The sequence below is a fragment of the Polypterus senegalus genome, chromosome 1, assembly GCF_016835505.1.
Source record: "Polypterus senegalus isolate Bchr_013 chromosome 1, ASM1683550v1, whole genome shotgun sequence".
Taxonomy (NCBI): domain Eukaryota; kingdom Metazoa; phylum Chordata; class Cladistia; order Polypteriformes; family Polypteridae; genus Polypterus; species Polypterus senegalus.
The window spans coordinates 310284123-310402887 of NC_053154.1; the positions used below are offsets into that span (position 1 = coordinate 310284123).

Below are 118765 nucleotides of genomic sequence, written 5' to 3' on the forward strand. Positions count from 1 at the left end.
GTACAGTTATTACAGTATTGTGTAGAAAATGAGAATATTCAGTTCTGCTTGATAAACACATAGAATGTGATCTGAGGGTGAAGAGTAAACAGGTTATTTACATTGCTTATTAAAATAAAGTGACCATCTGATTAAAAAAAAAAAGTCCCTCAGTAGATAGATAGATAGATAGATAGATAGATAGATAGATAGATAGATAGATAGATAGATAGATAGATAGATAGATAGATAGATAGATAGATAAGAAGACGTGATCTTCACTTAGACAGTGTCTACAGGTTAAGGCGATGTGAAATGAGAGTGAATGAAAATGTTAAGGCAATTTGAAAAGTATGCAGTAACCGCAATTGATTGATTGATAGATAGATAGATAGATAGATAGATAGATAGATAGATAGATAGATAGATAGATAGATAGATAGATAGATAGATACTTTATTAATCCAAGGGGAAATTCACATAATCCAGCAGCAGCATACTGATAAAAAACAATATTAAATAAAAATTAAATAATAATAAAAATGCAGGTAAAAACAAACAATACCTTTGTATAATGTTAACGTTTACCCCCCAGGTGGAATTGAAGAGTCGCATAAGTGTGGGGTTCTCCTCAGTCTGTCAGTGGAGCAGGACGGTGACAGCAGTCTGCCGCTGAAGCTGCTCCTCTGCCTGGAGGTGATACTGTTATAGTAGTACATACGTAGCAAAAATGTAATCATAAATTGAGATTCAACACAATTATTTTTCATGCTTCTCAAAGAGAAATTAAAATACGATGTTCGTAAACTACTGCATTTGTGAAGGACTGAAGTGTGGGGCTATCTAAACTATCATTTAGTGTATTTCAGTAATGTGTGTAGAATCAGAATCAGAATCAGCTTTTATTGGCCAAGTATATATACACATACAAGGAATTGGACTCCGGTTTTATCTAGTATTGTCCCTGATGCTGTGAGATTGACTTACAGTAAGTGTTCATGAGAGTGATGGCCTGAGGGAAGAAACTGTTCATATGCCTGGTAGTTTTGGCGTACAGTGCTCTGTAGCGCCTACAAAAGGGAAGTAATTGAAAAAGGTTGTGACTCGAGATCTATATAAGTCCTGAATGGAGGGCAGATCAGCACCAATGATTTTTTCTGCAATCCTGACTGTCTATTGTAATCTGTTCCTGTCCTCTTTTGTGGCTGAACCAAACCAGACTGTGATAGCTGAACAGAGAACAGACTGGATTACTGCAGAGTAAAATTGGATGAGCAGCTCCTGAGGCAGGTTGAACTTTCTGAGCTGAAGCAGGAAGTACAACCTCTGCTGGGCCTTTTTGACAATTGTCTCTTTAAATCCCGGCTGAAGACTCACTACTTCAGTTTAGCACACCCTGACTAGAGCTGCTGATTAACTGTACAGAATGCATCTCTGTTGTTAGTCATTAGCACTAAAATATAAGTAACATGATAGTTAGAATTAAATACTAACCCTCACCTATTCTGTTTCTCTTCTCGGTACTCAAATGTGGCACTTGGTGCCACGGCCGACCTGCCAAGTTGTTTTGCCTGCCTATGGTAAAGTCATCCCTGATGGACGATCGCAGGAATCATGGGGTAGAGGGGTCCTTTCATTGGAATGGCTGGCCCAGCACTGTTTCAGCCGTGGAATGGCCAAACCGGGGTGGCAGCTTGATGGATGAGGTCTCCAGGACTCTAAAAATATCCAAATCTTATTCTGTGATATCATCTACTGTTAAATTCTGCTCCGTACTTCTAAAAAATTTTTTTATGCTATATTGAGGATTTGTTCTGTTCTGTGTATTGTATTGACCCCCTTCTTTTGACACCCACTGCACGCCCAACCTACCTGGAAAGGGGTCTCTCTTTGAACTGCCTTTCCCAAGGTTTATTCTATTTTTCCCTACAAGGTTTTTTGGGAGTTTTTCCTTGTCTTCTTAGAGAGTCAAGGCTGAGGGGCTGTCAAGAGGCAGGGCCTGTTAAAGCCCATTGCGGCACTTCCTGTGTGATTTTGGGCTATACAAAAATAAACTGTATTGTATTGTATTGTATTGTCCCTATGTTTGATGCCCACGTCAGGTCCTGGGAAATTATGGATCCCAGAAACCTAAAGTTTTCCGCAGCAGACACAATGCTGTTGAGTAGTGTGAGAGGGGGCAACACTGGGGGGCTCCTTCTGAAGTCCACTGTCATCTCCACAGTTTTAAGCTTGTTCAGCTCCAGGTTGTTTTGACCGCACCAGAAGGCCAGGTGTTTGACCTCTTGTCTGTATACAGACTCGTCACTGTCCTTGATGAGGCCAATGACTGTCATATCATCTGCAAACTTCAGGAGTTTAACAGACGGGTCTCTTGAGGTGCAGTCATTTGTGTAGAGGGAGAAGAGCAGAGGGTAGAGGACACATCCATGGGGGACACCAGTGCTGACTGTTTGTGTACTGTATATGATATTTCCCAGTCTCACTTGCTGCTTCCTATCTGTCAGGAAGTTTGTGATCCACTGGCAGATGGGAGCTGGTACAATGAGCCAAGTGAGTTTGGTGTGGAGGACTTCTGGAATGATAGTATTGAACGCTGAGCTGAAGTCCACAAACAGCATCCTAGCATATGTCCCTGGAGAGTTGAGATGTTGTAGAATGTAGTGCAGTCCCATGTTGATTGCATCATCCACTGACCTGTTTGCTCGGTAAGCAAACTGTAGGGGGGGTCAAGCAGGGCGCCTGTAATATCCTTCAGGTAGGTCAACACCAGTCTTTCAAAGGATTTCATGACCATAGATGTCAGGACGACAGGCCTGTAGTCATTTAACCCGGCGATGGAAGTTTTCTTGGGAACCGGGATAATTGTGGAACACTTAAGGCAGGAACTTCACATAACTCCAGGGATCTATTGAAGATCTGTGTAAATATGGGGGCCAGATGGTCAGCACAGACTTTGAGACAGGAGGGTGACACACCATCTGGACCTGGTGCCTTCTTGATCTTCTGTCTCCTGAAGAGCTGACTTACATCCCCTTCACAGATTCTGAATGCAGGTATAATGTCAGTTTTGGAGTGGCAGATGCATGGTAGTGGGTGCAGGGAGTGTATTGTGATCGGCGAGAGTGAGAGATGTGAAAGAGGGATTATCAAACCTGCAGTAGAACAAATTCAGCTCGTTGGCCAGTTGATGGTTCTCTTCAGTATGGGGGGATGGTTTCCTGTAGTTGGTGATGTCTTTCAGATCTCTCCACACTGATGCAGGGTCGTTGGCTGGAAACCTATTTTCCAGCTTTTCAGTGTATCACCTCTTTGCTACTCTGATCTCCTTTGTCAATGGACTGGCCTGATTATACAGGATTCTGTCCCCACTTCTGTAGGCCTTCTCCTTAGCCCGACAAAGCTGCCTAAGTTTTGCAGTAAACCAGGGTTTGTTGTTGTTGTATGTGCGAAAAGTTTTCCTGGGCCCACACATATCCTCACAAAAAATGACGTAGGATGTCACAGTGTCAGTAAGCTCGTCCAGGTCTGTCGCTGCAGACTCAAAAACACTCCAGTCAGTACAGTCAAAGCAGGCTTGTAGTTTCAGCTTTGCCTAGTTGGTCCATCTCTTCACCGTTTTGAAAAACAGGCTGCAGATCTCAGGTTCTGCTTGTAAGTCGGGAGAAGATGAACCAAACAGTGGTCTGAGAGTCCCAGTTGCAGCATAAGGGACAGAGCGATAAGCATCTTTTAATGTAGTGTAACAGTGGTCCAGTATGTTTTGGACCCTGGTAGGACACTTAATATGCTGTCTGAATTTTGGCAGTTCTTGCCTGTGGTTTGCTCTTTTAAAATCACCAAGAACAACGAGCAGGGAGTCCGGGTGTTTGTGCTCCATGTTAGTTATCTGGTCAGCCAGGTGTTTTAATGCTTCACTAACACAGGCCTGAGGTGAAATGTAAACACCGACCAGAATAAACGAGGAAAACTCCTGCGGTGAATAGAACGGTTTACAGTCAATGAAAATAGACTCTAAATAAGGACTACATGTTTTAATTAGCACTGTGACATCTGTACACCGCTTCGTTTACAGTATAAAGATTCCGACTCCTTTCGTTTTCCCCGAGAGCAACATGACGCGGTCCGCATGGAGAAGTTGGAAGCTCGGCAGGTATAATGCGCTATCGGGGATGTGCTCACCAATCCAAGTTTCGGTGAAGCACAGGATGGCAGATCTAGAAAAGTCTGTTTTTCTTCTGTTTAACAGTAGCAGTTCGTCCAACTTGTTGGCCAAAGAGCGGACGTTCGCCAGGTATATTGAAGGGAGTGCAGTTCGAAATCCCCGCTGGCGCAGTTTAACAAGCGCTCTGGCTCACATCCCTTGTCGGCATCTCCTGCTAATTCCGTAAAGAGCAGCTGCTCCTCTGACTAAAAGTTCTGTAAAGCACTCTGTTTGGGTGAAAGATAGTGAAAAAAATTCACAAGTGAATTGACCGATGTGTAAGAGTTCCTCTCTTCTGTATGTGATCAGAGGGGGACAGCACTAGGGAGCGCGGTACTGAGGCTGACATCTGCGGCGCCAAGTCCATATGTATTGTGATTTATAAAACCACAATATTACATTAAAATACACTGCTCAAAAGAATTAAAGGAACCCTTTTTAATCCGATTATAACATCAAGTCAATGACACTTGTGGGCTATTGATCAGGTCAGTGAAGTAGCAGTGGGGCTTGTTCATCAGTTTCAGCTGCTTTGGTGCACTAGAGGGGCAACAATGACAGAGACGACCCCCAAAACAGGAGTGAATGGTTTAACAGGTGGAGGGAGGCCACTGACATTTTTCTCTTCTCATCTGTTTTATCACTCGTTTTGCATCTGGCAATGGTCCGTGTCACTACTGGTAGCCTGAGGCAATACCTGGACTCTACAGAGGTGGCACAGGTAGTCCAACTTCTCCCGGACGTTACATCAATACCACATGCCATTGCCAGAAGGTTTGCTGTGTCTCCCAGCACAGTCTCAAGGGCATTGAGGAGATTCCAGGAGACAGGCAGTTACTCTAGGAGAGCTGGACAGGGCCAGAGAAGGTCCTTAACCCATCAGCACGACCAGAGGAACAGGATGAGCACTGGCAGAGCCTACAAAATGACCTCCAGCAGGCCACTGGTGTGAATGTCTCCGACCTCTGACAAAAAGAAACAGACTTCATGAGGGTGGCATGAGGGCCCGATGTTTTCTAGTGGGCCCAGTGGAGCTTGATTGGCATTTGCCATAGAATACCAGAATTGGCAGGTCCACCACTGGCACCCTGTGCTTTTCACAGATGAGAGCAGGTTCACCCTGAGCACATGTGACAGACGTGTAAGGGTCTGGAGAAGTCGTGTTGAAGGTTATGCTGCCTGTGACATCGTTCTGCATGAGCGATTTGGTGGTGGATCAGTGATGGTATATCTGGGGAGGCATATCCATGGAGGGATGACAGACCTCTACAGGCTAGACAACGGCACTTTGACTGCCATTAGGTATTGGGATGAAATCCTTGGACCCATTGTCAGACACTATGTAGCTTATGTCATGTCCAGGGCAACCCTCATGCCTTAATTTATAATGCAATAATTAAGTTATCTTAATTTTATAATAATATAATCTTATATCACAGCTCCAGATGATTCAAAACTCAACTGCAACAGTCCTGACATAGACTAGGAACAACGAGCACATCACAGCCATCCTGCTGCACCTTCACTGCTCCCTGTGTCTTACAGGATTAAATATCAGATTCTGTTCTTGACCTGCCCACTAAGGTCCTCTCATTCTGTGCCCCCCACTAACCTGCACTCTGTGGGTGACAGCAGGGCCTTCAGCTGTATATAGCGCCATGACTCTGGAATGACTTCCCAAAATTAATGACATCAGCTGACAAAACAAATTCATTTGTTTTTAACTCATTTGTTAAGGAGGACATTAAAAAGACCTGACATTCTGCCCCTTCTTTCAGTTTACCATCTTTATCTGTCCAGGTACTTGGGGTTTGAATTTTTATCACAATTTATGTTATTTGTTCAAGATTTTTTTTTGTAGTATTATAAATTGTATTTAGTCTGAATTATTGTCTTTTATTCTATTTGAATGTTCTGTATGTCCTGTATTTATCTTTATTTAGTGAAGATATTATTTGTAGCCAATGTTATATCGGTCTTGTTGTTCTTTCTAAATTTTGGGCATAGAAAGGGTTCTATATAAATAAATTGTGTTCTTATTAGTATTTTTCTTTTTTTTTTCTTTTGATGGCCCATCGTTTATAATAATAAGTGACAAAAACTAGAGCAGTTCTATATAAGGCAATTAATATACAGTATAACATAATTCAGTGTAGAATATGTATTGCCGTTTTCTTCACTTTAATGTTTAGAAAAATTAGATTGGCTTAAATGTTCATTCTAAATTGATTTAGAACAATATTGCACACATGCATAGTATATTTTAAGAAACGTAATCACTTTTATATTATTAACGTTTTACTAAACTCTAACGTGGTGCAAACATTGTAATTATATTGTAAATTTCGTTTCATGAATGTAAACAAAAACTATTTTCAATGATCACAAATCTTGATGATTTTAATTTTGTCGACATGTTAAATGGTTCCCACAGACCCGAACACAACGTAAATGTCAATATTAATATTAATATTTCACAGAAACGATCCGTATTGTTTAGTTTCATGTGTGACACGACGTGATGGCAGAAACTCTCTGAACTTCACAATGATGCATATTATTTGGTTTGATGTACTTTTTTTCCTGCTCATTTTTATCGCTTAATTTCTGAACGGGTCCTTGACCCGACGTTACTTTCCGGGCTTTGCCGAGACCTGCCGAAACCTTCCAAACGTAATTTTACAAAGTCGAAGGTGACATCACTTCCGTTTAACTGCGGTAATTTATGGTGCTGTGGATTTGCAAGTGGATGCTTCTTACAAGCTTTGACGCTTCGCTTCAAAAGGTCGACACGCTCGGATTTTTCTTTTCTTTTGGTGTGTAAATTCTAAAAATGGTCACACTGGCACTTCACAGGTAAGTTTCCTACATATTTTATGTATGTATTTATTTTTAACGGATTAGATAACGTAATGCGGCATCCTAGTGTTCGTCTTGGACTGAGAGATTTTCTGCATATTGTGTAAATATATATAAACTCCAGCCGTTATAGAAAATTAGTCCTCTGAATTAAGCGATGTACCAATGCTTTATATTTGAATTAACGAATACAGGTCAATTAGAGGCAACTACGTTCGTTACCTTCTAAACGTCCTGGCGGGTTATGCGGATTGCCTGTGAGACAATCAGAATTGAGCTCCTATAGATGGGCAATGTTTTGTTCTACAGGTATTAAAGCTTCTTCAGTCCATCGCGAGAAGAAGTTGATTTTTTTTCCCCCCTAAAGCTCACCGAGCTGGTGCAGAGCGAGTCCCTTAGCCGCCACCGCTACTTAAATACAAGAAGATTTGAACACGCAGTCTTAAAACTACTGCAATTCAGAACAGATAGATTAGAGAATTGAATTAGAATTAGAGAACATTGTAATGCGACAAATTTCAGTGACACTTTATTTGAAGAGTGTCTTCATAGTGAAATCATAACATATTGCAGCGACCTCCGTGTCAGGCTCGAAAAGAGAAGAAGGAAAAAAAAAACACACACGTAGTAAAGTCTCACAAAAGTTTTATTTGAAGAATCGTTACCGCAAACACAACCTTCTAGCACCCTCTCGCACCCCCTTACTGCATCAATTTCAGCAATTTATTCATTTGTTTTGAATCTCCAATGCAGACACCCTTCAACAAAACTGTTAGCCAAGTTTTTTTCCACCAGTGGATATTTAAACTAATTTTGAATTAGTCTAATTAAAGATATAGAAAGACACAAGTCTTCCTATTGTAATTCTACAGGTTAAACATACCGTATCTTTAGTTGGTCAAATGTAGCAGTCAAGTTAATCCATTCCTATTCAGACAGAAAGGAGGCATTTTAAAACAAGGATCTACACCAGGGGTCTCCAACTTTTTTTCCCCCCTGAGAACTTCTTTTACAAAATGAAAAAGGCTGAGAGCTCCTCATGTTTTCTAACGTTTCTTCTCATAGCTTATTTCAACCCAAACAAACTGAATAAGCTTGTGTTGCCTGAACATTTACCAAAATGTTGGTGTCCACAACTCACGTTTTACATTAAAACATCACAAAAAATATTTAGTTCACCTGCAAGTGCATTTTGTATGTCGGTATGCATTTTCTACACTATTGAATTAAAACATGAAAGCTGTGAAAACAAAACAATGCAATTCCAAATCCACAGATCTGACTTATTCATTTGTCATTTTGTCACATGTCACTGTGTCACTTTATTCACATGCCCAGTTGCATGTGTGATGTGTTGTTTAGTTAGTCAGATGACTGGCACTGAGGTGTACGGTGGAGTGGAGCCACTGAGGTTCACTCTTATTTAGTCATTTAAATGTTCATCTGTCCATCTTCTTCTGCAACTTTGATTTCATGACATTCACGTCAGACTCACAGAGGTATGGAGACCCAAACAAAGCAGACGTTTTTAGAGCTGTTTGTTGAAGATTCTTCTAGTTATCTGGCTCTACTAAGCTCCAGAAATGCCGTTGAGACTTTAACTGCACATTATTTTGAAGGTTTACTAATATATAATATAGAAAATCCAATGTCTCTCTGTCTGTCTGTCCACTTTTCACTGGAGAACTACTTAATGGATGTAGATCTGGTTTTTTCTATAATTTGCTTGAACATTCGGGTTGATTTTGCGACTTCTCTCATTTTGCTTGCGGTACCGGTTTATTTGTGCAAATCCGAGATCCACGCAGCGGGCCGTGGGGGTTTGGCTCACTTACCAGCTTCGGGGTGTGTTCCTTAACTCCGCTTAGCTAACGAACGAGAGAACAATTGAATTCAACTTTGTTTGATATTTAAAATAAAGTGTTACTTAGGTCTTGATGAGTTTGAGTCCGGATATTCTCTTAAGGGGCGGCACGGTGGCGCAGTGGTAGCGCTGCTACCTGGCAGTTAGGAGACCCGGGTTCGCTTCCCGGGTCCTCCCTGCGTGGAGTTTGCATGTTCTCCCCGTGTCTGCGTGGGTTTCCTCCGGGCGCTCCGGTTTCCTCCCACAGTCCAAAGACATGCAGGTTAGGTGGATTGGCGATTCTAAATTGGCCCTAGTGTGTGCTTGGTGTGTTTGTGTGTGTCCTGCGGTGGGTTGGCACCCTGCCCAGGATTGGTTCCTGCCTTGTGCCCTGTGTTGGCTGGGATTGGCTCCAGCAGACCCCCGTGACCCTGTGTTCGGATTCAGCGGGTTAGAAAATGGATGGATATTCTCTTAAGTGTATGCCACATTGAAAATAGAGAGATTGCAGTTCAGATTGTGGATCATGATATGATTTTTTGGAATTATCGCCCACCCCTAATTTGACTAATCAATTTTCAAATTTATGTGGGATTCATTAACCTTTTGGCGAGCTACTTGGAAAGGGGTTGCGAGCTACTGGTAGCTCACGAGCGACGTGTTGGACACCCCTGATCTAGAACTAATGCTTGTTGACAGTAGGGTTGAATGAATGGAGCATAAAAGACAAAGAACGTGACTGACGTTGTCGCTGATATGATCTTTGCAGTGCAGCTTATGGAGCTACTTCACACTTCAGCTGCTTTGCACCCAAACTCACTTTGGTATCATAGGCTACTCTGAAAACCGCTTGCTCGGCCAGGAAAGGCACGTTGCAAACTTTTTCCACTGTAGCACAGCTAGCCGTGTGCTTAATGAGAACTTGCCACACACAAACTTGTGACTGATGTGGTCACGTGATGGAACAGTGCCCTGGAAGTGCTAGAAGGGGTTTTGGTACAACAGCCAGCCATCTCGGCAGCTCTGCATACTAGTATAGGCAGCGAGGCAGTGACTTGTATTCAGGGCTCGTCTGCAACACATCTGCCATGGGTGCTCAGTCATTTTTGATATAGTGAGATGTGATTGTCATGTAGGAATCTGCTACCCTGGATGTCCATCTGTTTCCTGTTAGGGCTGCTCTCTCTGCTGTCCTAAGAGACATGGAAATGCTTTCCTTAAGAGCTTCATAAAGCCTATCTACAATAACTTAATTCATTTGCTTTATGGTTGGTATTGCATACTGCAGTTTCAAAACCTGTATCACCATCATTTTCAACAGCGGTGTAGCAAAGGACCACTTTATCTGTAGTGTGTTCAGGACTTATAGTGTTCACTCCTGAGAGTCGATCAGGACACTAGTGATGGGTCGTTCTTAAACGATTCGTTCATTTTGAACAAATCTTTAATGTGACTCGGGAAGAACGCGTCATCTCGTGGGAGTGATTTGTTCAGTTACGCATGTGCATTTACGCAACTTCCTATAGTTTCTGTATTGGAATTGATTCACCTGTTTCGAGTCTTCGGTTTATCGAGTCGTTCGTTCATCACGTGACAGCCCCATTAGCTTAACCTATGCAGTCTGAGCCGGAAAGAGAATTGAATGAAATGACTCGAAAAAAGATTTGTTCATTTTGCTGAACGAGACTCAAAGGTCCGAGTCGCTAAAATGATCCGAACTTCCCATCACTACAGGACACTGGTAAATGATGCAGAGAATTCCACACAGCAGCTTAGATTGAAATTGAACTCCGAATATATACACCTGTATTCGAATAGGGTTAGGTGTATTTGTGGTCTCTGGCCAACAACGCACACTTATCTTAATTTGAGACACTGCTGATTCTTACTTATAACAAACAAATGCTTCTCTATGTGGAATTGACTATTGCGGCACACGTGCACCTCCTTCGCTTTTTTAACATCCCATAATACGCTCGTATACACTCTCATGCATGCTGGGAGGTGCACCTTTAAATGTGATCCATGTCTCTTTATAATTGATACCTCTCTTACAAGCGGTGTAGGGGCTTATATCTTTACAGATAAAAACTGTTACAGATTCTGTTATTTTTTTCGGGGCACGAGGTGAATTAAACGGAAGCTTTGAGCTAAAAGCCATCTCCAGTATAGATTGCTTAGGCTGTACTCTTTTGGATGTTCTGATGCCCGGGTGCATACAGCTGCCCTAACCTGACACAGACAGGCAGGAGACACGTTCAACTCCCAGCATACGGTTTATTTTCAGTTCTGTGCAAAAATCACCAAGACAGCACAACACAGTCCTCTCTCTGCCTCCAGTTCTTCCGCCTCCACTCCTCAGGCTTTGCCCTCTTCATGCTTGCTCTGGCCATTGAGTGGTGGAGACTGGCTCCCTTTATAGGGCATCCGGAAAGACTCCAGGTGCCCAACGAGATTCTTCCAGCCACACGCCCTGAAAATGTCCATCCGCCCCCTGGATGTGGCCATGGGACCCGACAGGGTTGAGCTTCTATGCTTATGACTTGTGGACCATCTGCGAGCCAGCTAGTCTGGGAGAGAAACATTCTTAAAAATACACTTGCCCTCCGGTCCCTCCGTTCTTCGGGCATCCCAGCGTCAACTAAGAAAACGTTTATGGGTGACACTGGGATAAGATAAATGATTTCTCAAATTTGTATTGTTACAATACTTAACTTCTGCGTTGCACAGTTTACATATGGCTTTGCTTTTTTCCTGTTGTTCTTTACCGACAAAATGTTTGAATCCCTAGTAAGTCCAGACATCTGATTTAAGTGCAGGCACTGCTTTCATTTGAGGAGGACACACCATTTTATGCGAGGTAATAATGTGCTTTTCCCTTAGAAAGCCCTAACATGCTCATTAGCAACATCTGCTTGATCGGATTCCATAAACAAAGATAAGCAAATATCTATGTATAGTAATTAATCAGAATAGAGGTTCACAGAGAGACTGATCTTGAGTATTTAAGAATTGATATCAAATTGTTTATACAAAAAATAATGATTAATTGGAAAATCAATATTTTGACCCAGGCTCCTTGGCATGCCTGATATCCATCAGCAGTTCTTTTGTGTTGCTTATATGGAGTTGTAGGTTGTTGTCCCTGCACCTCAAGACAAACTATACTCCTCTACTAAAATGAAACTAGTACAAAGAGGTCCATACACTGTGAATGACAGCAGGCCACAGTACAGTATTGGCCACTTCATGGCAGAGGGATCACCCAGGACACCGCTATGTAACATAGTTACAGTTCTACAAAGAACAATGAACACAAAACTGTTTTTCTCCTTTATTCAAAGTACTTTATAACAGCCAACTATACTTCCTTAGAAGGCTGGTGTCCTTCAACATCTGCAATAAGATGCTACAGATGTTCTATCAGACGGTGGTGGCGAGCGCCCTCTTCTACACGGTGGTGTGCTGGGGAGGCAGCATAAAGAAGAGGGACACCTCACACCTGGACAAACTGGTGAGAAAGGCAGGCTGTATTGTAGGAATTAAGCTGGACAGTTTGACATCCGTGGCAGAGCAACGGGCGCTGAGCAGACATGGAGAATCCACTGCATCCACTGAACAGGATCATCTCTAGACAGAGGAGCAGCTTCAGCGACAGACTGCTGTCACCGTCCTGCTCCACTGACAGACTGAGGAGACCCCACACTATGCGACTCTTCAATTCCACCCGGGGTGGGGTAAACGTTAACACTACACAAAGTTATTGACTGTTATACCTGCCTCACACTCTCCACCTTGCATTTTTTTTAACTTGCACTGCGCTTTTATTGCTCTTTAATTAATATTGTTTTTATTAGTATGCTGCTGCTGGATTATGTGAATTTCTGTCTGTCTAATTTCCTGACCTTTCTTAGATTTCACTTCCACTTTTGTTGTACCTCTGATTGTCTCATTTCTTATTTTGCCATTTTTTATAACTCCTCACATCCATCTCCACATTCTCATTTCTGCCACATCCAACTTTTCCTCCTGTGATCGCTTTGATGCCCACGTCTCGGCTCCATACATCATCGCTTGTTTTGTCACTGTCTTAAAATCCTTACTTTTTAACCTTTGCCTTAATTCTTCAATCACACAATACTCCTGATTCCTTCTTCTTCCAGTTGTTCAATGTGCACTGCACTCTCTGGGTTATCTCTGCTTCCAGTTCTCTATCTCTGCCTACCACTGATCCTTGATATTTAAACTTCTCCACTCTTTTTGTTAGCTCTCCCTACAGGCTAAATTCTGACTCCTGGTCAGTTATTCTGTCGTTTTCTTCCTGATTATTTCTAATCCTCTTTCTTCCAAAGCCCTTCTCCATTCTTCCAACTTCATCTCCACTTACTCTTTTTTTGGTGCTACATGACACAATGTCTTTAACACAAAGCCTGCATGGGGTTTGGGGGATTGGTCTTGTATCCCATGACGCCACACATCCCTAAAACTACATCAGAGCAGTTCCCTAGAGCAAATATAATCTTGTAGATGACTTAAATAATCTCTTTTTAATATAATAAAGGAACTGAAACTTTTAAATCATTCTCTGATTACATATATTCAGCTGTTCATCCAAGCATTTGCACGCATCTGCAATTATTCATACAGGACTGTGGGATGTGGGCAGAAACTGTGCCACTGGTATGGGTAAAAACTGATGTAGCAAGTGAAAAATCAAGGCAAGTTTCAAACAAAGGGCTGTTTGACTTTTGTACATCAATGATGAAATGAGCTACATTCGGTAGTACCAAAATAAAATCAATGTAGTGTTTCAATGCTTCAAAGCACAAATCACATCTTTTTAGTAATATGATATTGTGGCGGACAGCCGGGACCCAGGCCCGGCCGAGATGCCCCTTTGGCACTAGAGCCGGGGAAGTAGCCATGGGATCCACACTACGTTCCCCGAAACACTTGGTGGCAGCCCCCCTGGGTTGTATTGGGGGCCACAGGCATGGGACTTTGGAGCTCACGCCTTTTGGGTTCCTTGGCTACCACACCAAGGGGAGCTGAATGATTTAATGAGCCCGTCTGGGCTGTGATGCAGCTGTGCGGATGTGATGCGGAAGTGCAGCCTGATTAGGCTAATTACCACTGGAAACACTTCTGGGTGGGCTGTAAAAGAAGCCTGCACCCTCTAATCAAGGCGCCAGAGTTGGGAGGAGGAGGACGACAAAGCTGCCTTGGAGGAGTGAAGGAAGAAACAGTGTGGTGTTTTGCTTTATTGTGGTGTGTTTTGAGGACTGTGTGAGGGCTGAGGGACACAAGGAAGATGTGGACCTCAGCTGAAGAAAGTTAATCTTTGTGTTTTATTTTACATATGCCTCTGGTGTCTGTCTGTGTCGGGTCGGGCGCCTATAAAGCGCCTTTCACAATATATACTTTGTGATCACAACAGTATTGCAGCGATGCACAAATGCAGGCAAATACAAAGCTTAAATGATAAATTTAGTTCACCTTCACAAAACAAATGACTGACATAATGTTCCCGAGTATAACTCCTGCATGCAGTAAAAACACGTCTGTTACATTGGCGAATGTAAAACAAATGCTTGTGTTATGGTAAATTGACTACAAGAGATGTCAGTCCAGTTCATTTTCTAATTCTGGATCTACAGTATACACATGCCAAGCAATAAAGTCCAAACACTCCTATAAGATACTTTAAATGCAGAATAACTTTTTTACAAGTATTCCTGAACAATGGATCAATGTGAAACTGACAACTCTGATTTCACAGAAGAAGCCTTGAATTGGGGACAAATATGTTAAGAAAAGCTTTGGACAGTTCAAGCACCGGGAATTTGAGAGATTTAAAATTTGACTCCTCCGTAAAATATTACACTCTAGGAAGTAGTGTGGTGGTAGTGCTGTTGCCTCGCAGTAAGGAAACTAAGGGTTGTGCGCAGGGTCCTACCTGTGCGGAGTCTGCATGTTCTCCCTGTGTCTGTGTGGGTTTGCTCTCACACTCCAGAGACATGCAGGTTAGGTGGATTGGCGATACTACATTGTTCATAGTGTGTTGGTGTGTGTGTGGGGGCCTGCCCTGTGGATGGACTGGTTCCCTGTCCAGGGTTCGTTCCTGCCTTGTGCCCTTTGCCAGCTAGCTCTCTCCAGCACCCTACAACACAACCCTGTTCAGGAATGAACGGGTTAGTAAATGACTAAATTTAATAAGTTTTTAACCTGCTAATAACGCAAATAATCTTAAAATGGCAAGTGTTACACTCTAACAGAGTGCTTCTCTGACAAATCAGATCTGAAAGGAATGTGGTAATTCAGAAATTAGAGTACAGACACTGTGTAACAATACTTCAGTTTCTAATTTTTAATGTTGATTTTCAGCAGAATTTTTCAGGTACTGTAAAGAAAATGCCCGAGAATAAGATTAGAATGTGCACATAGTGAGATTAAACAGTGCATCGATGATAACATTCTTTTTAAGTCATATGCTGAAATCCCCGAACATACGCTTGTGGAGTTTCCCTGTTTGCAACACAAAGTTCAAGTGGTGTCTCATATTTGAATAACAGAAGTATTTTAATAAAAAACCATTGAATTCTGGTATCGTGACGTCCCTAGCAAGAAGTGCAATTCGGTATTGTCATATTGTTTTATGTCATGTTTTGTGCAATGTATTAGCATGTATTACTATTGGAGTGTATTTAATGTTGTTAACTGTAATTGTTTTTTGTCACCTATAGATATAAATCTAAGGGAAATTCCTAGCAATTATATTGCTGGACAATAAAGTTCAGGTTTGAGGTGTAATGTTTTGGAGGAAACTTGCCTCCCTGCAGTACAATTACAGACACCAATTTCCAGTTTATCCCCCTTCTCTTACTTTCTCTAACCCCGTACTGTTTTTTTATGTTTCCTGCAGATTGGGATTTTTCTTTATATTGTTTTTGCCCAGTGAATGCAGAGGTAAGTGTTCTATTACTTTTTATTTCTTTGAATGCTTGGGTGATTTTTGTTTTTGCATGTAGCAATAAAAATAAAAATCCCCTCAAATTTTGATTGCACCTGTGTGTTAAAAATAACACATTAATGACGATTAACTTTGCAGTTTCATTTTCTGTTTAATTGAAAGGAAAACCTAAGAGGTTCTTAAATGTGTAGTCTGTACTGCAATGCATTACCATATATACTCGTGGATAAGTTCTCCTGTGGATTAGTCAGGTGTTGCTTTTACCGTATATTTTATAATGTCGTGGACCTTATTTTCTCGTATTTTATAATGTCGGTCGTGTAAATCAAATGCAAAAAACTCACGCTGTTGATTGAAGAGATTATGATATGCTAACACCAACCTGAGAGAGTGACCATGGAGCACACAGCCTTTTTTTTTCTTGTGTGGGTGCGACAATGCGCTTGTATCAGTATGTGCTCCTAACCTGTCTCTCCCTCTATTGTGCTTACACGACCACACGGTAATACCCAATCTTTTTTGTGTCTCACACCCTCATACACCTTTATCTTAATAACATCCCTTATCTACGATGGATCATTCGATCAGAAGAAAATACGAAGCTGGTTTTAAATTAAACTTCGTTGAAGTAGTGAAAGTGCCCATTGCGGCACTTCCTGTGTGATTTTGGGCTATACAAAAATAAACTGTATTGTATTGTATTGTAAAGAAATTGGTAACTGCGCTGCTGCAACAAAATTCGATGTATCTGAGAAACTGATGCGAGATTGGAGGAGGCAAGAAGATGTAAAAAAAGAAAAAAATGTAAGCATCACATTTTTAAACAGGCGTATACAATACATTACAATACAGTTTATTTTTGTATAGCCCAAAATCACACAGGAAGTGCCGCAATGGGCTTTAACAGGCCCTGCCTTTTGACAGCCCCCCAGCCTTGACTCTCTGAGAAGACAAGGAAAAACTCCCAATAAAAACCTTGTAGGGAAAAATGGAAGAAACCTCGGGAAAGGCAGTTCAAAGAGAGACCCCTTTCCAGGTAGGTTGGGCGTGCAGTGGGTGTCAAAAGTAGGGGGTCAATACAATACAATATACACAACAGAACAATTCCTTAAGACAGCATAATAATAAAAATTTTAGAAGTACGGTTTAACAGTAGATGATATGACATAATTAGGTTTGGATATTTTTAGAGTCCTGGAGACCTCATCCATCTAGCTGCCTCCCCATTTGGCCATGCCACGGCTGAAACGTTGTTCGATGAAAGGACCCCTCTTTCCCATGATTCCTGTGATCCTCCATCAGGGATGACTTTACCATAGGCAGGCAAACAACTTGGCAGGTGGGCCGTGGCACCAATGGCCACATTTGGGTACCGAGAAAAGAAACAGAATAGGTGAGGGTTAGTATTCAATTATAATTATCATGTTACTTATGTTATAAGTCGGGGTCTGATTTTATGATCGATTTTTCGGGTTTCAAGACCCAATTTATACACGAGTATATACGGTAATTTTTAATCACTTTATTCCAATTTTCATTCTTGTTGAGTTGTAAGTTTGAGAATTACCTTTATTCAAGAAGACGGTGTATTTAGGGTTTTTATTTTGTCACATTTACACAAGATAGCATGAATGTTACCTTCTTGGGAGCATCCAGAACAGACAGGCAAACAGTGGTTCCCAAAGTAATTTTATTTCCATTTTTAATTCAATGTATTAGGTCACGACATCTGGTGGACCTGATGCAAACCAGTAACTTGTGTAGTAGTAACTGTTTGCGGGAGCCTCTACCAATAGTTTCTAGATGGCGCTCTACAATAATTAAGTTTCTCGATTGTTTTACTAGTTTGTCGAACTTTCTCAGTACTTTGTTCGTATATAAATAGCTGTCAGTTTCTCGCAGTCTTAGTGTTGAATTAGTTTTCAGAGATTGTATCAATTGCATATTGTGATTAAGTCGAGTGAAGTTTTTGAAGTATTTCTTCTCGTATGTATTTTTACAAATGGAATGGTTTTTTACTAAACAGTAATAAGCGTTGTGAGGGTGAAAATAAAGAGGGCACACCGTCAACCAGAGTGTGAAAAAGCACAAATATTGAAAATAGAATGACAGTTATTAGGACTTTGGTTTTATGTTGACAGAGGTGAGTGGTGATGAGAAGCTGCAGTGTGTACTGTGTATGAAAGTTTTGGCACCAGAGGGCATGCTACCAAATAAGTTGAAACGCCATTTAGAAATCAGTCATCCCAGCGTGGTTAGTAAATCTCGTGACTACTTTACCAGAACGTTCATAAACAGACATCAATACCAAGCAATGCATTGCTAGCATCTTACAAGGTGGCACATAGAATCTCACTGACTTCTGTCATTCATTCATTCATTCATGCTGACTGGCACTTGGTCGTCCTCTTTCTTTTGCCCCAATGCCACGCTCTCGCACTCCAAGCCTTTTCCCTTTCCTTTTCTTCTTTTTTTTTTTCCCCTCTTCCTTCTGTGCTGGCCCGTTCTTATATGACTCCATGGGCACAGCATCCCAATCGCATTCAATTATTCAAGGATTTGAATTTAATATGTGCTGCTACAGGAAGCCGATATAGTGATCTGAAGAGGGTAGTAAGTAGTAGTGTCTTCCATGGCTTGTTGAATACCAAACATCCCTCTGCATTTTGAATCTTCTGCAGTGGCCTGCTGACAGATTTGCAGTAGTCCACACAAGACAGGACCAAAACCTGAGCCAGAGGCCGTGTCAGATAAGGTCTGATCTTGTGGATGTTATCCAAACAGAATCTCTATGAATGGGAGATGGCTGTCACATGATCAGCGAAGAACCGCTGGTCATCAATTGCTGTCTTTACATGCTTTTGGACTATTCAGAGCTCCAAGGTGTGACGTCTCATCTTCTCACTTTGGTGCATTCATGTAGTTGGACTATGTGGAAAAAAATGTGAGGTTGCTGTTGATTTGTTGCTTCACTCCAAATATATTTTGACCAAAAAAATGTCATTTCGGGTTGAGCAGGTTATGTTTTATTTTAAACAATTGACTAAGGTCAAATGTCAGCATTACGTCCCAACTCGGACAATTCTGACAAAACAAACCGAACTTGCTATTCCAAGTTTGTTGAGCATTCATGTGGTATTTCCAACTCAAACTCGGGATTTCCCATCTGTCTGTGATCATGTGAACACAACAAATCACCACCCTAAGGCTGCATGCTGACTTGGCGGGTGTCAATGCGCTGAACAGTGATAGGGTGTTGAGTAGACGGGCTGGTTGGGATAACTAGGAGCTTCGTCTTCGCCAGGTTCCAAGTTGATATATCCGAGAGATGAGACGAGGTTCCACCTGAGACCGTATCATCCTCTGGATGGAATGACGGGTTCAGCTGAGTATCATTGGCACAACACTACAGGTGCAAGTAAAATTACAATATCATCGAAAAGTTAATTTATTTTAGTAATTCAATTCCAAAAGTGAAACTCATATATTATACTAGCAATGTAAGCCTGGGATCCTAGAAACCATTGAAATTGACAGAAAAAAAAGTGAAATGCAAGAGATGTCCGATAGTTGAAAGGAACTACTCTGGGCATCTCTCTCTCTCTCTCTCCTTGGAGGATTCATTTTGCTGATGTGCTCGCATCGTTTGTGCGTTTGTGGCAGGAGGAAAAGTAAAAGGGATACCATTTTGCTGATGTTAGCAGCTAAGAGACTTTGAGGTTTCATTTTTTTGACGTGCTGGCATCGCTTGTGTTATTAGCGGCTAAGCAAGTTTTCTGTTTCCTCGGTGGTGGAGCACTTAGCCCGATTCCACCTTTCACGTCCCGGCCGGACAGACACACACACTTCCACCAGCAGACGTTTATATATAAGATAGATTCATTACACACAGAGTGATAAATTTCAAGCGTTTCTTTCTTTTCATTCTGCTGATTATGGCCTACAGGTAATGAAAACTTCAGTATCTCAGAAAATTAGAATATTACATAAAGCCAATAAAACAAATGATCATATTGCCTACTTCATCCCCCTTTCTCACGATGGTGAGAGGCAAACCTACGGATTTAGACACCTTAAAGTTAAATGTCATTTCTTTAGTTTTCACCAACCTTCTATACATCTCACTTGATTGAAGTCCCAGTTTTCATCCTTCCCAGGTAGGTATGCGTTCTGTCACCACAGTGTCATCTGCATTATTTATAACGGAGCAGGACACTAGTATGGAGTTGAAACTGTAAAGCATGCTGAATGTAACCTGGAGGAGCCCTTGAATTTTAATGATCTCCGATAAAATGTCATGCACTGTAACTGCCTGTGAATAATTTATAAATCTAAAATATGATACAAGAGTAGATAACCATCTGAGGATCTTCTGCATTTCTGTTTGCACAGTAAACAAACAGGTGGTCTTGAAAGGGCTTGGGCTATATCCACATTACTACATTTTTGTTTTAAATATTAGTATCAGTTTTAGCCTTTTGTCCCTACTACCCTAGTGATTTTAACCCCTGAATATGCAGACTTTTGAAGTGCCCTCCAGAGCTGCATATGGCTGAAAATGCCAGCTTGCTGTTGTGGTGTGGTTGGTCAAAGGTGTATAATATTAAAACAATCTTAACACTAATCATGCTCTAATTGGTGACTGCTTATTGCATGGCCCTTCCCTGTTTGAATCGTGTTTAATAGAGTGTTCCTAATTGGACATCCTTCATAGAAGAAAACCATATTCCAACATGGCGGACATAATGGAGTTGCTTTCTGTGATGCTTGCTATGTTGCTTACCTGTATCACTTAAATTGCATTTTGTAAAATTATAATGCTGAGTATATCCACAAAAGGCAAATAATTTACTTGTGTCTACAATTTTGTGATAAGTCCCATAGCTATGTTACCATCCCTTCAAGGAGGGCACTTTATGTTTCCACTGATGCACGCATGCCCAACGTAGGCTAATGTCTATGTCATTTGCATTTTTGGTGTTTTTATACTTTCGTAAGACTTGAAACCTCTTGTGTGGATGGAGACCATTTTAATTTAAAAACGCCATTTTAAAATGAAAATGCTGTAATGTGGATGTTGCCAAAGTCTCTGTTATACAGTACATTCAGCACCATCCCTGTTAAGAGGCAAACTCCGAGAGGTCTGCAGGCGGATGAGCCTGTGGAGTCCTGATAACGGCCTATCTGTCAGGCAGACCACCAAGTGTGAGACACAAGGACTGTGTGAGCAACACTGGAGCACCACATGAACAGGCCTGTCTGCTTTACTCTTCACTCTGTACATCTCTGACTAGAAATAGAACAGCAGGTCGGGTCACTTGGAGAAATTCTCAAATGATTCTGCATTTATGGGGTTTATTGATAAGGGGGGTGAGGCAGAGGAGAGGAATCAGGGGGAGAACTTTGTTCCTTGATGTAAACAGAATGGTCTGCAGCTTAACATCAGCAAAACCATCCATCCATTTTCTAACCCGCTGAATCCGAATACAGGGTCACGGGGGTCTGCTGGAGCCAATCCCAGCCAACAAGGCAGGAACCAATCCTGGGCAGGGTGCCAACCCACCACAGGACACACACAAACACACCAAGGCCAATTTAGAATCGCCAATCCACCTAACCTGCATGTCTTTGGATTGTGGGAGGAAACCAGAGCGCCCGGAGGAAACCCACACAGACACGGGGAGAACATGCAAACTCCGCACAGGGAGGACGCGGGAAACGAACCCAGGTCTCCTAACTAAGAGGCAGCAGCGCTACCACTGCGCCACCGTGCCGCCCTCAGCAAAACCATGGAACTGTTAATTGACTTTCGCCAAACCAAAGAGTCGCTATGTCCAATCACGGAGTAAATATAGAGGTGGTCCGCATCCGCATTAACGACAGGTTGGACTAGTCTCTCATAATACAAAGGAGTAACAGAAGAAACGGCAGAGTAGACCTTTTCCTAAGGAGACTGTGTTTGTTTAATGTGGGAAGTGACGTCCTTTACATCTTCTATAACTCTGTGATGACCGGTGTGGTGTGCTGGGCTGGTAACATCACTTCAAGAGAAGCCCACCAAATCAACAAGATGATTAAAAGGGCAGGCTTGTTTAAAGGATACACTCTGGACGCCCTGGAAGTCACAGCAAAGGAGAGAATGAAGACAAAACTGAGTACCTTTATGAACAACGCTGAATATCCTCTTTGTGACACATCAACACTGAGGACTTTCAGGTAACTAGTCATTCAGCAGAAGAGGGTCAGGAAATGCGACTGGGTGTTCTTTATACCAACAGCAATATGCCTGCTTAGCACCTCACTGGGACTACCAAGTCTAAAGATGTCTTTTTAATTTTCTTGCTTTGTAGTCATTCTGATGTGTGTTCAGAACAGTTTATGTATGTATGTATGTTTGTACAGTCATATAAAAAAGTTTGTGATCCTCTCTTAATTCTTTGGATTTTTGTTTCTCATTGGCTGAGCTTTCAAAGTAGCAACTTCTTTTTAATATACAGCATGCCTTATGGAAACAGTAGGATTTCAGCAGTGACATTAAGTTTATTGGATTAACAGAAAATATGCAATAAGCATCATAACAAAATTAGACACGTGCATAAATGTGGGCACCCCAACAGAGATATGACATCAATACTTAGTTGAGCCTCCTTTTGCTCCTTTGAGCCTCCAGACGCTGTCCTCCTGTAGCCTTCGATGAGTGTCTGGATTCTGGATGGAGGTATTTCTGACCTTTCTTCATACAAAATCTCTCCAGTTGAGTTAAATTTGATGGCTGCCGAGCATGGACAGCCTGCTTCATATTATCCCATAGATTTTCGATGATCTTCAAGTCGGGACTGTGACGGCCATTCCAGATCATTGTACTTCTCCCTCTGCATGAATGCCTTTGTAGATTTCGAACTGTGTTTTGGGTCATTGTCTTGTTGGAATATCCAACCCCTGCGTAACTTCATCTTTGTGACTGATCCTGAAGAATTTGTTGATATTGGGTTGAATTCATCCGACCCTCGACTTTAACAAGGGCCCCAGTCCCTGAACTAGCCACACAGCCCCACAGCATGATGGGACATCCACCAAATCTGACAGGTGGTAGCAGGTGTTTTTCTTGGAATGCAGTGTTCTTCTTCTGCCATGCAAATTGCTTTTTGTTCTGACCAGATAACTCAATTTTTGTCTCATCAGTCCAAAGCACTTTGTTCCCAAATGAATCTGACTTGTCTAAATGAGCATTGGCATACAACAAGCGACTCTGTTTGTGGCGTGAGTGCAGAAAGGGCTTCTTTCTTCTTTCTTTCTTCTTTCCCTGCCATACAGATGTTCTTTGTGCAAATTGCGCTGAATTGTAGAACGATGTAAAGATACACCATCTGCAGCGAGATGTTCTCGCAGGTCTTTGGAGGTGATCTGTGGGTTGTCTGTAACCATTCTCACAATCCTCTGCATATGCCGTTCTTGTAATTTTTTTTTTGGCATGCCAGACCTGCTGGGTTTCACAGCAACTGTGCCTGTGGCCTTCCATTTCCTGATTTAAACTGACAGTTTAAACCTCTGAGATGGCGTTTTGTAGCCTTCCCCTAAACCAGGAGACTGAACAATCTTTGTTTTCAGATCTTTGGAGAGTTGCTTTGAGGATCCCATGCTGTCTGTCACTCTTCAGAGGAGAGTCAAAGGGAAGGACAACTTGCAATTGACCACCTAAAGTTTTTGCTGCTAGTTAACTTCTTTTGAATTTATTTAATTTACTTGCCCTTAAAGACTCTGACCCCTTAATTGTTTCTTTTTTCCTTAATTAGCAGCCAAACAATAATGAGATACAAAATGAGCCAAAACAACTGGTGTCCATCATACAATATCTGAAAATTAAAGAAAGATGAAAACCCTCATGTCTCAGGAATGTTGGTCTGCTCACGTCCACAAAACATTTTAACGGAGCTCTTAGAAAAGAGAAAATCAACAATTTCAGAAATGTCTGCTATTGCACAGTGAGAGCAGCAACAAGCCACAAAATTAAAGAACTGGCTTTGGCAACCCCCAGCGGGAACAGCCAAAAAAAGAAGAAGTTAGTTTAATGACAAGAATTTGTACCTCATTAAGCAATTGTTTGAGGCCCTGACCGAGTTAGTTGGTCTTCTGTTGGCTCACTCACTTCACATTTCATTCCTGTTTGGGGGCCAATTATGGAAAGAAATGAAGAAAAGCAAGTCAATTACAATGAATTCACAAAAAGTTAATTAGCAGCACAAACAGGACAGTCATTAAAAAAAGGGTTAGAATAAAAACCTGCAGCCACTGTGGTCCTCCAGGACCGTGTGGTGTTATGGGTCCACAGCTCGTTGAGCAAAAGGCCATTCATTTTAAATAGATAATCACCGCACCCGAGGCGGCTTCGTGAGGGGGGTTGTTAGCGAGCCGCGGGGCAGTCGTCGATGTGGGCGTTTCTCACCGTGTGCACAGGTGAGGAACTGCCCACATTCGTGATTGCTCCCGTGGCTAATGCTACAGCTGTAATGGCCCCTCACGTTTTAAAAAGAAGCGCGAGTCGGTTGTGGGGAGAGAAAAGAAACGTTCGCGGTAGAAAAATGGAGAGAGGAGATGAGGAAAGAGGACGGAGGTTACAGGGAGCGAGGAAGCATGCGGTGCAAGAGAGACGGACAGGCGGTGTGTGCGTCTGGTGAGCGCGCGATCGAGCGCTCGTGGGCAGCTGTATGGAAGCTGGGTGTTAGGCCAACACCCAGACGTTTGAGTTGAGGTTGCTCCCGCTGAGTGAGCAGGTAGCGGGAGTGCCTAGAGGAAAGCGACGAGCCGCAGAAGGCCGTGGAAAGGCAGCGGAAGTCGGGAGGCTTGGTGGTGGAGTCCCCAATATGAGCGTCCTGGCTATTGGGGTAATCAAGTCTCGGGGTCTGGGATGAGTACCAGACCGAAGCCAGGGATCGGGAGGTCTCCAGTCTCGGGTGTGTTGTAGGAGGGCAGCTGCAGAGAGCGTCTTGCCTGCTGCTTGGCCCAAACGGGATAAGCAGGTGAGACGCTAACAGAAGAGCACCGGAGTTGTTGTTGGTTTTTAAGACTGCTTCCTAAAAGAAGATTTTAACCTCTCGTTTTTAAGGATGTGTTTTTTTTCTATTTATTGATTTTTAACCTCCACGTGTTCTTTTTATGGGTTATTTATTTAATGAACTGTGAAGAACTGCACTATTTATTTGAACACTGTTGTTGGTTTTTAATAAAAGCACTGTTTTGCACTTTTTACCTTCCCCTTGCTGGAATTATTTGCCTCCACTGCCTAGCTCACTCGGTAACATTATCGACGGTGTTGGGTTCAAGTGCTTCCAACAGCAAAGGGAGTGTGGAGCCAGAACCCACATCGTCACAGACCGGACTTGGTGACCCCTGCTATAGGAGGTTACCGATGTATTCTTGTGTAAGTCTGTTTAAAGCTTTGTAGGTTATTAGTAGAATTATCTTGCAGTGTTGCTTATTGTGCTTTTAAGTTCAAGAACTGCCAGTTATCTGTTAGCCACATACTGAGTTTCTTTTCATTTGTGCACTGTGTTCTGTATATGTGCTCATAAAGGATGATTGAAAAATTAAAAAGTAAATACGTTGCATTTAAACAAACAGGAGCAGGGGAGCAGTCCTCATTCTTAGTGGGTCTACATGTCAAAGTCCTCCATACTCTGAACTGAACATGTGAAAAGAAATTTCTAAACAGTCAGTGTGGTTGAGACATAATAGCCTTTAACCAGAAAAATAAAAAAGCCTAGTAAACTGTGTACAGAGTAACACTTGAAATGGTAATGACATAATAAAGGAAGCTTACCACTGAGTAAAAATCTATCACGTTAAAGGATCAATTTGACAAATGGAGAAGAGCAGAATGATGACTGAGTGTGACTTTATCTGGCTTTATGAACTGCTGTGCTGGTTTTGTTTTTTTTTTTTTCCTTGTCTTTTTAGAGTGTCAAGACTGGAGGTCTGTCAAAAATCGGGGCCTGTTAAAGACCATTCAGGCATTACTCATGTGATTTTGGGCTATACAAGATATAAATGTACAAGATGTGTCATACAGGGTGAGGCCGAAAGGACGGACGTTTTTTGCAAAATCACAAAATTGTTAATTTTTTCTTACAAAGAAAATTATTGAAAGATTTGAGTTCATATTGAAATAACAATTGACAATTTGTAGGGATGGAAATGCAGGTTAAAATGCAAAATACGCCTTACCGAACGATTACTGAGGCCAAGTTCAGCAGAATGCTTCAGAGCAGATCGACTTGGACTGCGCAGCAGGACTAGTCGTACGCTTTCCACATTTTCAGGGGTACGTGCCGTTCGTGTAGCCCCCGGCGGTCTTTTGTTCATTAGTGTACCTCGTGTACTAAGTGCTTTAACCCAACGTAGGATAGTGTTAGGAGCGGGAACAGCTTTATTTCTGTGGATATTGAAATGGCAACGAAACTCACGTTGAACTGCGGTAATAGATTGGTTGTTCTTGACAAAACAGTCGTACGCAAAAACGCGGTGTTCTATCGTCCACGGCTCCATAGCTTCAACTAAAAAGAAAATAAAAAAAAAAATGCTAAGACTTCGCGAACCTAACGCCACCCACCGCACATCTGTCACTCCACCTAGTGGTGAGTTCTAGCCATTTCAAAGACGTCCGTCCTTTCTGCCTCACCCTGTACATGTTCTCAAAAAAGGCATTGACCATTGTGGCCAGTTTATAATTGTTTCAGCCTTTTTTTTTTTTTGCCTGACATTGCAAGCAATAAACTCTCATTTATAAATCTAACAGTGCTGCCTGACTATAGAGCGGGTCATCTTGAACCCTACTGGCTACTGACGTTAATCACAAGCTGGGTAGCTTATTGTAGCAGCAGGTGAAGCAGTTAAACACAAGTGGCCTTTCCTGACACCGTTGTTCTCTGTTCTAACTATTCAACAACATTTTTGCTTTGCTCAAAAGTAGTCATTTTATTGTTTCCATAAGAAAGCAAGACCCGTTTGAGATCAAATGAGATCAGCGCTATCAGGTGTTGTCACTGATTAGGAATCTGGTTGGAACAAAAACCTGCAGTCAGAGAGGGGGCACAGGACTGCGGTTGGGAAACACTGAGTTAGAGGTTTGTAGATTTCCAGGACCTCTCACTGGGACGTCAGTGATTTGGAAATAAGCTATTGTGCCTTGTTGTTGCTGTTTCATTGGAAAAAGCAGACTGCATTTAGAAATCCACATCGGCAATACATTATCATCAAATTGGTTAACCATAAAATATTTCTGAACGCCCATATTTGGTTAAATACACAGAATAACTGAGCAGTTTCAGCAGTATGATTATCAAGTACCAGAGCACAGCCTGATGGAAGCACTTCAGGAGACTCTGAAAGTGATGATCACAAACCCTCACATCACCCTCTGGTGACTCCTCTGGAACCCATCAAGGCTGCCCTATGGGACTGAAGTTCCCAGCATGTCTTATGGGTCTTCATTTAGCCAGCGCTGCCCAGAAACACATTGGCCTCCTGGCCGGGTATTGTTTCTAAGTCAGACAGTGCCAGGACATCAGCATACCCAGTTCCAAATTGGCATCTTCCTGGCTGGAGTAGGGAGCATCCCATCTTTCCTCTTGAGCTTTCAATGGGCTAGCCTCCTATCTAGATAAGGAACCTTGCTCTTCACCCACCCAGGTGCATCATCCATTACCAACGATTTGAACTGCTAGCGAATAAAACATTGCAGTACTCAGTCCACTACACTCACCACTAACCCAATTAAGGATACAATAGGAGAAGTGTCATTGGCCTAAAGGCAAGATAAAGCTGAAAATGATCTGCTGTGGTGGACGGCCGGGGCCCTTACCCTTCCGGGACACCTTGACAACATTTTCTCCCCCGGACAGATAAAGGGCCGCCCCCTTGGCTTACAGCGGGGCCAAAGGTTTAGAGCATGGAAGCTCAACACTGCTGGAGCCTGTGGCCACCACCAAAGGGTGCCTGGATTCTTACTGAGCCCTGTTTGGCAGCACTTCCACCACACCCGGAATTGCTGTTGGAAGAAGGTCTCTGGGCATCGGGTGTCCTATAAAGTGCAAGAGCAAGAGTCGTAAGGAAGAAGGACAAAGCTTGTAAGGAGGAGTGGAGACAAAATGGACTGGCAGAAGAAAAGATAAAAGGACTGTCATTGTGTGTGCTGCTGCTCTGTTGTGCTGTGATCTGGGGAGTGAGAAAAGTGTCGCAGCTATAAATAAAGTGTGTTGTGTGCTACACTGCTGGTACAGCCTGCCTGTGTCGGGGTGGGGTGGCTGTACGCACGACTGGTTTCCACACTTCATATAAGTGGAAGGAGATGTAATATTTTCTCATTATATCACCCAGCAGCAGTTTATAAGGTAAACACAGAAAAGTATTGAGCCCTGTGGGACACCATGTTTAACTTCTTAATATAGTAATGAAACACTCTGAACACATTTCTGTAAATAATGAAGTCAATTTGATAAAAATGATCTAAACCATACCAGCCTATGTAACAACATAGTGTGGTCAATGAAGTCAAACTACTTTTTCCTCTTCATCTTTTTCACCTCCTATGTGGGGTCGATGTTCTTGATCAGCCTTCTCCAAACCGCACAGTCCTGCGCCCCCTCACCACTCCGGTTCTTTTCCTTCAGATCTTCTTTCACTTTGTCCATCTACCTCTGTTTTGGCCTCCCTTGCTTTCTCTCTCTCTCTGGACTTCTATTCCCATCCACATCTTCATTGACATTCCTCATCATATCCATATTACTTCAGCCCACTTTCTTGTACTTTCTTAGATATCTTTTCCACTTTTGTTGTACTTTTTTGTACCTTTGTTCCACTTTTTGTTGATTGTCTCATTTTTTATTCTGTCCAATGTTGTAATTTCACACATCCACCTCAACATACTCCTTTCCAACACTCCTCCTGCACTCCCTTCACTGCCCATGCCTCAGCTCCAATACATCATTGCTGGTCTTTACCACTTAAAACCCTTACCTTTAAACTTCACCTTAAATCTCCTATCACACTATATCCCTGATACCTTCTTCCAATTGTTCCATCCGCACTGCACTATATTGGATATCATTGCATCTTATTCTCTTATCTTGGGCTACTACTGATCCTAGATATTTATATTTCTCCACTCTTTTCAACAGCTGTCCCTGCAGGCTAACTTCTGACTCCTGATTTTCATTAAACCTCACTAGGGGGCTCTGCCCCCTACTTGCTTCGCTCGCCCACCCCCATGTTTGGTTTACCGGATATACAATACAATTTATTTTTTGTATAGCCCAAAATAACACAAGAAGTGCCGCAATGGGCTTTAACAGGATGTCTTTTACCACAACACTGCCTTTAACCCAAGTCCTCACTCGCTCATGCATATCCTGGACAATCCTCACAGACATATTTTTCTGTCATTCACCTCCAGACCTCTTAATGTGACACACTAATGTCAGCCTTCTACAAATCAGTGCTGACCTACAGTCAGTGATGTCAAAGATTGTGCTTAATTATAAAAAATGAATTGCTGAACCATTTCCTTTCATAAGATATCAGGATGTTGTTTACAACAGAGGTTAGTTACTGTGACTGGTGCGAAAACCAAACTGGAATTTCTGAAATAAATTGTAATTTGCAAGGTGAAGCTGAAGTGCTACTCCATAACATCCATCCTTCAGATGAGATGTAAAACCGAGGTCCTGACTCTCTGTGTTGTCATAAAAGATCCTTGGGCATCCTTCATAAAGAGTAAGGTGTGTCCTGATGTCCTGGCCAAATTGCCCACCTTGACCTAGTCACTCTGTCCCCTTAATCATCCCCTGACTCTAGTTGGCCAACAATCTTTTACCATTCACCACCTGACAACTAATGATTGGTGAGTGTACCTGCGCAAAATGGCTGCCGTCACATCATCCAGAGGATGCTGCACATTAGTGGTGGTTGAAGTGGCTCCCCACTCACTATGAAAAGCACTTTATAAATGGAAAGAATTTGCCAAAATTGTTAAAAGTATAAATGAAATAATTGTACATTATTCAGTATATTGGGATCTATATCTTTTTTTTCCCACCTTTATCCTGATAGTTGACACCTTTAGTACATTAGTGCCAGTCAGTGATGCTCTCTAATGTTAAGAATGGCTGCTTTGTTGGTGACTGGGTCTACAGACTGAGATAGTGTGTTTCATTTTAGAAATGAAAACTTATGATTTATTGTTCTGTCATATTAAAATGATTAAGGTGGCATACACAAACTAACATCTATATATATAATTTACTAAGGGCATGCAAGACTGAGCCCCGCCCGCCAACTCTAACCCTCCTACCGCATCATGGGATACGCACGACAGAGCCACGCACGCTAACTGTAACCATCCTCCCGAGTCCAGTGTCGCTCTCGAGACATGTAACAACTCGCAAAACACAGCCTCAGTTACTTTTGTCCGTGCAAAAGTCCACATGCACCTCTGAGCCACGTTGACTTTACACCGCACGCAAGACAGAGAGCCACGATCGGCAACTCTAAGACCATGAGATATGCACGCATTTAGTGTATAAATGGATATAAATAATTGCATGTAAACGATTCGCCAAAATCTGTTGTATGTATCCGATACTGTTTAAACCGTTATTGTTTTTTCATCAGAAAACCCGGTTTTCACATCTACCTGTATTAGTTTAAATGGCACTTTTACTACTCGCAATAGAGCGGACGTATCGTGTCAACTGGGCAACACAGTGAATGCGGCGTCTATCTATATATGTCTATTTTTTCCGTAGCCTGCTACAGGAAGGTACTCTCTCGACCTTTGGCATTGGTCTCGCTCCTTGCTATTTTCGTTATACCATCGGCTTCTTTTATAAAAGTTGTCTTTACAGAAGCATCAGGGTGCTTTTTTTGCAACAGTTTTTTTAAAAATGTCCCAACATTGTGACATGTGGCTTACATGTCAATTACAGGATATACAAAAATATCAAGCTTGACACAAACAGCCTTTTTTTTTCTCAGCTTTTTTGTGTGAGAATCAAAAGACGACGCGGAATAAGTGATTTCATGTCCGTTGCAAATGCAATTTTGAGGGTGATAGATTCTGTCAAGCACCCTCATAAAGCAAGGGTATGATTCTTTCCAAATTCATTTCCAAAAATGTCATGTCATTTTTCTAACACACTTAATCTAGACCAGGGTTTGGGGGCTGAGCTGGTGGGAGGCTAACCCACCTAGCATAGGCTGCAAGGTAGGAATAAACCTCGGGCAGGGAAGTGGGCAAACAACACATGGGCCAATTTAGCATAACCTGCATGTCTTTGGACTCTGGGGGAAACCCACATAGACACGAAGCGGTCCTGGTCTCCTTACTGCAAGGCAGCAGTGCTACCACTGTGTCACCATGTCACCCCTAAAAAAACAATAGGCAATTTTTAATACTTAATGACATTTAGCCTTAATGGGATGTATTTTAATACCTCATTTACATTTCAGTGTTATGCATGCATTTGTAGCCCTGCGGTGGGCAGGTGCCCTGCCCCAAATTTGACCCTGACCCTGTGTTCGGATATAGCCGGTTGGACAATGACTGACTGACTACATGCATTTTTATAATGTGTATTAATTTCAGTCAGTAATGGGTGTTTTACTGGTATACATAACCTGCTTTTGAAATGTGAATCTTTCCATTATAATATTTGAATTGTGTTCAATGTGTGACTTTCCTTTTTTTTTTTTTTTCCCCTTTTTAAAAATTGTACATTCTAGCTTTTTCAAGTCAAATTGTATTTGTCACATTCCGATTATACATACAGTGTAATATGTAGTGAAATACTTTTAAGATGAATATAAAAGGACAATAACAATAATGCATTGTTTAAATGCAGAGTTAAATAAAGAGTTTAAATAATTATGATGCAGCATTTAATCAGATGTATAAAGTGTGCTTCTACTTTTTAAAGTGAAGTCCCAGTGTGTGATTTCTGCCTCGTCCTCTGTTATTTATGTCCTGTTCCCCTTTGAGGGTCCATTGCACTTACAATTGCAAGGGTCTTGACACCCGGATGACGAGTCAGCTTCATTATCCTTTGGTGTGCTGTGGCCTGTAACAATTATTATTTTGGGATCGTCTGGCAGTAGACAAAAGTGACTTCCCGGTATCAAATGAATTCTAGACTTGAATGATTTAAATTACCAACATGATTAAGCATTGCGGCCAATGGTTCTGAAGTTGTGCAGGCAGAATGGCAACTCTAAACCGTCCTGCTCTTGTGGGGTGTAAATGAATGTAAAACTGTGTATCCTCCAATTGACTGCCATTCCATCTTCAAGGAAGCATTTAGTATAGAGGGCACTTGTATCCCACTCCTCAGCCTCCTTGGAAAAGCCGATGCCAGGGTACTGGAAAGAAGACTTGGCCCAGTCATGGAACCGCAGGTCCAGGAGGAGCAATGTGGATTCTGTCCAGGCCGCGGAACGAGGGACCAGCTCTTTACCCACATGAGGATCTTAGAAGTGGCACGGGATTACGCCCAAATGGTTTACTTGTGTTTTGTGGTCTTAGTTGTTATCGGGGAATTCTGGGGGTGCTGGCTTCCATGGCCCCCTAATGAGGGCTATTTGGTCCCTGTATAATCCCAGTGAGAGCTGTGTCCGCCTGCTCAGAAAGACATCAGCACCATTTCCAGTGGGTGTGGGAATCTGTCGATGCTGTGCTTTGTTTCCTGTCCCGTTTTTGATTTTCCATAGACAGGATTTCAACGAGGAGGGGTGCGGGGCGGGGGTCCAGTTCGGTGACCTTGGAATTGCGTTTGTGTAGATGACGTGATCCTGTTGGCTTCATCAGGCAGTGAACTCCAGCACGCATTGTGACAGTTTGCGTCTTGAGTCCGAAGTGGCAGGGATGAGGAGCCGCACCTCCAAATCTGAGGACATGGTCTCCAGTAGGAGAAAAATGGACTGTTTTCACTCATGTCTGAGGTGCTGAGACAAAACATTAAGACAATTGTGATGAGAACAGGACATTCAGCCCGATAAGCCTGTCCTTTTCCTGTTCATGGACATTGTTCAAAATAACAACTAGGAGTGATTTGAAGATCCCTAAAGTCTTGGTCTCCACTGCTCTCTACACTACTTGGCCATTTATTCCATGTGTCTTTAACACCCAGTTTTTCTTTTTGCCTGTTTTTATGGTGTGTCATCCAAGGAGGAGTCCCCCTTTGAGAATTGTCTCCGATTATCGTCCAGAGAGGTGGGTGTAGTCATCACTTTCCCTTGAGAAACCACCACTGATCTTTGTCGTCTGGGGGTTTTTTGTCTCTTTCCCTTGGATTATCGCCGATGATTATCGTTTTTTTTTGCCGTTGTTCAGGTTCATTTTGCAAGTGGCAACCCATTCGAGGCTTTCCAGAAAACCGTTTGTGATCCTTTCTCATTTATTACTATTGTAATTTACGACTCGGCGCGACCCAAGTTGTGACATCACGGTCACAACCTATAGTTTAAGAAACACTGGTCTAGCAATATTCAGCCTGACAATATTTAGTGGGGTCGGACTGTCAGAGGAGCCTGCTGTGGGATGTATGCTAAGTAATTATTCAATAGCAAATATAAAATTGTTTATGTTGTAACTGGTTTCTGACGCTATTTTGGCCTTGAGGTGATACTGTAAGTTAAATGACTTTTCTAAAGTGCATTTCTCAGCACTGAACCTGGGCCATTAGTGGATCTGACACTTCCTGCTGGAAACACAACCCATTTTTTTTTTTTTCAAATTTGTATGTGTATATTCTTTATTTTGAAATTTGAAAATAGTTCTCATAACTACTATCAAGGCTACATAGTAAGGACGCTGATTTCCTTTGTATTTGTGTCAATCTCAGTGGCTTTACAGGCATCTGTTGTGGCATAAGATTCATGGTGACACTTGTGGAGAGCCCCATTTGGAGCTGAAGAGGTTTGCATTTGGGTTCTGGTATTGCCTGCATTCACCAATGGATACAGCCTGATTTCAGGTGTCATAGCAAAAAGTGTCTGCCAATTTCAGTTTTTTATTTTTTATTTAAAAATTATGTTTTTAATGTATTGGCACAATTTTCTAAAATCCTGGTTTTGCTTTGTCATTCTGGGGTACGGAGTGTTGCTTTGATGATTTAAATGATTTTAGCTTCCCTGTCTTCCAGTTTCCCCTTCTTGTATTTTGTTTCAGATTTGCAATTTCCCTTTGAGGCCATCAAGCTTTTCTGCTTTTCCCATGACCTTTGCCGACATTGTTTTCCATCTCAAAGCTCTGATTTTCGCACCAAGCACCACTGCCAAATTTTTAAACTAGATAGTAATCAAATCTACCCAGCCACATAAAACTGTTTTGTAGGAGAGATGTTCCTCTGGTAACGCCAGTGTCTCTTGACAGATTTTCTGAACTGTAGAAGGTCACGGTAGGGTTTTTAATATGCATTGTAATGCTGTTGGGCTAAAATAACAACAACAACAACAACATTTATTTATATAGCACATTTTCATACAAACACTAGCTCAAAGTGCTTTACATATTAAAGAATAGAAAAATAAAAGACACAATAATAAAACAAAATAAATCAACATTAACATCGAATAAGAGTAAGGTTCAATGGCCAGGGGGGACAGAAAAAACAAAAAAAACTCCAGACGGCTGGAGAAAAAAATAAAATCTGTAGGGATTCCAGACCATGACACCACCCAGTCCCCTCTGGGCAATCTACCTAACATAAACATAAAATCTGTAATTTCCTTTAAATATTCCTCTTCTGAGGGAAACAAAGAGCTGTAAATGTCGAGCCACATTTTCTGCAGAATTGCAGTGTTGATCCCATTGAGTAAACTTTATTTTTTTCAGTGACTTAGCAAGTGTAAAATGGTGGATGGTCCAAAGTTCATCCAGTTGAACAAGATCAAGGTGAGGCGCTAACAATGTACTAAGAGTGCCCGCGTTAGAGTGATATTTGATTTTGTGGGGTTTCACCTGAGACAAGTCCAGGATGTTCAAGAGACAAGTAGAAACATTGTCCTTCAGAGCTGAGCGTGAGCCTAAAACCAATGCATGTGGCCAAGCTTGCACCCCTCACACTCTGCAGCTCATCTTTGGCATATTTTGGATGAATGCACTGTGTAATTAATATTTGTGGTTTTAACTAGCTGGTCCGTGTTTGTTATGATCACATTTTTGTTCTTTTTTTATTAACTTATCCTACATCATTCATTCCATCATATTCAGGTCTATTTATGGGTGTATTGATATAGAGAATCACCTGGCATTTTTAGAATTGCTCCAAGTGCAAAAGTTTAATGTTTGAAATGGGATGCTGTTGTGTTTTGAGAGTGGATGTCGTCATTTTGTTACCATTGCTACAAAGTTGCTTTGTTTGGGTAGCTGAAAGGGTGCAGCATGTCACATCAGAGGTTTTAGAACATAAGAAATTTGACAAATGCGATGAGACCCTTCAGTCCATTTGTCACTCATTTGTTTAGCTAATAGCTAAGCTGTCCCAATATCTCATCCACATTCTTCTTACAGGTTGTCAAGGTTTCTGTTTGTACTCCATGTCTCCATGTGAGTTCCACATCTCCTTGGGGAAAGTTCTGCTTCTTGGCTCCCCTTAATTTCCTACTGATGTCCAGGGGCCTCATGTATAAAAACGGTGCGTATGCACAGAAATGTTGCGTAAGAATGTTTCCACGTTCAAATCGCGATGTATAAAATCTACACTTGACGTAAAGCCACGCTTTTTTCCACGGTACCTCATACCCTGTCGTACGCAAGTTCTCCGCTCGGTTTTGCAGACTGGCGGCACCCAGCGTCATAGCAGTGCTACTGTTCCTGTGTGGTTACCCTTTATTTCTTAGAACCACATTTCTGACTCGGCTTTATAAATACACTGAAACTAACCGCATGTTGTTTATTAGTGTAATGCATCTGATTGTAATTAAACTGTAACAATATAATGGTCCAAGGAATAGCCATAGTATTCCAAATACCATAACTGCTTTAGCGTTATTACTCTCACTGCACCACCTTCTTCTTTTTCTTCTTTCAGCTGCTCCCGTTAGGAGTTGCCACAGCGGATCATCTTTTTCCTTATTCCTCTCACTGCACCACTCGGAGTATTTATATCACTATATGTGAGTGGGGAATCACAGCTCTACAGCAGCTGATCGGAAAGAGAATTATCGGGATACAGCATCAAGCCCATGCTGCCTCAGCCATGGCAAACCATTTCAAAGCCTTTTCTGTACGGACCTCGCGGTTCAGAAACAGTTTCATCCCAAGAACTATAAATGCACTCAATCAGTCCATCAAGTGCTCCTGGTAGAACTGTTTGTACTTATAAGTAAAATCACCTCACTGTAAACTTGCACTTCAGTTATAATATTGCACAACCTGTGCCACTTTGTAAAGCGCGTATTTACATATGATGACGATATCATTTTTAAGATGAAATGCAGCAAAATATGTTGATAATATTATACAGATAAAACTTTAACTTCATTTAAATAAACTGTATTGTTAATAATTAAACCTGTGAGGACACAGTTCCGCAGCGCTAGCAAGTTCATGTATTGTTCCTGCCTCGCGCTGTATATTTGCTGAGACTGGAGCGACACTGGAAGAATAGACGGATAGAATAATTAAACACGTACTATGAAGATATTTCAATGTTCCTTTAAAGTTTTGAAGAATCGGCGTTCTGAGCTTATAGATGGCTTAACGTCTATTACAGAGCTGATTGTGTGGCGATTGGGTATTTGGGGAAAGAAAAGTAAGAACAGGAACTGGAGGTGAGTATGTTTGAAAAAGACAGTACTGCTACAATAAAGTATTTCATCGAAGGTAGCACATGGCGCAGCAGCATCTTGTGTGAGACATGAAAAATCACTGCGCCATTGTGTTCCCATGTTTAATAATGTGCTTTCACTCCAATCATCATGAAAATGATATCACGTATACATCTCAGTGTTTTAATTGTTCAGAGAGCTGTAGTATCATGAATGTAATGGATTCTGTGTCCTGTCGGAGAAAGAGAAAGAACCGAAGCACATAGTGATTCACATACATAGAGCACATTGAAGATAAAATACTAAACAAAGCATTTAACGTGCTACTTTAGTTACGATGGGATTTGAGAAACTAGTAAATTAAATGATTTTAAGATGAAGTTTATGATCTACTTTAATGACAGAATAAATTATGTGATTAAAGTGGAGATTTCGAGATTAAAGTTGACATTTCGTGCTTTTTTCCCACTGTGTGCCTGTTTTTTTTGTCTGTACCCTAATAAGCTCAGACGGTGGGCTACAACTCGCCTTTTCACGGCGACTTTGATATGTGACTTCTTTTTTATTTTGGGCACTGTGCGACTTTGTGAATTTGAGCTTTCAAATTTCTCCAACACGCTATGTCACTCGATCAACTTCATTTTGTTGATTATACCACGGTTTATTTGAACAAATAGTATGTTTTTCCTTTTCCTCCACTTGGTATTCGCTGAAATTCTTATTTTCCCCCCGTGCTTTTCCTATTGTCTTTTCACAGAACGCTGAGCTTAAGGGCTATTTATATTGATTTGCATGTTCAAAGAGGTGTAATTCTGGGAAGAATTGGGGTGGGACAGCAGGCACGTGCACGTGCGTTACTTTTCATGGTGACCGGGATTTATGGAGCGGAAGAACGTGGAAGTTGGAGTACGCACAGATTCCAGCATCTGGATTTTTCTGTGCGTAAGCACATTTCGGCTTTTGTGCTTACGTCATGTTATAGTGTGAATTCTACACACAGCGTTATGCATGAGACGCCAGGAGTATGTGATTTGCCCTTAAGCTGAAGGAATGTTGCTGGATTAACTTTATCAAAAAAAAGGATGATAGGTCTCCTCGTCTGGACATTGAACCCTGGTCTCCCGTGTGACTAGGCAGGGATGCTCACCAACTATACTAATGAGGAGCAACTTGAGGTTGACACTTTAAATGGCCGGTATCTCAACCTGCATCAGCATCTTTGATTAGGATATGTAAAGCAAAAAATTTCCTTTGATGTTTGTAGATTCTTGAAAGATCATTTTTTGGTTTTCATCTCCTGGCTAGTTGTTTTTCAACTGTGATTTCTTGGTTAACATTTCAAACTTTAGTAAAAGAAGGACTGGCCTTTCTAAAATCTATTTTACTTGCCATATTCCTTGGAGTCACACAACGATTATAAATCCTGGATTATTGGTTTAGTGTTTAAATGTGAGTATGGAAGCAGCAGCTAGTTTAAAGTAATTACCCAGTGCACACTCTACTTCTTCATGTGATTCTATGCCTTATCTGACCAAGAATTGTAAACCAATATGATCAATTTCCAGAAAGTACAACAATTTTTAGCACCCATAGAGGTAGTACTAGGGTGTTGTACCGAGTTAGCCATTATGAATGTAGTGAGAAGTCAAGCAGAATGACACCTAAAAAGATTACAATATGCAAGCTTTCCAGGCAACTCAGGCCCCTTTTCAGATTACCTGAAGAGCCAATAAAAGGAGTCATTCTGCTTGACTTCTCACTACATCCAAAGAAGGAAATGGAAAAGAACTTCTGCTTTATCATGTGTTATGGAGAACATAAGAACAAAAGAAATAGAATAAATGGGAAGATACCATTTCTTTCCATCAGCCTTGTTTGTTTGTTTAGACCTTTAGAAAGGAGTACGTTAGAGGGTCAGCTCAGGTTGGATGGTTGGGAGACAAGCTATGTTATATGGGTTGGAGACGGTGGCACTGACCAGAAAGCAGGCGATAGAGCTGGAGGTGGCAGAGCTAAAGATGTTAAGATTTGAATTGGGTGTGACGAGGATGGACAGGATTAGAAATGAGGACATTAGAGGGTCAGCTCAGGTTGGACGGTTGGGAGACAAAGTCAGAGAAGGCGAGATTGTGTTGGTTTGGACATTTGCAGAGGAGAGATGCTGGGTATATTGGGAGAAGGATGTTAAGGATAGAGCTGCCAGGGAAGAGGAGAAGAAGAAGGCCTAAGAGAAGGTTTATGGATGTGGTGAGAGAGGACATGCAGATAGTGGTTGTAAAAGAGCAAGATGCAGAGGACAGAAGGACATGGAACAAGATGATCTGCTGTGGTGACCCCTAATGAATGCAGCTTAAACAAGAGGAAGAACCTCATTTGTTTAGCTAATAGCTAGGCTTTGCCAATAGTTCATGCCAATTTTCCTTAAAGGCTGCCCAGGTTTCTGCTTCAATTCCATAGTTTGGTAGTTTGTTCCAGTTTCCATAAACTCAGTTTGAGTAAACAAGGGCTTCCTGAGTTCAGTCCTCAATACACTTCCCTTTATTTTACATTGATGTCCTCGAGTATGTGATTCACCATTAAGTTCAAAGAATTCTACTGGATCTACTTTATCAATAACTTCGAGAATTTTAAAGACCTCGGGCCTCATTTGTAAAATTTTACGTTGATTTAATCATAAAAATATGCATGCACCAAAAAAAAAATCTTACTTTATAAAACCTGGTTCACACATATTTGTACACAATTTACCGTTACTTACAGAGTGGTGGCTCTGAGGCTAGGAATCTGCACTGGCAATCGGAAAGTTGCCGGTTTGAATGCCGTAAATGCCATTAGGGACTCTGCTCTGTTGGGCCCTTGAGCAAGACCCTTAACCTGCAATTGCTGAGCGCTTTGAGTAGTGAGAAAAGCAGCATATAAATGCAAAGAATTATTATTATTGTTATACATCACAGTCGTCTTGTTTATGTGTGTGTACGAGCGTGCCTCAAATTCCGCCTACTTTTCACCCTGAAACAACCATATATGGAGAATGCTAATCAACCTCGTACATACTGAGTCACAGTGCTGAAGAACTTCATTGGCTAGTAAAGCAGCCAACCACCTAACATGTCGAGACTCCACCACCATCAATCAGGAGGGTCTGGCTGTTCTGTGCAACTGAGTGTGCCAGATCATGTGCTGTATTATAGAGCACTCCCGTCTATGAAGTTCAAGGCTTCATGATCTCATCCAACCAAGTCATCAGCATTGAGTAGTGGCAGGCATTCAAATCAGCACAATGACAAGGGGACCCACATTTGTGCACAGCCAGTTTTTCACATTTGATTTAATTTCATACAATTAAATACTGCTTCACGAAAAATCTTTGTTCAGAAAACACCGCAGTACTCCGATGTTCCTAGGAAATGAAAGACATACCACTGTTATCTTTATTGTTGAAAGGAGAGTCCATTATTATGCAGGCTGAGAGGGGCTCACAAACGTTTTCATATGACTATATATAAGAATATCCTTTAATAAAAATCTGACAAATGGATTTGATTATACATTTTAATCTTTAGCGCATGGGGCAAATCACGAGAAAAAAAAAAAAAAATTTCCCCACAAATTATGGAAGGCTCTGTGTATGTACTTTCCACGTAAGATACTTTCAATTATGTAAGTTTTTGACTAAATCGTAATACTTCTGCTAGAGTAGATCTTTTTTAGATCTTCTTCCTCTTTTCAGCCACCAAAAATTGAAATTGTGGGGACTGACCTTCTTGAAAGTTTGCAAGAAAGAGTCAATTGAAACTGACTGGATGCTTCCTCAGTTCTTCTGTTAGCGGACATGGGTCCCTGCTGGCCAAAAGCTTGGAAAAATGCTGCTCCATGACTTCCTGGTGGATCTTTTTTTTTTTTAAACTCTGGGAAAGTGATGCTCTCCTGGAGAATTAACAGGAGTTTTTGAACACCCCTCCTATTCTGTAGTGGCTGATTCGGCCAACATAATATATGTGTCTTGAGGGTGTGGCAGGAGGTCTGAGGAAAGAACAGTTTAGGAACAAGAAGACCATGTGGACCCTGCAAAGATCATGGCCATTGTGGAATTCTAATCAAATCTTCTGGAGTAGAAATGCAGTTGTGGTAACCACAGCACTGTCATAGATGTTGGTATGTTTCAGTAAATTTTAGACTTTTTTTGTGTTTTGTATATTTTTTGAAAACTTGTTGTTTTTAGAGGACACAGCTGCAGAAATTTCCACAAATTGTTCCGAGAAGAGTTTGGTTTATGTCAGGCTGATGAACAGAATCTAGCACAATCTGCTGGTAGAAGGTTGACTATAAATAAAATATTTTTAGACTTTTATAATTCTGGGATTTGATCAATGATGCTGGAAAAAAAATAAATAGAAGTTTGTTTTAACACTTTTTTTTAATTTGTTTGTTCTTTATAGAAGACCGTGTCCAAATTGGGAGTGGAGAAAATGCCTTGCTAAAGTGCATTCATCGTCAGGAGGTGGATTTACAGAAACTTGTTGTATCATGGCGTACTTCAACAGACCTCCCCATTTATAGGTACAGCAATGGAAAAGAAGAAGCAGTAGACAGGAGAGCTAAACTTTCTACAGATGACATGAAACAAGGAAATTTTTCTCTGACCCTTTCCAATGTCACACCTGAGGATTCTGGCCTCTATGAATGCTACGTGCGAATATCAAATAAACAGAAGGGCGTCCAAAGCGTCAATCTTTTGGTGGTTGGTAAGTTCAAAGGGTTTTTTGGATTTTTCTGTGAATGATGACAAATAATGTTGCCCGACTTGATATAAAAATGTTTACATGACTTGTTTGAGAGGATAGGTTCAGTATTTGTGAGTCAATGTCATTTCTTCACAGCCATGGTATATATTAGTTAGTTTGCTGTGAGAAACTGCCGGAGGTGGGTAGAGTCGCCATAAATTGGACTCAAGTAAGAATAACATTTCTTCAAAATAATATTACTCAAGTAGAATTAAAAAGTAGTCATCCAAAAAATTACTCAAGTAAGAGTAAAAAAGTATTTGGTGAAAAGGCTACTCAAGTACTAAGTAACTGTTTGAGCATAATAAATGATTTAATTTTTAGAAATGTTGTAATTAGACAGACAAAAATATAAAATAATGTGAAAATTCTGCCATTTCCAAATAATATCACATCAACATTACATTAGAGCAGGCGGAGGGAGACTAGAGGTCTTATCACACCTCTGTTCTCAGTTAGCTGCCCGGGGGCTGGAGGCTAGGAGTGGGAGCCGGCCGTCTGCCTGTGGTCTGGAGTGGTGGGTTGCTTTGCTCTGCGTTGGACGGGGGTGCCTGCTCATTATTAACCCAGCAGAACAGGGCTAACTCTGGCGTACGGGAATGGTTGTGCCTCAGGTACGGCAGCACCGGGACCAGAGTTAGTAGGGTGTGTATGGGGAGTGTGAATGGGTGTCTGGCGTACATCCTTGTAAGTCTTGGGTTGTATGTGTATGTGAGAGCATGAAGGAGGGAGTGTATGACTGTGTTTGTGTGTGACTGTATATGTCAGGTGGGGTTTTGGACTCCTCCCCTCTCCTGGGACATCTGGCAATGCTACAACATCTTCGCCTACCCTCCCCCTGCCTTAAGCATCTGTCTGGTCGCTCCCGGTGGCTGCCTGGTGGAATCTGGTTCCCTGGGCTCTGTTGGGTCCTCGGCGGGGTGGGTCACCCTTGGGTCCCGGGCTGCTGTTTTCCGGGCCCGGCCGACTCGGGGGGTGAGCGGCTGCGGGCGGGCCTGGGGGCTTGCCGTTGATATCTCCCGGGACTCTGCCGGCTGCTGGTTGTGGCCCCCCGGGGTGATCCTATGCGCATCTTGAGGGCTTCTCTGGTGATGGTCTCCCTTGGGTCTCCGCGCTCTGGGGTGACCTCTGGATCTCTGGGCTTGGAACTCCCTCCATCTTCCGCCCGCGTTTTGGGGGCAGGTCTGTGGCCCTTCACACTCACTATTGGGCGCTCCTATAGAGAAACCTTACACATACAAGCGTGCGTACGCACACAGGTGCTCACATGGTGCTTTCATAAGTATGACTTGGACATCTTCAGCACATGACCTAAGGCTGTGGTTGGCCCTAAATGTCTTAGTAATAATTACTGTATGATTGTCAGCAAACATTTTTACTTTTATATATCTTCATGTAGCTGATGCAGCAATGTTTTTGTCTTGTGGTTTTTTTTTTCTCTGCAGGTCTAGAAGCGGATTCTGGTTCGTTTATTGTGTATTCTATACAAACCCCCTTTCCCCTTTACCTCCATCTCTTCCTTCTCTCTCTTCTTTTTCTTTCACTTTTGTCTCCGTGTCCGGTTCGAATCTTTAAAACATCTGAAAATATTTTTAATAAAGTTTTGGTATCAGGCGTGACGTCAGCAGAAGCTGTAACGCTCCACCTGAGAGAAAAACTGTAAGGCTAGTCGCCAGCATTCAGACATCAATTCTGATTGCTTCACAGCCGAACAGGACACGGTAAAAAAAAAAAAATACTAATAATAAAAAAGTAAAAATAAATAAAATCTTTACAAAATAAAGATGCACAAATAACACAAAGTTCCAAATCTCAGTTTTTCACAACAAAGCTTTTGAACCCGATACCTACAGTAGGTGACATGTATGTTTGAATAGCGCAAACTACTTAGTGACGAGATCTCCTGTACACTGACAGTATGATACTGCAGATTCACTTGCCCTCCAAATAGCACAGCTGATAGAAAATAACATTAGGACAAGGCAGCTTGTGCATGTCCAAGAAGTCTCACTTTACCTTGACTGGCCAATCGCGGATAATTGACACAGACTGCTCAGCCAATCAGAGTGCAGCAGGCCTGCTGTGCCTCAGAGATCCGAGTTTGATTCCCCACTAGGGGGAAAGTGGTGGTGGTGTTGTTTTTTTTTTTTTTTTTTTTTAACCTCAAAGGAACATAAAATTAATAAACTGGTACGCACTGTCAGTTAATGAGATCGTTATATTTTCATGTGGGATGCTCCTTTTAAAATATTTTTTAACAATTGATACTGCAATTAACATGAACAAGCCAAGTGTCCTTATAACTGTTATTTTTAAGATCGATAAGACACAGACAGACAGAGCAATGCGTAATAAAGAAGAGAGAGAGAGACAGACAGACAGACAGAGAAGTCACTAGATATATAATAAACGAGGAAGCCACTGTATAATAGATATATATATAAAAAAAAAACAGCTAAGGGTATAGATATATAGATAGATAGGAAGGAAAGGCACTATATGAGGCTGACAGGGAAGCTGCTATATAACAACAACAACATTTATTTCTATAGCACATTTTCATACAAAAAGTAGCTCAAAGTGCTTTACATAATGAAGAATAGAAAAATAAAAGACACAGTAAGAAAATAAAATTAACTCAACATTAATTAACATAGAATAAGAGTAAGGTCCAATGGCCAGGGTGGACAAAAAAAAAAACTCCAGACGGGTGGAGAAAAAAATAAAATCTGTAGGGATTCCAGACCATGAGTCCACCCAGTCCCCGCTGATGATAATATTACTTTTATTACTACATAGATAGACAGGGAGTTCACTGTATAAAAGACAGACGGAGAAAACACTACTAAATGAAAAATGGCCTTTTTATTAAGCAGCAGATACTTAAGAAAGGCAAGCAGACAGTGAGAGTACATACAGATGTGAAAAACACTAGACAGACAGATAGATATGGAAGGCACTGTATAACAGATACAAAACTGACAGAAAAAAACAGGGTATACAGTAAATAATATACAGGCAGAGAAGCCACTAGATAGGTAGATAGATAGATAGACAGACATGAAAGGCATTATATAAGACAGATTGATAGAATGGCACTATATACTAGGCAGAAAGGGAAATCAAAAAGTAATAATACTATTATTACTACAAAGACAGAAAGACAGGGAACTCACTGTATAATAGGCAGACAGCGAAGGCACTACATAAGAAAACAGACAGAGAACGCACTAGACAGATAGATCTCAGCATTAGCAATATATTAGTTTTATTATATATATATTGTGGTCCCCGGCCAGGACGCCCAGGAGGACCGGAGGAGGGCTTGTGTCTCCTCCAGACTGCGAGGGGGCGTCCGCCCTGATTATGTTGGGGGCCTCGGGTAAAGGGCTTGGAATCCCAGCCCTGTAGGGACCCGTGGCCACCGCCAGGCGGCGCCCCAGTGCCTGAATATCCCGGGAGCCCAGCAGTTCCGCCACACCAGGAAGTGCTGGGGGGAAGACGACAGGGGTCACCCGGACGGCTTCCGGGTGCGCAGCCGGCACTGGGGCGTGGCTACACAGGAATGCCGGGAAGCAGCTGGAGCCCATCCGGGTTCCTATTTAAGGGGCCACCTCCCTCCAGTCATCATCAGAAGTCGGGTGGAAGAGGACGGAGCTGGAGGGAGGACTAGAGGCGGCCAGGAGAAAGGCACTGGAACTGTGTGACCTGGACATTGGGGGAATCGGTGCTGGAGGCACTGGGGCTTGTGAGTGCACTGAACTGTGTAAATATTTGTAAAATAAACGTGTGTTGGGTGAACATAAGATGTCCGTCTGCCTGTGTCCGGGCCGTCCACTATATATATATATATATATATATATATATATATATATATATATATATATATATATATATATATATATATATATATATATATAAATAAATATATATATATTATTTATATATATATATATATATATATATATATATATATATTATTTATATATATATATATATATATTATTTATTTATATATATATATATATATATATATATATATGTATATATATATATATATATGTATGTATGTATGTATATTTTTGTGTATATATATATATATGTATATATGTATATATATATAATAATATATACATACAGTATATGTGTGTGTGTGTATCTGCGATTTATGTCAATAAAATAAATGAAAAATGATTCAGTCTGTTTATTATTCAACATGCGCTGCAGGAAAGCAAGAAGGCCGTTAGAGCACATATAGATAAACTGGGAAGGCACTGTTTAATAGAAGATATAAAACTGTCAGGAGGAAAAAAAGATAGATAGATGTGAAAGGCACTATATGACAGGTGCTGCAGAAAGGCAAGCAGGCAGTGAGAATACATTCACATGTGAAAGGCACTAGATAAATTGATAGATAGGGAAGGCACTTCTATATATAATGGGCAGACAGAGAAGGCACTAGACCAGTAGTTCTCAATCTGTGAGGCGGGCCCCCTTAGGAGGGCGCGAAGTAAAAAAAGGGGGGCGCGAAGTTGTGAAAAACAAAACAAGAATCAAAAATATGAAAAAAACATCTGTTGAAGCCAAAACAAATTAACTTGAACTACATTCTGATACTAGAACAATAAATATAGAGTTAGATAAATGTCGATAAAAGTTAAGTAGGTATAATAAAATATGCATCTCAATTTCAAAAAAATGTTAGGAAGGGTGCGATTAAAACTGTTATGAAAACTCGGGTCACAAATACTTATAGGTTGAGAAATATCACTTAGAGATTTTCTTGTCTCCATCCCCAGACTTGTGTTTTTCATGAAGTTGCTTGTTGTGTTTCTTTGTCTTCATTGTGAAGGTTGGTCCACCATACTGAATTACCACATGTTGGAACTTCCAGCTACAATCAACTGAAACCCTGGACAGATGACCTTTACTGGATTTCTAAAACCAGTGGGCTGCACCAGTGATGTGTCATATTAAAGGGGTTGAACACTAATGAGACCAATTATTTTGTATGTTACCTTTGTAATTACTTTTGTGGACTGGCACCTTGCCCAGGGTTTGTTCTTGCCTTGCGCCCTGTGTTGGCGTAGTTTGGCTCCAGCGGACCCCTGTGACCCTGTGTTAGGATATAGCAGGTTGGCATAGTGGGCATTTGTAACTGATGTAGCCTACTTTACATGAAAGTAAAGTACTTATGTTGGCATTGAACTGCCTTTTTCTGTTGATCAGTGACAAAAAAGCCAAGTTAAATAAATAGGATTCAATGTTGCAGAACAAGAAAATGTGAAAACTTTCAAGGAGGCAAAGACTTTTTTAAGGCATATTCACAATTCATAGTTTGGCTTCATATTTTACATTTTGCTCTTCAAGTTAAAGTTTGTCATTTATCCATAGTACAGTGAAGTTATTCCATGTCGCACCTTTTCAGAATAGTGACAGTGATGAATGAGAGAATCTTTCCTTCCGATGATTCCAACGCTTCTTTATCTGCATTCACTTTTCCATACACAGCTTGGTAATAAAGCAGTAGCACCAAGTGTCACATTCAGATACCAAGAAGAAAAACAGAATAGAGGAGGCTTAGTAATGATTAAAAATATTGTGATACTTCTATTTCTATACAAATGACTAAATAACAGAAATGCAGCATGCACAGCTAATCAGCAGCTCTAGTCAGGGTATGCTAGACTAAAGCATTGAGTCTTCACATTTACAACTAATGGCAACATAGAAATTTTCTCATCACTTGATTTGGAGACTGCTGTCCATGAAAGGAAATTCAGCCAGGTGATATTGTAAACTGGTATTAAAAAACATGTTATGTACACTACTAATACATGTACAGTTGGTCCTCCATATCCACAGGTTCCGCATCTGTGGATTTAAGCAACTATGGATTGAAAGTATATTAGAAAAACAAAAAAATGTACTAAGTTCCAAAAAGTAAAAATTTTATTTGCCGAGTGGCAAACACTACGCTGAATCCACCAATGTAGTGATGTGTAAGGTTACCCTGCTGTGATCCTCCTCCTTCTCTGTCCAGCACTCGTTGCTTAAGCATTATTCACCTCACATGTAATTTATTCACTATGTGTGTTGTGTGTGTGTATGGCTGGTTAATGGAATGTTTTAGCATTAGGAGATGGGGCTGTAAACGTTTTCTGTTAGGATGCCTAGCGCGCTCTCTTTCTCTCTCTCTCTCTCTCTCTCTCTCTCTCTCTGTCTCTCTGTCTCTCTGTCATGCTATTGATGCAAACAGTTTGTGACACGCCACTGACGCTGACTCTGGCAGTTTCTGTTTTCTTTTTATTTTTGTTGTGATAACAAGCTCTTTGAAGTGACTAGAAAATTAAATTAATTTCAAACCAGCAAACAGAGTTTATGTACACATCTGAATGTGCTGCCATGTTGACATACTTGTTTAGATTTGGGAAATGCTGGTAGTTCCAGGAGGCCAATTCAGAAGAATAGGGTGGGTAACTAAACAGCTGAAATGTTGTATTGTGGATGGTGGCCACTGCAGCAGGAGCATCGTCCTGCTGAAAGAGAATCCTGTGGCCCATCTTTCTATACCTTTTATGCCAGGCATACATACACTGCGCAATTTTTAGAAATTGTAGGCAAACGACTGCTCCCACTGGGCGATGGAAATGCCAGCTGTGTTTGTGTCTAAACTCTATAAGCACGTTTGGTTCAATTGACATGGCACTGCATGGATGCTCAGACTGCATGTGAACGTGATAGTTTCACCCATTCAATGGCCTTCTTCTCAACAAAGAAAACACTTGCATTGCTTGCACTTGCCATACTCCGTGACAGCACCTTTACGGTGGGGGCTGCTAACGTAAGAAGTTCTGAACCTGCAGAGCCTCAGTGAGTTTTTAATCTTCTTAATGATGCCAGCTAACTTTGACTAATCTGTTCTGTTCTGCCTGCATGTCTGCTTAAGGTAATGATTCAGGTTTTTATTTTCTATTGCTTAATGGACTTAAAGGTTGCCTCCAGACTACAAACATTATGTTCTTATCAGGAAATTCTAGGAAAATTGAAAACTGAGTTAAATGTTTACCTAGAAATGTTTGGAACCTACATACGCATGTGGCATTTTGTTAACCTAAAGCCACTGCTAGACCCCATTAGATAAGTTGATTTAAGGATGTTGTATTTAATACCCGACATAGGATTACAAGGATGACGCATTACAAGGAACACATGGTATTAAGTTCTCTGCAAATCTCACTAACACCTCATCTGACAATTTCAATGAGCTGCTAGAGACAACTGATAATAATAGCATTTCACAATCATATTTAAGCTTGCAAAAAACACTTAAAATGATCCAACTCAATTTGGCTGTGAGTCTTGTCAGTTAATGAAACTTAAATTGAGGACTCCACTCCAACATATAGCTTCAGACTTCAGATAACACCTAACAATCACCCCAAAACTCAGGAAGTGGGGTTCAGGCCTAACAATAAAGGGAAGGCTTTCAGAATTAATAAATAAAAAAAAAGGATTCAGAAAGGGGAGACTGGAAAACGCTGACTCCACAGCAGATCAATGCAGATTGATATAGAAGTGTATTTCAGAACAAGATTAAAAGCAAAAAGACAATATGTTTATGCCTAAAAATACAAAGCTAAATAATGAAATTTAATTACAATTTCAATCAGTGTCATCCAAAAAGAAATCAGAGATCAAATTTTAAAAATCAAAAAAAATAAAGCACTTGCAATGGCAAATAAATAAATAAATAATCAAAATCTGAAGACTCCAGGAGTGAACCAAACCACAGTGGTTAGCAGCTAATGCCACAGCACCAGTGGTGAGGTTCCCTCCGACTTATATAGGCATGGGGTCCCTTAGCTTCAATGTAAGTGGGCATGGTATATGAAAGAAGGGTGGCACAGTTCTAGTGCCGCTGCCTTGCAGTAAGGAGACAGGGACTCATATTGTGTGTGCTTTCAGGATTGAGTTTACAAGTTCTCCCTTTGTTCATGTGAGTTTCCTCCGGGTGCTCAGGTTTATTTCCATAGTGCAAAGACATGCAGGTTAAGCCTGTGTCACATTAGATGACATTTCTAGTCATTTTCTGTCGTAGTCTCTGTTACATAATCTTAGCAAGTCAAAGACAGTCAGTGGCATGCTCCGGTGAAGCTGATTGTGGTATAGCTGGTCCACGGCTCGAAAGAAAAGCTCAGTTGTAAATAGATAATCGCCGCACTTGTGGTTTATAGAGGGGGCTTGGTAGTGTGGCCGGAGTGGTTCCCAAGCGCTTCGTGATGTGGGCGGTCCTCGCTTAAGTGCACAAGTGAGGAGTCGTCCGCATCCGTAATTGATGTCGGGAGCTGCTAATCGCAACACCTGAGCCACGACCCCATTATATATTGTAGAAGCGAATGCGGAGGGGTTAAAAAAAAAAAAAACGAGGAGGAGAACGGAGGTTAAGGGAGAAGGCAGCCGGTGCATGAATGTATGGGCAGGTGAGCGAGAGCCGGCCTGCTATACGGACAGGCAGCTGAGCAGTGAGCCCTAGCGGGGTGTTTGGCCGGCACCCAGCTCAGTCCGTAGTGGTGGCTCCTGCTGAGTGTTTTAGTGAGGAGCAGGAGTGACCGGAAGGAGGATGGCTCACCGCAGAAGACAGTTACAGTTGGGAGGCATGGGAGGTGGATGCCCCTGCATGAGTGCCCTGGTCGCTGGGGAACCCAAGTCTCGGTCTGGGGAGAGCAGAATGAAGCCATGGATCGGGAAGCCACCAGAGCAGGTCAGCTGCAGGTAGGGCGAAGTAGATGAAGACACCAGATTTTTGTTTCAAAGGACTACTTCCAGCTATTTTAACCTCGCTTTTAAAAGGTATTATTTATTGGATTTTAACCTCCACTGATTCACCCCTGTTTTAATGGATTATTTACAGTGGGATGCAAAAGTTTGGGCAACCTTGTTACTAGTCATTATTTTCCTGTATAAATCATTGGTTGTTATGATAAAAAATGTCAGTTAAATATATCATATAGGAGACACACACAGTGATATTTGAGAAGTGAAATGAAGTTTATTGGATTTACAGAAAGTGTGCAATAATTGTTCAAACCAAATCAGGCAGGTGCATAAATTTGGGCACCACAAAAAAGAAATGAAATCAATATTTAGTAGATCCGCCTTTTGCAGAAATTACAGCTTCTAAACGCTTTCTGTAGGTTCCAATGAGAGTCTGGATTGTGGTTGAAGGTATTTTGGACCATTCCTCTTTGCAAAACATCTCAAATTCATTCAGGTTTGATGGCTTCCGAGCATGGACAGCTCTCTTTAACTCACACCACAGATTTTCAATTATATTCAGGTCTGGGGACTGAGATGGCCATTCCAGAACGTTGTACTTGTTCCTCTGCATGAATGCCTTAGTGGATTTTGAGCAGTGTTTCGGTCGTTGTCTTGTTGAAAGATCCAGCCCGGCGCAGCTTCAGCTTTGTCACTGATTCCTGGACATTGGTCTCCAGAATCTGCTGATACTGAGTGGAATCCATGCGTCCCTCAACTTTGACAAGATTCCCAGTCCCTGCACTGGCCACACAGCCCCACAGCATGATGGAACCACCACCATATTTTACTGTAGGTAGCAGGTGTTTTTCTTGGAATGCTGTGTTCTTTTCCTCCATGCATAACGCCCTTGTTATGCCCAAATAACTCCATTTTAGTTTCATCAGTCCACAGCACCTTATTCCAAAATGAAGCTGGCTTGTCCAAATGTGCTTGAGCAGACCTCAAGCGCTCTGTTTGTGCTTCCTCTGCATCACTCTCGCATACAGCATCTCCTTGTGTAAAGTGCTGAATGGTTGAACGATGCACAGTGACTCCATCTGCTGCAAGATGATGTTGTAGGTCTTTGGTGCTGGTCTGTGGGTTGACTCTGACTGTTCTCACCATTCGCCGCTTCTGTCTATCCAAATCTTTCTTGGTCTGCCACTTGAGCCTTAACTTGAACTGAGCCTGTGGTCTTCCATTTCCTCAATATGTTCCTAACTGTGGAAACAGACAGCTTCAATCTCTGGGACAGCTTTCTGTATCCTTCCCCTAAACCATGATGGTGAACAATCTTGGTCGTCAGGTCATTTGAGAGTTGTTTTGTGACCCCATGTTGCTACTCTTCAGAGAAAATTAAAGGAGGAGGGAAACTTACAATTGACCCCCTTAAATACTCGGATTCACCTGTGTATGTAGGTCAGGGGTCACTGAGCTTACCAAGCCAATTGGAGTTCCAATAATTAGTTCTAAAAGTTTGGGAATCAATAAAATGACAATGGTGCCCAAATTTATGCACCTGCCTGATTTTGTTTGAACAATTATTGCACACTTTCTGTAAATCCAATAAACTTCATTTCACTTCTCAAATATCACTGTGTGTGTCTCCTATATGATATATTTCACTGACATTTTTTATCGTAACAACCAACGATTTATACAGGAAAATAATGAATATTAACAAGGTTGCCCAAACTTTTGCATCCCACTGTATTTAATAACATTTGGACTGTACTGCACTATATACAGTTAGGTCCATAAATATTTGGACAGAGACAACTTTTTTCTCATTTTGGTTCTCTACATTACCACAATGAATTTTAAATGAAACAACTCAGATGCAGTTGAAGTGCAGACTTTCAGCTTTAATTCAGTGGGTTGAACAAAACGATTGCATAAAAATGTGAGGCAACTAAAGCATTTTATTAACACAATCCCTTTATTTCAGGGGCTAAAAAGTAATTGGACAAATTAAATAACTGGAAATAAAATGTTCATTTCTAACTGTATTTGGACACTGTTTCATTGGATTATTTTAATAAAAGCACTTTGCACATTTTTGCACCATCCCCTTGTTTCGTGATGTCTTCACTGATCAGCTCATCCGGTGACATTACCGACGGTGTCGGGTTCAAAAGCTCCTAAAAAGGAAGTGTGGGCATAGAGAAAAACCCACGTCATCACAGAGACATACATGCACAACAATTCATTTCAACTAGTCTGTGATACACCCCTCAAACAAGTTTGATTTTGTCTTTTTATCTGTGCATGAGATCTGGCAACCAGTAAATAAGAAACACATTAACAGAAGCGAGTGTGTCTGATGGCTCGCGTTTTACATACCACAACAGAATGGAAAAAGGGAAAAAAAGGGCAAACATCACAACAACATTTTCTGTACCTGTTAATCTTTCATATAGCATGACCTGTGCCAGGCAGCATGGTATATTGGCTATCAGAAAAAGAGGCTAGTCAGACTGTGCGAGAAAGTTATCCCACCATCACTAAATGTGACGTGCCCAGTGACATGAGCCAACTGGAAAATCTCTTGTACCCCACAACTAGTATAATGTTTATATCACAAGCCCCAATGCTGAATTCCAATTTTTTGGCTCAGAACAGATTTACCTCTCTTGACGGTTTACATCCGTAAGTACAAGTGAGCTGCTGTATCCAACTGTAATGTGAACACATCTGTCCTCTGAGTCGGCACACATTGATACGTTTTTGCACAAGTCACCTGTGTCACCAACAGTAAATAAGTCATATTTGAGTTATGACTCATGCGAAGTACAAACCGGATTCCATAAAAGTTGGGACACTATACAAATCGTGAATAAAAACTGAATGCAATGATGTGGAGGTGCCAACTTCTAATATTTTATTCAGAATAGAACATAAATCACGGAACAAAAGTTTAAACTGAGAAAATGTATCATTTTAAGGGAAAAATATGTTGATTCAGAATTTCATGGTGTCAACAAATCCCAAAAAAGTTGGGACAAGGCCATTTTCACCACTGTGTGGCATCTCCCCTTCTTCTTACAACACTCAACAGACGTCTGGGGACCGAGGAGACCAGTTTCTCAAGTTTAGAAATAGGAATGCTCTCCCATTCTTGTCTAATACAGGCCTCTAACTGTTCAGTCGTCTTGGGTCATCTTTGTCGCACCTTCCTCTTTATGATGCGCCAAATGTTCTCTCTAGGTGAATGATCTGGACTGCAGACTGGCCATTTCAGTACCGGATCCTTCTCCTACGCAGCCATGATGTTGTGATTGATGCAGAATGTGGTCTGGCATTATCTTGTTGAAAAATGCAGGGTCTTCCCTGAAAGAGATGACGTCTGGATGGGAGCATATGTTGTTCTAGAACCTGAATATATTTTTCTGCATTGATGGTGCCTTTCCAGACATGCAAGCTGCCCATGCCACACGCACTCATGCAACCCCATACCATCAGAGATGCAGGCTTCTGAACTGAGCGTTGATAACAACTTGGGTTGTCCTTGTCCTCTTTGGTCCGGATGACATGGCGTCCCAGATTTCCAAAAGAACTTTGAATCGTGACTCGTCTGACCACAGAACAGTCTTCCATTTTTCCACACTCCATTTTAAATGATCCCTGGCCCAGTGGAAACACCTGAGCTTGTGGATCTTGCTTAGAAATGGCTTCTTCTTTGCACTGTAGAGTTTCAGCTGGCAACAGCGGATGGCATGGTGGATTGTGTTCACTGACAATGGTTTCTGGAAGTATTCCTGAGCCCATTCTGTGATTTCCTTTACAGTAGCATTCCTGTTTGTGGTGCAGTGTCGTTTAAGGGCCCGGAGATCACGGACATCCAGTATGGTTTTACGGCCTTGACCCTTACGCACAGAGATTGTTCCAGATTCTCTGAATCTTCGGATGATGTTATGCACAGTTGATGATGATAGATGCAAAGTCTTTGCAATTTTTCGCTGGGTAACACCTTTCTGATATTGCTCCACTATCTTTCTGCGCAACATTGTGGGAATTGGTGATCCTCTACCCATCTTGGCTTCTGAGAGACACTGCCACTCTGAGAAGCTCTTTTTATACCCAATCATGTTGCCAATTGACCTAATTAGTGTTAATTGGTCTTCCAGCTCTTCGTTATGCTCAAATTTACTTTTCCAGCCTCTTATTGCTACTTGTCCCAACTTTTTTGGGATTTGTTGACACCGTGAAATTTTGAATCAACATATTTTTCCTTTAAAATGATACATTTACTCGGATTAAACGTTTGATCTGTCATCTACGTTCTATTACAAATAAAATATTGACATTTGCTATCTCCACATCATTGCATTCAGTTTTTATTCACAATTTGTTTAGTGTCCCAACTTTTTTGGAATCCGGTTTGTATAAATGAATGCATTAGTAGCCAGTGTGTGAATTGCATTTGGCTGTAGAGGACGACATGCAGTTCGTTAGCCGTACACGATAAGGTCAAGAAGACAAAGAAAAAGCCAGAGGGTAGCCAGACAGTTAATTCTGGCATCGCTGCATTAAGAGATGTGTGCCTCACTTCACATCTCATTTCTGTCTTTAAGGAAAAACAATGATGAAGCAAATTTAGAGGACTGAGTCTTAAAAAAGAAGGCAATGAAAATTAAGGAAAAAGTATGTATCATTTGTAGTGAAAAACTGATCGCTACTTATGAAGATGGTTAGTAAATTTTTTACCGATAAATATGATTTTCACAGATTGATTGCACAGTCCAACAAAATATTTTTTTTCTTGGGCTGTTGGGCTAGAGTTATTTGGAGCGCTGATTCAGAAAATTGCATTGAATAGACCACATCGGTTCTAGTTTCTCAGATACTGAATACGTAGTGTGTAAGTTAAATGGACTTACCATGGAAAAGGCAGAGAGATAATTTTACAATAAAATAAAAACAGGAAAAACCTTGGAGGTCAATCGTCACACCGAAAGTGCATAGTAGACGTCACATAGTATATGTGCACCACATTTCAGGTCAATAGTTGAAACGGTTTGTGAGCTACAGTACTGGTGATTTAAAATCCTGGACAGACTAACGGACAGCCATGGTAGTGTATTATATAAGAAGATAAAATACATTATATACTATATATTATAAATATATGTGTATTTTAACTGAGACTTGTTCACAGAGCTCTGCGCCTTGCTATACGGAAAGTAAGTTGTATTGTATGGTTGTGTTTTCTCTTTGTGGGGATAGGGTTCATTTTCTCCAGTCTTCCTGTTTGCACCTTAACCCTTCCAACACTCTTACCAGGCTGGGATTTTGTCAGATGACATGCATGCTAGCTCATCACAGTCAATATTTTTTTCCCTTAGATTCAGTTAAACCAAAACCTTCAGATGGATCTTCAGCACAAAGCAGAACTGAGGACCTAAACAATGGTGGGATGACCCATGTAATGACTATCACCTTGATATTTCCTGTATTGCTTCTTAGTTGTCTTTCACATCTATAAAGGTGAGTCTTTAATTTCTTAATGTTCACTGCCCTTTATGTTACAATCTGAAAAAGAATTGGAACCTAACAGTCCAGAGCTGCTGCCTCCAGACCCCAAGGACCTGATTTGACTTGAAAGCCTACCCCATGTAGATCCAGCATGTTGTCCCAATGGGCAGGTACAGTTTGTCTAAAATGTGCAGATCATGGAAACAATTGGCTCCAGACTTTCTCTGTGTGAGTGTGGGCATGGGCATGAATGTACCCTTTAGTTCATCTGCAGAATCAGCACCGAGACCCTCATCTGTAATCTTCTCACTTGGAGCCATGAGTTAGATATTTGTCATTTGTGTTTTGGGTGATAGTTCAGTTAGGGTTGACTGAAAAGGGTTGTTATGGGGCAAGGGGGCTTTACAGGCAAAATACACGTCAGATATTAAGTGTTAATCTGCATATACCATTACGTAGAAAATATTTTAAGGTACAATGGATTCAGAAAGCCTTCAGATCCTTTCAATTTCTGTACACTTTATTGAGATTTTAGGGTCCTGTGATTTCTGCGATGACTAAAACACAGACGGAATCACGGAATTAATGCTTGAAAACAGATTTTAGATTTAAAAATGGCAATGAATTTAGAGACTTCCCAATAAATTAAACAATTGAATAATCTGTAGTTCTATCATTCAGATACTATTTTCTACAATAGTTTGTTGTTTATGAAGCGAATGCAATTCTTTGTAGAAATCAATTGTGCCTTTATGTGTTTGTGCGCGTGTTTCCTGTATGTTTTCTCGTTAAAGGCACGCAAAATAGCTAACTGCACGAGACAGAAGTGTCAAAACGAGCAGGATCAGATACCCTAACATCGTAGTAAAAAACTAAGAAACACACGCTTAACTGCAACAGTGAGGGCACAACACTATCCCGGCGACTTTTACGATTCTGGACAAATTTTCTGCAAGTTTTTCCAACATAGACATTGTACTATAGACTGGGCACGAAAAGATGACCACGTCAAATGTAAAACCTATCTCAAAAAAAAAAAGAGGAGAAATTAAGATCATAAAACAGAGCAAACAAAATCGTCAGATGCAAGACGTCAGTTTGTGTCCATGTGAGTCAGACATACCGATCAAGAAAATAAAGATACGTCCTTTCTTTATTGAGCATTGTAAACAAGGAGGCGCGCTGCCAGAAAATGAAAGCCGTCTTCCTCAAACTCATTTGCCCCACGTCTTTGGACAACATATGGACACCATTCTTCGAAAGATTTGTGGCAAGAAAATATATGTTGTAGTTGACAAAACCACTGGTAGCCGAGACCACACAGTTCTCAACATAGTGATAGGGGAGTAAACATTTGGCAGTATGGTAATTATTTTATGTAGGCAGTTCTAATTGTACGTGATGTATTTAATGTGAATCATTTAACCGATTAAATTATATTTAACCAATATTAACAGTCTTTCCCATAGACAAATGTTACTAGTGAACGGCACTGGTTGTTAACGGGTTGCCTTTTAAAAACTAACAGTTCTGGGATTTAAAAAATGTACCGCCTCACAGTAACGAGGCACACAAGGTCCATATTTGACTCTTCAGCTATAAACTCGGCACCTACAAACCTGGGTAGAATAGCAGGCATCTCCACAGATGCAACGAGCCCTTAAAAGCGGGTCACTCTTTCTTTTTTATAAAAGTGAAGTTAACCTTCATCTCAGAAGGATGCGTCAAACTAGTAACAGCTCTCACAATTCTGGGCACTCACTGTCCTGCTGCAGTCTCAGCATACAGCGTCATGGAGTATCTGGGCTCCTACCTGAGGAATGGAACTGCAAAATAAGGTTCAGTTGCGCTAATGTGCTGTTTCATTAAAAGCAATGTAAAGTGACATTTCATTATTGTTTGTTTTGTTGTAGCCGGTTCTACTTTCTTACAGTAATAAAATAAGACACAAAAACCCAAAAATCCAAATGAAGAAAAAATAAAACCGTGAAAACCAAAAAATAAAAAAAAAATTAAACGGAATTGTGAAAAAAATAAAACAAATACCAAAGGGCCCTAAGATTTGAATTTAATTTTAAATGAATACATTTGCAATTTTTGCCAATCAATCCACACGTAATAACATGTAATGAGAAAGTAAAACCAAGAGGTTCAATGAACCTCCACATAGATCAATTTGTAGTGAGGTGTAGATCAGAGCAAAGGGATTCGATTGGATATACTTTATCAATCCCTGAGGGGAAATTTTTTTTTTCGCATGACCTTTGAGGTCCAGATACCAGTGCAGATCCTTAGCCATTAAACCATTTCTAAAGCTTTGAAAGTTCCCAGGTCACTGCTTTTTGCAGATGATGTTGTCCTGTTTGCTTCATCAGGCCGTGATCTTCAGCTCTCTCTGGAGCGGTTCGCAGCTGAGTGTGAAGCGGCTGGGATGAGAATCAGCACCTCCAAATCCGAGACCATGGTCCTCAGCCGGAAAAGTGTGGAGTGCCCTCTCAGGGTTGGGGGTGAGATCCTGCCTTAAGTGGAGGAGTTCAAGTATCTCGGGGTCTTGTTCACAAGTGAGGGAAGAATGGAGCGTTAGATCGACAGGCGGATCGGTGCGACGGCCACAGCGATGCGGGCTCTGCATCGGTCTGTCGCGAAAAAGGAGCTGAGCCGTAAGGCAAAGCTCTCAATTTACCGGTCGATTTACGTTGCTACCCTCACCTATGGTCATGAGTTATGGGTACTGACCGAAAGAATGAGATCGCGAATACAAGCGGCTGAAATGAGTTTCCTCTGCAGGGTGTCTGGGCTTTCCCTTAAAGATAGGGTGAGAAGCTCAGTCATCCGGTAGGGGCTCAGAGTAGAGCCACTGCTCCTCCGCATCCAGAGGAGTCAGATGAGGTGGATTGGGCATCTGATCAGGATGCCTCCTGGACGCCTCCCTGGTGAGGTGTTCTGGGCACGTCCAACAGGGAGGAGGCCCCGGGGAAGACCCAGGACACGCTGGAGGGACTATGTCTCCCGGCTGGCCTGGGAACACCTTGGGATTCTCCCAGAGGAGCTGGAAGAAGTGGCCGGGGAGAGGGAAGTCTGGGCCTCTCTTGCTTAAGCTGCTGCCCCCGCGACCTGACCTCTGATAAGCGGAAGAGGATGGATGGATGGATAACAGCCTCAATAACTGTAAAAGCAGAAGACCTTTGGAACCACCAGAACTTGTCTAGAGTTGGTCATCTGACCAAACTGAGTAACGGGACAAGAACGGCCATGGTCAGTGAGGTGACCAAGGACCCAAAGGGCACTCTTACAGAGCTTAAGAAGTCTTCTACTAAGATGGGAGAACCTTTCCAAAGAATTGACATCTTTGCAGCATTCCATCAGTTAAACTTTAGTGAAAGGTGTATGGCAGCCCACTTACCATTTGCCAGAAGGCATTGAAACGGCACTGAGCTCATGAGGAAAATGATTCTCTGGTCTGAATAGACAAAATTTGAGCTCTTTGGGCACAACTCCAAGCACTATGTTTGGTGAAGACCAAGCCCTCCTCATCACCTGTTTGACACCATCCCTACTATAAATCATGATAATAATAATAAATAATTATAATAATAATAATAATATTTATTTACATTCATATAGCGCTTTTCTCACTGCTCAAAGCGGTTATGGCAGCATTATGCTATTGTGGTGTCGGAACAGACAGACTAGTCAGTATTGAGGGGAGGAGGAATGGAGCCAAATGAAGAGAATTCATTGAAGAAAACCTGCAAACTCAGACTGGTGTAATGGTTCATGATTTAGCACAACACTGACCTGACGCACATCCAAGACAATGCTGGAGTGGCTTTAGAACATGTCTCTGACTGTCCTTGAGTGGACCAAACTTAAACCCCATAGAACATGTGTAGAGAGACCTAAAGGTGGTACTTTACAGTTTCCTCCGATCCAATCTAATGGAGCTTGAGAGGATTTGCTAGGAAGGATGAAGTAAACTTCCCAATTCCAGGTGTGCAAAGTTTGTAGACTTGAAGCTGGAACTGCTGCCAGAGTACTGAATGAAGGATCGGAACACTTTTAGGAATGAGAGATTTTAGGTTTTATTTTAAAATACAAATTGCAGACCTTGCTGAAACACATTTTGACTGTCATTAGGGGTTGATGGGCAAAAATGGCAGAAGTATTTATTTTAAAATTAAATCTACAGCACAAAATTGGTTCAGAAATGAAAGGTCTCTGGATACTTTCTGAATCTACTGTATGTATTTTAAGTATACAGTATCATAAACTTGAGAAGTACATCTTTCACATCAACACTGCCTTACCCCTTCAGTCAGTTTCATGCAACCACTGCCTTGACCTTGCAGAGAGACACAGCCCACTATTTGAGGGATTCTTCTACTTCTTGCTTCTGCTGTCTTTTATTGAAGTGCATTGACCGCAAAAAAAATATGTCTGGAGTGGGCTGGAATTGACCGATGGATTTGCATAGCAAGGTCTGCATGCTAGACCTCTGTCAAGTTGATTTGTTTCACTCAAAGTGCTGACCAGTACCAGGCAGACATTTCTATTGCATTTTCTTCTCTGTAGGAGGACAGCCTTTTATCAACACTGCAGGGATCTTTGTGTAAATATGAGTATTTCTCTGCTATGCACCATCCCACTCTTCACTTGTCAAGGGTGAGAAGCTGGAGGCAGAGTCAGCAAATGAAGGATGCCAGTTGAATTGTTTTGTTACTTTTTTAAATTCTGTTTGAAGTGCACTTAAGAGGACTGGTACAATAACAAGTTAGAAAATGTACACATGGGGTAATGTTCAAGTGCGTTCATTGGCTGTGCAGACACTGTATAGCCTTCAATGGACTGAGTACAGTAAGTCACTTAGATAGATACTTTATTAATCCCAAGGGGAAATTCACAAAACTTCTACAAAAAATTCAAAAAGACTTCTACAGTCTTCTCAGTCTATTTCAGGTGTTCTCACCAGGAATGGGCAAAAGGCTGAAAACAGGCCTGGACAAGACTCTCGTTAATCGCAAGGACCACTCTGACATACATGCCATATTCGCACACAGTGACAATTTGCAGTTGGCAATTAACATACACTAAATAAATAGAAACCTTTGTAATTAATCTCTTACTTGCTTGAGAACATCCAACCGTAGTGATTTTCATGAAAAGCTGTTCAGTAATGGCAAAAATTAGGGAATAACAGAGATGAAAGTGACCGTTATGAGCATCAGGTGAATCTGGCACTCTGATGGTAAATTAAAGGTTCACCAGATATTCAAAGTCCCAAACTGGGACACTTGTACAGCATGTATGTCCACACATAAAGCCTGTCATCATTTGTACAATGCCAATCTTTATCTTCTCGTTAACACCAAGGGTTCAGGGCATGGGCCATAAAAAAAGAATAAAGAAATCCTTTCACAAATGATCACGTAGGATTCCAGTCAGTGCTTGAAATGGACGCCCATAAAATGTCAGCGTTGCTCTTTTTATCTGCTTCTTAATTTTTTTTGGTAATGATGTTCATATTTAGCACATATTCTTAATATAGCCTTAACCATACTATTATACTGAATTGATGTCTGGGTTATGGGTGTGGAGGGTGTCCCTGGTCACCCTTGCCATTCTAAATATATTGTGAGAAGGTTTGTTGCAGTGGAGCAGTATTTTATTAGGCGAGTAGCCAGTTAAGACCTGGCACTTTTGATATTCTTTAGCTATTTGTTAGGACGCATTGTCTGAAAATTCGAGTCTCTCTTTGTCACATACATGTGTGGTCACCCTAGTAAATTATAGTGACAGCAAAATACTAAATCATTCTAATGTGCAGACAGTGGAGCGGTGAGCTTGGCTTAGAGTAAGGTAAGCAAAACTGTCTAAATGTTTGTTTGCTGTGTGCACAGCACTACTTCATTCTTATCTAGATAACCCTTTGTTTTCATTGCTTGAATTTTATACTTTTTACAATTAGTAAGATTTTTTATTTACCTGTTACTATTTAAAGCTTCTGGAGAAAGGAGTTGTATACAGGTAGACTTGCTGATAAGAGGACTGCTTACCCGTGCAAGCAGCCATCAATGAAAGTGACTTCCTACTTCCTACATGCACACAGTTGGCTGTTTTTAATAAACTTTGTTTGGATCTGTTTGCCAACAAGTTGCATCTGACAAAGAGGATATTTTACGACTTGATGTAACGACTCCCAAGTTAAAACAGAAACAGTGAAGTAATACTTAGTTGAACTTGCACAAAATGTTTTTCTGTTTTAAGACTGATGTGCTTGCAAATTTGGCAATGCTTATCAATGGGAGATTTTGTAATGTTAAAACTGTGCAAAGTGCAATCTGCTAAAGTTTTCTCTATGAAAATTGAATTGCCTTGACAAATTTCCTTGAAGAATAAGTGTGCCACATTTAAGTACAATTGGTGTATGGTGGGCTGAGTTGTTTCATATGGACAGACAGACAAACAAACACACAGACATGGCTATTGCAGTAGGTGCTTTCTGCATGTAAAAAATATTAAAATATGGGAAATACATAGAATGGGCAGGGATAGCAGTTTATTTAAACGTACTGTAAAAAAAAACAAAAAAAATATATATATATATATATATATATATATATACAGTGGTGTAAAAAACTATTTGCCCCCTTACTGATTTCTTATTCTTTTGCATGTTTGTCACACAAACAGTTCCTGATCATCAAACACCTTTAACCATTAGTCAAATATAACACAAGTAAACACAAAATGCAGTTTTTAAATGATGGTTTTTATTATTTAGGGAGAAAAAAAAATCCAAACCTACATGGCCCTGTGTGAAAAAGTAATTGCCCCCTTGTTCAAAAATAACCTAACTGTGGGGTATCACACCTGAGTTCAATTTCCGTAGCCACCCCCACACAGCACACAGCATTTCAGAAAAAGAACATCATAGCAACAGTAAAATATGGTGGTGGTAGTGTGATGGTCTGGGGTTGTTTTGCTGCTTCAGGACCTGGAAGGCTTGCTGTGATAGATGGAACCATGAATTCTACTGTCTACCAAAAATCCTGAAGGAGAATGTCCGCCATCTGTTCACAACTCAAGCTGAAGCGATCTTGGGTGCTGCAACAGGACAATGACCCAAAACACACCAGCAAATCCACCTCTGAATGGCTGAAGAAAAACAAAATGAAGACTTTGGAGTAGCCTAGTCAAAGTCCTGACCTGAATCCTATTGAGATGCTATGGCATGACCTTCAAAAGGTGGTTCATGCTAGAAAACCCTCAAATAAAGCTGAATTACAACAATTCTGCAAAGATGAGTGGGCCAAAATTCCTCCAGAGTGCTGTAAAAGACTCATTGCAAGTTATCGCAAACGCTTGATTGCAGTTATTGCTGCTAAGGGTGGCCCAACCAGTTATTAGGTTCAGGGGGCAATTACTTTTTTTTTTGGGATTTTTTTTTCTCCCTAAATAATAAAAAACATAATTTAAAAACTGCATTTTGTGTTTACTTGTGTTATATTTGACTAATGATTAAATGTAGTTGATGATCAGAAACATTTTGTGTGACAAACATGCAAAAGAATAAGAAATCAGGAAGGGGGCAAATACTTTTTCACACCACTGTATATCCATCCATCCATCCATCCATCCCTCTTTCACTTATCCGGGGTCGGGTCGCTGGGACAGCAGCTTACTTCTTCCAGCTCTTCCGGGAGAATCCCAAGGTGTTCCCAGGCCAGACGGGAGACATAGTCCCTCCAGCGTGTCCTGGGTCTTACCCGGGGCCTCCTCCCGGTTGGACGTGCCCGGAACACCTCACCAGGGAGGCATCCAGGAGGCATCCTGATCAGATACCCGAGCCACCTCATCTGACTCCTCTCGATGCAGAGGAGTAGCGGCTCTACTCTGAGCCACTCCCGTATGACTGAGCTTCTCACCCTATCTTTAAGGGAAAGCCCAGACACCCTGCGGAGGAAACTCATTTCAGCATATATATACTGTATATATATATATAAACACTAATTAACATAAAATAAAAGTAAGGTCCGATGGCCAGGGAGGACAGGAAAAAAAAAAAAAAAACTGCAGACGGCTTGGAGAAAACAAATAAAATCTGCAGGGGTTCTGAGGCCACGAGACCACCCAGCCCCCTCTAGGCATTCTACCTGACATCAATGACCTCAATCAGTCCTCGTGGTATTCAGGATTCACATGGAAGAACTTGGTGATGATGGTCATGGGGACTTCTGGCCCATAATCCATCAATGGAGGTACATCACGTTGCTTTGATTAGGTGGTGGTGGTGCAGGTCACCACCACAGAAAACCGGAAAAAGAACAGATGAGAAAGTAGTGGTTAGTACGAATTTTGGAGCCACCATGAATAATAATGATAATTCATTGAATATACAAAGCATAAAGATTAAACTAAGATGAAGTTATGAGAAAGCCATGTTAAAGTAATGTGTTTTCAGCAGTTTTTTTAATGTGCTTCACTGTATTATCCTGGCGAATTCCTATTGGCAGGCTATTCCAGATTTTAGGTGCATAATAAGCTGTTGTCCATTCCACCTGACTCCGGCCCTCTCAGCAGTGGCTGTAGGCTCCCTATATAGCCCACCTGGCTGCACTTCGGTTGTGGCTGCGTTACCTCCCAGACAGGCTGCAGCTCCCCTTGGCGGTGGGCACAGAGCCTAACACGGATGAGCTCCGGTGTTTCAAGGTAATGGCCCTAATGCAACCCATGGGGGCTGCCACCAAGTGTTCCAGGGGACGTAGAGTGAACCCCATGGCTGCTCCCCCGGATCCAGTGTTGAAGGGGCTTCCAGGCTGGGAATGGGTCTTGGCCGTCAGCCACTATATAAATATATATACAGTATCCCAGAGCACAAGGCAGGAAACAAACCCCAGGCAGGGTGCCAGCCCACCGCAGGGTGCACACACACACACACACATACATCAAGAACAGACTAGGGGCAATTTAGGATCACCAATGCACCCAACCTGCATGTCTTTGAATTGTGGGAGGAAACCGGAGTACCCGGAGGAAACCCACAGAGACACGGGGAGAACATGCAAACTCCATGCAGGGAGGACCCGGGAAGCGAACCCAGGTCTCCTAACTGCGAGGCTGCAGCGCTACCCACTGCGCCACCGTGATGGCCTATATATATTTATACATAAGTAAAACTCCCTAAAGTGACAATTCCTCAGGATGATTTTGCAAAACTCTGAATTCAGCTTAGGTTATTATCTGGATCCAACAGCTGCTCTCCTTGTGAAATTGGTTCTTCTAGACATTAGTTCCCTGATGAATTGTTTTGACCTCGTGTGACAGAAGAGAGAGAATAACACACAAACAAATGAATAAGCCTAACTGTTTTTTGTACAAAGTATATGCAGACTTTTAAAAAGATAATCCAAAAAAAAAACTCAGAGCCATATCCATCTATGGTCTGTAAACCCCAACTGTGTCCCTTCTACATCACGTGCACAACGCTGTGTGGGATCCACAGCGGTGACCTCTTAAATAACAAAGCAAGCCATATTTGCATTAGTGTATTTCCAATCTGATATATTTGTACAGAAACCCAAACCTCAGCCATGGTTAAATGAAGCCATTTATACCTTCAGATGGGCATATAGGCGAGCAGAACACAAGTGTAAACAAGACAAGCTTATTATTATTTACTCTACCTGTATATTTATTGGTGTATTAATGGAAACCGAACAGCACTTTGAAGGGCGGGGGGCATCCATCACAGCACTCTATTACAAAATGGTCAACAAAATAAGGGCAGAGGTCAGTTTTATAGATGACTGAATTTACATAATAGTACTAATTAATAAATATGTTTACTCTGATTGGTTCGTTGGCTTGCATCCAAATAATATCCAGATAAAAGTCTATTCTACTACACTCTTGTTCTTCTCCTATCTCTGTGGTCCAGCTATTACTCTTGAAATCTCTGTGTATGTGACAACTGTCCAGTGTTGTTGTTGACAAGACATCTACTGAGCTCTTAATCATATCCTAGTATATTTTGTGTATTACATCAACCTTCCTCCTAGTACATTCCTGGTTCATTTACTTAACCCTTTCAGTAGTTCTCTTCATGCTATTAAAAACAAATGCTTATATATTTCAGTGTGCACTGCCAACCAAAATACTTAACTCTTGTTACCTATAGATTATTCTCTCACACAAGTCATTCAGTCATATTCTTATAGAGGGTAAAATGTGTACATTTTCGTTAAAAAGATTGTAAAATAATTCAGAGGAAATGTAGAGCAGTTTTAACAGAGGAAATGTGTACACACAGGATGGTTCTGGAGAGCATTTTCAAAAGTCTCTGTTTTCAGGGTTTACAAACTGCGAGGTAGTGTGGATGGAAGGCGACAATGGATACTAATATCAGTGATTTTAAACAAAAATGTAGTAGTGTGAAGATATAACCAAGTACAATTAACTAATTGCATAAAGAGTAAAAATAAAGACACAGGTTGTTTAAACAGGCAGGAAATCAAAGTAGTTTGAAACTGATTAATGTGGACAGAAATATCTGTCCATTAATTAATTGCTGAACTATGGCAGTGACAGTCCTGGAGGTCCCAGCTATCTAGCTGCTAGCCCCTTGTTGATCGTTCTACATTATAAGCCGGTCTAATTTGTTTGCAGAATCCTTCCATCTGATGATTCCAAGTATCCCAGTATCTCAGATATCTTTCTCATGGGTATGAAAATAGCTTGGCAGTAAAACAGCTGGCAGCACTTGGCACAATAACATACCAAGAAGCCAAACAAAACAGAGGAATAATGGTTCATAATTAATGTATTATTTTTATACAAATGACTGAAAAACAGAAATTGAATAGTTTGCCCAGCTAATGAGAAGCTCTAGTTAGGGTATGCCAGACTAAAGTCGTGAGCCTTCAGCTTGTGACGAAAGGGACATCACTTAGATCAGCAGGCAGATCAATCCATAGTTTTGAGGGTCGTGGGGGCTGCACTGTTGCCAGACCCTCTAGGTGGAGGATGCCCTGTGTTTCTGTGGTCTTTCTGACTCATATATCCTCTACCTGTTACATTATCTCTCGGGTGCCCAGGTTTGATGAGTGCTCCCCTTAAAACAAAAGTAATCAAAGCACAAAGAAACTCTCCCTGGCTTAATGAGAGCACTGGAGCTCTTAAATTAGAGTACTAAAAACTTTAGCACAGATGGAGAACAACAAAGCTGCAGTTCTTTCAAATTGTATGGATGTGGAGAGTTAAAAAAATATCAAAAAGCTCTCTTTAAAGCTCGCTCAGACTACTATTCTAAAATAATACATAACAATAATAATAGGATGGCATGGTGGCGCAGTGGTCGCGCTGCTGCCTCACAGTAAGGAGACCTGGGTTCACTTCCCTTGCCTGATGAAAGGGCCTTAGTTGCCTTGAAAGCTTGCATTTGTAATCTGTTTCGCTAGCCAATAAAAGATGTCATTTCAACCTGTTTTCTTCTGTATCAATCTATGGCTAACACGGTACAACAATCTACTACTGTGGATAGCACCAGTCAGAAATCTGTATTGAGTATCAAGTTAGGCTTTATACCCCTGCACTGTTTAGGTTTAATATTCCTCACTCATACTTATTCTGGATCCTTGAATTAACTTTATTGACAATTTACATTCTTCACTTTTTCCCCAAAAGTCTACCCTGGTTACATATAGAAAAGTCATCTTTGATAAAGGAACAATGGAGTAATCGGGTAGAAGTGTCCTTTCATCAGATTGGCTGGCCCAGCACTGACTCAGCTGTGAAATGGCCAATAGGGGGAGGCAGCTTGATGACCAAGGTCTCCAGGACTCTGAACAAATCTGTATCCTCATATGGGATATCATCTACTCTTGACATTTTGCTCTGTACATGTACTATTACAATTGTACTATTGTATTGTATTCCTGAGGTGGCAATCATAGATTGGCCTTCTAGGTCTATGAAGAGCATTACATGTGTTTTGTTCTATGTATTCTATTGTATTAATTCAATTTTTTCACACCCAATACACACCCAGCCCACTTGGAAATTTGTTTCTTTCTGAATTGCCTTTTCCCAAGATTTATTCCATTTTTCTTATGGAATCAAGGCTTGTCAAAAAACAGGGCCTGTTAAAGCTCATTGTGGCGCTCCTTATGTGATGTTGGGCTATACAACAGCAGTTACTGCTTTGTTCTGCTAATTTCAGAGCAGTTCCTGTATCTTTGTATTTGTTCTGCTATTTAAAGAACATGTCCTTTTGTTTTTGATCCATGGAAAAACTGAACTACACAGTGTTAATGTTTCAAAACAGGTGAACAGATGGAAATTTTAAGAAGCTTTCATCAGCACACCTGCTTATTACTGTAAGAAGAAACAAAGAGAGCAGTCAGCACATGTGCTGTAACACAGTCCGAGTAAGGACCCACAGATTAAACACACCAGAGCTCAGTGTATTGCAGTTAGAGCTACTTGACTTAAAGACTATACGAGCAGCTCCAGAATTATGGGCACCCTTAATGAATGAAAATCAAAATGAATGCATAAATAGAACCACACATGCCATGAGTGATATTTTGGGTTTAAACAAATAGGCAGGCCTCATGCTTTTGTTAACAAACTGATTTTTGGAACACAAAATTAAAATTAAAGTAACACAAATGTTCATAAAAATGCAGCTTCCAATAATATTGGCACCACAAACTTCAGCATTTGATGGCGTCTCCCACGGCGAGAATGGCAATACTCAGCCTCTTCCTGTGTTATTTAATAAGGTGGGAGCACACTTCTGAAGGGATTTTGGATTCCAATGTCATTTTGGCCTTATGCTTAGGATCCTTGTCATGTTGAAAGATGAATCTTTACCCGACCCGTAGGTTCATAGCAGACTGGAATAAGTTCTCTTGTATTTTTGTGTGTTATTTGTGTCAACTCTGACAAGATTCCCAGTATGGCTCTGCCACCATTGTCGAGCTTTGTTCCTTCCATGCCGTGGGAGCCTCCCAGAGCAGCTGGTTTCTCCTGCTTCTTAGGGGTCCTCAGTGACCCCCCACACCACCTCCTTATTCTCCTCTCCATGAGCTCATTTTCCTGACTGCCTGCATTCCCCTCACAAATCATACCAGCTCCCATCTTGTTCCTACATATATTGCAGATGTTCTACCAGACAGTTGTGGCGAGCGCCCTCTTCTACGCGGTGGTGTGCTGGGGAGGCAGCATAAAGAAGAGGGACGCCTAACGCCTGGACAAACTGATGAGGAAGGCAGGCTCTATTGTAGGCACAGAGCTGGGCAGTTTGACGTCCATGGCAGAGCCAAGGGCGCTGAGCAGGCTCCTGTCAATTATGGAGAATCCACTGCATCCACTGAACAGGATCATCTCCAGACAGATCGATCTATCTATCTAATCTATCTAATCTATCTATCTAATCTATCTATCTATCTATCTATCTATCTATCTATCTATCTATCTATCTTCCTTCTCCCGCAGATAACTCGAGGCTAGATTTTATCGTATAATTTCAGGTATTTTATAATGTCGGTCGTATAAGTCGAATGTGGAAAACTTACGCTATTGGTCCAAGAGATTACAAAATGTTAACGCCCACCTGAGAGAGACACACCACAGAGCACACTGCCTTTTTTTTCTATGTATTGTGCCTACATGACCACACGGTAATAGCCAAACTATTCCGAAACAATATTTGCACTGGTTAGTGTTTTTTGTATCTCACACCCTCATACACCTTTATTGTAAGAGCATCCCTTTTCTTCGATGGAGCGTTCGATCAGAAGAAAATATGAAGCTGGTTTTAAATTAAACGTCGTTGAAGTAGCAAAAGAAATTGGTAACCGCTGCTGCAACAAAATCTGATGTGAGATTGTAGGAAGCAGGAAGATGTAAAAAAAATAAAATTAAGTGTCGCATTTTTGAATGGGTGTATAAGTCGGGGTCTGATTTTAGGATTGATTTTTTGGGTTTCAAGACCCGACTTATACGTGAGTATATACAGTACTTTGTTAATTCTTGAGAGGAAGTTGTCTTTTTCCATGACTTTTGGGGGTCAGAACACTGAGTCAACCATTGTACAGCACCCCGGAGCAATTTTCAGATTAAGGGCCCTTGTTGACTACAGTGACAAAATAAATTGATCTTAAATTTTGTGAAAGAACTACACAACACATATACCAAATAAAGAGAGGGCCTTCAGAACGTTTTCAGACCCCTTCACATTTTACACATTTTGCTGTATTGCAACCTAAAATCATTTTAATTCCTTTATTTTCACCTCATCTTGCAGCACTCAAAATCCCATAATGACAAAAGGAAACGGGATTTTAGAAATTTTGCCATGTTTATTAAAAATGAAATACTGAACTCTCCCAATGATCTCAGTATTCAGATCCTTTACTCAGCAAATAGCTGATTCCAACCTGAAGTCTTCTTGGGTTTGATGGGGATTGTCTGCCAGTCTCTGTCAGGTTTGATGGAGACCATCAGTGGACATCTATTTCCAAGTCTCTCCAACAGATGTTTGATTGGGTTTGGCTGGACACTCAAGGACATTCACAGAAGTTTGTTTGCTTTGTCCTGTTGGAAGGTGAACCTTCGGTTCAGTTTGAAGTCCGGAGTACTCTAAGCTGGTTTTCATTAAGGATATTTATGGACTAGTCCCTGCTGCTGAAAAACAAAAAAAAACTTCACAGCAGATGCTGCCTCCACCACACTTCACCGTTGGAACAGTATTGCCAAGTGATAAGCAATGCTTGGTTTCCTCCACGTGTGACAGTTGTGGCCAAACGGTTGGTTTAATCAGAGCAGAGAATCTTGTTTCTCACACACTAAGGTTCCTTTAGAAGCCTTTTTTGCAAACTCCAGGCAAGTATCATGTTTTCAAGAAACCAAAGGGTGTATAGGGGGGCACCACCTTGGTGAACCAAGCATGATTAAAAGAGCGAGAGGTGGAACAAGCACAGTTACAATTGAGAAATGAAATCAAAGGGTGGGATTCCCCCTAGTGAAACAAGTGGAATTAGAGATGTGAATAAATGTCACACAACTGTTTTGATTGCTTAAGTGGAACATGGGGGGCGTTTGTCACACTGTGAGCAAGTGTGTGTGTGGAAACTTTGATCAGTAAAGTGTTGCAGTGGTAGTTGCCCCTCTAGGAGTTTCTCACCACTCTACACAGGTTCTCTGGATATCAGTCAGAGTGACCTTCAGGTGCTTACCAGGACCCTTCTCCAAGATTGCTCAGATTTTAGATACAGTCATGGTTGTTCCAAACTTGGTCTATTTCAGAATTGTGGAAGCCATTGTGTTCTTGGGAACCTTCAAAGCTGTTTGAATATGTTTGTAGTCATCCGCATATCTGTGCCTCCATACAATCCATCCTGTCTCTGAACTCTGCAGGTGACACTATTGACCGCAGGGTTTGGTTTTTGATCAACTGTGGACTTTCCATAGACAGGTGTGTATTTTCACTAATCAAGGCCATTCAATTGGTTTGACCACAGGTGGACACCAAACAAGGTGTAGAAACATCTCACAGTGAAGTGAATGTGATGCACCTGTGCCAAAAGACTCTGGATACTTGTGTCAACGTGATATTTCAGTTTGCTTTTAACAAAAAAAAAAAATCTAAAATCCTGTTTTCACTTTGTCATTTTGTTCAATTAATGTAAGTGATTTTAGCAGAAGGCTGCAACTTCAAAGTGTGAAACAAGTGAAGAGGTCTGAATTCCTTATAAATGCACTGTATCTCAGCCGGTGTGGGGACTATCTGGTAATTCTCCATGAAGAGATGAGAGACCTTGCTGGAGACAGAGTGGCCCGGTCAAACAAGTTGAGCGTGTTGTCAGAGTAAGCTGAGGAAAAATGATATTGACGAGAAAATGAAGATCCTGTATTGTCCATCTGCCAACCCAGTAATTCTTTGTAGGACCCACTCATGTACTCCTATCATGTCCTATCGTCACCAACATGTACGTCTTAGGGATGTCCAAAAAAAGTGGAAGAATCGAGATGAAAACCCACACAGAAATGGGGAGAAATTCACATATGGAGAAAAAGTTACATACGGAGAGAAACGAGGCTGGGATTTGAGCCCAGGTCCTTGAGTTTACAAGGCAGCAGCAAGCCCAACTGTTGTCTTAGATAAAATTGTTTAACCATGTAACAAAACAGTGTCTATAAATGTTTAAATTTTTGAAAGTAACTTGGGCTTTCTTTCCTTTTATTTTTAGAGCTTACTGAGGACTACATGAAGTAATTATTCCACATTTCAAGAATGTTCTTGCTATACAGCGTCTTATGCTATTGTGAAATTCCTTGTATATTCTTTAAACCTGTTGACCTGCTCCATACATGGAAACATGGCTGACCTGTTGCTTCATGAACTCTATGACAAGCCGTCTAGTTTTTTTTTTTTTCTGGCACATCTCTGTTAACTGTCATATCATCACTTGTGGTCTGGCCTATGATGGTTCATGTCATTGGCAAGTATAATGATGGAGTTGGCATTGCAACTGAGCACAGAGACACATTGGGAGTCTCAGCACACTGCCCTGTGGGGAACCTGATTTGAGGATCTGCGTGGAGAAACTGGCATTGCCAGTTTGCACATGCTGGGGTCAAGGGCTGTGTGGTATACCATTACGGAAGAAGTATCAAAAAGCAATTTTTGAAATGCTATGGTTACCAGCATTTTTATTTTCTGTTCTGTTCTCACTCAGTTGTTTATTAGTGATCGGAACTCCAAACGAGATCCACATGTCTCCACCCCGCTCTTCTGCAAAAATGTATTATGTATATTACATTTAGCCTAAATCACCAAGAAGAAGCTGCTGTTTGAAAGCATATTTTTATATAAATGTGCTGGACACTCCAAAGAGTGACCACTCTCCTGTTAATGATTTGTGGCTTGCTGTAGGAAGGCCCACTTTTCCAGGATGGGTGAATGAAATAGCTGTGAGATGTGGTGGATGGGAAGGTTGTCCATTATTTGCTTCCAAACCATTTTGATACTTTGTACATGGGTCCAACAGTTGGCATTGATACCAAAATCAAAATTTTGGTACCGATCCCTCATTGCTGGGGTCTGCCAGCTAGTGAATCCAAAATCCAGTTGTCTAGGGTAGCACTAAGTTCCAGATCTTGGCCTAACAGTGTCAGATGGTCAGCTATAGTCAATAAACAAGACTCTGGCACAGCACTTCTCTTATGTGACAGCGTGCTTTACAGTTTTCCTCCCATATAAATGCATGTCTGTCATTGATAGCATCGCCATTTTGAGTCCACATCACTCCAAGTGAATGTGATGATGTCTAAGACACCATGCAGATAATCATGTGACGCAACAGAAATTGTATTTGTCCTGCAGCCTGGAAAAATGTGCATCTCAGATGAGGCCAAAGTGACCAAAGAAGTGGACAGTAAGTGAACAGGACACTCTTCATGCCACCTTGTAGACTTTAATGATGATAATCTGGCCATAATATATGTACTGTATGGTTGCTTGGATCCACGTGAGTGAAGCAGACTGATAGGCTTTATAGGCTGAGTTGAATTGTCAGTGTGGCCCTGCTTGTATTACCGATTTGTCCATAACAGGGCCATCTCTGCCTTCTGAAGCGCACGCTACATGTATTCATTTATGTCTCAGTGTTAGCCTGATGCACTTGCTATAACACTTTGATTGAGCACTACTGCATTTTTAAATTCAAATGTGTTGTCACCTGCACCATGTACAGTGCAGTTTGTATTTGTTAACATGCAACATACTACAAACAGTCTTTACCTCATCTAAGTCTATTTACCATCTTGTCTTCACCACCACCCATTGCCGCCTCCTTATCTTCTCCGGCCCTGCCGTTGCTTTAATATGTGTAGAAATGTTGATAAGAATATCACACAAACCAAACATGCAGACACTCTTACTTTTCTAAATGAACTTTGTCGTTGGGTCAATGAAGGAAAAAAATAAAAAGGTTGGGGAGGTGTTCCAAAATTCTTCATGTGACCCCAGCCCCCCTTAGTGATTAGCAAAGTCAGGAAAGCTATTCCATTATAAGCTAAGGCCTTGGCGTGAAACAGTCAGCAGAAGCTCTGAGAGCTGTTAGGTGGAGCAGAGTGTCTGATCCGAGGCATTAGCTCATTCATGCCAGCCTTAGTTATGAGGAAGAGTGACATTTAATTTTATTCCTGTAAAATGTTACTGTTGTCTTAAGGTATTCCAGAATGGAAAATCCATTCAGGCAATTTCCAAGATAAATTTATAAGGTATGCCACCTTGAATGATGCTTTATTGTATTTTTTTTTTAAGAGCAAAGTGACTATTTTAATATCAAACAACATTTTTGTTAATACTATGGCACTTTTATTTATAAATATTTAAGTTTTGTGGCAGTATTTATTTACAGTAAATGTATCATCATATACTATATGGCTAAAAGTTTGTGTGCATCTGACCATCACACCTCTGTGAGCTTGTTGGACATTGTCATTCCAAAACCGTGGGCACTAGTATGGAGTTGGCTCCACCTTTGTGGCCATAATAGCCTCCACTCTCCTTTCCATAAGATTGTAGAGTGTGAGTGTGGGAAGCTTTTCCCATTTTGTGGGGTCAAGTACTCAGGCTCTGCTTAGACCACTTGAGTTCCTCCATATCTTTGTGGAGCACAGGAGCATATTGGAATACAAAGGGTCCTTCACCAAACCAAAGTGCACAACTGTCTAAAATGTCCACTGTAGTATTGACAGGACTCGGCACTGGGACCAAGGGGCTGAGCCCAAGCCTGCCATTATCTGTCCTCCACCAAACTGTAGAGTATGCACTATGAAGGCAGCCTTCTCCTGGCATCTGCCAAACCCATATTCACCCATCAGTCAGTGAAACGTGATTCATCACTTTTGATAACACATTTGCACTACTCCAGGATCCAGTGGCGGCATGCTTTTATACCACTGCAGCCGACCCTTGACATTGTACGTAGCAATTTTAGGGTCAGCCATGAAAATCCGTTTCATGAAACTCCTCATGCCCCATTCTTGTGTTGATATCGAGGCTCTTTGGCATTCTGTTGTGAGTGATGTCCAAGAGAAGATGCCATTTTTGCACTCTTCATCACTCAGTTGTCTCCGCTCTGTAAGTTTTCATGGTCTATTACTTCCTACAAGAGATATTGTCACTCCTCAATCCTTCTACTTCACCATAATAGCATTCACAGTTGACCAGGGCAGATCTAGCAGAGCATAAATTTCACGTCTTAACTTGTGGCAATGTTGGCACTGAGCTCTTCAGTCTGTCAGTGGAGGTTGCATGGCTGTGTGCTTCGTTTGCTTCACCTGTTAACAATGAAACATCTGATCTCAAACTGTTTTGGGTTGGCTGTCCACAGACTTTTGGCCATGTATGTTTCTAAGAATATAGCGTAACTTTTTGTATTTGTCTTTGTATTGTATTTAACTTTCAGAATTCCATCATTTTTATAGCATTCCAGTTTTCTCATCTTTACAGTGGCTGTGTGTTTAAATAGAAATAACAACAACAAAAAAAAAAAGATTCAATCCAACACCCTGCTTCTTGTTGATAAATGTATTAACCTGAGTGACCCCGTAGACCCCCAGGACCTCCACATCACACATTCTGTACCTTCAGAGTTTCCCTTCACTCTGAATCATCCTGTCAGACGAAGCTGTGGGGTCCGTCTATGAGACAGACGTCCAGAGTCTGTCAGAGCCCCCGCCACATTGACTACTCTTAATAGAAGAATTCTTTGTCATTGTGCCTCTGTTCACATATTGTCATTGGCAGCCATTGTTAGATGGATTATAAATAAATACATTTTTAATTTGTTTACCTTGTTTTTGTATTGTATATATTTTTAATTACATTGTATCATTATATGTTTATTTTGAAAGATCTTTTTCACTGAAAACATGTTGATGTTTGTTTGTTGTGTAACTTCATTGCATAAATAAAATTTACCACAACTATTACTCTGTGTTGTCTAATGTGCTGCCATAAAAGATGTTGACGCGTCTTCCAGGAATGTGTGGCCTGATTCCATCCTTTATAATACAACATTAAAATATTGAGCAATATGCCTGACCAGCACATTTACCAGCTGCTCAGATATCATTTGAGTTTATCTTTAAAGTGTGAAAGGAAATGCCTTGACACAAGAAACAGATTTGGGGAAGCCACCCGTACACATGAATAAGGCTGCAAAGAAATGAACATTGGTAGTACAGTTGTGTACAAGTTGAGTTCAAAACAGAACTGAATTCACAAGAAGAAGTTGACTGGTATTTAAGACAGGTTGGCAGAAGTGATTAACGTTAGAGTGGCCAGAACAGGAAGTGGCATCATCAGGGCCGGAACAGGAAGTGACGTCATTGGGACCAGAAACAGAATCGATGTCATCGGATCCAGGAAGAATTTCCCATTTTCGGTCTGCAGGAATAAAAGAGAGAGGATTACTGCACCCCGCCACCCCCTGGCTTGCAGTGGAATTGCCTTCTTTTGGTCAATTTAGCTGCCACTCATGTGCATGTGTGTGACAAAAGGTAGACCAGGTGAAACAGACCAAAGTAGTACACCAGATGAAATGACTGGGTAGCAGCCGGGCTGCCCTGTTTAACTGGTAGTTTTAATTGAAGTTAACAAAGAGAATATGCTCATGGCATAAAATAACGTCGGCTTTATCCAGTCTGTTGATTAGTCACACAAGAGCAATAATGGGAGCTCTGTCCTTCTTGGTCAAAATGGGACTCAACCCATTTTAATGCTGTCTGGCCTGGAATGGGCACCACCACTTCAGGGCACAGTGGGCAGAGCTAGGCGTCTTCCTTGGACATCTTCTAAGACATATGGGGGAAAGAGATGGTACAGTTAACTACAGCACCCTGTTTCATCCCAGAGTGGAATTGCTTACCTTATCAGAGCCAGGAATGTGGTTCCCCAGGTGCCACGGCTTTGCCATATTACTGTCTGCATAACCGTCTGTCAGCACCCATGAAACAACTCGGCTCCCAGTACACCAATTTTGTTGCAGTGTGGCACTTTTATTCTTTTTTTTTTTTTTGTTTTGTTTAATTGAATCAATCAAGTCAAGTCAACTGTGGTGGGCTGGCCGCCCTTCCCGGGGTTTGTTCCTGCTTTGCGCCCTGTGTTGGTTGGGATTGGCACCAGCAGACCCCCGTGACCCTGTATTTAGGATATAGCGTGTTGGATAATAGATGGATGGGTGGAAGCCAAGTGAAATTCAACAAAAAAGAATTCAAATCAGCACTTTTGTTCTACAAGGAAATTTGTATTGCGTTGTTCTCCTTACAACTGTGCTACCACTACGGCACCATGCCATCCGATATGAAAAACATTAAAACAAGCACAAAATGAGAGGATAAATGTAAGCCAAGGAAAACATCCTGGCTGAAACATAACATGGCGCCCCCTTTAAAGATGCCACAAGCAGCAAAAAACATTCCACTCAAAGCAAAAATAAATAGATTAAATGAACAGTAAGATAAAGCAGAAAAGGCAATAAGGAAAGATGCTGTAGCAGACTGAAAAGCCCAGGTAAGATTCACACTGTCGACAGGACGGTGATTTATTTATTCTTTCGGTAAGGATCCCAGGAACACACAAAAGCCTTGGCCCGACTCACACGCACGCCCTCACAGAGACAAAAAAAGCAAACAGAAATTAAAGAATGTATTGAACAATAATAAGCAAAATCTATGCAGACTACAACGATCCCACCCCACTTCTCCTTACAGCGATATACAATAAACACAAACCATTAACTAAAACCACACCCGATGAACTGATGTAATGAAATGATGGAGATCAGCTGGCTGTATGTGAATGTAAAGATCAGTTTCCTAATGAGATGGTGACGTGTGAATGGGATCAGGAGCGCTCAGACAGTCCTCGTGCAGCAGGAAGACACCAGACAGTCCACACACCCTCAAACAGGAGATGATCCAGGACAGAACAAGAATCCACAGGTAGTAAAACGGGAAGTGAAACAGACGGGCAACTCCAGACACAAAACACAAAAAAAGCTTTTTTATTTCCGGTGTATATTGAAATGTCACGCTGGTCTCCTTGTACCCAGCAGCCCATGCCCTCAACCAATCAGAGCCATTGCAGGGACTGCTGGGAGCTGAAGTTTCTTTTACCCAGTAGCGCCACTACAGTGTTGTCCCAGCAGGGATGAAAAGATGAGAAGACCACTTTCCAGGAGGAATGACTGGAAAGTAAGAAGAAGTCTACCAACGGGACGGAATGACAGGACTGCAAGAAACAATTTAAGTGAGTTTTTGGGGTTGATACTGCTCTCTTTACCATTCAGGTCCATTGATAGTGAGGGTGTCTTGGTGGTACTTTCAAGTAGTCAGGTGGAGGCAACCCTCGTGGAAGTGCTCTGGCAACAGCGGGGAGGCAGTGACCTGCTGGAAGCTCTGCGGTGGCAAAGCAATTGTGTCTCATCAAGGAAAAGTAGAAAACTTAGGCAGGGCAACAGGAAACGGAAACGGAACTGTACTCCCAGTCTGAATAACAGAGACAGACTCCTCCGATAATTCTGCGCAATAACACAATTTGGAGCAGGGATACTAGAAGGCTGGAGTAAGTGGACCTTTACTTATGCAGGTGTCTGTAGCTCAGAAGTTTAAGGCAGAGTCAAAAAATAGTGGAGTTGGTTCCAAAGTTTATTCACAGATAATGGGGGCAGCACAGAAACGAGTGGATGTCTTAACTGAGGTGGCAGCAGGCAGCTCAAAAGGTTTCTCAACCAGCATGCCTGGTCGTAGGTGGTTTTAATAAAAGAGCAGAAAAAAACTGAAGTAGGAGACACAGTTAGAGGAAGTAGCGCAAACGGGTGACAGGATTCTGTTTTGTTTCAACAGATTTTAAAGGCCACGCTTTGTCACGGTGTTGAACTTCAGGCTTCTTCTTTTCTCTGTCGTTGTTTCCCCCTTTTGGCTTTCTCATACTGTCTGTGTTTTTCAGCCCTCACCTTTCTTGTGTTTTCATTGCATGAGCTTTGAGCAGTTTATTATGTTTTGTGATGTATGGGATGTTGTTTTCAATCAGTTTATAAAAAAAGGAGTCATTTATTTTGTTTGCTAAAGTGAACCATTTTCTTATTGTGGCATTCCACGTAAGCTACAGTGACTTGTACATTTTCTGAGCTATGCACATAAAGTAAAATATGACCACATCATGTACCTGTTTGTGTGTTGCTGGAAATGGAGAGGACATGACGTCAGTAGCAGGAAGAGGCTGTAGAAAGGTCATCTTCACTTTGTTGTAAAATGGTGATTTCATGGAAGGAAACAAGCAAGTGTCAGACCGCCTGTTGTGTGCCTCTCACCTTGATTTGAGGCAGGAGTCTTCAATTGGGGCTTTAGTCTGTGACGATGCGGGTTCTCTTCACACTCCCAACGTCCTTATGGGAGCCCTGAACCCCACACTGTCGATAATGTCACCGAGATGAGCTGACAAATTAGGACAAATCTCACATGAAGCCAGGGGATATTTCCAAAAACTGACTGTGCTTTTATTTCAAAACAATAAAAACAGTGTTCAAACAAATGTGCAGTGCATCAGGTTCAATAATCCATAAAAACAAGTGTCCAGTGGGGAGAAAAACCATCAAATAAATAAATCCTTTAAAACTCGAGGTTAAAATGCACTCTCTCTCATCCCACCCTTCTTTCTCCCCGGCTCACCCATAACTCGCATAGCCGGCGGAGACCCAAAAGCCATGAGCTCCTTCTGCCAACCTCCATCTTGGCCTCCTTCTGGACGTCACTGCCAGACCGTCGAGATCGGCTCTCCTCCCTTCTTCCTTCGCGCACCCGTAGTCACTCCTCGGATCCCTCGGGAGGACACCGGCTCTGCTCACCCCACTCACTCAAACTTTCAGTGGGGCGAACTAGCCCCTGGAGCGCATCAGCCTAACACTCATTTTGGGTTCCCAGCTCATTCTGTCTCTTCTTTTCAGGTGGCCAGATCCTCCTGCTAAGACTGCGCTCTCACTTTCTTTAACCACCTTTTCCTTTCTCCTCGATTGATCTCTCTATTCAAATATCTCTTTCCCTTCATATATATCTCCCCCTTTCCTGGTGCTGACCCGTATATACAATTAGGTCAATAAATATTTGGACAGAGACAAGTTTTTCTCATTTTGGTTCTGTACATTACCACAATGAATTTCACCTTCTTTCACCTGGCTTCACATGGCTTCTTTCACCTGCATGGAGAGCTCCTTTGACCGCATGTTGTCATCGTCCACATGTAAGCACCACACCTCAAATCAACTCCAGGCCTTTTATCTGTTAATTGATAAGATATAACGACGGACTTGAACACACCTGCCCATGAAATAGCCTTTGAGTCAATTGTCCAATTACTTTTGAGCCCCTGAAATGAAGGGATTGTGTTCAAAATATGTTTTAGTTGCCTCACATTTTTATGCAATCGTTTTGTTCACCCACTGAATTAAAGCTGAAAGTCTGCACTTCAACTGAGTTCGTCTGAGTTGTTTCATTTAAAATTCATTGTGGTCATGTACAGAACCAAAATGAGAAAAAAGTTGTCTCTGTCCAAATATTTATGGACCTAACTGTATACATATCTCTGCACGCCTCCGTGGACGCATCGCCTTAATCACACACCGCAGGAAGCCAATGAGGCAATCGAGAACGACCGCACTCACACACACAGGTACGACTCGCTCCAACCACCCCAGTAACTCCCTGCGGTCATGCAATCGCACTCACGGAGAATGGCACAGCCATACGGATTTAAAACCCGGCCTTTTTTATTGGAAGCCGCGGACCCGCTGTACCACATAGTCATGACTTATAATAAGAAGCTTATCCTGTTTCTTTAGATTTTGCTCTGCAGGACTCCTGGCCTGACCTGACAGGATTAGATTAGATACACTTTATTAGACCCATTGAGAAATGCAGATGCATACGACAGCTGAAACATAAAACACAAGCATACAGACTCACAGGACAAATAATATGACCAATCAATCAATCAAAAAGCAAATAAATTAAAAATAAACTTAACAAGCATTGAATTGCCTGGTAGCAGTGGGCAGAAAAGACACTGAGAGACGCACACCAAGCGAGCACCTCATGGTGGGGATGGATGGAAATTTTTTGTGATGGCTTCAAATTTTGCTATTGTCCTCTTTTCCACAACAACTTCCAGTGTGTCCAGGTTTCGCCCTGTGATGGCGCAGGCATTCCTGAAAAGTTTATTCAGCCATTGTGCTTCTTTTGGGCTCAGGTTTCTTCCCCAGGATACCACAGCACAGAGCACCACACTGGCTACTATGGATTGGTAGAACATTTCCAGCAGTTTGCTGCACACATCAGCAGTCCTGAGTCACCTTAGCAAGTCCAGCCTGCTCTGATCCTTCTCATCCAGCGCCACTGTGTGGTCAGGCAAATCCAGTTTACTGTTCAATTGAACAACCCCCAGGTCCATGTAGTTCTGCACCACTTCCATGTCTTCCTCCTGAATGGCGACTGGTCTCAGAGGATTCTTGGCATGCATGAAGTCCACCACCAGTTGCTTCATCTTGATGATGTTAAGTTGCAGGTTGTTGCCCCTGCACTACAAGACAAAGTCCTCCACAACCTTCCTGTACTATGACTCCATCCATCCATCCATTCTCTTCCGCTTATCCGAGGTCGGGTCGCGGGGGCAGCAGCTTAAGCAGAGAGGCCCAGACTTCTCTCTCCCCAGCCACTTCTTCCAGCTCTTCCGGGAGAATCCCAAGGCGTTCCCAGGCCAGCGGGGAGACATAGTCCCTCCAGCGTGTCCTGGGTCTTCCCCGGGGCCTCCTCCCGGTTGGACATGCCCGGAACACCTCACCAGGGAGGCGTCCAGGAGGCATCCTGATCAGATGCCCGAGCCACCTCATCTGACTCCTCTCGATGCGGAGGAGCAGCGGCTCTACTCTGAGCCCCTCCCGGATGACTGAGCTTCTCACCCTATCTTTAAGGGAAAGCCCAGACACCCTGCGGAGGAAACTCATTTCAGCCGCTTGTATTCGCGATCTCGTTCTTTCGGTCACTACCCATAGCTCATGACCATAGGTGAGGGTAGGAAGGTAGATCGACTGGTAAATTGAGAGCTTTGCCTTACGGCTCAGCTCCTTTTTCACCACGACAGACCGATGCAGAGCCCGCATCACTGCGGATGCCGCACCGATCCGCCTGTCGATCTCACGCTCCATTCTTCCCGCATTCTTCCCATTTAATACTCTGACTCATCTCCATTATTAATGCAGCCTATAATGGAGGAGTCATCTGAAAATTTCTGTAGGTGGCAAGTGCTGGAAGTCTGTAATGTAATGAACAGGAAGGGATACAGGACAGTTCCCTGACGTGCTCCACTATTACACGCCACCATTTCTAATGCACAGTCCCTCAGCCTCACAAACTGCCATCTGTTGGTCAGGTTGTCCACCATACAGGAGACTGAGGGAACATCAAGATTCAAAGCCTTGAGCTTTTTGCCCAGTTAATGAGACAGAATGGTATTAAAGGCACTGGAAAAAGCAAAGAACATGATCCTGAGTGTGGTGCCTGTTTTGTGGGAGTAGGCACTGTGGCACACGAGAGCATCCTCCACACCTATATATGTCTGATAGGCAAACTGCTGAGGTTCCAGATATTTGGAAACCAGGGATTGCAGCTGTTTTAGTACCAGCCTCGCAAAGGTCTCCATGGAGTATGAAGTAAGAGTTCTGGACAGGTGAGGGGACGCTGGCGCACGCAAGTTGCTGCCGCTCCTCCCTGTTAACAACACTTTTCACAAAATTCATCTTAATTCTACACTTTCTCACATTTGTTTTATTTATTTTATTATATGTATAGTTCGTGGATACAGCTGACTTGAATTGCATGGATTTGGCTTAGTATTTACAGATTTTATGGACTCTGCTTTGACTGGGAACAGCTGAGTCTGTGGATCACGGGATGAGACCTACGAACATTTCTTTGTACCTGGTGATCTAGGAACTCGGGATGATCTGTCTCCGTGATTATATTCACTATGCTGATCTGCTCCCGTTTCATCTTACAATACTCTACGACTGGGAACTGATCTGATGTTCATACTAACCTGGCTTATGGCTCCGGGTCGATCATGCCTGGAATTACCAAGCGTTACTGTTTGTGGCTGTGTATTGGAGCCCCCAAATCCTGATACCTCCTCCTGCTCTGCTTTCTGCTGCTTTGCTATCACCGTTCATCTCATCTACGTTACCACACCCGCCCTGTCCTACCGATTCCGCTGTGCTGTGCTGCTTCTCCACTGCTTTTCAGATAAGTATTGCCCAGTATCATGCTAAAATACTCTCATGACAAACTCCTTCTTATTAAACAGTTTGTCCAGAGCAAATGGTCTGATTGGAACATCCTAAAAGACGCCGGTATTTTGCAGCGCCTGAAATATATACATCAGGTCAGGTCGCCGCCACCGCCAGGCTGCGCATGAAAAGACAACTGGCAGCATTTGCTCAGGAATAAGCCGCCCTTCTCATGGCCCTGGAAACAGAAGTGTCAGTGTGCCAAATTTACATTATGTGGAAATAAACCCTGATCACGGCTCTGTGCAAAAACAAGCCTCATTAACTAATACTGCTCTGTTTAACTCACAATCTCTTAATGGCAAAGCATTGGTGCTGTCAGAACTCATCACTGACACCAAACTTGATATACTGTGTTTAATGGAGATTTGGCAAAAACCAAACGAACTGACGTCTCTCACGGAGGCGACTCCTGGTTTCACTGTTTATGTCTCTCCCTGTTTTCCCACTCCATCCAGCTCCTTCTCTAAGTTCTCACCAGTCACATCTGCATTTGTTAATGACCTGCTTTGTAAGATGAGACCGACTACTTGTGTACTGAACCCCATCCCCAGCACACTACTTAAATCCTATCTTTGTGCCATAATCCCGACTGTTACAGCAATAATAAACTCATCCCTTGACACTGGCTCTGTGCCGCTTACTTTTAAAATCGCTTCTGTAACCCCAATGTTAAAAAAGTCTGGTCTTGATGCTGACAATCTTAACAATTTCCGGCCTATTTCCCACTTACCTTTCCTGTCAAAAGCTCTTGAGCTTGTTGTAGCCTCCCAGCTCACCAATTACTTAACCACTAATAACTTGATGGAACCCTTTCAGTCTGGTTTCAGGGTGCGGCACAGCTGTGAAACTGCTCTGCTACGGGTAACCAATGATCTGCTTCTGGCAGCAGACTCTGGACAAACCAGCATATTAATTCTGTTAGACCTTGTGGACGAAGGTTCAAACAAATAGCAGGCAGACACCAGTTCTAATAAGCAGAATCTTTTATTTCTGACTTCTTGGTGAGCAGAGTGGCTTTTCCTTACAGAGAGAAAATGCAAGGAAGGCCCCCGACAAGGGGGGTTCAGCTGCATTTATAACAAAATCTTCAAAGAGAATGGTTAGAAAAAAAAATAAATCAGTTTCACTCCAAGGCCACAGAGCATCCTTTAGAAACATTTGTTGATTACAACGGAAAACATAAATTCTAGTCTTATATTTGGAATGAAGCTTATCAGAAAACCTGTCATAGCCACTGCTGAAACAGCTGGGAAAGAGTCAAAAACTGCATTCCACACCAGCAGCTCTACCCTAACAAGCACATTTATTTTTATCTGTTATAATAATACCAAGGCATACAGAGAACATGCAGATTTTCATACAGAAGCTAGCAATAGATTTTAACTTCCATTCCACATTCCCCCCTTTTTAAACTTAAAAGTTTAAATAATAAGAGAGTTTAAGCTAAACAGTCCAGGTCGAAAGAAGACTGGGAAGAGAATTGGGCCTGGGAAAGAAGATGCATGTGTTCTGTGTGGAGGAAATAAGCTTTAGTTATTGAGGCAGTGAAAAACTTCTGGATAAAATAACGGATTAACAGAATAAGACAACAGCAACAGTTAAAGCAACTAAAAGGGAAACAAAAATGGATTAAAACCATTGGCCCCAAGAGCCAAAGTAGATATAAACCATTTATAGAAAACCTTTGTTTTTAAATCATGTTCCTGGGCTTCCCACGGATTATACCCCCAGTCCTGGTCGCCAGTGTTTGCAAACACATCACTCCAGCTTGAACATTCAGATAGACTGGAGGAGGAATTCAAATCAGTTTTGTACCTGGGTCGGGTCACACAAACATATTTTTCAGACAATCTCCATTTGTCTTGTCCACTGGACTCACAGGGAGCAATGGAACAAAAGTCAATCTGGAACGAGGCAGTTTTCCCTATTTGGAAAGTTAACGTGGGAAAGTCCCCATGTATTTGCTTCAATTGGTGAGTCCGATGGTCACCACCTGTTTGTCCTTGTCCTAAAGTCAGATGGATAAAAAGATTAGGACTAGCAAAGCTATGAATGCCATTTTTTGCAATGCGACACGTGAATCCAGGCGGGAAGTCCTTCGACTTTAACGGCGTGAGGTGTGGATAGCAGCACTTGGAATGGTCCCCTCCAGCGAGGTTGATGCCAGTGCTTCCTTCGGGTGTCTCTGACCAGTATCCAGGTTCCCAAGGGAATCTGTGACTCTGTTGGTGGAGGACTAGTTCGCCAAGCCTGGTTAACCTGCTCGTGGACCTCCTTCAGGGATGCTCGGAGACCTGTAAGACTGGAAAGAAGATCATTGTCCACAGTATGCAGATTGACATTGCCAATGACCATGCCAACAGGCATGGGTCGTCCGGTCAGAATTTCAAAAGGCGACAGTCCCAACTGCCGGTGTGTCCTCCCTCTCAATCCCATTAAGGCCAGAGGTAAAGCGTCAGGCCAGGTTAAATTCGTCTGCTCACAGATCTTAGCCAATTTAGATTTCAGGGTGCCATTGCACCTTTCTACTATACCTCGCTTTGAGGGTGGTACTTGCAATAGTGATGCACATTTATCTGGAGCCAAGTGGTCAATTCATTTATTACAGAGTTCACAAAATGGGTACCATTATCAGTCTGCATTTTTGTGGTATTCCCCATCTTGGAATGATTTCTTTTATCAAGGCTTTTGCCACAGTTTTTGCATCTGCATGTTTGGAAGGGAAAGCTTCCACCCATCGGGAGAACACATCGACAATTACCAAGCAGTATCGGTACCCTTTAGATGGTGTTAGTTCAATGAAGTCCATTTGAAGATGTTCGAATGGACCCATTGGGTTAGGTGTGATGGCGGGACTTACCTGAGTACCTTTACCTACGTTAAATTTTTGACATAGTGCACAGCGTCTGCAGAATTGCTCTGCATACGTAGAGAAGCCACGGCTTCCCAATGTCTCTCGACATCTTGAATCATGGCATCCTTTCCGCGTGGTCCAGGCCATGTGCGATTTTTGCCATACCTGGAAAAGAAGCTTTTGGAAGGAAAGGTTTGTTATTTTGCTTGTGAGTCCAGACCCCATCAGAGAGGGATCCTTCTTGGACCATTTTCTCTTTCTCTGTCCGTGGCTGCACTCTGTAAAGAGATTATTTGATTATCAGCGTCTTTGTCATCTTTCTGTTGAAATAAAAAAATTGGTGTGTTATTGTAGGCAGCCTGTTTAGCAAAGTAATCAGCCAGGTCGTTTCCTTTGCTGACAGGATCTTGTTTCCATTGTGGGCCTGGCATTTAACTATTGCCAGTCTTGATGGTTTTATTATAGCTTCGAGGAGGGATTCGACTAATTTCTGATGTTGGATGGGCTTACCAGTACTGGTTTTAAATCCCCTTAATTTCCACAATGCTCCATGATCATGGCAGACTCCAAAAGCATACCTGGAATCTGTATAAATGGTTCAATTGTGACATTAGACAAAGTACAGAGTACGTTTTGATAGTGTATTGCCCTAGCAGTAGTGAGATGTGAAGTTTTGGCCTGTACTAAAATGGAGTGTACAGCGTGAGGCACCTTTACTGTTAGGGGGCTCATGAGCACTATATCTGTACTGGCTAGCACGGCTTCTGTTGTGGCTGCTACTGCTCTGAGACAGGTTGGAAGTCCCTTAGCCACTGGATCCAATTTTTTCCAAAAATAGGCTATTGGCCTTTGTTTTTCTCCATGGAGCTGTGTTAGTACTGCATTCATATATCCCCCCTTTTCGTCCACGAACAAAGTGAATGGACGAGAATAGTCAGGAGCTCTAACGCTGGCGCAGAGAGTAGTGCACTTTTAAATCACACAGAGCCTTCTCAGCCTGCTCATTCCACTGTATGCGGCCAGAAAGAGGAAGGTCAGCAGTGTTAGCTAGACTTTGCAAAGGCTGTGCTCTTTCAGAAAAATTTAAAATCCATTGTCGACAGTAACCTAAAATGCCCAATACAGACATAACCTGTTGTTTTGTGACCGGTCTGGGCAGGTTTTGAATAGTGGTTATGCGGTCTTTTGACAGAGCTCTGGTACCACAAGTGATGTCATGCCCCAAATATTTGACAGTGGTTTGAACTAGCTGCAGCTTGGCCTTAGAAACCTTGTGCCCATTTTCTGCAAGATACTTGAGCAATAATTCTGTATCTTGTGTGCATGCTTTCTCTGTTTCACTACAGAGTAATAAATCGTCGACGTACTGTATCAATGCACTTCCCCTGTCAGGCCAGAAGCCTTCCAGGTTTTGAGCAAGCGTTTGCCGTATACACAAGGAGCCTCTGTATAACCTTGTGGCATAACGGTCCATGTCCAACGGCGGTTTTGAAAAGTAAAAGCAAACCAAAACTGAGAATCAGAATGTACAGGAATAGAAAAGAAAGCATTTGCTAAGTCAATAACTGAGAAATAACGTGCAGATGGAGGGATTGTAGACAGAATAGTGGAAGGATTAGGCACAATCGGTGCTCTAGGAAAGATAGCAGAATTGACTTGTCTGAGGTCTTGGACAAAGCCCAAGAGCCATCAGCTTTCTTTACTGGCAAGATAGGAGAGTTTGCAGGAGAATATTTAATAGGAATTATAGCCCTCCTTTTAACGAGATCTTTATGTACAGCAGCAATTCCGAGTTCAGCCTCGGAGAGAGAGGATATTGCACGCGAGGACGGAAGGAGGATTTTGGAAAGATTACTAGAGGTTCACAATTTGCTATTCTGCCAAAATCATTTTTCCCTTGAGACCACAGTGTGTCAGGAATCGAAGAGAGCCATGGAATGCTATCAGTTTGCAATGAACATAAAGAGAGACGGGTGACACAGGGAACAACAACTGGCAGATCAATCTGAATTATACTTTAGTAACTAGATGGTCTGAGGTGTCAAAAATACCTGGCGCAACATACAGCCAATCAGTTCTATTTAGACATTTTTCAACCCAGTCCCCAATTTCAACCCAGTGAACGGTGTCAGATTTAGATAGAGAGACATGGGGCACTGAACCACCTAGATAGAAAATACTTTGTGAATATGTGAGTTGAACTGACGCAGCAGCTTTAGTAGATGAAACAAAAATACATGGAATGTGCAAAGTTTCAGGGCATGTGCTGGAGGAAAGAAAAGATTCTAACCAAGGAGTGTCTACTTCAGCCGGGAAATATTGGGCAGTACAATGCAGGGTGTCCGGGACTTGTAAGTGGGGAAATAGGCATGAGGGGAAAGAATGAAGGGCTTTCAAGAGGAGGGTGTGTGGTGAGATGTCAAGGGTCCATGCAGCAAAAGAGGGCCTGGGGTGTGTAGTTTGGCATAGGAGCTTAGGAATGGAGCAGTAAAATCCTTGTTTAGTTAAAGAAATTGAGACTGACAATTTAGTCATAAGATCCCTTCCCAGCAAGTTCACAGGGCACAAATGATTTAACAGGAAGCGATGAGTTAATGGAGAGCTGTAGTGCTGAGTTGCACTTGCAGAGGCTTTGAAACTAGTAGCGTGTGTGGTTGTCCTGAAGCAGTGAGAACCTTCACAGTGTCTTTCGAGGCAGGGACCCCAACAGCGATAAAGTGGAGCGTGGCTCCTGTGTCCACAAGAAAGACAGTTTCTTTGCCGTTTACTATTAAAGTCAATAAAGGATCAGTATCAGCATGACGAGTAAGCAAAGGAAACTGGAAAAAGTGGCTGGTGGTCCCTGCTAATTCCTAGGACCAAGGAATGTCATTGGGCTCAGGGTGCTATAGAAATAAATGGGTTGTTGTTGTAGGACCAAGGAATGTCATTGGGCTTGTGTGTGGCAGTTGCGTCTGAAATGTCCAAGTTCACCGCAGCCGTAACAGGCATATGACGCTGGCGTCTGCTCCGAAGGGTCAGGCATGTGAGCGAAAGGATTATTAGGGCTTGATAATTGGAACCCTCGTCCTCTCCCGCGCCCTCGTCTTTCAAAGAAATTTCTGCGTTCTCTCCCCCTAGCCGGATCAGTTCCACCAGTATAGTAATTTATTTGTGCAGCCAACAGTTTGGTCTGTGTGTCTGACTCTTTTAATTTAGTCTGTCTCTCAGCATGCTCTGCATGACGCTTGACTTCCTCGAACGTAGCGCTTTTCCAGCCTATGCAAGACATGCGAACTTTGCTTTGAATATCACTTCTCAGTCCCGAGACAAAGGAGGCACTGCAGCACGAATTCTATCGTTTTCATTGTCTAGCCCAGAGTGATTAGCCATCAGATCTTGCAACCGGTGAGCCCATTCATCCACTGTCTCGTCTTTTTCTGCTTAGCGGCTGAAATTAGTGACCAGTCTGTGCCCTTTTTATATTTTTCTGCCAGGGCTCCTTTCAAAGGCTCCCACTGGCCGAGGAAAGGACCTTCATTCCCGGGGCCTCGGAAAGAGCTTCATTCCAACGCCAAGGGGCACCGTTAAGATCACCGTGATTTACAGTTGCCCACGTGGTGCCCAGCTTTCGGCGGAGCACCTGTGTCCATTCTGCAGCATTTGGTTTATTCAGGAGCTTAAGATCACAGAAGTGTCACCATATTTACAAGGTATGACACAAAAATAACCGGATTGGTAAAAAAAATATATCTTTATTGATGAATTACAGCATTCTAAACATTGTCATCTTCTATATACTGCCCCTCCCAATCTCTACACTGCTCCATACGTATCTTCCACTGATTGAAACAGTGCTGGAAGTCTTCTTGTTTGAGGGTCTTCAACAGGCTTGAAGAAAAATGTGTTCCTTTCAGGTCACTTATGATTTTTGTGAACAAGTAAAAATCACAGGGAGCTAAATCGGGCGAATAGGGAGGATGGAACAGGAATGTTTTTGTCAGCAAAAAACTGCTTTATGAAAAAAGCATTATACGGGATAGCATTGTCTTGGTGAAGCACCCCCCCACACACCTCTCGACCTGGACATTGGACGTCTTCCACATTTTCTTGTCCTTCCTTGAAACGTTTGTGCCACTCAAAAACCTGTGTGTGAGACAAACTGTTTTTATCATTTCATAAGTTTTTTGGGCTGTTTGGTTCCATTTCACGAGAAATTTGATGTTGATTCGCTGAGCGACTTTTTAACCCGACATTATTGCGGCAACTCGTGTAGCGATCGTTTTGCAAATACTGACTGGGTTCTTCACAGGATATACCTAGCCAGTCGGCAGTTTGAGAAGGTGTGTAAGAGGGGATATACAGTTGTGCTTGAAAGTTTGTGAACTCTTTAGAATTTTCTATATTTCTGCATAAATACGACCTCAAACATCATCAGATTTACACTCAAGTCCTAAAAGTAGATAAAGAGAAACCAGCTAAACAAATGAGACAAAAATATTATACTTGGTCATTTATTTATTGAGGAAAAGGATCGAATATTACATATTTGTGAGTGGCAAAAGTATGTGAACCTCTAGGATTAGCAGTTAGTTTGAAGGTGAAATTAAAGTGAGCACTCTATGCTCTAATAAATATTTATGTTTTCCTCACTTTAAGTTCCCAATAAAAGAAGACATATTATGTCTTGTGATAAAGGTGCTATGTTGCGCCTGACCCGGCACAGACTGACGCAGAGACACGTGTAAAATCAACAGGCTTTTATTTCACTCTTTAGTCATGGGACATGTCTTCCCTGTGTCACACAGCCCAACACAGTCCCAAGAGCACTTGAACAGTACACAAACATTTGTCCTCTCCACCTTGGCACCACCACTCCTCCCAGGTAACCTCGTCCTCTTCCTCCCGATTCTGGCTCCTGAGTATTGGCTGCAGGCTCTTTTTGTAGCCCTCCCAGTGCTCCAGGTGGTAATTGGCCTAATTAGGCTGCACTTCCGGGTGTGGCTACATTCCAGCCCACAGAGGCTCGTTACGCCATGAAGCTCCTCCGGGTGGTGGCCATGGAGCCCAACAGGTCTGAGTCCTGAAGTCCCACACCTGTGGCCCCGATGTAACCCAGGAGGGCTGCCACCAAGCGTTCCGGGGGACGTAGAGTGCATCCCATGGCTGCTACCCCGGATCTAGTGTTGAAGGTGCGTCCCGGCCGGGCATGGGACCTGGCTGCCCGTCACCGGCTATATCTTATTGAAGAATTTCATCCCGAAGGCCTATCAACAGAGGAAATAAGTACACGGGCAATCCTAGCACAGAGAAATGATGGAGTCAAGCAAATTGACGTGAAAATTGTCGATCGGTTACACAGCAAATTGATTAAATGCTCATCAATAGACTCTGCTGAAACAGTTGGTGGTGATGGTGCAGAAAATGAAAACATCAACTTACAATATCTGTTAGAATATCTACAACCGTTAACACCGTCTGGTCTTCCACCGGCTGAATTACTGCAGAAAGAAGAATGTATCATAATGATATTGCGTAATTTTTGCCTGAGTGATGGGCTAAGCAATAGGACAAGATTAGTTGTATTCAAAACTGGTTGAACAATTCTGACATGTAAAGTTTTAACAGGCAACAAGATAAGGTAATGTAGTACATCTTCAGTGGATATCATTAGACACCAAAGGAGATCTTGATATGCCATTCGTATTAAAACGTTTACAGTTTCCTGTTAGATTAGCTATTGCTGTGACAATTAACAAATCACAGGGACAAACACTGGAAAAAGTGGGCTTATTTATTAGAGAGAAAGAAACGAAATTCACTCACGGGCAGTCATACATTGTGTTGTCACGATGAAAGTCCAAACACGGAATCAAAACTCAATGCAATATTGACGAAAAGTTAATTCAAAAAATATTTTTACAGTAAAAGTGTAAGTTTTAAAAGTATTTGCATTTTAATTTCAAAGCCAAACAGAAAGAAAACGTATAACGCGATGAATACCTCTAACGCAACATGAAACATAATTTTCTTTCAATTTATTACATTTTACTAATTTTACTATGGTTAATTACTCTCTGTATCGTAAAATGGTTAGTTCTGTTATGCATATGTAACAATTCTCATGAAAATAGCAATCTGTTTAAATTTTACATACGTGCGGCAGATCCAAAAGTGGCAAGTGCGTAGTGTCCACCCTGGGGTTGGTGAGCGAAGTAAGCAGGGGGAAAGGCCCCTAGTAATATTACAAATTTGAATAGTGAATAAACCTCCATCCATCCATCCATCCACCCATTTTCTAACCCGCTGAATCCGAATACAGGGTCACGGGGGTCTGCCGAAGCCAATCCCAGCCAACACAGGGCACAAGGCAGGAACCAATCCTGGGCAGGGTGCCAACCCACCGCAGGACACACACAAACACACCAAGCACACACTAGGGCCAATTTAGAATAAACCTCCATTAGTCACTTTATTACTAAAATTAGCTTATAATGTCCTGACCATCTCCAGATCATTTGGCGTTTGGTTTTTGAGTCGTTGCTGATACAGTATCATTACTTATCTGAAGTGTGCATCAAAACCACAATTCCTTCCAATGTGGTTGAACAGCAGTTAGGGATCAGTGAATGGCGCAGGGTGATTGGGACTCATGAAAGCAAAGACTAAAGCCAGAACTAGCAGTGAAAATGTAATTTGATTAGAAATAATAAAAATAAAAATTATGGTGAAAATGAATAAAAAAGGCAATAATGCCAAAGTAACTAAAACAAAATAGAATTAATGGTAAAATCCTAACAGTTTTTCTCTTCAGTTCATACTTTTGACTTCTTGAGAGACTCCGGCCTACTAAAAGGGCCTTGAATTAAATACATCCTACTGTGTTTGAGATCCGACACTCTTTCATTGTATGTTTTCAGAAATACACATCAAGCCTTTCCTCGTAAACCTAACTAACACACAAACTAAACTGAAACTAGGTGGGCTCTTAGACCACTAGAGTGAGGAGAGACATTCAACTTTGGTGCAATCGTGAATAAGTTACATACAAGCTGTGCTGTTTAAAAAATAAGGTGGAAATGTAAGAATGTAAGCAATGGCTGCACTCTCACTTTATACTCCATCCGAGCCCTTGATGCAGCAAACTGTGTATGTCCGCCCTGTTGCCGTCACACTTTCATCTCCTAAAAGCACATCATGATGATTCATGTCAAGTGTATCAGGGAGGTATGGGGATGAGAAGGATGGAGATGGTCCATGACGATGCCACTCTCCAACGCTGGGTGTAATTTCTTCATCTCCAGATTTTGAGGGACTATCCATAGGTGTCAGGATTAGGAGGATCTGCTAAATCACTACTGGAAGAGTCATACGGACAGATGTGATTGTTCTCAGGTGTGACTTTTGGGTGATCCTGTATTGCTGTCTCAGGCACATCTCTTAAACTACGGGTTATCTTCTTGAGATGATATTTCAAAGAGTCAGAACAAGATTTCTGATTGAGTCTGAGCAACTTCTCTACTGAAGACATTGTAAAAATGCATGCTGTTGCAGCAAAGACAATGCTTTTATCTCCACCAAGTAAATGACAGCATCTGCTATTGATTGATTACACCTGACTGATTTGCACACCTCACTGCCCTCTGATTAATGCCGGGCAGAGCGTTGGCATTTATTAACCACATTGGAATGAGCCCTTTTCACAGCAGCCATTTTGACATGAAATGGTATGGCAAGCACAGGTATCACTAATGACATTAAAGCCCCCATTCAATTTCAGTGTAGCATAACTGGAACCTTAATTAATGTCATTACGTACACCTGGTGCTTGCAACACCATATCATGTCAACATGGCTGCTATGAAAGGCCCATTAGTGATATGAAACCATGTGATGTTACATGTAAGTAATGGTAGCTCAGCAACAATCCAAAAACAAAAGACAAACTTTTCTGGAGATGTTCTTGACATTTTCAGCTAGCTTTAGTAAAAAAATGACCAATTTAAAATATAGTTTTCTTTGCTAATCTATTTTTGCTATTGTAATCCATCATAATACAGTAATCCCTCCTCGATCGCGGGGGTTGCGTTCCAGAACCCCCCACGATAGGTGAAAATCCGCAAAGTAAAAACCATGTTTGTATGGTTTTTTATATATTTTAAGCCCTTATAAACTCTCCCACACTGTTTATAAATATTCCCCGCACAGTTATACAGCATAAACCCTTTGTATTCTCTTAGATATTAGGTAAGATTCGTTGAAATTATGTATGTAAACACACTGTTTATATACAGTAAAATCTAAATATTATTTTAAAGATATCGAGCGTCTCCGATATCACAGATGTTACAGCCATTACGATAGACAGGCCACCAGCAATAAATTCGTACAATGCAAGAAAAATTGTATACAGTAAATGTGTGTACAGTGACACTAAACGTACGTACATGTACTAAGTACTGTAAGTAGAAAATTAATTATAGTTACTCACCAACAATGACAAGATGACTTGTCCGATAACAATGCGTTTAGTTTTACTGCACAACAAAGGAGAGCGTTACAGCTCTTCTAAAGGAGCCTCTTCAGACGACTGTGTAGCACCGCCATTGTTCTTCTTCTGGCAGTCTTCAATCCAAATCCCTAAAGCAGATTCCATCCAGACTACTGCCTTATTACATCCACTTACAACTCGTTTTGCACCCTGGTTAAAAAGGACACTGTATCCATAGATCTTATATTCTTTTCCTACTTTTAAATAAAAGAATCGTAGCCTCATTGATGCCGTAATGGCGTCCTACAGCGGTGTAGCTTTTCCCTTCCTTCAACATATCCAAAACTTTTACCTTTTCGGCAATCATTAACATCTTCCATTGGCGCTTGGGCACGGCCCCTGAAGCAGTAGCAGGAGCAGATCGTTTTGGAGCCATAATGAAGGGCTTGACTACACACAAAGATAAACACAAAAGAGCACAAAAGTTAACTCTTTACACAGCGAAGCACGTTGATGTTGAATGAGCGAGACGAGACTTCCTGGTTAACGCAGCGCAATCGAATTCAGCGCTCCGTCACTGAGCCAGTCAGCACACAGGAACTTAACTGCGTGCTCTGATTGGTTAGCTTCTCAGCCATCCGCCAATAGCGTTCCTTGTATGAAATCAACTGGGCAAACCAACTGAGGAAGCATGTACCAGAAGTAAAAAGACCCATTGTCCGCAAAAACCCGCGAAGCAGTGAAAAATCCTCGTTATATATTTAGATATGCTTACATATAAAATCCGCGATAGAGTGAACCCGCGAAATTCGAAGCGCGATATAGCGAGGGATTACTGTACAGTAATTTTTCATTTTGGGGATAGAAAACTATTTCCGCAAAATATAGAGTTGGAAAAGAGCTTTAAAATAACACAAGAACTATTTCTGTGCAACTTATATTTAGGGAGTGTAAAAGATGCAGAAGCACACAGCATAAAGGTTTGGGGTTTTCCGGCCCGTATATTGTAGACAATCCACAATAAATTAAATGAAAAGCAGGTCAAAATATAAACTAAACAGTTCATATGCGCGACGCCGTATCATGGCGTCCGCGGCCATTTTATTAGGGAGGAGCCAGAAGTGGAGGAATGCTGGGAAGGACCGTGAGGGAGGATGGGATTGATGACGTCAGGACAAGATGGCGGAGGAAGGGCGGAAGTACCGTACTGCGGTCAAAACCCGGCTTATGGTGGAGGAAGGTCTTTTCTCCTGTGAGGAAGCAGAGGGAGAAAGTTAGTACCCCGCCATTCCCTGCCGGCGAATGTGTCCCCAGGTGCGTTTGAATCCGTCCGCGATCTCCTACTTGCGCGTGCGTGACAGGAGATAGAGTCAAACATTGATAGCTAAAATCTTCCTTATTATTGATCCAAATCACATGGGATTTCAGTTCCATGGACTACTCATAAGACCAAATCAGCAGGCCAAGTTTCATTAAAATCTGTGGCGATGAGGTCTGATTTGACCTGCATTTACCCATGAGTGGATATTTAACAAAATAAAATTAATTCAATAAAGGCAAAACATCAAATAATAGATTGTTGTAGTGTTTTCAATAAGCTTAACAGAGTGAAGAGAATTTACAGATCACTCCTTTTTGTTTTATTAGCTTTGGTTGTGAGACATGGGCTATCCAGTGACCTGAGATGAAGACTGGACTCCTTCATGTGTGTCTCTTCAGAGAATCCTTGTTTCCCGCTGGTTTGACTTTGTGTTGCTCAGGGAGCCCCGAATGAGGCACATGACCTGCATTGTGAGAGAGTGTCAGTTATGGCATTATGGCCATGTGGCATGATTCCACGAGGGAGATCAAGCTTATTGTTTAGGACCTGAGTGACTGGACCAGGCCAAGGGGACCCCCTCATCACACCTGGCTGCGACAGATAGAAAGTCATTTCCGAAGGGTAGGACTGGACCGTGCGTCTTGCCTGGGGGGTTGCCAACTGGGATATCAAGCTGTTTCGTTGTGTGGTGGGTGTACCAGTGCACGCTCCCCAACCTGACCTGACCTGACCTGTCCCAACTCTTTTGCAGTTGGTGCCGTATTTGGACATTTTCCTTTTCTGAGAACCTCATGTGAATTTTCTGCAGGATGCAGCAGACATGCATTTCTTAGCAATTCATTTTTTGCCAGGTAGGACAGACAGGCATCCCGACTAGGTTGGTGACAGAGTTCAGGACGCCATAAAGGAAAGCCCTCTGGACTGGAGACCCAACCCGGCTAGAACACTCTGCAATCTTCATTCCAGCTGGAATCACTCTGGTTGACACATTTCGAGGAAGAACCTCTTCTCCTGGGCATAGGAAACTTAAAAGTTAAAGAGAATATGAATATATACATCAAATACCACAAACCAGAGGCACTGAACTACCTATTAAAGTAGATCTATCATCACTCATTTGACCAAAAATGAAAGCCGTATGAACATTAAGAACAGTAATTATAAATTGATTATAACCAAATGTATAAGCACTTAAGGAAGAAACTACTTAACAAGAGGTGAATTTTCCCTCACCAGTATATAAAAATAAACACTAAAAAAATCTCGACTGAGGGGCTTGTAACTATCTGAAAGGAAAACCAAACACAATACAATCAAAAAGCCAGCATTTGATGCAGAGTGAAAATAATGAAAATCCAGTTTACCTCACACAATCCGTACGCTTAGGGGAATATCATAGAAAACATGCCCAGTCAGGTGACTCATTCAGACCAATGGGATGTAAAGACTTGAATTGAAAAATCCAATGTGCTTCCCTGTGTAACAGTAAGTTATCAAAGTTCCCCTGATGGGGATGTGGTTTTACTGATCCAGCTTATTGTTTAGGACCCAAGTGACTGGACCGTGCGTCTTGCCTGGGGGGTTGCCAACTGGGATATCAAGCTGTTTCATCGTGTGGTGGGTGTACCAGTGCACGCTCCCCAACCTGACCTGACCTGACCTGTCCCAACTCTTTTGCAGTTGGTGCCGTATTTGGACATTTTCCTTTTCTGAGAACCTCATGTGAATTTTCTGCAGGATGCAGCAGACATGCATTTCTTAGCAATTCATTTTTTGCCAGGTAGGACAGACAGGCATCCCGACTAGGTTGGTGACAGAGTTCAGGACGCCATAAAGGAAAGCCCTCTGGACTGGAGACCCAACCCGGCTAGAACACTCTGCAATCTTCATTCCAGCTGGAATCACTCTGGTTGACACATTTCGAGGAAGAACCTCTTCTCCTGGGCATAGGAAACTTAAAAGTTAAAGAGAATATGAATATATACATCAAATACCACAAACCAGAGGCACTGAACTACCTATTAAAGTAGATCTATCATCACTCATTTGACCAAAAATGAAAGCCGTATGAACATTAAGAACAGTAATTATAAATTGATTATAACCAAATGTATAAGCACTTAAGGAAGAAACTACTTAACAAGAGGTGAATTTTCCCTCACCAGTATATAAAAATAAACACTAAAAAAATCTCGACTGAGGGGCTTGTAACTATCTGAAAGGAAAACCAAACACAATACAATCAAAAAGCCAGCATTTGATGCAGAGTGAAAATAATGAAAATCCAGTTTACCTCACACAATCCAGCGCTTAGGGAATATCATAGAAAACATGCCCAGTCAGGTGACTCATTCAGACCAATGGGATGTAAAGACTTGAATTGAAAAATCCAATGTGCTTCCCTGTGTAACAGTAAGTTATCAAAGTTCCCCTGATGGGGATGTGGTTTTACTGATCCAGCTTATTGTTTAGGACCCAAGTGACTGGACCGTGTCTTGCCTGGGGGGTTGCCAACTGGGATATCAAGCTGTTTCATCGTGTGGTGGGTGTACCAGTGCACGCTCCCCAACCTGACCTGACCTGACCTGTCCCAACTCTTTTTGCAGTTGGTGCCGTGTTGGACATTTTCCTTTTCTGAGAACCTCATGTGAATTTTCTGCAGGATGCAGCAGACATGCATTTCTTAGCAATTCATTTTGCCAGGTAGGACAGACAGGCATCCCGACTAGGTTGGTGACAGAGTTCAGGACGCCATAAAGGAAAGCCCTCTGGACTGGAGACCCAACCCGCTAGAACACTCTGCAATCTTCATTCCAGCTGGAATCACTCTGGTTGACACATTTCGAGGAAGAACCTCTTCTCCTGGGCATAGGAAACTTAAAAGTTAAAGAGAATATGAATATATACATCAAATACCACAAACCAGAGGCACTGAACTACCTATTAAAGTAGATCTATCATCACTCATTTGACCAAAAATGAAAGCCGTATGAACATTAAGAACAGTAATTATAAATTGATTATAACCAAATGTATAAGCACTTAAGGAAGAAACTACTTAACAAGAGGTGAATTTTCCCTCACCAGTATATAAAAATAAACACTAAAAAAATCTCGACTGAGGGGCTTGTAACTATCTGAAAGGAAAACCAAACACAATACAATCAAAAAGCCAGCATTTGATGCAGAGTGAAAATAATGAAAACCAGTTTACCTCACACAATCCGTGCACGCTTAGGGAATATCATAGAAAACATGCCCAGTCAGGTGACTCATTCAGACCAATGGAATGTAAAGACTTGAATTGAAAAATCCAATGTGCTTCCCTGTGTAACAGTAAGTTATCAAAGTTCCCCTGATGGGGATGTGGTTTTACTGATCCAGCTTATTGTTTAGGACCCGAGTGACTGGACCGTGCGTCTTGCCTGGGGGGTTGCCAACTGGGATATCAAGCTGTTTCATCGTGTGGTGGGTGTACCAGTGCACGCTCCCCAACCTGACCTGACCTGACCTGTCCCAACTCTTTTTGCAGTTCGTGCCGTATTTGGACATTTTCCTTTTCTGAGAACCTCATGTGAATTTTCTGCAGGATGCAGCAGACATGCATTTCTTAGCAATTTTTTTTTTTTTCTTGTTAGATATTTTATTTTCCGCCAGAGTTCTGTTGGATGGTTGACTGACGGTCCCCTTATTGTTTGAATCTTGATAGTTAACAGGAGGTAATGAAAATGGAACAGTTAAAACTTTTTGTATAAATCCAATAATAAAGACAAGAAAAGTAAGCAGGTCTAATGAATTTGCTTTGACTTGAGGAGCTGTCCAAGATAAAATGCTGCAGCCACTCCGGCCCTCCTTTAGCTCAGTTTGACACTTCTTTGGCATAAAGGAGCGACTGGCTGATGTGTTTCTTCCATTCGGGTATTTTAAATTCTCTTCATCTGTCTGAGTGCTCTGCCTTGTTTTTCACTCATGTCTGTGAATGTGTTTGTCGAATGTGCAGTTTACTCTGAATAAAGCCTTCTGCTAAAACAAAGCATGTAAATGACAAACGTACCAGGGAATCATTTTGAGCCTGACCTGCAGGTGCATTTGTTATTTAAAATGATGAGAACATCTCGGGTGCCAAGGCAAATCCTGCCCACTTTCCTGAAGCTACCGATAAAAGCAATTTGCTCATCTATTGGGTTTCCAGTTTTCATCCTCGAGGTGCTTTAGCTTTACTGTGCTGCACACCTGAACAGGTGATTCATCTCCTTGTGACATCTGATATCGGCCCTTTACTGATTTTCGTAGGATATTCCTGCAGATGTTTTATACAGTTTACTTCTTTCTAAAGCACCTTTAAAGAAATCAGGCTGATGATGGTTTGGAAACAGTGTAGTACTTCTCGGGTCTTTAAACAGGATACTTCTGAGATTAAAGAGTTTATGTCTGGACAGGGAAGGGTTGGCTGCTGCGTGTCTTAAACAGAGGAGTTTTCAATTATTAGATACCCCTGGAAGAAATATGAAGGACATCGGTGGGCAGTGTCCACCCCTTCAGCCAAGAGAGGGACCCCTTGGGGGACTTCAGAGACACCAGTATTCATCTCTGTCTGTTACCTTTACGTAGGAAAGGCTATCAAGTTTAAAGGGAGAGGAAACATAAATGAGCAGAAAGTCAAAATCAAAGATCAGTCCAAGGGAACCTCAAAAAATTCTAATAAGAGAAAACAAAGCAAATGTCAGAACTGGGACATTTTAAAAGGAATGACTCTACCCACAAATATATTAATATTTTACTTACTCCCATGTACTTTGTGGTGATGGCCATGAAATTTTTAATCTCATGTTTTCATGGATATCAAAAAGTTTATTATGCATGACGGACAGAGCCATTATCCAACTGGTAATGGAAAGACTATGGAGATGACTTTTTTTGATCTTTATTTCCCCTGGTACAATTTCTTGTATTAGGAATTTGTTAGTTTTCGCATACCCCTGGGGGGTCAGAGATCAGGGTCAGCCATTGCACAGCACTTCTGGAGCAACTGCAGGTTAAGGGCCTTATTCAAGGGCCCAGCAGAGAAGGATCTCTTTTGGCAGTGACGGGGATTCGAACCAGCAACCTTCTGGATACCAGCGCAGATCCTTAGCCTCAGAGCCACCTCTTCACACTGTTTATGAAGAGCACTATCTCCCTCAGACTGCTATTTGGCAGCCTCACTGGGGTGTAACGGCCCCTCTGAGTCCCACAGGGCTATTGTTAATGGTTTGACTCAGCCCTGTTGGGTTCCTGGGATGCCACCAGAGGGAGCTGCACAGACCTACTTTGAGTAATTGCAGACCTCCCTAATGACCACCTGGAGTTCTCCCGGGTGCAGTTTAAAAGGAGCCACCTTAATCGGGAGGAGGTGGATGGAGCTCGCCAGTAAGGTATGGAGAAGGAAGTGGGCTGCAAGGCTCTGGAAGAAAGGGATAATGTTATTATAGTACTTGTGACTGGGGGTATCAATCTTTGGAGACTGCTCTGGATTCCTTTCCTAAATAAAGGGGCTTTTGTTGGATGGAACTGGTGTTAGTGCACCCCTGGTTACCACATCTGTAATGCAAGCCAATGGTGACCAGTACTGAATGATGGACGATGGAATGAAACATGAAAACTAAATATCTCTCACTACTCATGTCAGTTATAAAGTAAATGCACTTTTTCATAAAATGTTGTTAGATACTTCTGGAAAAATCAGCACACATCATAAACTAAAGTCCCATGGGATTGCATTTTTGAATTGAAGATCCACATCTTCCCCTCATTCATTGGTCAAGAGTTATGTCTTCAATTCAAAAAGACAATCCTGTCCATGTAACATCAGATTTTGTTTCTCTTTTCCATGATAGTCTTCTATATCATTTAGCGTTATATACCACTGGTCACCATTAGTTTTTATTGCTTTTATCGCTGTTATTCATGAAAACATGAGATTTAAAATTTCCCTTTGGCCATCACTACAAACTCCATGTGATATATATCATTTATACAGTGTGATATATGGCCGGCCAGTCATCCCGGCCAATACCCCCAGGCCGCCAGGTGGAGCCCTCCCTGCAGCATGGAGGTGCCCCGAATACCAGCAGGGAATCATGGACAATGGAGTTTTTATCCACAGCCCTGCTGGATACCACAGGGGCCGCTAGAAGGCTCTGCAGGGAGGAGCAACGATTGTTTTCCCTACAACCCGGAAGTGTGTCCGAGTCACATGGACAGAGAGAGAGAAACACTTCCGGGTCAAGGACTATAAAAAGGACTGTGGGAGATCCCAGGGTTGAGCTGAGTCGGGAGGAAGGGTGGCAACGCGTCTAGGAGAGTAGAGGATTTATTGTGTATTGATTATTATTGGTTAGTGCATGAGTATAGTGGAGCGGAGGGTGCTTTGTGCACTATTTTGTCCTAATAAATATTATTATTGTTCTTTTATCTGGTGTTTGGCCTCTGGTCCGAGGGTTCAAGGAGACGACGGCGCCCCCATCTGTCACAACAGTAAAACCCATGTATCCACAGATTTGGTTTCTGCGGTGTCAGTTATTTGCGGTTTAACGTGTCCTAAAAAGATTAAGTGGAAAATTCTAGAAATAAACAATTCATAACTTTCAAATTGTGCACCAGTCTGAGGAAATGTTTTCACCACTTTGGATACTTTGCACCATGTCCATATCTCCACATTCCGTGCACACCGAGCTGCAAAAACAAACTTCGGGGCATGCTTCTGTGTCTGACATCATTTTCGTCACACTGACACGTTCATTTGAGTGAGCAAGAGAAAGAAAGAACAAGTATAATAATGTACACTTATTATTTAATGTTGGTAATGTCTCGTTTTGCATAATTTATCAATTAATCTGTATCATAGGTATTGTAAGTGTCAGGTAGGATAGACAGGCATCCCGACTAGTTTGGTGACAGAGTTCAGGACGCCATAAAGGAAAGACCTCTGGACGGGAGACCCAACCTGGCTAGAACACCCAACAATCTTCATTCCAGCTGGAAGCACTCGAGAAAGAACCTCTTCCTCTGGGCATAGCAAACTTAAAAATCAAAGAGAATATGAATATATACATCAAATACCACAAACCAGAGACACTGAACTACCTATTAAAGTAGATCTATCATCACTCAATTGATCAAAAACGAAAGCCGTATGAACATTAAGAACAGTAATTATAAATTGATTATAACCAGATGTATAAGCACTTAAGGAAGAAACTACTTAACAAGAGGTGAAGCTTCCCTCACCAGTATATAAAAATAAACACTGAAAAAATCTCGACTGAGGGGCTTGTAACTATCTGAAAGGAAAACCAAACACAATACAATCAAAAAGCCAGCATTTGATGCAGAGTGAAAATAATGAAAATCCAGTTTACCTCACACAATCCATTACACTTAAGGGAATATCATAGAAAACACGCCCAGTCATGTGACTCATTCAGACCAATGGGATGTAAAGACTTTAATTGAAAAATCCAATGTGCTTCCCTGTGTAACAGTAAGTTATCAAAGTTCCCTCGATGGGGATGTGGTTGTACTGTTTCAAGGATGGTAAACCTAAGGTCTGACACTTTGTGGTGCGTAGTGTGATGAAATGCCTTGATACTGGGAGTTTCATAAATTTGGTCCTGATGTTGCTGTTATGTTCTTCAATACAATAACATGGATGGAATGTAGAGGTTAGGTTTTAGTTATGTATAGCAAAGGGCAGGGATATAACAAGAGATAAAGGACACTGCAATTAGATCTGTGTTTCGAATTAACGTCTCTCGGCGAAGTAGTGAGTAGATTACCTTTTAAAACATTTAAACAGGGAAAATGTGTAGGGTTAATATACTTAGAGGTCATGATGGAGGGAATAGAAATTGCAGCTCATAAATAATTAACTAAATAATAATTCTGAAGATTCCGAACACGAGAAAGGCAAAGAGAGGTGAATTAGACAAACTAGAATGTAATCTATATATCTAAAAGCCAAATACCACTGACTCACTCATCACAAAATCTCCCGAACCAGGTGGACTTGGGACTTGAAATTTGGAATGTAGGTTGCCCTTGGCCCATAGGTGCTCGCTAAGAAACGTTTTTAAAAATTTCGTGGTCCAAGCGCCGCTCTTCTGTCTGTACGTCTGTCCGCTTCTCATGAGAGAATTACTTAACGGATTTAGATCTGCTTGTTTTCTATAATTTGCTTGAACTTTACGGTTGATTTTATGACTTCTTTCATTACGCTAAGTACCGTAGTTCGCTTGCGGTACCGATGAATTTATGCAAATCTAACAGAGTGGCTATGGGCTGAGAGTGGGTTTGGAGTCTTCCTCATTCCCACTCCAGCCTCCATTTGAGTTGCTCTAAGTCTCACCATGTGTTGCAGTGCACCTCGCCTCCACTTAGCTAAGCGGTACCTGTTTGCTCAACAGACATTATCATCTACAGATTGTTAAGGAATAACGCTTGACATTTTTAAGAGAGAGATCAGAGCTCCATGTGGTTTAGAGGGTAGTTGCTGATTACCAGAGATATCACGGCCATGTGCTTTTCTCCCCACGCGGGAAATGCTCTCCCATCAGAGCTGAACACGGTCAGTTATAGTGCCAATGTCTATTGATTTTTAAAGTTTGTCCTGTTTCAATACTATGTGGGGCGAAGCCACGGGGTACAGCTAGTCTTAATATATGCCAATGTTTCAAAATGATGTGTTTAATCTGATTAGCATAATAAGAATTACTAAGCTTGCACACTATCGTGGAGTTCTTCTTTGGTGTAAGTAATAGCGCTCCATTAGTTGAAAGAGCATGTTTAAGTGCCAACTTGACAAAGGTTTTAGAATATGTTCCATGCATAAAACGGGCTTTCATATCCCTACTGTGGCTAATGAAATCGTCTTGTTCTGAGCAAATACGATGAATACAAAAGAACTGAGACACAGGTAGGTTATTAACCAGGGTTCAAGGGTTACACACGCTTACACACGTTCACACGCTCATTCAGGAAGTGGTCCCCTGAGGCAAAGCAGGTTTTGAGAGACTGCTTTGGAACTACGGACTGGGATATCCTGCAGGGGTCACATAGTGAGAACATTGAAGAGGCAGTTGACTGCACTACTGAACACATCAACTTCTGTATGGACATTGTAGTTCCAGTAAGAACAGTACGCTGCTGTGCTAACAACAAGCCGTGGATTACAAGTGACATCAAGAGCCTTTTGAACCAGAAGAAAAGGGCATTTAAAGGCGGTGATCAGCATGAGAGCTCAAGCGCGTGCAGAAGGAACTCCGAGTCCAGCTCAGGAGCATTACAGGAGAAAGCTGGAGCAGAAGTTACAGAAAAACAGCATGAAGGAAGTGTGCGATGGGTTGAAGATCATCACTGGCTGCAGCTCGAAACAGGGAGCCACCATCGAGAGAGACGATGAGAGAGCAAACCAAATGAACAACTTCTTCAACAGGTTTGACCACCCTAACCTACTCTCACCTCGGAGTACTGCACCTTCTACCCATCCTTCTGCTGATACCAGCATAGGAGAGAGTTTCCCCCCACCCACAGTTACAGCAGCCCAGGTGAGCAGAGACCTGAGGAGACTTCGTGCCAGCAAAGCAGTGGGTCCAGATGGTGTATCGCCACGACTGCTGAAGGCCTGTGCGCTGGAACTGGGGAGTCCTCTACAGCATCTTCAACCTGAGCCTGGAACAGGGGAGAGTCCCAAGGCTTTGGAAAACATCTTGTATCACCCCAGTCCCAAAGGTATCATGTCCTAGTGAGCTGAATGACTTCCGGCCTGTCGCTGTGACGTCACATGTGATGAAGACCATGGAGCGGCTGCTGCTTCACCACCTGAGGCCACAGGTCCGGCCACGCCCTCCACCCTCTGCAGTTCACATATCAGGAGTAGGTGGGAGCGGAAGATGCCATCATCTATATGCTACACCGATCCCTCTCCCACTTGGACAGAGTCAGTGGTGCTGTAAGAATTATGTTTCTGGACTTCTCTAGCGCCTTCAACACCATCCAACCTCTGCTCCTTAGGGACAAGCTGAAGAGATGGGAGTAGATTCACACCTGGTGCCATGGATCGTGGACTATCTTACAGACAGACCTCAGTATGTGCGTCTCGGGAACTGCAGGTCTGACATTGTGGTCAGCAGCACAGGAGTGCCACAGGGGACTGTACTTTCTCCGGTCTTTTTCAGCCAACATACATCAGACTTCCAATACAACTCAGAGTCCTGCCAAGTGTAAATGTTTGCTGACGACACTGCTATCATGGGCTGTATCAGGAGTGGGCAGGAGGAGGAGTATAGGAAGCTAATCAAGGACTTTGTTAAATGGTGTGACTCAAACCACTTACACCTAAACACCAGCAAAACCAAGGAACCGGTGGTGGATTTTAGGAGGCCCAGGCCCCTCATGGACCCCGTGATCATCAGAGGTGACTGTGCAGAGGGTACAGACCTATAAATATCTGGGATTGCAGTTGGATGATAAATTGGACTGGACTGCCAATACTGATGCTATGTGCAAGAGACGACAGAGCCAACTACACTCCCTTAGAAGGCTGGCGTCCATCAACATCTGCAATAAGATGCTGCAGATGTTCTATCAGACGGTTGTGGTGAGCACCCTCTTCTACGCGGTGGTGTGCTGGGGAGGCAGCATAAAGAAGAAGGATGTCTCACGCCTGGACAAACTGGTGAGGAGGGCAGGCTCTACTGTAGGCACGGAGCTGGACAGTTTGACATCCATGACAGGACGATGGGCGCTGAGCAAACTCCTGTAAATCATGGAGAATCCACTGCATTCACTGAACAGGATCATCACCAGACAGAGGAGCAGCTTCAGCGACAGACTGCTGTCACCATCCTGCTCCACTGACAGACTGAGGAGACCCCACACTATGCGACTCTTCAATTCCACCCGGAATAAACGCTAACATTATACAAAGATATTGTCTGTTATACCTGCATTGTTATCACTCTTTTAATTTAATATTGTTTTTATCAGTATGCTGCTGCTGGAGTATGTGAATTTCTCTATCTATCTATCTATCTATCTATCTATCTATCTATCTATCTATCTATCTATCTATCTATCTATCTATCTATCTATCTATCTGTCTGTCTGTCTGTCTGAGAACTAGAAGCATGTAGTGAAGCATTATGATCAGTAGGTTTGTGATATAAAGAAAACTGAAAAGAGTTATTCTGCATGTATATACAGTATTTATGTCTAAAAGTAAAACAGAATTAACAGTTAGGATTACAATTATTGATATATCTAATATAAACACTGTAATTCATTTAAAGTCCCCTTTCAAATCAGAAAATATCAATGTAATGGAGCCAAATTACTAAATGATCAATAAAAGGATTCTTCAAGAAAAAAATAAATTGATGTTCAAAAGCTAACCTGTATAAATTAGCTATACTAGCACTGAAGGCTGCTCCCATCGCAATTCCTTAATGCTGATGGTAAAAATTAATGCAAAAAAAAAAAATCCAGCCTAAAGCAAAATGTGAAAGTTGTACAGTAAAATCAATCAGAAAGTGGTAATTAAGACATATGAATTATGTGCAGTGCAGCATCCAGAGAGATGTTGGTATATAGTGAAATAATGTCCATGGTGCCTTAGGAAGGCCGCCACATACAAAGTACCCTGTAGAAGGCGTATGAAGTATGCAGAATCTCTGACATAGAAACATGACTGTAACACAAATGGTGAAATATGAAAGTCGGTGAATTGAGTTCACAACAGAAACTCAAGATTTTTATGTATTTTGGGTAACAGACAGAAACAGGCATACAAGGATGTAAGCTATGTAGAAATTTTCCATTTTTTTCTGTAATCTCTGTTTGTGGCATTACTCCTAGTAAGCAGATTAGTGTATTTCTTTTGTTCTGTTAAATTTTATCACAAATCTGCCCAAGCCTTTAAGCTGTCCAAGTCCCTCTGTAATGATTTAACAGATTCCATATTATCTGCCAATTCATCTATCTTGGTACCATCTGCAAATTTAATCAGCTTATTACTTATATTTCTATCTAAATCATTTATATATATTAAAAATAGCAGTTGCCCTATCACTGACCCCTGCCTGACACCACTCTTAACATCGGCCAGTTCTCATAAAGTTCCTCACACCATCACCCTCTACTTCCTGTGTCTGAGCCAATTCTGCACACCACACCCTGAACTGCCACTTCTTTTAGTCTGATGCCCACCCTCTCGTGTGGCACCTTATCAAATGTTTTCTGAAAGCCAAGATTACAGTTTTTCTCGGTTGCTTTGGTGCATTTCTCACAACAGAATTGCAGTTCTCAAAACTGCTCGTTCAATTCCCACAACCTTTAGTCAGTTGTGTACATCATAACAGCAATTTCTGGGTGTTTCCATTATTTTGCAATTGCTTTAGTTCGCTCAGGCAGATGCTTATGTGCAATTCTCAGCTATATCATGGATCACCGGTTGCTTATGTCATGATGATCAAAATGCATTATGTAGCCCTCTTTGCATAGTCTCACACTCCAGACAAACTTGTCATTTTTTCATTGTGTAAGTCATTGCAGTCAAAAGTGTTCAACAAGATATCATTGGCTGTCAAGTGTATTTTATACGTTTCTACAAAACATTTTTTGGTTTGTATTCACAATACTAATGATTCCTGCACCACCTTAAATTGCTCTCAGGTGACACGCTATTCCGGGCAGGTGTGTGAGATCTTAGATCAATCAAGCAACTAATCACTGAGCAGTCCCCTCAGTTGCTTTGGTGCATTTCTCACACAGAATTGCAGTTCTCAAAACTGCTTGTTCAATTCCACAACCTTTAGTCATGTGGCCCAATATACAGGATCAGCAGCAATTGTAGAGAGCCTTTAGAGTTTCAGTATGTATATATTGTTTTCAATGTTGTAATTTTTTTTCCTTCATTTCATATGTTATGCATAAAGTATTGAAATGCATTTTTTTGCTAGACTCCAAGTGCAGTGCATGGTATGTCACCATATACCTGTGCAATCAATAAAATATTCTTCTTGAATCAATCTCCCGCAATCGGTGTTTTGTATTTTAATGTTTCCTGCCCTTGTCATTCAGATGTTTTGTGCATCAGAAAATGTTTAGATTGTGCCAATTTATATTGATAAATATGACTTTACATTTTGGCTGTAATGTCCGTGGACGATGATTCATGGACTTGGCATTTTGATGGCACTGACATATTCAGCGATGTAGATACTTGCTTTTGAGGCATGGATTAAGGATTTTGAAGAGGTTACCTGCTTTTGCTGGTCATCCATGATGTTTTGCCATTTGCACTAAGTGTTTTGAGAAATGCACTCGCTGTTATGCAAATGTTAAGTCTGTTGTGAGAAATGCACCAAAGCAACTGAGAAAAACTGTAATAATATCATAAGCACCACTCTGGTCAGATCCCTTTTGTTGCCTCCTCATAGAATTCCAGCATGTTAGTAAAACACGACCTCCCTCTTCTGACCCCATGCTGACTGTTCCTAATAACTCCTGTCCTTGCCATGTGTTGCTCAATCTTTTCCTTAATAATTCCTTCCATTAATATTCCTGTGATGCTTGTTGCTTACTGGCCTGTAGTTGCTCGGTTCTGCCTGATTATCATTTTTGTATAATGTGATGATATTTGCCTTTTTCCAGTCCTTCGAATTTCCCCAGTGTGCAGTCACTCCCCTACAAATATGTGTCAGGGGTTTACATCTGTACTCACTAGCCTCCCTAATAATTTGAAGGTAAATATTATCTGGTCCTGGTGATTTCAGCCTATTTAATCTGAGCAGCTCTTTTCTCCCTCTATAATTTCCAAATCCCTCAGTAACTCCTTAGTAGTCCCTGTTACCACTGAGAGGTTATCCACTTGCTCACTTGTGAAGACCTCAGAAAAATGCTATTTTACTGTCTGTGTTTTTTAATTCTCCTTTTACTTCTAAAATAGTGAAACAATCTCTTAGGGTCTTTCACCTTATCTGCTCTATTTCTCTCAAACCGCCTTTTTAGCCTCCCTGATATCCTTCTTAATGATTGCCTTCATATTCTCATACACCCTACAATTCACAATGAAGTTACTACTCCTATATGCCTTATTCATTTGTGTGTTTTATTATTTATTTATTTATTTTTTTGCATTTTCTTTTTTAACTATTGATTAACCCACTGCAGAGTTTTTTTTTTTTAATTTCCTATTAATTCCAAATGTAGGGTTGTATCTGTCCTGCATTTTGTGTAAAACATTTTTAAACCTGTTAAACTGCTCCTGAACTTAAAAAGTTTATTCCAGTCCATCCTTCTTAGACTTTGCCAGATCTACTCAAAATTTGCCCTACCAAAGTTCAACTTCCCAGTTTTAGTCTTTAGATAGATAGATAGATAGATAGATAGATAGATAGATAGATAGATAGATAGATAGATAGATAGATAGATAGATAGATAGATAGATAGATAGATACTTTATTAATCCCAAGGGGAAATTCACAATCCCAAGGAGAAATTCACAAATTACGTGTGCATTCTTATAAAACCTTGAGAATTGTATTACATAATGGCCACATGACCCTAGTGGTCCAATCACCTCTACACCCTCAATTCTATCCTGATTATTACAGAATACTAAATCCCGACAGGCTTCACCCGTGTTGGTGCTTTAACATGCTGTGCTAAAAAACAGTCGCTGATTACTTCTAAAAACTCCTGCTCTTGTGCTCCTCCATCTGCAAGGTTATCCCAGTTAATATTCGGGTAATTAAAGCCCCCATGAGATGGTGCTGTCGCAGTGGTTCAGAGTTTTATTATTTCTAGTTTCACATAGTTTATTTGGAAAATTTGGATACCAAGATGGTGTTAATAAAGTCATCCAAGATAACAACTGTGGAATCCATGGTATTTATTGTCAGCAATTTGATCAGCTGAAAACTGCATAGCAATAGTGCTGGTAGACTGAGGCAGCAGGTAAACTCCAATGAGAAGTACAGCTTAAAAGAGCTTAAAAAGAGTCTGATTCTGTTGATGTGTACAATAAATAAATAAATAAATAAATAAGCTAACTGAATTCACAGTGATTCAATGTTATACAGTCATATGAAAAAGTTTGGGAACCCCTCTCAGCCTGCATAATAATTGACTCTCCTTTCAGCAAAAAGATACAGTGGTATGTCTTTCATTTCATCTGAGTACTGTGGTGTTTTCTGAACAAAGATTTTAGTGACGCAGTATTTAGTTGTATGAAATGAAATCAAATGTGAAAAACTGGCTGTGCAAAATGTGGTCCCCTTGTCATTTTGCTGATTTGAATGCCTGTCACTGCTCAATGCTGATGACTTGGTTGGATGAGCTCGTTAAGCCTTGAACTTCATAGACAGGAGTGTCCAGTCATGAGTGGTAAAAGGTATTAAAGGTGGTCAATTGTAAGTTGTGCTTCCTTCCCTTTGACTCTCCTCTGAAGAGTGACAGACAGCATGGGATCCTCAAAGCAACTCTCACAAGATCTGAAAACAAAGATTGTTGAGTCTCTTGGTTTAGGGGAAGGCTACAAAAAGCCATCTCGGAGGTTTAAACTGTCAGTTTCAACTGTAAGGAATGGAATCAGGAAATGGAAGGCCACGGGCACAGTTGCTGTTAAACCAACCCAGCAGGTCTGGCAGGCCAAGAAAAATACAGGGGCGGCATATGGGCAGGATTGTGAGAATGGTTAGAGACAACCCATAGATCACCTCCAAAGACCTGCAGGAACATCTCGCTGCAGATGGTGTATCTGTACATCATTCTACAATTCAGAACATCAGTATGGCAGGGTGATGAGAAAGAAGCCCTTTCTGCACTCACACCACAAACAGAGTCGCTTGTTGTATGCCAATGCTCATTTAGACAAAGCCAGATTCATTTTGGAACAAAGTGCTTTGGACTGATGAGACAAAATGGAGTTATTTGGTCAGAACAAAAGTGCTTTGCATGGCAGAAGAAGAACACCGATTCCAAGAAAACACCTGCTACCTCCTGTCAAATTTGGTGGAGGTTCCATCATGCTGTGGGGCTGTGTGGCTAGTTCAGGGACTGGGGCCCTTGTTAAAGTCGAGGGTCGGATGAATTCAACCCAATATCAACAAATTCTTCAGGATAATGTTCAAGCATCAGTCACAAAGTTGAAGTTACGCAGAGGTTGGATATTCCAACAAGACTAAGACCCAAAACACAGTTGGAAATCTACAAAGGCATTCATGCAGAGGGAGAAGTACAATGTTCTGGAATGGCCACAGTCCCCTGACTTGAATATCATCGACAATCTATGGGATGATTTGAAGCAGGCTGTCCATCAAATTGAACTGAACTGCAGAGATTTTGTATGAAGAATGGTCAGAAATACCTCCATCCAGAGTCCAGACACTCATCAGAGGCTACAGGAGGACAGCGTCTGAGGCTCAAAGGAGCAAAAGGAGGCTCAACTGAGTATTGATGTCATATCTCTGTTGGGGTGCCCACATTTATGCACCTGTCTAATTTTGTTATGATGCATATTGCATATTTTCTGTTAATCCAATAAACTTAATGTCACTGCTGAAATACTACTGTGTCCATAAGGCATGTCAGATATTAAAAGGAAGTTGCTACTTTCAAAGCTCAGCCAATGATAAACAAAAATCCAAAGAATTAAGAAGGGATCACAAACTTTTCATATGACTGTATAACAGGAAAATGTGAAGAGGGTGAATATTTGCTATAGGTTCTATATGGCTTTTATTTAAATATATCAGAGGTAATAAAATGTTAGTGTACAGTTTTTCATACCTTTTTATATGATCCCTTTTAAGTTAGGGACGGATTACGTATTCAAGGTTTACTAAGGCTCTGTTTCTAACTGGTGTACATGATGCAAATATTTCAAACCTGTTTGTCGTGCTGTGTTTTTTTAATGCAAATAAGTAAAAAATGTGTCTCTTCTTGTGTAAATATGATGGCATTAAAACCTTAATCTTAGACAGGGCAGAGTGGTGTCTCTGTGGCTAAGCATCTGAGCATCCCAAAGGCTGCCGGTTTGAATCCCCGTCACTGCCTAAAGAGATTCTACTCTGCTGAGCCCTTGAGCTGGGCCCTTAACCTTCAATTGCTCCAGGGCGCTGTACAATGGCTGACCCTGTGCTCTGACCCAAGAGGTATGCTTGAAAAGCTGCATTTCACTGCATGTTGTCCTGTATAAACTATGCATGTGGCAAATAAACAAAGAATGATCTTAATACCATTGGGTGTGTGCGTGTTTTTGCAGTAGTATCATAAGATCAAATCAGACAAAATAAAAATAACAGTCTCATGCAGAAATGACAAGATTCCAGCACACAAGAAAAACATGTAATTAAGTTAAAAATAGTGATGCAACATTATAAACCCTTCCTGTTTACGTTCAGCTACACTAATGCTTGTTTTTCTTTAAAGTATGCAGTTTTGTTTTTAGATTTGCATTCCAACCTTAAAGTCATGTCTGTTTTTTTGTGTCTAGATTGTGGTTTTCTGTCTACTTCTCAACTGTGTTAACAGCAAAAACTGAGATTAACAAAAAATACATTGGACAAGGCCAGAGACTATCCTATCCTACTTAGGGCACCTTTCCTTCATAAGGACCACTCACCAGTACAATGACACTGTGACAGTTTAGAGTCACCAATTAACCTACATTTTGCATCTATGGGGACCTCATTCAGATCTCTACATACATGGGTAGTCAGCCAATCGCCCATTTGTGATTTGAGCGTCAGGACAACAGTGGCCCAATGTGGGCAAACAGATGGGGAACCCCAAAATTCCTTTATTTGTCTGCTTCAAGTCTAGCGCTTCTGACTTCCTCGAACGTAGCTTTTCCAGCCTATGCAAGACATGCTTAACTTTGCTTTGAATATCACTTCTCAGTCCCTGAGACACAGGAGGAACTGCAGCACTAATTCTATCAAGCATTGTCTAGCCCAGAGTGATTAGCCATCAGATCTTGCAACCGGTGAGCCCATTCATCCACTGTCTCGTCTTTTTTCTGCTCAGCGGCTGAAATTAGTGACCAGTCTGTGCCCTTTTTATTATTTTTCTGCCAGGGCTCCTTTCAAAGGCTCCCACTGGCCGAGGAAAGGACCTTCATTCCCGGGGCCTCGGAAAGATTTTCATTCCAACGCCAAGGGCACCGTTAAGATCACCGTGATTTATAGTTACCCACGTGGTGCCCAGCTTTCGCGAGCACCTGTGTCCATTCTGCAGCATTTGGTTTATTCAGGAGCTTAAGATCACAGAAGTGTCACCATACATTTACAAGGTATGACACAAAATAACCGGATTGGAAAAAAATATATCTTTATTGATTGAATTACAGCATTCTAAACATTGTCATCTTCTATATACTGCCCCTCCCAATCTCTACACTGCTCCATACGTATCTTCCACTGATTGAAACAGTGCTGGAAGTCTTCTTGTTTGAGGGTCTTCAACAGGCTTGAAGAAAAATGTGTTCCTTTCAGGTCACTTATGATTTTTGTGAACAAGTAAAAATCACAGGGAGCTAAATCGGGCTAATAGGAGGATGGAACAGGAATGTTTTTGTCAGCAAAAACTGCTTTGCTGAAAAAGCATTATAATGGATAACATTGTCTTGGTGAAGCACCCCCACACACCTCTCGACCTGGACATTGGACGCCTTCCACATTTTTCTTTGTCCTTCCTTGAACGTTTGTGCCACTCAAAAACCTGTGTGTGAGACAAACTGTTTTTATCATTTCATAAGTTTTTTGGGCTGTTTGGTTCCATTTCACGAGAAATTTGATGTTGATTAAGCTGAGTTACTTTAACCCGACATTATTGCGGCAACTCGTAGCGATCGCTTTGCAAATACTGACTGGGTTCTTCTACAGGATATACCCTAGCCAGTCGGCAGTTTGAGAAGGTGTGTAAGAGGGATATACAGTTGTGCTTGAAAGTTTGTGAACTCTTTAGAATTTTCTATATTTCTGCATAAATACGACCTCAAACATCATCAGATTTACACTCAAGTCCTAAAAGTAGATAAAGAGAAACCAGCTAAACAAATGAGACAAAAATATTATACTTGGTCATTTATTTATTGAGGAAAAGGATCGAATATTACATATTTGTGAGTGGCAAAAGTATGTGAACCTCTAGGATTAGCAGTTAGTTTGAAGGTGAAATTAAAGTGAGCACTCTATGCTCTAATAAATATTTATGTTTTCCTCACTTTAAGTTCCCAATAAAAGAAGACATATTATGTCTTGTGATAAAGGTGCTATGTTGCGCCTGACCCGGCACAGACTGACGCAGAGACACGTGTAAAATCAACAGGCTTTTATTTCACTCTTTAGTCATGGGACATGTCTTCCCTGTGTCACACAGCCCAACACAGTCCCAAGAGCACTTGAACAGTACACAAACATTTGTCCTCTCCACCTTGGCACCACCACTCCTCCCAGGTAACCTCGTCCTCTTCCTCCCGATTCTGGCTCCTGAGTATTGGCTGCAGGCTCTTTTTGTAGCCCTCCCAGTGCTCCAGGTGGTAATTGGCCTAATTAGGCTGCACTTCCGGGTGTGGCTACATTCCAGCCCACAGAGGCTCGTTCACGCCATGAAGCTCCTCCGGGTGGTGGCCATGGAGCCCAACAGGTCTGAGTCCTGAAGTCCCACACCTGTGGCCCCGATGTAACCCAGGAGGGCTGCCACCAAGCGTTCCGGGGGACGTAGAGTGCATCCCATGGCTGCTACCCCGGATCTAGTGTTGAAGGTGCGTCCCGGCCGGGCATGGGACCTGGCTGCCCGTCACCGGCTATATCTTATTGAAGAATTTCATCCCGAAGGCCTATCAACAGAGGAAATAAGTACACGGGCAATCCTAGCACAGAGAAATGATGGAGTCAAGCAAATTGACGTGAAAATTGTCGATCGGTTACACAGCAAATTGATTAAATGCTCATCAATAGACTCTGCTGAAACAGTTGGTGGTGATGGTGCAGAAAATGAAAACATCAACTTACAATATCTGTTAGAATATCTACAACCGTTAACACCGTCTGGTCTTCCACCGGCTGAATTACTGCAGAAAGAAGAATGTATCATAATGATATTGCGTAATTTTTGCCTGAGTGATGGGCTAAGCAATAGGACAAGATTAGTTGTATTCAAAACTGGTTGAACAATTCTGACATGTAAAGTTTTAACAGGCAACAAGATAAGGTAATGTAGTACATCTTCAGTGGATATCATTAGACACCAAAGGAGATCTTGATATGCCATTCGTTATTAAAACGTTTACAGTTTCCTGTTAGATTAGCTATTGCTGTGACAATTAACAAATCACAGGGACAAACACTGGAAAAAGTGGGCTTATTTATTAGAGAGAAAGAAACGAAATTCACTCACGGGCAGTCATACATTGTGTTGTCACGATGAAAGTCCAAACACGGAATCAAAACTCAATGCAATATTGACGAAAAGTTAATTCAAAAAATATTTTTTTACAGTAAAAGTGTAAGTTTTAAAAGTATTTGCATTTTAATTTCAAAGCCAAACAGAAAGAAAACGTATAACGCGATGAATACCTCTAACGCAACATGAAACATAATTTTCTTTCAATTTATTACATTTTACTAATTTTTACTATGGTTAATTACTCTCTGTATCGTAAAATGGTTAGTTCTGTTATGCATATGTAACAATTCTCATGAAAATAGCAATCTGTTTAAATTTTACATACGCGAGCGGCAGATCCGCAAAGTGGCAAGTGCGTAGTGTCCACCCTGGGGTTGGTGAGCGAAGTAAGCAGGGGGAAAGGCCCCTAGTAATATTACAAATTTGAATAGTGAATAAACCTCCATCCATCCATCCATCCACCCATTTTCTAACCCGCTGAATCCGAATACAGGGTCACGGGGGTCTGCAGCCAATCCCAGCCAACACAGGGCACAAGGCAGGAACCAATCCTGGGCAGGGTGCCAACCCACCGCAGGACACACACAAACACACCAAGCACACACTAGGGCCAATTTAGAATAAACCTCCATTAGTCACTTTATTACTAAAATTAGCTTATAATGTCCTGACCATCTCCAGATCATTTGGCGTTTGGTTTTTGAGTCGTTGCTGATACAGTATCATTACTTATCTGAAGTGTGCATCAAAACCACAATTCCTTCCAATGTGGTTGAACAGCAGTTAGGGATCAGTGAATGGCGCTTAGGTGATTGGGACTCATGAAAGCAAAGACTAAAGCCAGAACTAGCAGTGAAAATGTAATTTGATTAGAAATAATAAAAATAAAAATTATGGTGAAAATGAATAAAAAAGGCAATAATGCCAAAGTAACTAAAACAAAATAGAATTAATGGTAAAATCCTAACAGTTTTTCTCTTCAGTTCATACTTTTGACTTCTTGAGAGACTCCGGCCTACTAAAAAGGGCCTTGAATTAAATACATCCTACTGTGTTTGAGATCCGACACTCTTTCATTGTATGTTTTCAGAAATACACATCAAGCCTTTCCTCGTAAACCTAACTAACACACAAACTAAACTGAAACTAGGTGGGCTCTTAGACCACTAGAGTGAGAGAGACATTCAACTTTGGTGCAATCGTGAATAAGTTACATACAAGCTGTGCTGTTTAAAAAATAAGGTGGAAATGTAAGAATGTAAGCAATGGCTGCACTCTCACTTTATACTCCATCCGAGCCCTTGATGCAGCAAACTGTGTATGTCCGCCCTGTTGCCGTCACTTTCATCTCCTAAAAGCACATCATGATGATTCATGTCAAGTGTATCAGGGAGGTATGGGGATGAGAAGGATGGAGATGGTCCATGACGATGCCACTCTCCAACGCTGGGTGTAATTTCTTCATCTCCAGATTTTGAGGGACTATCCATAGGTGTCAGGATTAGGAGGATCTGCTAAATCACTACTGGAAGAGTCATACGGACAGATGTGATTGTTCTCAGGTGTGACTTTTGGGTGATCCTGTATTGCTGTCTCAGGCACATCTCTTAAACTACGGGTTATCTTCTTGAGATGATATTTCAAAGAGTCAGAACAAGATTTCTGATTGAGTCTGAGCAACTTCTCTACTGAAGACATTGTAAAAATGCATGCTGTTGCAGCAAAGACAATGCTTTTATCTCCACCAAGTAAATGACAGCATCTGCTATTGATTGATTACACCTGACTGATTTGCACACCTCACTGCCCTCTGATTAATGCCGGGCAGAGCGTTGGCATTTATTAACCACATTGGAATGAGCCCTTTTCACAGCAGCCATTTTGACATGAAATGGTATGGCAAGCACAGGTATCACTAATGACATTAAAGCCCCCATTCAATTTCAGTGTAGCATAACTGGAACCTTAATTAATGTCATTACGTACACCTGGTGCTTGCAACACCATATCATGTCAACATGGCTGCTATGAAAAAAGGCCCATTAGTGATATGAAACCATGTGATGTTACATGTAAGTAATGGTAGCTCAGCAACAATCCAAAAACAAAAGACAAACTTTTCTGGAGATGTTCTTGACATTTTCAGCTAGCTTTAGTAAAAAAATGACCAATTTAAAATATAGTTTTCTTTGCTAATCTATTTTTGCTATTGTAATCCATCATAATACAGTAATCCCTCCTCGATCGCGGGGGTTGCGTTCCAGAACCCCCCACGATAGGTGAAAATCCGCAAAGTAAAAACCATGTTTGTATGGTTTTTTTTATATATTTTAAGCCCTTATAAACTCTCCCACACTGTTTATAAATATTCCCGCACAGTTATACAGCATAAACCCTTTGTATTCTCTTAGATATTAGGTAAGATTCGTTGAAATTATGTATGTAAACACACTGTTTATATACAGTAAAATCTAAATATTATTTTAAAGATATCGAGCGTCTCCGATATCACAGATGTTACAGCCA

At 41.7% G+C, this 118765-nt stretch overlaps 1 protein-coding gene across 1 annotated transcript; it reads left to right on the top strand.

Moving 5' to 3' along the window:
* The first annotated feature begins 6910 nt into the window (after positions 1 to 6910).
* On the top strand, positions 6911 to 75593 carry LOC120514914 (ICOS ligand-like). The gene is made up of 5 exons (XM_039735555.1): positions 6911 to 7039; positions 15808 to 15851; positions 41112 to 41417; positions 55601 to 55742; positions 71984 to 75593. Exons 1-4 carry the CDS (start codon positions 7017 to 7019, stop codon positions 55738 to 55740), a joined length of 513 nt encoding a protein of 170 aa, XP_039591489.1. The 5' UTR covers positions 6911 to 7016; the 3' UTR covers positions 55741 to 55742; positions 71984 to 75593.
* Positions 75594 to 118765: the final 43172 nt, after the last annotated feature.

Coding starts and splice junctions, on each gene's coding strand:
- LOC120514914 (XM_039735555.1), top strand. CDS start 7,017: ATGGTCACACTGGCACTTCACAG. Junction 7,040..15,807: donor GTCACACTGGCACTTCACAG/GTAAGTTTCCTA, acceptor TGTTTCCTGCAG/ATTGGGATTTTTCTTTATAT. Junction 41,418..55,600: donor CGTCAATCTTTTGGTGGTTG/GTAAGTTCAAAG, acceptor TTTTTCCCTTAG/ATTCAGTTAAACCAAAACCT.